The sequence below is a fragment of the Ailuropoda melanoleuca genome, chromosome 2 (genome assembly GCF_002007445.2).
Source record: "Ailuropoda melanoleuca isolate Jingjing chromosome 2, ASM200744v2, whole genome shotgun sequence".
In the NCBI taxonomy this organism is placed as follows: Eukaryota; Metazoa; Chordata; class Mammalia; order Carnivora; family Ursidae; genus Ailuropoda; species Ailuropoda melanoleuca.
In genome coordinates, this window is record NC_048219.1 from 116391387 (window position 1) to 116535565 (window position 144179).

Below are 144179 nucleotides of genomic sequence, written 5' to 3' on the forward strand. Positions count from 1 at the left end.
CTTGCAAAACTGAAACTCTATACTCATTAAACAAGAACTCCCCATTTTCTCATCCCCCAAACCCTGCTAAATTCAGTTTAAGTGAGGCATGTATATGTTTTGTGATTACAATTTGGTAAGGCCAGAGGACATTTAGGTGGATTGCAAACTGTAGGATATGCTGCTTTTACTTGAAAGTATGGACAAATTGCAGGAAATGAATGTTCACAGTTAGCACTTTTATTAGTTGAACTGAAGGCTACTACTTAATGGCACATATGAAGTACTTGAAAAGCAGGCATCACTCATATTTTCAAGTTGTGAAATTTACAATCAAAATCAAAACCAAAACTGGCATCAGGCAGAAAATCCTGATAATGAAGGAGGGTAACTTTTGAAGTATAAAAATAATTGAGAAGTTGTGGTATTATTTTCTGTTGAGATCTTTAGGAAGACAAATATTCATTTCAATATTGTGGTTTTGTTGAGGTACTGCTGGCATGCCAAGGAATCCATTCACAAGTCCTGAGCTAGCCCCTTTCTGGACTTTTCAAAGCCGTGCCTAAGGAGCCTGGTGTGGCCACAGTACAAGGCTAAAATCTAGAAGGAGGAAATGCTGAGATGTGGGTAGTGATAACTCAGAGCCCTCATTTGCTTAACCAAAAGCATTATTTAAATGTTCAGGGTCCTGGCTCAGAAATGAAAATGATGGAAGAGGTTTCAGTGCCAGAGAGAGTCAGGCCCTGACACCCTGGTGCAGTTCTCCTCCACTTATTTAAAAAGTCAAGGTGACGAGATGTCATCTTATTGGCCACCTCCCAGCATCATCTTTGTAGATTCCATGCTCTAATACGATGAGCAAAATATGGCAAGATGATGATGATGGTGATGATGGTGATAATGATGGTGGTGGTGGTGGTGATGATGATGGTGGTGGTGATGATGGTGATGATGATGATGATGGTGATGATGATGATGATGATGATGGTGATGATGATGATGGTGATGATGGTGGTGGTGATGATGGCGATGATGATGGTGATGATGATGATGATGGTGGTGGTGATGATGGTGGTGATGATGGTGATGATGATGATGGTGGTGGTGATGATGATGATGATGGTGATGATGGTGATGATGGTGGTGATGATGATGGTGATGATGATGATGGTGATGATGATGATGGTGATGATGGTGGTGGTGGTGGTGGTGGTGGTGGTGTTGATATGATGGTGTTGGTATGATGGTGATCCTGAAGATAGTGGTCACCCAAACTCATGGATGCGTTATTCTTACCTTAAGTGTCTTGCCCGATAGGTGTCAGATTTTGGAAACTCAATGTTTGATGATACTCCTTAGGCCTCTACAGGATTAAATTGACAGATCTTACAACCCAGAGTTGTTTAAGACTTGGTTCTAGTGTGTTTCAAGTACATTTTACATTAAACAGGTTTTTATGTGTCAATCTGGGAACTTAATTATCATTTATAAACTTGTTTCCTTGCTAAAAATGTATTTTGAGTCCAAAACAAATAAATTAAGAATTTTAAGGAAACTACCCTTTTTAAGTAGGAAATTGTTTCAATTTGTTCTTGTAATTCTATATCAGCATTTAATAAAATATTTTAATTTGGTTTTGGAAGGAAAGCTATAGCTTAATTTTAATAATGGAGGAGAACAGTAGGGTAGCTAAAAAATGAACAGTATTACATGTACTAAGTTCTTTTTTTTAAAAAAGATTTTATTTATTTATTTGACAGAGATAGAGACAGCCAGCGAGAGAGGGAACACAAGCAGGGGGAGTGGGAGAGGAAGAAGCAGGCTCCCCGCGGGGGAGCCTGATGTGGGGCTCGATCCCAGGACTCCGGGATCACGCCCTGAGCTGAAGGCAGATGCTTAACCGCTGTGCCACCCAGGCGCCCCTACATGTATTAAGTTCTTGACACATATTGGTTGAATTAATTAAATACAAAGTCATTTATATTTAGTTATTTGACTTTAAAATATAGGGTAAGAGTTTTTAAACTTCAATTGAATTTTATAATGATACTTTTCTTACCTTTACATTAACGTGAATTTTCACATCTCTGAACTCACATGTTTTGCCTACTTTGGCCTTATTTTTATTGGGCCACTACTTATTCTGAGTAGTGGGGAGCAATCTACAAATCCAAGCACAGATAATCAAGTATAATAGTGTTAATACTACTTGGTAGTGATAAGCTGCAGGAAAATGTGAGGGAGAGGAATAAGTCGTTATAGTGAGGAGTCACTTAATCAAATCTGGGTTGCCAATATTCTATTGAGAGGTTTTTTGTATTTTGTCTTTTAAGATTCTTCCTGTGGTGGAATATATAGACATAACCTCAGTATTAATGATAACATATTGGCATTGGCATAGGAAGGAAAACTATATGTTACAACTCTTACCTCATTTCTTGCTTATAGTGATTAGCTGATTTGGCCTCTAGGCCTGGGTTTTTTCCTTTCTCAAAGTCCCCTTTGATTCACTCTCTCAGTTGGTGGGGACAGTCTTCCTGGTTGGAGGCAAGAGAACATGGATGGCTGCACTCCTCTACCAGGATCGAGGCTAGAGTTAACATAGCGAGCTCACTCTTTCACCCAAATGGTCATCTATACACTGGGGATGTTAAACAATGTGGAAAGGGTCCAGGGAACACTAGAAATGGCACCGGATGACAACCTTAGAAACCTTGTGGACAGATGTAAGGACACTCTAATAATGTCATCAGTATTTACCGTTAACTGAATGCTTCCATGTACCAGATGCTATATGCACCATCTTGTTCAGTCCTCACAAAACCTTAAAGGTAAATCTTCTGATTAATCCCATTTCAGGATTTAATAAAACCCAGATATTTAGAGAAAAATGTGTTAAAACATGTTCCTCAAGCTGATGCAGACAGTAAAATAGACCTGGAGTTCACACAAAGATTGTTAGACCCCAACGCAAACATGCCAATTATTCCGCGAGTGCTTGCTACCATGGTGGTGGGGATTCGGCACAGACATGGTTGCTGTTCTTCCGGTGACGATTTCACCCAGTTATTGCCAATTAGTTAAATTTAAAGTTCTTTACATTTCTAGTTTGTTCTCCTTCCTTCTTCTTTTTCACCTCTGGTCATTTTCTTCCCACTTCTGATATCGCTCCCAAGTTGGTAGCAAAGGCCATGGTTCCTGCCCATTTTCTCCTCTTACCACAAAACCTGGATTAATTAGGACAAAGAAGCCAAAAGTAGGGTAGCCAGTCAGTTTCTCTTTCTGTGCGCCTTAGCCCAGCTCTCAGGATGAATTTAGATTAGGCATACCCAAGGATATCCGTGAGTAATAACTATAAGCTTTGTCATAGATAACTGTATCGGGTGTGTTTAAATGTACAACTCTGTTTTTCTATTATTATGTGATATTTCATGTTGACTTGTCAAACTGAAAAATACCCATATTGATTTTGCAGAAAGCTTCACATGTGAGATAAATGCACTCAAAGACTCCTCACAAGTAGCTCTTTGGAGCTTCAGATGTGAAATGGATCATTCCTCAATCTGTAATAGACCCTTCCGTGAAGCTCTTCAATCAAACCTGAGAATTCAAGGTGAAATTGAGGGGAGGATGGGAAACCCCTACAGGGGGATTTGAGTGGACTAGCTGAGAAAGGAACCGGGGGTATTGGCTGCCTCTTTTTCGTTTTTTTTTTCCCTTGAGCGTAGGAAGGCTGTCAATCACTGTGTGACCTTACTGCACGATATGTGTGTAATACCTGGGTACAAGGACACAGCCGTAGAGGTGCTCCTAGAGGTGCTGTCATATGCGCCTTTGATTTCTTTCCACTTGTCATTTTTTTTCCCTGACAACTTTCAGGTTATTTTTAAAGTGGCTATTTTATACAGATTTATTATATAGGGGTTCTCTTTCCACCAAATCATTTATACTGTTATATTTGATAGAGTGAACTTGTTCTCTTTTGAGAAAAGGATAAATAATCTTTTTAAAAAAGTTAGTGACGTATAATAACTACTCTAGTTAGAATTGTCATATTTTGTGAAGCAGTGATCCTGGTAAGTGCATCTTATTTAAGAATCATGTTTGTAGATCATTTAATGACTTTTAATTAGTTTGTTCCCAGTAAAGCAGTAAGAGTTACCCCCAGTAAGGAAAACAGCATCTTCTGAAATTAGTTTTGATGTCACATTTTTTATTTATTTGGGAGCACATTTTCAGTTGGACATTTCTAGGATAATTAAAAAAAAACTCAAGAATTTTCAATGGGCTATTTAGTTTGGGGGAGCAGTGAATCCTGACACCAAACTAAGTAATAAAAACTATGCTTTGGAATTTATGCTCAAATACAGAATATGTTTGATAATAGTTTTTGATGCCCAGGCTGCTACAAAATGATTGCTATTCCCTCGCTGTGTAGTTTTTCCCAAGCCATGGAGATGGTGTTGTTTGTAAAGCTCGCATATTAGGATAATCTTAAGAGCATATTAATTGCCCGGGAGGTTTATGTATTTGTTCTGCACATGTGATTAAAGATCACGGCAGCTTATACAGCATAATTTTAGAGATGGAGAAAATGACTATTGTAATACTTGCTACTCTCAGTTTCCTCTACAGCAATGCCCTTACACCTTTCTTTTTCAGGCATTTTGTAGCATCCTAAACAGAAGGATATTGAAGGGAGCTGATTCTGCTTTGATCCTTGTGCTTGTTGTCAAAGCGCTTGGGATTGAAGAGACTGTTGGCTACAATTGACTGTGACAATTAGGAGATGATCAGAGCCCTAGAGTGGAGCACTTAAAGGGTAATTTACATGTCAGTTTGTCGAATAAAAAAAAAAGATATTCAGCTAAGATTTTTTTTTTTCCCTCAGAGCCTTGTAAACTGCAATTTGTGCTCTGGTAAGAAAAACCTGGCAGAGGAGTTAGGATAGCCATTACCATTTGAAAAGAAGCAATCATAAGGCCGCTGCTGAGCCCTTTGTCCACTAAAAATGCTGATTTGCAGGCAGTGAGTGAAAAAGTGGAACCATCACTAAATAAAACCTTGAGCTAGGTAACAACCCTCCGGCCCCCACCCTTGCCGGCTTTTGAATGTTGGTTAAAGGTGTTTTTAAAAAACGTATCTTAAATCCGATACTTACTATCATTATAACATTGTTACAGGTCATTAATGTCCTTTCCTAAAAAAAATAATATAAAGGATGCATTGAGGAAGTGGTAGGTGGAACACAGGCCAACAGTGAATTGAAAGGCTGACGCTGGCTATCACTTGTATCTTACTTTGGTCCCTTTGTACGGCATCATGATTTTCCACCAGTCAATCCTTTACGCTCTATTTTCCCCCTCCCGTATCAGTGTGCTCCTAGGTTTTCCCATTTTTAGTTATACTCTGATTTTAAAGTGGGAACTGCATTTCCAACGTTCACATATTTAGCCTATTTGGGTGCACTTGGCTAAAAATGTAATGCACTTTTAGTCATGATTTGCTATTCGTATGTGGTCATCTCTATACTTTTCTGTTAGGTAATCCATATACAGAAGTAAAAAAGAAAAGAGCTAGAAAGTGAAAAGAGGATAATTGCCAGTAAATACAGAGTGATAGCAGTCACACATCATCTATTTAATTGTCAAATAGGATAAGAAAAATTAGTTATTTCAAGAATTTTTGAGGCTTCCCCCCTCCCTGGAAATCATTACTAATAGTAGTAGTAGTAGTAATAAAAATAACATGTAGCTGCAAGCTTTTCATTTGGAAAATTATCTAAAAAATAAGTTACTGTATCAACACAACCATCTGTGCAAACATACTCAAATTCCGTATGTGGATTTAATTCAGAGATACATATTAACTTTCAACGGCAGATACTTTTATATTCCATTTTTTGTACACTTGGCTATGGTGACAGGCATTTGCAGAAAGGCAGCAGGTTAGAAATGTCTTTATCCTAAAACACCAACTTTATTGATGATTGCTAAGAGCATACATGGCCTTCAAAACTAGATTTTCCAACAGCACGTTGCTGTTCCTCGAGTCCTTCACCTGGAGACTGGGTTTTAGGTTTTCAGGCCACCCTCCATTAAAGACATTCACACTTCCAGATAAGAGGGTTTTATTTCTCCTAATTTACATCTAATACTTGAACAACAAAAATTTTTTTCAAGGGATGCCTTACGAAAGGACTTGCTTCTTACTTGTGGAGGTTTCTGGAAATCACAATGGTCAATAGGGGGCTGATTGAGAGAAGTCAGTAATTCAGATGCTGCCGCCTCCTCCCACTGCTTTGCAGGAAGGCCCTGAACTTCTTTTTATTTTATTTATTTATTCTTTCAAAGAGTTTATTTATTTAGTTGACAGAGAGAGAGAGCCCAAGCAGGGAGAGCAGCAGGCAGAGGGAGAAGCAGGCTCCCCACTGAGCAGACATCACTACCGTGGGGCTCCATCCCAGGACCCTAGAATCACGACCTGAGCCAAAGGCAGACGCTTAACCTAACCGACTGAGCCACTCAGGTGCCCCTGGCCCTGAACTTCTTCATAAAGTTTTTTAACTCTAGGTTTCCCTGTGTGCACGCCCCCCTTGCAAAGAAGAACACACCGGCAAGGGGAAAAAAAAAAAAAAAGAATGAATAGGTTAGTAAGTGCTAAGAGGATAATGAGACAGAGAAGGTCTGGGCTTCCTTAGTGTGTGTCTGCAGAATGCAGGCGATGGTAAATCTGTATCAAAAATCAGGCACAGCAGGAGGTGTCGGTCTCCCAGGTAATGGGTAAATGATGAGCACATGAGCCATCTTTGTATCGATTTAAGCATTTTGTTCCAGCCAGTCACAATTAACTTTGATTTGTTTTTACTTTCCTCTTATAGGTTTGCATTTAAAACACTCTTAGAGCACTAATTGTATAAAATTCTGGTAACTGCACATTCTCTTTTTCGAGAGGTAATGAGCGAATGAATGAAAAGGCAGGGATTATTTGCCATTCTAAGAGCGGGGATTGTCAGAACATTTCTACTTGACTGAAATTGTTTTGGAAGGTGAGCTGGAACAAGAATCTTGCAGCTAAAATGAAGTGAGTCTGCATATGGTTTTGGGAAGTTTCTCTTCATCAAAGAATCCTGCAGAACTGCTCTGGGACTTAGAAGTGGGATTTAGATTTTATTTACGAAAGAATATTTAGGTGAATCCTATGAAAACATTTTAAAGTACGCATATTTGACTCTTAACAAGTAAGTGGGAGTCTTTTGAAGGCTCATTTGGAATTATTGAAAAGAGTTTTACTATCACAGTGTTTTTCAATATACAAATTGCCATGTTGTGACAAAATAAATTATTGAAATGTTTTTTTTTTTTTTTTAAAGATTTTATCCATCTATTTTGACAGAGATAGAGACAGCCAGCGAGAGAGGGAACACAAGCAGGGGGAGTGGGAGAGGAAGAAGCAGGCTCATAGCAGAGGAGCCTGATGTGGGGCTCGATCCCACAACGCCGGGATCACGCCCTGAGCCGAAGGCAGACGCTTAACCGCTGTGCCACCCAGGCGCCCCTATTGAAATGTTTTGAAAAGTTTTTAGAAATGTGCCCAAGGAAACAATATGTAAATTGTTAAATTCACATGTCAGTTTATTGAAATGTTGCTGCTACTGAAAAGTCCAAGAACCTTTAGCACAACATTCCAGAACATTTACAGTCTTGTTTTAATGAGTAGCTCTTTCTTTGTATGTGTTTGGGGGTGGCACTGGAGTTGCCAGATATAGCAAATAAAAATAAAGAATTCCTAGTTAAATTTGAATTTTTGATCAATAGTGAATATTTTTTCATATAAGGATGTCCCATGCAATGTTCTCATTGTATCAGGGAACCCTAGGTGGCACTCCGATTGGAAAGAAATTGCAACCATGCCTTGAATGGACAACCTAATTATGTATAAATTATAAATTGTCACTTATAAATCATTTTACCTTTCACTGTCAGATTAGTTAAGCCAATGAACTTGCCCCCTTCAAATAGAAACCAAAAAGCTTTTTAACTCATTATGCTGAGTTTAATTTCCCCCATCATGTTCCCTGCACAAGCTGTTTGACTCGTCATTTCAAGTATATAGTAATTTCTGTCTGACTAATATAATGGAGACTTCGGAGAAGGTGGGGGAGGAGTCTGGCTCACCCACATTGACCAGGCTCTGAGTGGAGTGTTTCCTGGTTATGGGGATAGGAGCTGAATGATGCAGTGAGAATATATTATCTTTGTGAAGCCACATCTTTCCTTTTGTGGCAGTACGTATGACTGCATAGGTAACCAAGTTGGAAACCCCTGGAATTCTGATGTTGGTAGGAGCTTCTGGGAAAGGAAAGATTATGTGTCCTTACACTTTTATTTTATTGCATTGAACTTTGTTCACCATAATCTAGTTGCCATGAAAGAAGCTAAGCTAGAACGTTGAGAAAACCATATATCTGCAACCAGCGTTCTTTGAAACCAGCATTCAATTCTGTCTGTAGTCAGTTTGAGCTGCTATCACAAAGTATCATAGACTGTGTGGACAAACAACAGAAATTTGTTTTTCACAGTTCTGGAAGCTGGAAGTCTGAGATCAGAGTGCCAACGTGGGCAGGGTATAGCGAGAGCCCTCTTCCATGTTTGCAAATGGTCAACTTCTTGCATCCTCATATGGTGGAGAGCAGGGAACTCTGACCTCTTCAGTCCCTGACAAGGTCACTAATCCTGTTTGGGAGGACTCTACCCTCCTGGCCTGATTGTCATCTCCCAAAGGCCCCACCCTCTAATACCATCACATTAAAGGTTAGGGTTTCAGCATATGGATTCGTCAGGGGACACAAACACTCAGTCCGTAACAACTTTTCCCTGTCTCGGTGCTTTCATGGTCTGTCAGAAAGACTGCTTGTGCAGAACAGTTCAGAGTCATGGGTCTCATCCTCTAAGCCCCCTTCTGATTTCAGTTGTAGCTTCAGTGGATGGTTCTTCACAAGCCCAGTCCTCCAGAACATTGTTTGAGTCTTCCTAATTTCTGCCTCAGAGCCTTTTCCAGAACTGCAGAAGCCTGCTCAGTGCTTCTTCAAGGTTGGCATGGAAATGTGGGAGACAGTTAACCCCCTCAAGGACAGGCCTCAACTGATCGGAGACAGGAGCTTGTGGACAAACTTTTCAGCCACCTACCTTTTAGTCAGGTAGTTCTGAGAAGCACTCAGCACGCTTATGTAGGTATCTATCTTAGGCAGGGATCTTATGTAGATTATTTGGATTTTCCACCAAGCCTACTTCATTCTGTACGTTTTCTTGAACCTATTTCTAGGGATCACCAACGTGCATCCAATTCCTCATCTCAGGCTCTGTTTCAGGGCAACCCCAACTAAGACAGCCATGATGCTATCTTCTTCCCAGCACCATGGCCCTCTCCTTGCTCTGGGTCTAGATGCTTTGCTTCCTTTGGTTCCACCAAAGTTTACTTTTCTTATTATCAGAGGAAGACTGTTCTGCCACTGTACCTACTATTAAAACTGAGTCACATTGCTTAACAAGCACATCACCCAAACTCCATTACAATGAAAGCCACTTTTTATTGGACACACACTCCATGTGAGGTCGTATGCTGAGGGATCCATGAATAGTGTTTCATTTAGTCCTCAGCATGTCACCAAGAAAGAATCAGTATTTCTATTTCACAGATGAAGAAATTGAGGCTCAGAAAGATTAAGGGATTTCTTTCAAGACCACAAAGCTAGTGAGTGGTAAAAAAAGCATTGAGTTCTGACCTATCTGACTCCAAAGCCTTTTTTTTTTCTACTATTCCATAGAACCCACTGTATAAAGCTCTTAGAAATTAAAATTTCTTTATCAAACACTAATATGAGCAGCTAAAGAGATGACTGGGTAGGGGGTAGGGATAAGAATTGGTTTATATCAAATAAGGCAAATATTAAAAAAAAAAAAAGATGTCCTTGCTCTTGGGGCATCTGGTGGCACAGTCAGGTAAGCCTCTGACTCTTGTTTTTGGCTCAGGTCATGATCTCAGGGTTGTAAGATTGAGCTCCACCTTGGGCTATGCACTCAGCATGGAGAAAAAATAGGAAAGTTCTGTTTACTGATTTGGTCACAAAGGTCATGCTGTCGGTGACATTCCTGTAGTCTGCTTTATGGTTGTTTAAGTACTCAATCTCTCTGCCTTTTGGCTTTATATGAAGGCAAGAAAGAAAGAAAAAGATTATAGGTTTTTTTTTTTAATTTTTTAATTTTTAAAAAACGATTTAATTTATTCAATTGAAAGAGAGAGAGGAGAGGGACAAGTAGACTCTGTGCTGAGTGCGGAGCCTGATGTGGGGCTCGATCCCAGGACCCTGAGATCATGACCTGAGCTGAAATCAAGAGTTGGAGGCTTAACTGACTGAGCCACCCAGTGCCCCCCAAGATCACAAGTTTTGTTCATGAAATACAGCAGTAATAAATTTTCATATGCCAAAAAAAAGAAGGCACAAAAGGTTTCTTATATCAACTTATGATTGAATAAAAATGTGAAGTTTGATTTCATTATGAGACCTGGAGCTCTATGTATCTATGTCTGTTTTGGCTCACGGTGCTTACACATGGTAGGACTTGATAAATATACACTGAGTGAAGTAATTGGAGTATTGTGGAATATAGTTTTTTTTTTTTAAAGATTTTATTTATTTATTCGACAGAGATAGAGACAGCCAGCAAGAGAGGGAACACAAGCAGGGGGAGTGGGAGAGGAAGAAGCAGGCTCATAGCGGAGGAGCCTGATGTGGGGCTCGATCCCATAATGCCGGGATCACGCCCTGAGCTGAAGGCAGATGCTTAACCGCTGTGCCACCCAGGCGCCCCGGAATATAGTTTAAATTGACTTCAATAAGTTCAAATTTTTAGTGATCTGCTTTTACTAAACAATTGACTTAAGCATCTTTTAAGATTTGTTACTTGAAAAAAGTTAAAATTTTAAGAGTCATATAATTTAAGACAGTGTCTGGAACAATGTTAATAACATGATTCTCAATGAAATATGGTGACTTCAGTTAATTTAAATCTACTGGAGGCAAAGAGAAGTGGAAAGATGTCATCTGATGTTACAATAGAGAGGTGTGGGCATGCTAGAGTGCAAAGGTCAAATAGAGTAAACATGACTTTGTGGAGACAGGGAGAGGCTACCCGGAACAGCCATGAGAAGATCTGTTCTCCACTTAGAAGAGGATGAAAGAGTTAGTATCCCTTCTTTACAACTTAGCTTTGGGGGGGGTGGGGGATGGTTCCCTGGCAGCTTTCCTCTGTCTGACTCTCCCAGTCTTCTCAAAGTTAATATATTTCATAAAAATTAGAATTTTGACCTCATTACAAACTGACTACATTTTGGGATCCATTCTATAAACCTATCATCTTTATCCTATCGCATCCCTTGATGTAGTGGTAGGGGTTTACCCACGCAAATCTTCCTGACTTTTTATTGGTTGAATTTCAAATTCTCTTCAAATTTCCATGCAGTTAGGAATCCAACTGTATGGCAGTTTCTAAAAGCTTCATGAGATTGTTAGTTGAGAACAATAAAAGGGATGTGCATATGCAATTTCTATTCATGCTTGTTGGTTACTGTCAGTTTCTTGTGGCAACTGTAGTAACTGGTAGGCCCTCAAGAGTGAAAGCAGAAATTACCACAGTCTCAGGGCCATCATCACTGGCAGCATTTGCTACACCAACGAAAAATAACATCAGATACACTTGCTCTTTCCCTGATTACTAATGGAAGCTATCTAACAAGCAAAAGTAGGTTTTGTCTATTGGATTGCAGACTATAAAAGAGGTCTAGTGTTCTGCCATTCAACATGTGGGATGGGAATACTTTCAGACGGATTCCATAGAAACTAAAGGAACCTCAACATGTGTATAAATGTCTAAAATTCTACTCAAAGTTTGTGTGTGTATCTCTCTCTCTCTCTCTCTCTCTTTCTCTCTCTCTCTCTCTCTCTCTCTATATATATATATATATATTTTTTAAGTAAGCCCTAGGCCCAATGTGGGGACTGAGCTCATGACTTCAAGATCAAGAGTCGCATGCTCTACTGACTGAGCCAGCCAGGTGATCCCAAAGGATACTTTTTAAGTTCTTTGTACAGCAGAACCAAATTCCCCTACCAAATTCCCCTTGCCTTTGTACAGCAGAACCAAATTCCCCTTATTTTGATTGGCTGAATTTTAATGGATCATTTAAAATGTAAGTAACAGAAAAGAATATGATTGTTATATGTTTAGTTACATACAATTACTATGTCTAAATGCTAATTAAATTAGGATATATGAGGGGCGTCTGGGTAGCTCAGTCAGTTAAGCGTCTGCCTTCAGCTCAGGTCATGATCCCGGGGTCCTGGGATCAAGCCCCACCTTGGGCTCCCTGCTCACTGGGGAGTCTGCTTCTCCCTTTGTCCCTCTCCCTGCTTGTGTGCTCTCTCTCTCAAATAAATTAATAAAATCTTTAAAAAAAAGTAGGATATATGAATCCGTGCAGCTAATATGTAAATAAACATAAATTACACAATTGACCCAGGTAGAAAAATTAGACTCATATACACCTTTATGTAACTAATGCTCACAGTGGCAACAGATTCCATCCAGAATATTTCTTAGACCAAATTTAGGAGAGTCTGGGGCATCTTCTCTCAAAATGTCTGAAGCCATATCTGATACTCAGTCTCTCTGTATTTAAATTGTTCTTGGGTTAATAGTACCCAACCAACTTAAAGTGTTAGATAAATATTATAGATTATAAAGCTATATATGTAACTAAGAACTAGTTAGTATCACCATTAGGCAGACATTTGTGAATTTTACTGTTGAAAGCTTTCCCTTCTCTGTAGTAATGCCAAGCATTATTTCATTCAGAACTCTTTTTAATCCTTGGGGTTCAAACGTCTGATGCACCCATACCCTATCACAGCAAAAGAAACATATTTTCTTCTTACACATATATTACCTATAATTGTTGGCAGAGTTGGGACTACTACCCGATGTTAGGGATAGAAGTGACAAGTGCTGGAGATCCGTCAGCTACTGTGCGGATACCAATGAGCATCTTGGGAAGTAGGCCGATATGCTTGTGGGATAGCCGTGCATTCTCACCTTTAAACTTAGGACTCAGGAAAATTGCTTCAACTTCGTTAAGTAAAGATAACTTTACTTGGGAATATTGGCTGTTCTTTCTGTTAGAAGATACCAAGAAGATAATAGTGGACCGTAATGAACTTCAAGCTTTAAAAAGCTCTGACCTTTTGACTACCTTGCAAGTCAGTATTGACTTTGATGTAGAAAAGCTCTCCAGTTCTTCCTTAAATGAATGATAAGCAGCATGGTTAGGATTACAAAGTGAGTGTTTTGTCCCTGGATCTCTCTGGTCTAGAGGCCAGATCAACATACAGAGTCCCTATATTTAAGCTATTCTTCGGTTAACAGTATCCTTACATAACTTCTGCCTGTCACCAGGGACCTGATTATATTATCACATAATTAACTTATTGACTAATAGCTTAGTTATCTTCAAGAGGTGTTGACTTTACATCTAGACAACAATTTAGGAACTGGCAGAATCTAGTTTATTTATTTTTATATCATTATACAGTGATTCTCTAAATGTGATTATCTATGAACCTGTGTTATTATATAATATGATACTTCATATAGTACTTAGAGAATGGGTGACCAATAACATTAGTCCACTATCACTAAATACTACAAGATTTGCAAACAGAAAGGTCTGGTAGCAGACCTCAGGAAATATGATTTCCCAGCCATCTAGTTAGGTGAACTTGCATAGTCCTATTACCTCTCGGATCTCCTTTCCCTAACATTTTAAAGAAAGAAATAGAAACAAATGATCTCTAATTTTTTTCCCAGCTCTATGTTCTACGCATTTGTTGAATGATGATTAAGAACGTAACAACAGCATAAATACTATAATTGGAAAGATATATTTTCATTTTTCTTGACTGTTTCAAAGTTTGATAAGTTTAATATAGGCTGAGTACTAACATTTTCTGTGGAACTCTAGGAGTGCTTTAAGCTTATGACTAAAATTTTTGTTTTTTGATGGACAAAAAATAATTAAGAATTTATAAATGTTTTGGCTTTCTTCACATGTCAAAAACCCAGCAATAAAAATGAATACTTGCTTCATTTAGAGAAGGGTACCCAGGGTTTTGTTAGTTTCAGGATGATAACAAGGTTTAGAATCATAGGATGTAGATATGCGGATTTATGTTTGGTACACTGCCAGAAACTACAGGGTCCAAAGAACATGTCGATTTATGTATATTCTCAAGATTTTGTTATCCAGTCTTAGGCTTTTTGGCCATTTGCTGTGATTCATATTCTATTTCTAATTCTTAACCTCAGACCAGTACTTAGAATGAAAATATGATTGACTCAGGGTTAGCTGTGGAATTCAGTAGGGTGTAAATACATATGGCAAGAAAGGTAAGACATCAAGAAAAGTTAATTTGACCAAAACTAAGAAGAAAATTAACTTTAATGTCATGTATTATTTGAAATACTTGAAAAAATACTCATTCTGAAAATGTGTTCAGAATTTGCGATTTTAAATTATTGAACTATTAACTTTTATATTTCAGATCCATAGCTTCTTTGTTGCTTTACAGTTGCTGTATCTTCAAAGTGGGTCACTTTGTCAATATTTCACACCTGGAATGGCAAGTTTAATATTACTGATGGTGTCAATAAGTTAAGATTTGATTATTCTGGTATCTTCTATTGAGCAGAGTTTACAATGTTATTAATAATGTTTTTCAGCACTTTAATGCTTTAGATTATCTTCTTATAAGCCCATATTCTATACATATTGTGCCTTTCCATGTTATTATAATTGATATTTATAACTAGGAACTACTCATCATGATAAATTATCAACAATAAGGCAACACATAGTATTAATACCACGCTTAGCATTTGTAATTTCCAGAAGTTCAAACACCTAAGGGATCTACGGTGGGGCCAAAAGGAGGAATAAAGGAGCCATTCTAGACTCTAGATAGAAAACATTCAAAAATTGATTTGATATCAGATTTAAGGAGAAAATATGCCAATTAAAAATGCAGCTTTTAGGATTCAGTTCAGCATTTGTTACTTAATAGCATTTGTCATTTTCCAATTTTTCATACACAGCAAATTAATTTCAAATCATTTTGCTCTTCCAAATGCCTTTGTGTATTGTGTTTCTTTTTTCATATTCTTTTGGATAACATTTGAAAGAAAATAAGACTACAACAGTCATTGATTACAGTCAGGATGGAAGACAGTTGTAAGACCAAGTAACAGGTGGGGCATGTATGATGGGAATATTCACTTTTTGTGCCACCATTTTGTAGCTGCTCAAAAAAAAAATTTTTTTTTCAGCAAATGGTGGATATTGTGTCTTTACAAAAAATGGTTCTGTACTGGATCCATCTGCGAAGTATAAACATGTCATCAGCACTCATTTTCCATCTCCAAAAAACATTCCCCATGTCCATATTTGATTTTCAAGTGCATCTGTGCACTGGTGGAAACCCTCCCAACATGCTGCCACACAATTGCAAAACCCACACATTTCTGTCTTTGAATCAAGCTTTCACAAGAGCCTGGCCTCCTCTGGGTTTGAGCTTGTTTCGAAGTTGCAAAGGTCCGCCAGGTGACCCCAGTAAAAGCAGCTTCAATGTCCGTGCTAAGGTGAAATTATTCCTTTTAGGGGGATGATTTTGTCCATGCAGTTTCTTCTACTTGGTTCCAAAACTTTTTTTTTTTTTTCATCTTAGAATTTCTCTTTCCATGCCCACACTATGCTTCGGTAATTATTAGCATTATGCTATTGAGTTTCTCAATGACTAAACTCACATTTAAGACAGAAAGTTCGTTTGGTTATTCTGAAAGTTTAAGTAGAAAAAGCAGGGAGTTCATCTCAGAAAGCTGAAAGGCGAGCATCCTGAATCCTATGAGTCCCTAACGTTATTGATAATCACATAACCTGAAAGAGTTTAAAACATCACTGACAAAATTTAATCTCTTCATAAACACACATTCAGAAGTGAACTCCTTGGTAAAGAAGGAAATTTTATTTTACCTCGGTCTTTTCCCTCCACACAGCTGGAGTTACCTTCGCTATAGAGCGTGGAGTAAGCCTTGCCTGTCATTTTTAATCAGGTTGTTTTAGGTAATTTTTGTTATGCCCCTCATTACTGAATTGTTTATCAATAGGTGCAGCAAGTGTCACTAGCTTTTCTCATCAAACCAGGTCTGACAAAGCGGCACAGTGCATGGGAAAGAGGCAGCTAGGTGAAACTAATGCCATAGATGTTTGATTCATTAGGAGCTTATTGTTAACGGGGATGTCTGATTGTAAAGGCTCAGTCAAGCAAAAGAGTGCAGAGTAATCAGTCGGATTTATAGTTTGCAGGGCTCAGAAAAAAATCAACATAAACCTTTGGATATAGCAGAAACAGAAAAATCCCCTTTGGGCAGCCCTAACCTGGAACCAGCCAAATAAGGTCATGCTACATGAAGGTTTCCTGTTAGGTGATGGGAGATAGAGGCGGATTAGAGCCATATGGCATGGCCTATCATACCTTCTGACTTAAGATAACAAAGCCAAGCTTTGTGCTTAGCTGTTTTTTGACTGACATCATCAATTTTATTTTATGTTGGTCACCTCCGGTAACAGGAAAAAATGGCCTAGGGTTGATAACACATGCTTTTTTTTCTTTAAGTATTAAGATGCCTAGAAGCTAGTTTTGTGCTGTTAAAAATTTCAAAGAATTAGTAGCTTACTCTTCTATCACCCATCCTCCAGCAACTGTCAGCCCCCCTCCCCCTTGTTTTCAGTTTGTACCTTGCAAATGAGAGGCAGCCTTATTCAGAACCAGATGTAAGGCTCCTAGAGAATGAGCATAAGCTGGTGTACTTTAAGCCTAATGGGAAGTTTTATATGCAAGGGCCTTGAACTGATTAGTATAATTCCCTCTTTAATACAGCTGTCCCTCCAGATTAAGGTAAACCAAATGTTGCAATCAGAGATTAGTGTACCTTGCCAGTTATTAACATCCCCGGTGCTCAGCAAGCACGTCAGACGCTAATGCTGTGTATTTATTTGCCATTTCCCCACTGTAACTTGAACTTCTGCACCTGTCAAAGCATTCCAGTGAAGAGAGGGGCATTATTGGAAAGCAAAAGTTTTATACCTGTACACCTGTTTTGTTTTGTCACAGCTTAGATTTTCTTTTGGCCTGCCAAGACTGCCAGGTGCTTTAATCTGCTACTCCACTGGTTTTGTAAAGAAAGACTTTGTCTGCTAAATTGCATTTGTTACTTTCATATGCTTGCTTTTATGCAACTGGAGAGCTGCTCACCTAAACTGATGGCGCACTTGCACGTGCCTGCACGTGCGCACGTGTGTTTTCTTTTGCAGAAGAGGTAAAGGGTGAGGTTTCTTTCTCAGAACACACACCTCTGTCCTCTGTGCTCCTCAGATTCTGCAGTGTCTTAAATCACAAGGTGGGTCTCACAGCTGTAATATATTTGGCAGGATATCCTGCCTTCTTGCAGCCCAGATGTCAAGAAAGACAAAGTCCTGGCTATCTCAGAAAGATCTGGCTCTGTTTCTTTCCCTCCCCAGCCCCCATCCAGGGCATGCTTGGACTTGAGGGCTGAACGTATATAATAAACACGCTGGAGAAGTTTGGGGCGGTAGCTCCGGTTGTGTTTTCGGTAACTGGTCCGGTTTGGGTGTTCCCTGATCCTTTTCATCAGCATGGCAGATGGGGCAGCAAGGAAGGGAAAATAATGGCAAGTTTGATGAAGATGCCTTACATTTGTCGAGTAAAGTGCCTTTGTGATTTTTGTCAGTGTTTATTACTCAGAGATTGAGAATCAAAAGGTGCTTTTTCTGAAAAAAAATGCATAGCTTGCTACGTAACCACTAGGGTCATCTCAGGGTCTGGTTTTGGGTTTTTTCCGCTATGTGGGATTGAAGTACGCAGCTCTGCTTTTACAGAGCAATCACCTGATGCCAGCAGCACCGGGGCAGGACCAGCTCCCCCTCAGTTCGGCCACAGGTGGGAAGGAGCCACAGTTTTCCAGACAGCCCGTGACACTGGAAGCAGCCACCGGTGCAGGTTGGTGTCCACGCTGGGGGCACGTTTCTTTCCCTTGCCCCCCCTTCTCCGAGATTCCGTCTTGGTGTTTGTACGTTGATCGCCTCGTGCAGTTTCTACATATTATAGCTTAATTGCAGATTTTTAAAAAAGACAAAAATATGTTCATATCTTAGGAAATCATGTCTTGCAGCCTACTAACTATGCTAATGCAGCACTAAGCAGGGATAAAGTTCTTGCCGTACCCCCAACAGTTGCGTGGGACCCGCTGCCAAGTAATTGTTAATGGTGAAGCACAAGCAGGCTTTGCAATCCATCTTAATCGTCATACTTACTTCAGGTTCCGTGATAAGGCTCGATGTTCTGTTTAAAGTGACAATGTTGACAAGGGGAAAGGGTGTGGGCCCGAGCCTGTGGTTCTGAAGGGGTTGCGTGCTCTGACCTGCCGAAGGTTGATATGGACGGTCTGCGAGGGGATTTTAGTTGTCATGGGGTCCCCAGGCGGTTGAATGGAGAGACTGTCTGTCCTGCTTTTTCCTGTTAGGATCCTGACACGTGGAGCATTGATGAACTCAGCACAACGTTGAATGGGAGCTTTTTGGCAGCTGAGACACTGGGGCTAAGCTGCAGGTCAGAGATAACACCCGTGCGGATCTCCTCCTGCACACACTTGCTAACGCGCTTTCTTCCCTCCTGAGTGCAGGAAATGGCTCATGTGAAATGCGTCCACTTTTCAGTTTTCCTTTCTTCTAAAATGGAGCTTGACAGATTGGACTTTTCAGCTCCCCCTTTTTTCACCACCTCTGCTTTCTACCTCAGAAATACTCTTCAGGAAGCAGGAGTTAATCTTGGTGAGGAAACGATAAGGTGATGCTTGATTTTTCAGGGGAAAGCAGAAGGATATGGCTGCCTCGTTGTTGCACAGAAACTTGTCGCGCCCCACCTTTGAGGCTTTTCCCTTCACCTCTCCTCGGTACAGACCAGAAGGGGCGCAGAGTGGACAGCCTCCTAGCTAGACAGCTGGAGGGAGCGCTTCCTAGCATCACGGAGCGTTAGATACTAAGGAGGACACCTCTGGGAGGTGATGCTGCCTCTGTAAGAGGGGCCTCACCAGCACCTGTGTGGCCCTGCACCTGAAGGGCACGAAGGGCACGGTGCTGCTGCCACCAGCACAGTTCTGCATTGTTTGACATGGAGCTGAGTTGTTGCAGGTTTCCAAGATGTGGAAAACAAAGAGAAACTGGCAGCAAGAGTTACTTTAGTAATCGTTTGCTGGCGGTATTCAGAGAAGCAACATAGAAAAAAAAATTCTGGGCAGTTTTAGTACCTGCCCTAAACTGGGGCCGACCAAGCTCCATTTAAAGAAAAGTTATTTGAAATTGATCTCTGTGTGGTATTGAGTAGTGACTGCGAAACTCATAAACTGAAACTGCCCCCAAACCAAGTCAGGTTCTGACTTGGGGTCTCAGTACATGATTTCAATGAGGTCTGAGTGCTTCCTTTTCTCTCTGTTGAGTATTTGACACACTTTGAAGCAACAGGGATGCATGTGAGAATGTGTGTGTGTGTATGTGTGAGTGCACATGCGGGTAGAGGGGATGAGATAGGAAAAGGAAGACGGGGGGAGAGAAGGGCATGGGACTGGGGAAAGGTTTCTGGTCAAGGTTCAGTACATGTCAGAAAACAAAAGGGTTGTGGGTAGAAGTGAGAGTAGCAGTTCAGCCCTAGGGCTAACACCTTGGGAGAAGCAGGGCGATGCTGCCCTTTGATCTGTCACCTCTTACCAATTCCGTGCAACCCATTCTGTCTCAGGAGGGCTGAGGGTAAAGCTGAGAGAGATGGAGAGAGCGAGAATGAGTGAGTGATCTGTATGAGAGCCAAATAGGATGAGTCAATAACCCTGAGGAGAATGATTCAGGTTTGGATCTCCATCAGAATCTGCCCTGATGCAAAGTAGCGGAGCCATGCCTTCCACAATAAAACACTTGTCCAGTCTTCCCTCTGCATTTGTTCTCTGTAGCCTTCATCTGTCTTGAAGTGACTGGGGCTAGGTTACTCCTGGACTTACTCCAGATCTACCTCTCTGGCTACTGCTGGTGGGGGGCTTCCTAGGAATTTTGAGAGTCCCCAAATTTAACTTTAGAGAGAGTAGTCAGGACTGAAGAGCCTCCCAAAGGACCCCAAAGAAATAGAGGGTGTGAAGCGTTCAGTGTAGTCGCAGACACACAGTAGGTGCTGGGGTAAATCCTCACTATTCTTCTGTGAAGAATGAAGCCAGTCGAATTTGTTGTTAAATACTCCTTGGCTGTGTTTTCAGTTTTAGCACTGCCTGAGGAAATTGGAGAGCTTAGAAGGGGCTCCTGTCCTAAGTGAAAGGTTTAGATTTGGTTGTGTTTTCTATCTGCTTGGTCCAGATCCAGTGTGAAAGTTTGAATTGACCTGAAACATTCTAATCCTAGACATGTGTGGTCAATTGTCCTGAGGTCAAAGGGAGACGACTACCTATCCAATGTGATTTCAAGAGCCTGGGAAACCCCATATGTCCTCCAAGTATCTCCCCAATTAACCATGGCACCTGTTAACATCCTGCTATTTCTGCTGGTAGGGCAACTCCTCTGAGGAAACACATGTTTTCTTGATAAACCTCTTTACGTTGCAATTATGATCCTTGAGAGAGGCCACCTTTTATTATGTGGGTAATGTTGATTTCTTATTTACTATCCCTGTGACAACTGGAAAGAGAGAAACTGGATACAAATAGCAGTTTTGTTAAGAATAATACAATTCCTCTGCCACAGGATGGGTCAAGGAGGTTACACTAGGTTGGGGTTTGTATTCCTCCAGATAATTTTGGATCAAGTTATGTAGACAGGAGGAGTGCTTCTAGTCAGCTTTGTGGAAGAAAAAGAGTTTAATTTGGGGTCCTTTCTTTCTTTTTGACCTTTCATTTCTGATCACCCTAAGAGAAAAACTGCTTAATCCCATACTGTCTTGGGCTATCCAGAATCCTTTGCCTGAAAGATGATAGGTTAGTAATTCTCAAACATTTTTTATTCCAGAGTGTATGTTCACACGTTGGACACTTCCATGGGTATACCTTGATTGTGATACGAGAGGCATTGTATTTCAGCCTTTATTTGAAACCGGTCTCCTTGTCCTGACAGTCTTCTGTGTCCTCTTGGGAAGGCCCACTCCTTTTCCTCTATTCCTGTTCTGCCATCTTCGCATCTCATCGGTATATGAGAGTTGCTGCCTTAAATGATGTCCTAGTTATGGGAGCTTTTTCTTTTTCACACAGCGTGTGTGCCTTCATCCTTTCTCTAGGAGCCACACTCCCTGTAAGTATGTATAATAGACATGCATGTGTATATGTTGTGCATGTAGGTTTATGCACACACACGTGTGTGTATAATTATTATTTTAGCAAGAAATAAGCCCGTCCTATGTATTTTGCAATAGATTTAGGTTAGTGGTTGTTTTAAACAAATAAGACTGTTAAGTCACCAGTATGTGTTCTCTTCTTTGCCTATATATAATTCTTTAAGTTTTCTTTTTTCTTTTTTTTTTTTTTAAGATTTTATTTATTTATTTGACAGAGATAGAGACAGCCAGCGAGAGAGGGAACACAAGCAGGGGGAGTGGGAGAGGAAGAAGCAGGCTCACAGCGGAGGAGCCTGATGTGGGGCTCGATCCCATAACGCAGGGATCACGCCCTGAGCCGAAGGCAGACGCTTAACCGCTGTGCCACCCAGGTGCCCCTAATTCTTTAAGTTTTCTTCATCTATCACATGATTTTTACCCTTGGCTTTTTTCCCTTGGTTTTAAAATATATGTATTATTATTATTATTTATTTATTTTCTGACTGCACTAGTCCTACATACTTACTGTAGAATGTTTGGAAATTATGGGTGAGAATAAACTCACCCAAAATTTCACAATCTAGAGTTATCTTTTATGACAATTTGGTTGTATCTTTCTACCTCTTGGCTTTACTGGTTTAGGTATGGAGAATGCCTGGGTCACGCTATAATTTTTAAATTGTTTTCTCTTTCCTTTTCAGACTTTCAACTCTCTAAGCTCTCCTCATTCCTTTTATGTTGATGGGTCCCAAGTGGGGCTGATATAGTACTTTAGTATCTAAAGCTAGATCTGACTTGTATTCTGGGAAGGTTAGCTCACAGCCTCTACATACTATATTTTGAACTTCTTAATATGCATTTTCCTGCTCTGAATCAGTGATTTATTTTTTGATCTTTGTTAATACTTCTTTTCAAGCTTGAAACAAAAGAAATTAATCTAAAAATAACCAAAGACCGTTATCCAAGACTTTAAAGTAGGGTGTGCCAATAGGTTGACACCTTTGATCCTTAGGTAAAAAGTTACAGTTCTTTTGTTGGCTTTCTGCAAAAGGAGGAAGTGGGGGCAAATTACACAGTTGATGCTATTTTACGCATGAAGGAACCTACTTTTGACAGCTAGTAAACAAGTTTCAACATTTTTCTGGGTAAAAAAGCTCACTTATTTAATATTTATTTATTGAAGTAACCTCTATTATGTGGCAGGCACTGTTCTAGGCATGGGGATTCAGCAGTAAATAAAACAGACAAAAATCCACCTTTGTGGGAGCTTACTACTTAGAAGTAAAGGACTTGAACTTTTTTACTTTCTATTTAAATTTCCACTTAAAGTAATTGTACTTCATTTTCTAAATTCTGAGTTAGTTTTGAAGCAGGTGGGTAAAGAGCTCTATTATTACAATGTTTCTGTATCGAATAATGTCTTTCCTTCCAGAAATCTCTTTTACTCATTACTCTCCACACAGTTTTTCAGTAGACAAAAGGCAAACAAATGCAGTGTCAAAGATCAATTTTGATGAATTAAAATAAATGTCCTTCATTTTAATATGTTGTTTTATTGAGAAGAGAGATTTTAAAAACAATCAAACAGGAGGGGTAAGAGTGGATACATTCTTACAACTATTTGGAGGAGTAAATATGGGATTCAAAATTAGGAGAGGTCCTTCACTTTCAGATAGAGCTGAATAGTTATGTGTTTGAGATTATAGTTTTGCCAGGTAGTTAACTTGAACAGTAATGGAAAAATAACTAGTAGTCGCTAAGCAGAGAAATAATGCATGAGGCAGAAAGACACAGGCCAACATTTTATTTCATTGGAATGTGTAATCCATGGAAGCTCTATTAGATGAGTCATGAAGGTATAAAGAAGTATGAAGAGGGGCGCCTGGGTGGCTCAGTCATTAAGTGTCTGCCTTCGGCTCAGGGCGTGATACCAGGATCCTGGGATGGATCCCTGCATCGGGCTCCCTGCTCTGCTGGGAGCCTGCTTCTTCCTCTCCCACTCCCCCTGCTTGTGTTCCCTCTCTCACTGGCTATCTCTCTGTCAAATAAATAAATAAAAATCTTAAAAAAAAAAAAAAAGAAAGTATGCAGAAACTCAGAAACAGAGCAGACAGTAGTTAAGGTGTTTTTCTTACCCACTTGTTTCAGCTTGAGTGTGTTTCAGGTAGTTTGTCAACCAGACATCAAGAGACAAGAATTATAAAGATAGACAAGGACAAGGTGTTTGTTTGTTTGTTTGTTTTGTTTATTTTTAAATCAGAATTCAGGATCTGCCATAAGCAGTTAGATTGTGACATGGAAATATCAAGAGTTTAAATGGATGCTCCATGAGAAATTATCCTGGAGCCTTGAGTTCGTGCGTGAGAATAGAGTCTTCGTTACTTTTGTTAGAGGTTGATGAAAAAAGTCTGTGTTATAACTCAACCGAGGAACAAAGAGTGTGTATTGGAGACAAGAAGTTGCACAGTTAAATAATGCAATCTGTGGAATAGAATATAGCTGCTGACTAGTGACTGCAGACACAGACGGTCAGCTGGAAGGATTGACCAAATTATTCACAAATGCTGGAGAATTCAGAAGAAAAAAGGAGAGGAAGGAAGGAAGAAATGAAGGACGGAAGCGTGAACAAAGAGCAAAAAGCAGATGAACAGACAAAAACTGCAGTGGGGTATATTGAGGCGTAATTATTCTGGGGCTTTGATCCTAGCTCATCACTAGGGAAAAATGATATTCTTCAGGTAGGGTTGATGACTTACATCTATAATTATTTGGATATGGGATAATCTAGGGACAAAGTACCATAACATTGTTTACTAGAAACTATAGGAAATCCTTGCTATATTAAGGGATGCTTTGTGAAGAAAAAGGTAGACTCCGAGTTTATCTTTTAATTGTTTTTACCCCACTTTTGGCATGCTCTATTTAGTTTTTTAAAAAAGTAAGCCACAACTGATCCTTAGTTTAGTTTCAAATCCACACTCTTTACCTCTATTTCTCCACTGGACTTTCTTCGTCGTGTTGAAAGCCCATCAAGGTCTACCCACTCACCGAAGGTTTTTCTTCTCCTGTGAGAGGAGATACAATAACTCTTCATAAACCTATAGAGATATATGTGTTTTTCATTATAAACTACGGCCATGAGTGATGTCTCTCTTGACATGTAAGACAGCAGACATAGTGTCTTCACATTTAGAAACTGTGTACAAAACACACAGCATCTATACTTTGTCCAATAAACATTAATTGATGTAGATGAGAGAGCACATGTCACTAACAAGAACCCCTGCCTCACTCTGCGTCTTCAGAGGTCTGAAGATTTTTGTGAGCTGGAATGATGCCCCGTTGTAATTCCTTCTGTTTAGGTTAAATGAAGAGATCGTTTTCTGTTTTAAAGGCAGCATTCCTGGTGAATTTAGCATGATATATGCATTACTTGTATTGAACACAAAAGTTTATTAATTCAGAAAATTCAAAAATTATTTAAAATATAGGCTCTATGCTATATATACACGGCATATGCCGTGTGTGTATATGCATAGTACACGTGCATGATGAGGGATATGGAATTTTAAAATAAATGAAAAGATGTCCTCTCTGCTTTAAGAAGAATCAATGTATTTGGGAAAAAGAAATGAAAATCCTTACAATTGTTTATGTTCCACCTTCATTTATCAATAAATATTCATAAAATATCTATTAAATAGAAAGATCAAGAAAGCACTATTATGGTCTCGGTGAGCTTTCAATCTGATGGGTTAAATGCAACCACAATACAAAATGGACTTATTTTTATAAGGAAGCCAAAGAATGCTGAAATGAAAATAACAAAAATATTGAGCACTTGAGAGTCCTTACCATGTGTCAGGGGCTGTATGATATATTGTAGGTGTGTTGTCTCAATCCTTACAACTCTGAGTTACAGGTACTCTTACTTCACCCCTTTCCCCACATACACTTTCCAGATGAATTCTCAGAGATCTATACATATTAATGAGTTACCCAGGGGCATGCAGCTAGGACGAGGCAGAGGTGGGCCTGTGAACTGAGAGTCTGACCCCAGAGTCGGAGACGTCAACCATTATACTCCAGTGCCTCCTAGGGGATGGGAGGGAGAGATCACCTTTGATTGGGGAGGGGTCAACAACGGGTTCTTGAAAAGAGGTCCCTTGATCTAGGTCTTAAAAGATTGGCAGGATTGTGTGGCAGGTGGAGCTATGGAGGGGGAGAGTCTGTTTGAGAACAGTTACGGGTTGGGGGAGAGTGAGCAGAGCTCAGGCTTGGGTAAAATAGGGCCCGGTGGGGTGATGGGAATATGTTGCATTGGGAGGTAGGCATGTGGGGGCTGAAAAAGAGAGGAAGGCCAAGGAATCTGGTCTCAATTCTATAGAGCTAAGTATAAAATAGAGTAAAAGATTTATAATAAAAATGGAAAGAATGGATATTAATAAGGCATTCTCATTAGGAAAGTTTGATTCAGCAAATTCTTAGAGGAACTGGATATTAAACTAGGGTTTGAAACTGATAGAAATGGAGTAGAAAAGCATGCCAGCAATCTAGAATATTGTGATTCAAATAGGACACCAGAGCATCAGGAAAGCTGATAAAAGTCCATTTTTCATGTGTTCAAGGGCCACTGAGGGACAAAGTTGAATAAGTGAGTCTCTACCTTTCACACCTAGAAGAAAGGGAATAGAAGCATTTCCCCCAATCATCTCAGTCTGTTATGGCTTACCATCTACTCAAACTGTTCAAGCAAAAAAAAAAAAAAAAAAAAAAAAAAAGACACTTATTATTATTTTTTTTTATCCCTTTTCTTGTTCTTACTCTAAAATATATCCTGAATCTGCCCTGCTTGGGTCCTTCCTTAGACTTTGCAGAGTGGGGACGCTCTGCTGCTTGGAAGTCTCAATCAGATCAAGTCACTTCCTAGTCTGCTATCCTATCCTCCAAAGGCTGCATGTTGCATTTAGAACAAATTCCAACCTCCAAGTCCTTCAAATTTCTGGGCTTACCTTATTTTGCATTTCAAGAAGCTTCAGGCTTCTTGCTTCCTTCCTGTTCCTTGGACTCACCAAGCTCATTCTCACTCAAGGGCATTTTACTCTTTTTTGTGTTTTTCTTTTTGTTTTTGTTTTTTGACTGGCTCTTCTAGCAGAAAACCAGCTCAAATATCAGCCTTTGAGAGCCCTTCTCTGGACGACAGACCCGAAATGTTATAACCATGACTCTTTTCTTCCCTCATTTGTTAAGAAGGACACTATTTTCATATTTAGAAAACTTATTCAGACTAGTCTATATCTCTCAACCAAATTATATTTTCTTTGTAGTTCTTATAATTTCCCAAAGTTATTTAAGACAATCTCTGTCTTTTTCTGTCTCTGTCCAGGAGAATTTTGGCTTCAGAGGACAGGATTGGCTTCGTCTTCTCCAGGGCTACAAACTCCATGCCTAGCAACGTTCTTTGAATGTAGTAGGTGCTCAATAAATATTTGTTAAATGGATGAAGAATGAATGAAAAGAATGGGAGTGAGGATGGCTTGAGTAACGGGTACAATCTTATGTTTTATCCAGTAAATGAGGTAGATTGTGGAATAAATTATGTGGCTATATTTTCTAATTATGTTCCATTTCCACCATTAATCAAGTTGCTTTCTTCTTTGCATACCAGCTAATTGAAGGTGGTTAGGTAGACGAAAAGCCTTTTGTGTTGTGGGGTGGGAGGGGGGGCAAGCCTGAGATTTAAAAGGAGAAGAAAACGGTCTTAGTTAATCCACAGGGTGGGTGAGAGCTCAACCAGAATGCTCTTTGGAATCCAGACAATTCAGTGACAGTAACACTCTCATACAAGTGTTAGGGAGGTCAGAGGAGATGAGTCCGTGACATGTGCAATCACTCTTGATGCATTTGATTTTTCAACAGTATTTCATGGTGACATTTAGATTTGAATGAGAAATGACCTCCTTGTTCCCAGTTCCTTTTCTAGCCAGTATAGGATTGCTCCTTCAACAAATATTGGTATGTTTTGTCCAGTAGAGTTCTCTGGTATCTTAACAGATGGAATTTACGAGTTTATTTGCTAGTAGAAATAGTGACTTCAAGGCAAGAAGGTGGTTGCAGGAACTATTTATTTTTACTTTTTTAAAAGGAATACCTTCCTGGCACATAAGCGAGTACATAAGCAAGCGGACTCAACAGCTTTCTTGGAAGGAGTCAGCCGCTGCAGGTATGGGAGAATTCCTTTGGCCAGCCTTTGCCTCCCTGTGCATTTCTCACACTTGTGCTGGCACAGTTGGTAGAGTTTATTATTAGCGGTGTGTCCTACAAGCCATTCATTCATGAAATATGGCCCTGGGAGAGGAATCTTCTTGTGAAAGAAAAGTGTCATCATTTTTTTCATTGGCTTAGGGGGCATCTCATGATGGCAGAACATCCTTAAATAGAAAGATCTCGATTCAGAAAAAAAAAAAAAAAGAAAGAAAAGGTGAGGAGCGAGAGATGTTCTCTGCGGAATGCGCTTGGGACTGGAAAATTAAGATTTTGTTTTGTGCAATGTTAGTTGCCTTGCCAGTCTCAAGCTGGCACTGTGGGCTTGCTGTAGCTGCTACGGCTGAGCGGAGGAGAGGAGACAGTTTGCTTCGGGTTTATTGCTCAGCCTCGCCATGCGTCTCAATATGTTTTTGATTTCGTATTTTAAAAATAAGGTGAATGATCTCAAAAGGAAATCATTGCAGGCGATTTTATTCTTTGCTTTTTCTAATGGACAATTAAAAAGCAATCCTGGTCCTATTCCAGGGATTTTCTCATTTCTTAGTACAACTGTAATTTAGGCACATATAATAGTGCAGTGGTATTATTAGATATTATCATGTTTATTTTATTCATGAAAATGTGTGACACACCTTATTTGTATTCTTTTTGAGGAAATGTCCTGGAATGGGTTTTTGTCCCAGCTCCTTTTTGTTCCTGCAAGAAGGTGTGTGTTGGAATTTCTGTTCCTAGGAATAAGAATAGTATTTCTTTTTTTGGGGGGGAGCATAATGATTTTGAGCTTTGAGGAGTTTCAATGGGTTATTGTTGCTTGTTTTTTTGTTTTTTTGTTTTTTAAAACAAGGCTCCAGCCCACCAAGTCCTACTTGACACACACTTCCTATTTGCAATGGCAGATGTTTATATTTCAAATTAAATAAAATTATAATTAATTTTCTTCTGAAAATTTTTTGGAATTTTGGTTTTTTTTAAGATCTATGAGGTAATTGGAGATACCCCAGGCTATCACAAAACCAGGGCTGGGAATCACTGTGTTAGTGATTAGCACTTTGTAAGCCTTCAAAAAATATTAAAACCAGGATAGATTGTCTAATTTCTTGTGGGTGGATTCACTTTAGTAAAATGTAATGTGTTAACAAATGCTCAGAGAGGAGGTTGTGGATCCAGAAAGATGGCTTTTTCAGAAGGCTTTTATTCAAATTAATTCAAAGAATAACAGGAACAGTTGTGTATTGGGGCAGAAGGAATAAGGTGACTCAATTAAATGATAGAGAAATCTCCAGGAAAAAAATTGTCTCATGTCAACCCAATGCTAACAATAAAATTCTCATTACTGAAATCGATAATCCTGTAATAAATGCATAATAACTTCAAAAAGGATTCTTTTATTAAGTATTTTTTTGTATGATTGGCTGTGCACCAAATATTGAAATCAAATACTGCTTTGCTTTACTTTAAGAATGGTAAAATTCTCTACTATGTCTCTAAAGAGAATCTTAAATGAGAAGCTTCAAAAGGGTAATTTGCAAATAAATTCACCTGCTGAATTTGTGCCCGAACCTCCTATATTTACCTAATTCATCTTTGGCTTTTGCTTAGCTCTAACCATGGTGACACTGTGAGAAATGAATGTCAAGTTCTCCTAGGTTGCTGGAATGTTTGCACGAGGCAGCAGTGAAGAAGTAAGGGTAGTGCAAGGCCCAGGGTTTGGGTCCCACTCCATTGGGGGTCTTGGGGGTTGGTCCTTCGCAAAGCTGGAAGAACCAGCGTGGGGTCTGGCTAATTGGTACTGTTAGCCTGTTGCCACTTCGTGGATCCAGGAAGAGAGTTCAGTCCCTCTCTGCATTCGGAGCTGGGCACAGAGCACGTGGTAGTCCTGGACTGGGAGGGTCCAAGATCCATGCATTTGATACCAAAACTGAGCTCAGCTTTGTGGCTTTCTGAGAGAGATTAAGAACATTTTGGTAGTGTTCACAGATACACAGCTCACTGACCTACAACTGTATCTGCACTTTGAGAAGAAATTTGAGTAACTTAGTAAACAGGTGGACCAGGAGAGGATATGCTGCCCTGAGAACACTTCTGCTTTCCTGGCAGGGGTGTCTGTTTTGGGCTTCCTGAGCCTTTTTATTTGGTGTTCTGCAGAGAAGTTTGCATTCCAAAAGATAGGCGAGGGTGCCTTCCTGTGCTGAAACCTCTAGAAGGTGCTCTGATAGAATAGAGGCTGCCCCGGCCTGCTTTCGGGAGAAAATCTCCCCTCACCTGGCAGTGGGGTGGCACCTGGCTAACATTCCCGTTGTTCTGCGTATGTTTTCCCTAGAACCTTTCCTGAGCAATCAGGGTCGCTACTTCTTTTAAAAGAGGATATCCGTTACATCTCAATGAAGCTAAAAAGAGTGAGAGCGTGGGAGAGGGGCTAGCCTATATTATTTGGAAAAGGATCGCTCTCATTTTTAACTTTTCCTTGTCTCCCCCGGCTAGACCTATAGCACTAATACAAGGGAGGAGGCGCTTCGCACCCTTAAAGATGCTGTGGTCCTGAAGGTCCCAGCCTTGGTACGCTTTTCCCTTGTTCATTTTTTTCTTACTGTGGTGAAATCTTCATTCATGTAGTTTACCTCTCAACTCTCTCATTTTTGCATTTATATTGCAAATGTTAGGGTTTGTTGGAATGGAAAATACGTTTCAAACTTGAGAGAGAGCAAAATTAGGTAAGTTCATGAAATGTAATGCCTCTTCCCCCTTCCAGAATTATATAGAAGGGAGCAACGGAACTTTTTGGATTGGTCCCATTCTGCTTTGGGCTCTTGAGGCTTTCAGCGGGTGGTTCAGTTCATTGGCACCAGATGCCGAAGGGACTACGGACAAGGGTTTGATCCTCACTTGGGCCAAGCGGCTGTGCATTTTTCCAACAGGTGTGTGGAGATTCAGTACTGTTGCTGCAGAAATGCTGGTCCGAGAGGGGATTGGTGAACACGTGAGCGACTGGGTGAGGATCCAGCCCCATTCCCAGAAAAGCAAAGCCTGAGCACCACTGTCATTTTTGCATCTGGACAGAATGTGCCACTTAAAATTTGAGCTCGTTACTCAACCTCCCTGCGTCTCTGTGTCCTCATCTGGAGAACGGAGATAAGATTTGCTCCCTCTCTACCTCACCAGGATCTGAGAAGATTAGATAATGGCTGTAAAGTCCTTCTACAAAGGTATGAGCATTATCATAAACAAGGAGATTAGTCAACAAATAAAAAAAAAATTTCTTAAAGGACCTCCCAAAGTGTATTGCCTGATCATTTTTGATTCTGTATCTGTAGTTTGCAGTCTCACCCCTTTCGAGTTTGGTTTAGCTGCAAAAAGTTAGGTGTGAATGTTTGACCTTTCTCTTTATTTATAAGGTGAAAAAATTGTTTGATAGTGAGCGTTTATATTAATCAAAACAAAGTGGGCTTTGAATCCGAAGCAGGTTTTATTTGAAAAAGAAGGTGAAGGCGAAGGTCTCTAGGAACATATGCGCCACTGAGGAATATTTGCATGCATTTGATCTGCACGCACGCTTGGGTGATTTTCACAGTCTACCTTGGAGTTGAAGTTGCAGCAAGGAGCTGTTGCCGTCGCTCAGCGGCCCCAACCCCTCTCTCCAGCTTTATTATGGCACACGGAGACAACTTCATTTTTAGCATTAAAAAAAATCCTCTTCACTTAATTCAGACAGTGACCTGCAGGCCTCATTCTGACTGAAGGAGCCATTCAGAATACTTGCAGACAAAAGCAGGGCTTTTTCCTAGCAACCAGATCAAAGCCAAATCTCCCAGAATAGCTCCCTCCCAGGTTTTCTTTGGCGCATAGGTTCACAAGGCTCCTGGTATCCAGTTCAAACTACTCTTTCAAACTGAAATGGAAAGGAAAACTCCCGAGGAATTTTCGCAGACTCTGAAAACTGGCGAGCATGGCGAGAGCACTTCATCTTGGGAGAACACGGTGGTCATTTGGGACATCCCTAACTTTGTTATCGCCCGCATCTGCATGTACGTTCTGTCGGACTTCCACAGAATGAGGTCTCTGTTTCCTTTCTGCCAGTACCTAATATCAGCTATGCCCAGGAGCCGGCTGGTGAAGACTTCCTGTTTGTTTTGAGTCACTGTTAGAGTGATAAATATACTTTAGCTTTCTGCTTCGAGAGGAAAGAAACCAGCTGCCCTGAACTACAGAGAAAAATGCAGAAATTCCACTGAATGGCCCTGTTATCATGGAGTTTCAAGGGCAGCATCAAAATGAAAACTAGAAGCCAGGGCAAAGTAAATAATTTCCATATTAAAGCATCTTGCTGCATGCATCGACCTAAGTTGTTTGTCTTTAATCATTTAGGCGAGCGTTGCATTTTTCACTCTTCTAAGACCAACTCAGCAATGTTTAGAGATTTTTAGAAATGTAAACTTACATTACAGAATAATGGCGAGCTATATAAATAAACAATTACAGTTGTGGTTTTTTGCTCTGACCACAAGCTTTTAATGCCATTTTTGCATGAGCATATAATGCTTCTGGATAAACAATAATGTTTACATTGTCAGTGGCATCCACTGTTGCACTGGGTCATTTACATATGTGATTATTTGGATATAGAGTAACCCAAGAACAAAAGAATAGTATAAAATTATTTAAAACAAGAGCAACAGGAAATCCTTTATAGCTTAAATAGCACTTCTTAAATAAAGCTGTGGAGTTTTGTGTTTGATTTCATTTTTTGTCCTTTTATTTTGAGCAGGTCTTGGATTTAATGGTTAGAATGTCATCGGAGTGGAATTTCTTAACTCTGATATGAAGGGTGGTGAATCTAGGAGCCTTATTGATCTGAATGTCTTAACCACTGCTTTCTGGCTTTTGTCTTTGTTGTCTGTCTGTCTGTTGTTTAAGCTCAGTATAGACTTGACTTCCTGAAGCCATGAGTTGGAAAAGATGGCAACAACTTGCATGTGCTTGAAGTGGGAGTGAATTGCTTATTTCCTCCCAATATCTATGGTCTCTCCAAACAATTTCTAATAGTGAAAGAAGAATATGCAGTCATGTACAAGAAGTCTTTTTGTCCAGGATAAAGGAAATGGGTGATAAGCAAATTCAAGATAAAGTTAGTGTCAATCCTTTACCCCGGCAAATTCGTCATGCAGATAGAGGCAGGGTGGTGTGCTTTGGCCTTAGGACAAAGTATCTGGTCACATTTGTAAACTGAGACTTGAAAATGAGCATGAATTGTTGTATATAGAGAAGGCGCTCCAACACATGGAGGTCAGTGATTGGAACATCAACGCAGTAGCTAAAAGAGAATTGCAGTGCTAAAAGTTTATCTTGTCAAAAAACATGTTAAAAAAATTCAGGTGTCATTGGCAAATCATAAAGGACAACATGCACTTAGAAATGTTCAGCACATTAGTTAAAACAAAGCCAAATATTCTAAATATTGTTTTTATTTTACAAATATGTGGTCCGTGACGTATGTCTTTTTTATATTCTCATCTTACTGCCACAACAAGAGAAGAAGAGAATGTTTTTAAATATGATTGAGGAGAGGATGGAAAGATTAAAGTACTTAATATTTTCTGCTCTAATGGAGACCTGTATGTGCATAAACTTAGAACAGAACCAGAGAATGGATGGTATTAGGAGGAGAGGGAGAAGAGTGGAGCCAGCATTTTCTGTGGGTAAGAAAGAAGGGTATAAAACAAGTTTATGAGATAAAATGTATTTGCAAAGGTAAGTATGCCAGGGGATAATTTTAGTGGGTATGTCAGCCTCTGTCCTTTAAAGAAGAGGTTAAAATTAAATAGAAATATAGGACGGTAGGGGTTTAGGTGAGGTTTTTGGTAAAATCTATTATTTAAAATAAATTGGAACTCTAGCTGGGTGGGACCTATCACTTACCAAGTATAAAAAGGCGTGAAAAAACCGCCCTTTACCTTTTTTCAGTGCTATTAAATACCAAGTATTTGGGGCTGAAGTGAAACTATTATGGTCAGATTGATGCTGTACATGGCAAGCCACCATTCTTCTCAGCAATGGCAACTGCTTAGATCGTCTCAAACTCTCTTTGGTTGTGATCGCACGTTTATGATCCAGCCTTAGGGAATTCCGCCCACTGACAGCCAACATCCATTTCTTCGTGACTGAATAAGAACACAAAAGTCACATCTTATATTTGTACATTATACTGCCATTTACAAAATGCTTTCGCTTGCAGCATCTCCCACGATCCTTGCTTGTATCTGGCTCTGGTTGTAAATGGGAGCAGTAACAGTTCTTCATCTGTCCTGTGCCAGTGGTGGTGGCCTCAGCAACCTGGTTTCTTTTAAGGGGGCAGAAATATTCCTCATGCTTCTTCATAACATTTCAGGAGAATCTTCTTATGAAACAGATGCTGCAAATCAGTATTTTTAAGTAAAGTAACTTGAGGCAAAGTGAAATGAAAGTGCGTTCCAGAGCAATTAACCCTGTATCTCCCCGAATTTATCATGACGCCACATTTTGGATCCCAGGAGTTTTAGACAATTCTGTCGGAGAAGGTGAGGCATAGGCACGGGGAATAAGGACCGTGGGATACATAGAATCATTTTGTCCTAGCAAAGGGTTGTAAAAAATAATGCGTTTATTAGAAGAAATGGTGGTGGGAAGGGGGGATGTTTTTCACACCTGTTTTCACACTTCTGAAGTGATAAGTCCAGCCCTCACAAAATAAAATGGCAGGTTTCACACTAAACCCACCCAGGCATATTCCTATAGTCTCCTAAGCCATTTATTCTTTAAGAAGAAAGAGGCGGGCCACCTGGCTGGCTCAGTCAGAAGAGCATGCGGGCGCTTGATCTCGGGGTCATGAGTTCGAGCCCCACATTGGGTGGTTGGGTGTAGGGATGACTTAAATAAATAGAAACTTAAAAAAGAGAAGAAAGAGGCAACAAGTTCTCTTGTACAATTCAGTGGCCGAGAAAGTTCTCTGCCATCTTTGCTTTGTCCTCCTGTCTTCCAGATGTATGAGCCATCTTCTATATATCATGTATGGATCTCCAAGGCAATGTACTAGGTCTCCAATGACTTTGGCTTTAGATTAACAATCTTCTTCTTTGCCTTTTTTTGATCTAAATTCTCAGTGAATTAGGCACCTGAGTTCATGATTTTGCCAATGGGATTTGCACACATCTTTTATATGTCTTAGATTCTCTAGGCCACCATTTCTATCCTACCCCAGTCACACACTGACATGGATATAACTTATTTCTCACCATCTTTCATCTCTCAAAATGGTCTACCTGATCATAACCTAGAGTCACTGACTGTTATAAGTGAAATTAACCTCAGAGATTATGTGGGGCGGTATGTAACAACCAACTCACAGAACTCTTGATTTACCTACCCCTCAAATTTGATCTTCACCATTTTTCTCCAGCATTTTCTCAGTAAATGCCAACCCCAACTGCAGGTGTTGAAAAGAAAAACAAGGACTCATTCTTGATTCCTGTTGCCTTTACCACCCTAGATCTAATCCATCAGTAAATCTTATCTTTTTGCTATCCTGAATATGTCTAGTACTCTTCCAAGAACCACTGTCATCTCTTGCTTTGATAGAATAAGATCCTAGAATTCATCTCCTTGCTGCTTATTCACTTGCATTTCCCTGTGTTATTTTCTATATATTACTTTTTGAGACTTTGTTTATTGATTTTCTTCCTTTGCAATTTTTTGGCTCTGCTCCACTTATTAGGATGTAAGTTCCAGGAAACTGGAAGCATTGGGTATAGGGTGCTATTGAACACATGTGATTGTGCCTGGGACATTGTTGGTTCTCACTGAATGTTTGTTGAATAAATCTTCACAGACTGGAAATATGGGTCACAAAGAAGTTACATGAATTTCTTAGGCTCACCAGATTAGTCGTAAGTTTACAGCTACAGCATGGGTCTCTTGACCTAAGAAAAAGTGAGAAGTAAGCAGTCCTCTCAGCACTGCCAGGAAACCTTGTCATGGATTGGGTCGATCTGTCTATGGAAAGAGACCTCGTTCAAGTACCAGGAGGAACTCTGGTTAGCTGATTCAGGGGAACAATAAATAATAATAGCAACACTAGGTTTCCTTCCTTCCTTCCTCCCTTCCCTTCCCTTCCCTTCCCTTCCCTTCCCTTTCCCTTCCCTTTCCCTTCCCTTTCCCTTCCTTTCCCTTCCTTTCCCTTCCTTTCCCTTCCTTTCCCTTCCTTTCCCTTCCTTCCTTTCCTTCCTTCCAGAACAAAGTAACCAGAAGTCTTGCAAGTGTAATGTTCAAGTACCTGTTGTGGCTCTCAAAGCCAAAGGTGTAAAAAGCTGCTAGAAATTCGCTTGGATTCTCAGTACCATGAATATCTCTAGAAAAAGGGAGGTTACTCAGAAATGGAACTCAAGCAGATCCTAGGCTGTGCTCCAACTGACTGCCTACCACCAAATTCTTACTACCCTACCTGCTCAAGCACAAACCACCAGCTCCATGTTTACTCAACTCATCCTTAGTAAATAACATACCTATTATGGCTTTTTCCCAAACAACTACAAATATTTTTGAAAAAAGAATTTCAATGTTTTATGTTAGAATGCTACCAAGGGCTAGTTATTGAAAATTAAATTGGTTCAATCTTAATCCGTCTAGGTTATATGAAGGTCTTATATGAAATGCCATTGACATTCTGAGGCCTCTGAGGTAACTTGGTATGTGGTCCCTCAGGGTTCCACTTGCAACTAGGATGAGTTTGCTTGAATAGAGAATCTATCTCCTTTTATTGTTTTGTATTATATTTATCATCTTCTTATCTCCAGTATGTGCCAAACAGTTTTCCATGGAATGATTTATTCTAATAATTAAAAGAAGGCAATATTCTTTTGGTGGATGACTGTTTTGTCTGAGTTATAAAATATAATTTGCTTTTTTCTTTGTACCATTGTTCCAGAAGAGATTCATCTTTAATTAGTTTGAGGTGTACTGTGGCTTACCTTTGTCTCCAAGTAAAAGATTTTTCTTTTTTAAAATCAGATGAATTCTGAGTTGACAAGGTAAAAAATCTGCGGTAAGATTAGAAATGCTAGGATTTTCCATTAAGAAGTTGCTGCTAGAAGTTGCTATAATTTAGAACTTCAGGTACTGAACACCTATTAAAGAAATGCTTGTTTGCATTATGTTAGATGTAAATTAGGTGACTCACTTTCTCCATCTCTTTCTCTATATTTATTTTTAATCCTGTTCTAAAGCAGGAAGTAGGACCAAATGAAATTAAAGCATTCTTTTGGTTTGATTGGTCTAATATTCTTCAACTAGCTGAGTATGACTCACAGCCTGTCCCCCTTTTATTAGTAATTAAACTGAGACACTGAAACATTATGTAAACTCATAATAGCAGATTAACTATCCAGGCTGTAGCCCACTGAACAGCACTGCTATGTTTAAACTGATACCTTCAATATTGTCCTCAGATAATTTTAATATTTCACATTATAGGATTGCCACAGAAAAATAGAGTAATTAAAAATAATCTGTATTTTATTTTCATTTTTGTTGGAAAGGGTTTTCACTTTGAATGGAAAAGAACAAAAGATAAATAATGTGCCTGTAACATTTTTTGTTTGTTTCTGCTGCACTTCTGTAGTGTGGTGGTGGCCATTTCTTCTTTATTAGAAAAACATCTTTTTCTCTTAACCAAAGTAATTCATATCCATTACAGGAAATTTAGAAAGTATAGGTATATAAAAGTAAGAAAGTAAGGACAACCCACAATCCCACAATGAAAAAATAACCATCGTAAGTATTTTGGTTCACATGCTTCTGAACATTTCAGCTATGCATGTTAGATTATATGCACATTAAAGAAAAATGGAACTCCTACTGTAATTTTTTTAAAAAAAATCCCTTTTCATGTAAGAAAATATATTGAATATATTTCAGTGTCATTCACTAGTCTTTCACAATGCCCTTTATCTTGCTGCACCATTTTTTATTTAATCAATCCCCTATTGTTGAATATTAGGTTATTTCCAGTCTTTTTCAAGATTAGAAATATGATTGGCATAAATGTTCCATATAGCCAAATATTTGTCCATATTCTTGACTGCTCTCTTAGAACATATTTCTAGAAGTGGATTGTTGAGTCAGTATGTGTGGGTCTTAGGCTTTTAGTTCATATTAGTGCCCTTTTCCTCAGAAATGTTACACTAATTCACTTGCTAATTTGGTTGTGGCTTATTATTTTGGTATTTTAAGGCAGCTATTCCCTTTATGGCAACCAAACATACTGACTGTGCGGGGCTCTAAACTGCTGATATAAGAGGGTTGAAAAATAATTGACGGAATTCTACAATGCCCTGATTATTTCAGTTGCATTAATTTGGCATAATTCTTTTTCTGGTCTGCTTTTGGGTAGTTGAATCTGGCTCCATCATATGTTTTACTATTCTTCTGTAAGAGGTCTCCAATAAATTGAAAAAGGGAGCCTGTCAGTTGCAATCTAATATGGTATATTAACACTCAATCCAAATTCAGGCAAATGTCATCTGTTAATCATAGGTCAACATAAGAAGCAAGAATTGTGAGGATATTAACCAGGAAAAGGTTCCAGGATAACTCTGAGGCAGAACATGTAACCTATTCACCCAAGAAGCTATCATACAAATTAATGTGCTCACCATTAAAACTGGCAAAGCTTCCAAAGCTCAGCTAGGTTAGCTGCTCAGATGACATCAGTAGGAAGAAGGCCCAGACATAATTTCATCTTTTGTCTCTTCTAAGCTTTTTTTTTTTTTTTAAATCTTAGATGGACTATGGTAGAGATTAGACATCATTTGCATTTTTTAGATTCCAAGTTGTGGGAAAAAAACCCAAACATTGATACTGGTATTTTCACGAGTATCTCTTAATCTCTCTATAAGGCAGAGAGTCTATTCATGAGTCATGCACCAGCAGATAAAAACAATTAAAATATCAAATCTTCCCCTGCTTCCACCCCTAAAAACATTTCTAGGCTCAAAAAGGAACTAGGTTCTCGGCAATTTTAACCTAAAATGCTTCTTCAGCTTTTCTCAGACTCTGGCCATCTCAAAATGCAACCGAAGACAAAATTGTCCCATAAGATTAATTTTTGGTGATTGAACTTGCATCTTAAAAACTAAGCTGTTTCACTTCCTTATGAAAAAACAAATTTCTTGAAGATCGGTTTCCATTCCATGTTTGTGATCCTTGAAGCAGCTAGTCTTTGGTATGTATTTGTGTGGAATGAATGAGAATGTCCTATGTCCCCACAAAAGCAAGACAGGATGATTACTGGCAACAGACATAGTAGAGACAACACCTAGATATGTGGGGGTCAGAATACTCAGCTTCTCCTTCCTGTTGTGCCGACTCGCCGGGTCACCTTGGACAAGTTAATCAATCTCTCTGAACTTAAGTTTTCATAGTTATAAAATGATGACACAAATTTTCTTCTTTGAGAACAGATTGTTTTGAACATCAAGGGAAATGAAAAAGAATATTGTGTAACCTGATTAGTACATTTCAAATGAAAATTATTATTATTTTGAAGACATGTGTTAGTGTTTTCCTTATTGGAATTCTTAATTCTTATTTTCCAGGGTTGGGGATGGAATGATAACTTAAGTCAACAGTCTCTGTATGTAGTCTTTTATTTTTTTCTTACATTTTGTAAGTAGAGCTTCTTACTAAAAATTATATATATAAATATAGCTATTTAATTGGTTTTCTCTTTCTTTCCTTCTTTTTTTAATTGAAAGATAACACACTTGCTGAAAAGTACCCAAATCATAGATGAAGAAACCCATGTAAACAGCATCGTAATCTAGGGACAGCAACCCAGAAGGTCCTCTCACACATTTTCCAACCTTCTACCTCCAGGGGCCAGGATCCTGGATAGCAGGATCCAACTCTATTAACTTATTTTCCCATGATGTTAAAATGGAGTGGAATCAGAGTACCCACTAAGCCGCATGACAGTAAATTGCTCGTGGTTCCTTGGCACCAATTCTCATCTTTAAAAATAAGGAGGATGAACTTGTAAGGTTTTTCCCCCATCTAAACATTTAAAGATTCTTCTAAAGGGCACCATTTTCTAAGTTCAACACCTTCCATGGTTTGTTAGCTTAGGTGGAGCTTCTCAGAAGCCATGCTCTAAATGAGAAGTGGTCAATTAACTTAATCCTCTCCCACGAATACAAACAAACCATGAACCCTATGGACTGTGTGATAAACATCGTCCTGGGAGGAGAGGGTGAGGGAGGACTGATGTGTGGAGGAACTGTCTCCTACAGCACTGGGAGGATTGCCTCAAAGCATTTTCCTCTGCGTGGTGAACTGGTCAACATCACATGTCGGGAACGGTGGAAAATCCCTTTTAATTTGATTGTTTTAGATCCACCATTCAGGTTTAGGATGGATAAGGACTCCTGCCATCTAGCAGCTAAAATACTGTCGGACAAGCAAAATGGAATACTTAAGTAATAGGGTTAAGATCTCCTTTTGCCTCAGTGTCACACTATGAAGAAGGAACCTGTAGTTCTATGACTTCTGGCCTCAGAAGCTGAATGAGATGAGGAAGAACAAATTAGGATAACTTCCTCCAAAGTCAAAACAGTAAGCATTGCCACCTTCCTCCACAGTCTTGTGACACGTGCTCTGCCATGAGTTGAGTTTCCTATAGTTCTAAGAGCCTACCAGCATGAGGGATTTATTTAGATGCTTTTGTTTTATAGTCTCTCTTGAATGATTTCTTCAAAGAGAAAGATTTGTATTTATTACTAACCAAACAGATGAGTGAATGACAGCTTACTTTTCAATAGGCCCAGAAACCCGACACTATGCCCCTGAGGGAAAGCGTACAAAGCTCCAGGATTGAAGGGACATATTACCCACATACTTCCTGTTGTAGGCTTGAATGAGGACACACATCTTTCTCTATGACCCAATGTGAAGTTTTCCCCAAGAAGCTGTTGTACTGAGGTGAGAAGTCAAGTCTCTTTTCCTTGAAAAACACTGGATAGAACCACACGGCCCCCAAAGAGAATGAGAACTTGATTGTTCCCAGTCATGGTGGCCCCAAGTACATTTTTTAGATCATGGTTATGGATGCTCAGTACAGGGGCACAGTGAGCCCCAAGTTCACAGTATAGTATTGCCACATCTTGATCCAACTTTAGGAGAGGTAGGAGACACATTTTCTCCTCTGGACTCTTGAGGAATGTGATTTCAGCTCCTCCTGTAGGGAAAACCCACATTCAACTGGGTACGGGCATCGTCTCCTCGGCAGCCTTGTTGCATGAGGAGAACACTTTCTGCTTACCTTTGAGAAAATTGCTTAAATACAATTACACTCCCAACCAGCATTTCCCCCAGCTCCTCCAATGTCAAACAAGAAACCCAACCCCCAAATCTAAACACCAGACAAGTAGCTTGAAAAATGAAAATAAATTTTCAAATCCAAAAGCCGTGTGCTTCTGTGATTGAAAATCTTTTTCTTAGCGAGTGGGAGTTGCTTTCATCATTGCTGGTCATATGTTTTTGTTTTTCATTTCTGGTGGAGAAGTTTTCTAGGGTATTTTTCAAACTTTCCAGCTTAGCAAAGCGTTGGCTAAAATTGAAAAGAGAACTAGGCGTTGGGTCGGAGGCAGCGTTAGGTTTGTTCTGGTGGGGGGGTGGGGGGCAGGTTGCTGACACAGCGAAAATAAGACAAAACATTTGAAACTTCTGGCTTTGTACTTCTCAAATGCCTCTTTTAGAAATCGCTTAAGTCGTTATTAACATCCACCACCCACCTTCCCTTTTTGGTCCTGACATTGGGTAATAATAGATAATGTTGACATATGTTCCCTGCTGGTCAGAAATACTATACTTCTGTGAAAGGTAACATTTTCAAGCTATGACAAAATGTATTTTACTTGGACAGAACATTAGTTATTGGACTAATCTCAGAATGTGGGCTGTGGGGTAAAAGTTTTAACATTTTAGTTGTGGGAGAAAGTTTGTTGGAAGAGTAAAAGCATCAGTATGGGGTGTGTTTAGCTTTCACCATTTCTAGAGGTATTGGCTCGATGTCAAACTCTTATGTCCTTAGGAATGTAAAGGAAACATTCCCAGTATGTATGAAGAACAGCTGTCCATGGACACAGCAACTTTTAAAAATGATTATACCCAACTTTATTGCAGTATGGATTATAGAATCAAAAAATATTTTTCACTGTGTACCAAAGAATTCTGTTTTACGGGCCAGTTTTAAAGCTTTTAACTGCATGAGACATATGCTGCAGTTCTGTTGTTTGTTCTCCATGTGATGTACTCTGAAATATGTAAAAGAGAGAGAAAGGGAGAGAGGAGAAAAGCATGCAAATTCTTCTGATCAAATGTGGTCCTCAAAACTACTTTTGAAACTAATTTAGGGGATGAGTAAGGAAATGCCCCAGCTGGCTTCCATGCTACTGAAGTCTGAACAGCCCTTTGCAAAACTGGAAAAATTGATTTTGTTTTGAAGGCTCACACAGACTTTTGTGTTGTGGAAATTGGACAGAGTTTTTATTGAATCTGGTCCTTTGTGTTTTATGACAGTCTGAATGGGTGTTAAGATTCCACGAATAAATCTCTTGCCGTTTCTGAAATTTCTGATATAAACATGGGCTCCGTCAATTTGTTCTCTGCACAAATGTCTTTTTGAATGTTAACAAACATGGCGTATTGACGGGTGGGCTGGCCAATGGGAGAGCAGTCTGTCATACTTGATAGGACATATTGGTATGATTTTTCTTTTGTTTCTCAAAGCTGTGGCCATTGAGAAGTAGGCTGCTAGGGGGTATGGTGGTGGTAGTAGAGAATGAAGACTTCGTGACAAAAAAGAGGTTAGGCTGTTGGGAAAGTGGTGTTAATGGCCTTCAGTTGAAAGTCTGGCCAAGACACCACAACAGGGGCTTGTGGGTTAGCCCTCAGGAAATGAATTAGTTATCTTCTTCAGGGCCTCAGGTGAGTCGCTGAGAGGAACGTAGGTAGTGAAGGCAAGAATATGTTTTAAAAATATAGTCTTCCTATATTCTGCATCAGTTTTGATTTTTGAGTATCCTTTAAACTCAAATGTCAAATGGATAATACCCTAAAAATAGTTTCCAAGTAAATACTGTAATTTAAAGCAGGCAAGCAAGCAAGCAAAAAAAATTAAAAAAGAAGTCTCCATTTTTATAATAAAAATTAGGTCATGTTCTATATAAACACTTTTGAAGGAGAATCACGATTGAGTTTCAGGACATGTTATGTTCCACAATTAATGGTAGTGAAAAATTACATATTGTATAATTTGAAGTTTTCTAATATATAACTATCATTAGAGTTATCATTCTGAACCTAGTATTGGGTTTTCATTTTGAAACACAAGTCCAAGTCTCAGTGGCCTAAATCTTATTCTTCAGATATTTAAAGCCCAGACTAGAGATGTGATGGCTCCTTTTCCTTGCATCAATAAGAATTTATTATGTGGTTAAACTGCCAAACAGCATCCAACTCTTTACTTAGTTTGTACGTAATTGCCCTTCTAGGGTGGTTATCGGGTATATGGAGCCATTGCCTCACCATATTCTGCCCTACACGCTGCCCTTCGTGGAGACTTGGTAAAGGATCTAAGTCGTCATTTTGGTGGAATTTACATTCATGATAAAATCAACGAGCTAATGGGGATGCTTCATGGGAGATTTTAATACACTCTGTTATTGGCATTATAAATTGGGCCAGTTACTTGATGTGCTTCTCTTTGTGGGCCAAATTCTGCCCTCTTGTTTCTTACTTGAGATTCCCACTGAAGTAATAATTACCAAGTGGAAGAATACTAAAAACGTTCAGCCAAGTTCTGTTCTAAGTTGCTATCATGTAACTCCCAGTGAAGTTAATTATGACTTAGTAAGACCTGGTGCTACAGCGTCTTAAGGGCTTTGGAATTCTGTGATCCGCCATCCAAGACGCCAGGCCAACAGTCTGCCTTTAAATATCTCATTTGAGGAGGCAGATTGACTCTGTTGAAGGTAGACATGGCTATGCTGTAACTACACATGAAATGGGGTTTAAATAGTAGAATTTAACATCTTTGAACTCAAGAAGTTTGATCTTGTTGCAGTTCCCCTCTTTGGGGGAGATTTCGTTTTATAGAAACTTTAATTCTCTCTTGCATCAGAATCCATTGGTATGAGTTACCTCCTGTCCCATTTTCCCAACATCCCTTAACTGTAATAATATGTAATTTTTATTTCCATTAATTGTAAAACATTTGCTTAAGTCATGACTGCTTAGCTATTATTTCCTGGAGCTAAACCATTATCTCCCTTAAATACAGATGTTTATATTATGCATAATATAATTCCTGTCATAAGGATTCATTATAACTTTTCAAAATAGTTTGGTTCTCATCTAGCATATGTCTCAGTTTAGCCTTTTATTATTTTTTTAATGGGAAAAAAAGGGTCCCATGACCTATTGAATTTGTAGCCTTTTGTCATTTTGCACATAGGGTAGAAGGGGGAGGCCATTGCCCGTAGATTTGGTGTGAGCAGAACACACTGCAGTTAGAACCATTTATTGGATTATCTCAGATTAAGATTCTTCTGAAAGTTGATAGGTAGAGCTGCCCAGCCTTCGATTTATTCCTGAGACTGGTGGTCCAGGGAGTTTCTTGAGGTGTACGTATTAGGAAGCAGGGCGGTCAGGGAAGGTGGTAGATAGCAACTAGTTATATATCCTGTGGGAACTCCAAGTTGAGACTGATTCACATTAAAAGCCTTTCTAGGTTAGACTGGAGAACAATCAGCTCATCCATCCAGAGAAGATTGGGCTTGACTAGAACTGATTTTACCTGACTTCAGGGTTGCCCGAGTTCAAAGCTGCCTTTCTATATGTTGCTAACAAAGCTATCAGAGCAAAAGGGGCATTGAGAATTCAATGTCAACGCTACAAGTGCAAGATATTAAGCTAGAAGAAACGTACTTCTTTCCTCCCTCTTTGTTCTTTCTCTCCCTTCTTTTTCCTTCTGCATATAAGCATTTATTGAGCTCCTAGTATTTGGCAGGCATCACGATAACCATTGTGTGTAAACAAGAAAAGCCACAGTTCCTGTCCAGGAGGAATTCACATTTCAGTTGGGGTGATATTCAAGAAAAGCAACAATTATAGAGTGTGTCTTACATAGGGGAACACTAAGGAGGGATATCCAGGGTGTGCCACTGAAAAGAATATGTTGTAATCCTTTGTAATTAAACAAAAATAATGTTCAACTATAGATCCAAGGCAGTGAAGACCAGCAAAGTTTTGATTTTGCTTGGGATAAACATTTATTGCCTTCAAAAAAGCGTTCAAAGAATTTCAGATTTGTTTTTTTTCTTAGTCCCCCCCAGTTGGTGCTGTTAGCACATGATGTCCTGATTCAGGTTAGACTTGCAAAGACTTCTAAGAGTAGATGAGACTTGGGTTGAATCTTGAAGAAGTTGGAGTTATGTAAGTTATAATGAATTTGGTGAGGTGCCCTCGTTGGGAGTAGGAGAGAAAATAGGATTTTGGGGGTAGTGTGTGTTATGGGTAGGCAAATTCTCCGTGAAAATGCAGTGAGAAAAAAATGGTGCCCGTGGCTCAGTGTGGGTAGAGCACAGAGTGGAGATTTGTCAGAATTAGGACCCATTATGACATATTGAGGAGTTTGGATGCCATCTAAAAGAAATGAGGAAACACTGAAAATTTTGAGTAATTGAATAATAGATTCATATTTTAGAATGAATAGCTCATTTGACAGTGTTGAAAAGAGATTTGGAGATGGGGTTAAGGTAATTGGGAGGCTATTGTAATACTCCTGGCAAATAACAGGAAACCTATAAAGATATTTTGATAGTTGAATCACTAGGACATATGCAAATTTAAAAAATAGAGATGATGGAGGGGAAGGCTCTCAGAATGACACTTATTTTTCTGGCTTTTTGACTGGGTAGACAGTGATTTTAAAATTAGAATTAGAAACGTACCCAGAAGGGGAAATGATGTATTTTCTTTTATGCGCCTTGTACTTGCTGTCCTTCTGAGACATCAAGAGGAGAGCTCTGTTGGTTTAGCCTAAGAGAAAGACCCCATACCTCAGAGCCCCCCATACCCTAGGAAGTTGGGGTTGAAAAGAATTGTGAGGGCAGTTTCTGTTCCATATTAAGGGATTTGGACTTCTTTTGTCCTCTATTTCATTTATTCACGTTGACTCAATTTACTCAGAGTTTGCAAATCTCTACTAATACATGTGGTTTGCGTGTTAGCTAGCATGAATCTCTATTGATTATAGACTACTCTTTATCAGCCACCAACACTGAGCCTCACGTTGAGCTGAACCAGTCTTTATTTCCGTGGCAATGATCTAAACCTTCTGCTCTCAGGTAAACACAGAGAAACATTGCTGTTGCCCATCAACTATGACCTGGTAAGTGGCAGGATAAGAGGGGGTGGGGCTAATGTGGAAGATGGATTAGCAGCAAATAATTACTATCCATTCCAATTCAGGTCCAGCCCTGTAAAATCTACATATGCTGGCCTAGGGAAGTATTTTATTGACAGAAGAATAGGAGCTTGGAAACAGGCAAATAGACCCATTGTTAGATGAGGGCTGCTTAGCTGGGGTCCGTGATCTGCCAGAGCCGGACTTGCTTGTAGGGAGCGGTTAGGAACATGCCCCTTGGGGTCAGTCCAGGTTTGGAGTCCCAGCTTGACCACTCAGCAGTTGTTAAAAAACATTCTTCAATTAAATTCCCTTATAAGAAAACAGGGTTGGTCATATTTACCTCAAAAGGTTGTTGCCAGGACAAAATGTGATACGGTGTGACACAGTGCTTAACAAAGTGTCTCGTACTTAGTATAAGTACGTAAAATTAGCAAGTATTAGTTTTATGGATGAATTTTGGGAATTTGTGAACACCTGAAAGTGCGTGCATTGTGTTGTGAGAATGTGTGGAAGTGCTCTTGTTTTTGCTGGGAAGACACTATATGGCCGTCGTTGTAGTTGCAAAGGAGCGCATAACTTAAAAACAACAATAATGAAGGTTAGAAGCGAACAAATGGAAAACAAAGTAAAGATTAAGAAAAACTGTCCTAGGAAAGTTGTTAAACAGTCGCTTTAAAAAAATGGAATTTATTTTTTAGGACAATTTTAGATTTACAGCAAAATTGAGTGGCAAGTAGGGAGAGGTCCGACGTACTCCTTTCCCCCACATGATCATGGCTTTGTCCACTTCAACATCCTTATCCCTGAGGGGACATTTGTTACAACTAATTAACCTATAGTGACACATCATTATCACCCCAAATTCATAGTTTACACTAGGGTTCACTCTTGGTGTGGTACATTCCATGGGTTTGGACAGACGTACAATGACATGTATCCACCAGGATAGTATACAGAGTAGTTTCACTACCCTTAAAGTTCTCTGTGCTCTGCCAGTTACTCCTTCCCTCTCCTCTGACCCGGGGCAACCACTAATCTTTTTACTGATTCCATAGTTTTTCCTTTTCCAAAATGTCAGATACTTGGAATCATATAGTATGTAGCCTTTCAGACTGGCTTCTTTCACTTAGTAATATGCATTTTAGTTTTCTCCATGTCTTTCATGGCTTAATAGCTCATTTCTTTTTGGCATCAAATAACAGTCTATTATTTGTATGTATCACAGTTTATCTCTTTACCTACTGAAGAACATCTTGGTTGCTTCCAAGTTTGGCATTTAAGATTAAGGATGCTGTAAACATCCTTGTGCAGTTTTTTTGTGTGGACATAAGTTTTCAGCTCATTTGGGTAAGTAGTGAGGAGTGCAATTGCTAGAACATTTTTTCCCTATTGTGTTTTATAACCCTTTCCAATCATCCCTTCCCCTGCAAACATTCCTGATACTGCCTATCCTATCAGAGAAGTTCTTTCGTTTTCTTCTTCCTCATCCAGGTACCAGGGCCATACTCACTGCTCATAGTAACCCAAGGTCTCCACTAGTATCCAGTCTCCCTTAGGAGGATTCTATACTGAATGCTTCCCATCTTTTATTCTCCACCCAACTCATTTTCTGTCCTGGATCCCATCTTCTATAGTTCCAGATCTTAGTTGGGAAACCAAGAAATAAATTCTTCCTAATGACTTGATGGTTGGTATTGTTATTCCTACAAAATATGATATTTACACTTTAATAGGTCAGAATTTTCAAGGCAACACTTTCCATGGGATGGCAAGGTTGGAGTGGGGATTTAGGCCACCTGGTCTACCAGTAATGGAGATATTTTTGGGTTTAGAGGCCTTTATGGACTGCCGAAATCTCACTTTATGATTTATTGTTTCCTCTGTCTTGAATAAGAACCACACCTGTGAATTTTCATCCTTCTGCTGCTACTTTGTTAAGCCTCAGGAAAGCAACAAATTTACTTTGCCTCGGTTATTCTTTCAGCAAAATGGGAATGGCTTTAGACTTGCTGTCTAAGAATTGTATGTAGGTTGCTTCCTTTATTTTCCATTTGTTTAAGGCAACTGGAAGATGGAACATGCTAAGTGTTCTGAATTTAAGTATGAGTTTTAAAGTACAAAATATCACTGCATAATGATAGATCAGATTTTTCAAGAAATCCCTTTGGGGAAGTTAAACTTCCATTTATGCAACGAAAGTAATATTTGTCTTGCCTCTTAATGTTATTCTGTAAAATCTACCTTAAAATAACACAAATCAGCAAAGCCTTCTTCCTTAAGAAGACCTTTTTAAAGGGAGTGAAAACATAGTTGTAACATTGGTTTTTGTGAGGCATGTGAAAAGAAAATCCTGGAAACACATGTTTATTTTTTTCAGTTCCTGACCACTGTGTTTGGAAAAACTGCCAAGTGTGACTTAAAACTTGCGAATACAGTAACTTGCTTTGAAATTTGGATCCATAATGTCTTGGGCTGTTTTTTGTAGAAAAGGAATTGTTATGTTAACTTTGACTTCTGATCACTCTCCTTCCCTGAAATCAGTTGCATGCAGATTAACAGGACAGATTCCAATGAATGAATACCTTAAATGTAACTGACAGTACTTAATATACAAATACTGAACGTGGGACATTATCAATTCTCCAAAGAAGTACTCTTTATGCTTTTATACAAGTGCTTAAGAACAGATTTAAAAAAGGACGTTGAAAACTTGCCAGACCTTCTTTGTATCTTGAAAGCCCACATCAAGAACTGGTAGTAAAGAGTTGTTTGAATTTAGGAAAAAGGAAACTATTAGCATTGGTTTTTTTTTTTCTTTTTAAGATAAAAAGACAGTCTCAAGGAAAACTTCATAATCTTTAAAATATGAATATGTTGTTTAATCAGTTTGAAACAAATGACAAGTTAAAATGTATGCATCTGTATAAATAGACAAAATAGTTCATTACCTGCTAATTAAATAAAGGTAACTAGCTGTTTTATTAGGGGATATTTCAAGACAAAAATTTCTAATTTACATCATTTGATAAGTTGCAGGCAGAGTGATATGGATGTTGGTTTTGAATTTCCAAAGCTAAGAAAATATATATGTATATGCATTTTCTTAGCTTGGAAAAAAATATAGTCTAAATACATTGTGTTTGTTTTTCAAAATAAATTAACCAATCTTCAAACCTTTCCTTCTCAGCTCCTCATTTTTATCTCATAGAAACTGGCTGGCTAAGTATTAACATATTAAAATTTTTTTTCATTTGATTAGCTAGCAAACACCACTGCTACACATTTTTGACCAGCATGGAAATAGAAAAATATTTGTAAAATTGTCTGTGATCCAACGATGGTATGATATGTTGAATTTCTAAAACCCGAGGGGCTGCTGATTTATCAGTTTCCTCCTGTAACAAGAACAAACTTTAAAAAATAACATTTTATACTTACTAAAAACTTTGATATGTATTATTCAAGTTTAACAATGGCCCATACAGCAGGTGTTATTATTCCTTTCATACAGATGAGGAAAGAAGATAGAGAAATTAAGAGTGGTGGTAGAGATTCATTTTCTCTTTCTCCCCAAGTTCCCGCTGCCTTTAATAAGCAACAAACAAACTCATATTTTAAAATCATCACTTCTGTCCTCTCTTGGAAGAGGAAGTATGAGGAAGCTGTCCTGTTTCTCCATATTATTGGCAGCTAATTGGAAGGAAGAGGGATTTATTTGTCTGACTGCTAAATAACAAGTCTGATAACCATTGGCCCAGGTATCTGGTGGGGTTAATATTCTAAGGTTTATTTCATAGGTATTAGTGAAATTTTTAAATGGGGATGGATCACCTGGGCATCTTGTGAAAACACTGATTTCAATTCAGTAGGTCGAGAGTGGGGGCCTAACTTTGCATTTCTAAGAAGCTTCCAGGGGTTGATGCTGCTGGTCCAAGGATCACGCTTGGAGTAGTGAGGTCCTAAAGTGTCTTGCCTCCATTTCCTAGAGCTGTCTCTGCAGGCATACCATGTTCTCACCTTTTCCTCCATGTGGGAAAGGTCTACAGTTTTCTAGGTCTTCTGCCTGTCATCAGTGGGTGAGTTTCACTTAGGGGTTGGTGAGGGAAGGTGTAGAGCTCCCATTTTGCCTTGGATGGAAGGAGCAGTCTCCATCTTTCAGTTGGTTCAGAGCTAGGAGGGAAGAAGGTCATGATCAGAGCAGCAGTCTATTTTTCAAGAATTTGTTTTCATGCCCTTGGGAGTTTACATTCTAGAGAGAAACAAATAGAAAACAAATATATTGTCTATCATTCGGGGGTTTCAATTTTTTGATAGGTGGTCAGGCAAACTCTCACTGAACAAGGAACAGTGGAAGATTAAGATGATGGGTCAAAAGGGACTCATTTAGTGCCTGATGAAGGGCAGGTGCTGACAAATACTCCTTTCCCTTTCCTCTGCACACCTGAGGGGGTGGCCTGTATTTGTCTCTTGTGTTCGGGGCTGGGAAGAGTGTTTCCCTGTTGGTGGGAGTCCACGCACGTTGTGTCTCCTAAGTGATATTTTGGAAGTCCAATGGCATTTGGGAAATCATCACTGGGACTTTAGCAGGTCCCCTGGCCGTTTAGCTCCTATATGACATGGGCGCTTTCTATAGGAGTCTGTCACCAGTGACTGATCAATACCCTTCTGGGGAAATTCACTCTTTTCACTAAATAATTAAAGGGAAAATGCACAAAGGTCTATCCTTCAACAAATTAGGAAAAGGCTTCCAGTTCCTGTATTGATCAACATTCTCCTGGGCTCCCTAGGTTCTCCAAGTTGAGAGAATGAGTTTTGGAGATTCATGGATGAGTAATTTGATGAAGTGAATAGCACAGTGCCTGGTACATGGGTTAATTATTTTTTGAATAAATAAAAGTGGATGATTGCCTATTAACTAGGCCTTACCTAAAGAGTGAGGCATCTAAGCTTCTTCTCTTATTCTGGGCCAGTCTAGCTGAGGACACAGTTTTGGGAAACGTGGCAGTGATGACGCTGGGATTTAAGTTTCTAGTTTGAGTGACATGAAGTTGTTGTTTTGATCATTACTTATCAGCTTTGGTTTATTAGTATGTATAACTTGGTCTTAAGTGAAGACTCTATTCCAGTTTTCTGTAATTGCACAGTAAATTAGACTTGCCACACTTACACGTGAGTTTCACAGAAGTCATCAACTAGTCACGAAAGAACTTATTCGGAAAACCACTGTAATAGCTATTTGTTTTAGGATTGACTCTTAGCTGTTTGGATATGTCTTTCACTTTGTTTTCATTATAAATGTATTACACATATTTCTAGGTCAACATTAAAATAATCTACAACTAACTGAGCTAATTTGGCACTCTGACACACTGTGTTCTAAAATGGATGTGCTCTGAATTTCTTGTTCCAGATTTGAGATGGTCAACTGAAATTCTGTTGACTCCCTCTTTGGTTTCTTCATCTGTAGGCAGGATGTAGTGTTTTATTTCTACAGAAGAGGCTGTAACCATCAATTAGGTATTTGTTGTAAAGGGCTCTGATAGCTTGCAAGAATGACCTTTTATAAAAACAGGATACACTGTATTTATCCTTACAGTATTTTCTTGATTTTAATTATAACTCATCTTTTTTCCAACCATAGAAAAAGAACGGAAAAGGGACAATTTGAGTGCAGAGGGTAGCACTGATTGCCATCACAAAAAGAGATTCTACAATACTTGGGAGGAAATTCACACCACAGTATAGGCTGATCCTGGGTGGGTCTGCTGTTAAATTTAAATGCCGCCTTCCAGGACTGAAAAACAAAATTCATAGTTGGTGTGTATTATTATATATTTGTAAACTTAAAAATTCACAGGTTGTCATGATTAGAAGAGGCTTTTTAGATCTTCTACTTAAACTTCATCCTTTTACAGATTGGAGGAAAAGGAGAGTCAAAAAGTTTTTATAACTTGCCCCAAGCTGCACAGAGAATTGCTCTCCTGATCTCAGACCTGTGGTCTTCTGTTGGCATATGACTGGGTCTTGGGATAATATACACATCATTTTCAAAAGATGTCATAATATTGAGATGAATCCTAGTACCCCAAGCTGAGACTTTGGGATCTGTCCTGCTGTGTGGCATGTGAGCATGACTTGTTTGACCTAAGCTTCTTCAAGTTAATTTCTTTAAGGATTCTGTAAGTAAGGATGTTATTGGAAAGATACGATGCAGCCCACAGAAAAAAGAAGAGGCCAGTTAGGGCTCTGAATGTTTTAGACCAGCAGAGCGGCAGAGCTTCAAATAACAGAAGCTAAAGGAGAGTCTGCTTACAGCCCCATAGAGGACAAGGTGGCCCCACTCATTGCTCCTACATCGTGTCATCCCAGGAAAGCTGCATATTTCAGCATCAGAGGATCTGACCTGTCTGTGTTGGGCAATGTGCCCACACCTTGGCTGGGCATCTGGTGAGTGGGTAGGGAGTACGTGGAACATTTTGATGGACAGATTGCTAAGTCTGGGTGTATAAGGAAGGAGTAGTTCCCAAAGAGGGGAAAAATTGAGCAGTTGTTACCAAAAGAGGGAGGCATGGATTCAAGGCAACCGAAACATACGTACGTCCTGGAATCCATTTCATTACCTTAGATAGGAAAGAATGCCATGTGTACAAATTTTTACTTTGTAAAATAAATTTTAAAAATTTCAGTTGTTGGCTGTCTTCGCTGATATTTTCACTTTGTTCATTTCTCTAATTCCAATTACTTTTAGATTTTCGTATTCCATTCAAGCCAACTAGAGCAAATATCATAACAATAACAAGGATTTTGTTCAGTTTGGTTATAAATATTCATTCACTTGGTCAGTTCATTTATTCCACATATATTTGTAATAGAATTTGAAAACACAGGATTCGATTTCTGACACTAAATTGGCAAGAGGGAGAAGCAGAGATTTTTTTTATTAAAATGTCTTACACAACAGACTAAATGAGTGGCGTCTGAAGCAGTACTGGGAGGTGGCTCCAGGCTCCCAGTGGCCTCTGTAGATGGTGGGGAGACAGCCAAGCAGTTGGGCTTCAGTTCCTCTCTGCCTCTACCCCTCCTTACCTGCCTTCCCTTTTCCCACCCAGTCCTCTCCATTTACTTCAACCAGAAGAGTTTCAGTGTTGTTTGTTTGGTATCTGAGCAAGATTTCCTTTTATGGAAAAAAAAAGTTTTAAAATTACTAAGCAATATGTTATCGTGTTACCATATTAACTGTTTGCATACTTACTAGATTCATCAAATAAGTATCTTTCTAGTCCTAACCTCAGATAATAGGGAACATGTCTATGTAGGTGTGGAAAGCTCATCTTCTTAATTAAAACAACAACAACAACAACAACAACAACACATTTTGAACCTATCTGGAGTTAAATAAATAGAGAATGTTCACTGTGGATGAGGCTCTAAACTATTCCCACTGGGAGACTATTAAGACAGATAAAAGACAGCCCTTTAGCTTAACTTAGTTGGAAAGACAAAGCAAACATATCAAATAAGAAAAGCTCAACAGAAGAGCTGATTTTAGCCGGCAGTACCCAATACTCATAAACTGGGTCACCTCGTCTCCATCTGGAGGGAGTTACAGGAGAGAGAGCTTGGGTCTCACCAGCCCAAGCAGAGGGGCCCTTCTTGATGATGGCATATTCTGTTTGCGTTTAAAGTTCTAGGAGTCTAAAGATGTTTAAAAATATGTCAGAAGGTCTTTTTCTGTTATGGATTATTTCTGCATCTCCAATTTTGCAAATTCTTAAGTGCCTTTTGGATTTGGGGGCAAATATGGAAACAATATTTAAAATAATTTCATATTTTCTCTCTGCCTTTAATCTGACATTTCCAGGTCTGAAATAAAAAACAAATTACATAATTATATTCCTGTATAGGGAAGGTGAAATGTTTTTATTTGGGTTGTCAAGAAGAAACAATGTTAGATTCATAAAAATCAAAATTACACAGAAAATTGGAGTTTTTGTAGCTATAGATTTTACTTTGAGTTTGATGATTGTCTGTGGGGTGAAGTCTGACTCTATGATTTTCCATTATGTCTGTGTTTGAAAGCTTGGTTCTGTCCTCCCTTCATTTAAAACATTCCTAAAGCCATTTTCCAATGAAATCCCACCCAGTGAATTGACTCACATCAGAAGAATTCCAGAAATAAGAACAATTGTGCCCTTTTTGTCATTGATGTAATGGTGTTTTTCAGCATACTTTACTAGTCATGAGCGATATTTTGGCAGGCAGCTGAAATAACCCTAGATATCTGATTGCATTACTGACTGCTACCTTCCAAAGGGTACCTCAGGGGAAGAGACATTATTTTAGGAACATTCTTTATTTTTTTTGTTTGAGGATATTATCTGTTAACAAAATAGTAGATTAAAAAACATGAGAGGTGGTTTTTTTTTTTTTAAGTGTATCTGAGGGACACGACAACATATATTCAGAACACCAAGTTCTAAACATACAGATTCCTTAAAACAGACTGGTAAAAAACCTTTTGATAACTCCTGGACTTGTCCTTTTAAGATAGTTTAAAATTGTGGCATTATTAAAATGTTTACCAACTAAATGCAGCATTATCTTCAAGATTTAAGTTTATAGTTCTAACCTTACCTTTATGTGAATTTTTTCTAGAAATTATGCCTTCCTAAAAATTGAGCTAAACCTCTTAATTTTGTTTTGTTTCATATTAACTATAATTTGTAAAACTCTTTATTTTGCATATTTTGGAGTTCTCTCTAGGAATGCTTTTTGATCTAGAATTTTCTTCTATGCTAGGTAATTTGAAACCCAAGGCTTGGTATGTTCTTTATAGTTTGTTTGGTTTCTTTTCTCAGGTAAAAACTGTCTTTCTCTCGATTTGGCAGTTTGATAAGCTTCACACTTGGTTGAATCTGAGGTGGATTTGTCAAAAGCAGATTGTTTTAGTTAAAGTAATCAGTGTACCCTGTTCTATCTGGTATCTGGGAGAATTGCCAGGAGAGTCCCCAACATTTCATTCAGAGGCAGAGTCTATCAAGCTGTTAGGTTTTTTTTTGTTTGTTTGTTTCGTTTTTTTGAAGGAAAATTTGACTCTGTCATGGTTCTAACATTTTCTTCATTTATCATGAAATCAATTCTAGGGCTGCCTGACTTGCTCAGTCAGTAGAGCATGTGACTTTGGACCCCAGGGTTGTGAGTTCAAGCCCCATCTTGGGCATAGAGTTTACTTAAAAAAAAAAAAAAAAAGAAATCAACTCTAGTCTTCTGGCTTCATGTTTTATGCTAGTTTTAGTTTAAAAAGTGTCTTTTTTGATAGAATTTTTTCTTTTCCTATAATTTTAATTATGGTTTAATTACAATTGATTAAGACTGTAAAGATCACTGTTTTTTGTTGGTGTCTAAGACAAGGTATCCTATATATTTTATTGGCAATAAGAAACTGAAATATTTATGCTAGAGAGAGGCAGTGAAGATCTGACCAAGAGTTAAAAGATAATAATCATCTGAATGGTTATTACCATCAGGAATGCTAAACTACCTGAAAATAATCCTTGGTCTCCATCAAAAGTAAATTACAAGCTCACTCATGGTGGGTCATTATCAGCTGTTTTTAGTGGAGCATAGGGTTTAAAACCAGACGCTATGGTGGTAGAAAATTCTGGATCAAATCTCACACAACCCCAACTGGTCATGTAATATTGAAATAGTTATTAGGCTCTTAAAAACATCAGTTTCCTCATTTATTTATTTATTTATTTTTAATAAATTCTTTTTTTTTTTAATAAAGATTTTATTTATTTATTTGACAGAGAGAGAGAGACACAGAGAGGGAACACAAGCCGGGGGTGGGGGGTGATGGGAGAGGGAGAAGGAGGCTCCCTGCCGAGCAGAGAGCCCGATACGGGGCTCGATCTCAGGACGCTGAGATCATGACCTGGGCTGAAGGCAGCTCAGGCGCCCCCAGTTTCCTCATTTATTAACACATTACAATGATACTTTGTAGCGGATTGAAATGTTGAGCCTAACACCTAATTCAAATCAAATCCTATGAAATGCCAGCTTTTATTCTGACTACTGACAGTTTACGTTGCATCACCACCCAAACGTATTTCACTGTCAGAAAATCTTTTGTCACAGACCTGTATCTATCAGCATCAGTTAGGAACATGGTGCCCAAGGCCAATGCCAACTGAATATTTTCATATATTAGGATATGTATTACCCATAAAATGACTTCGACTTCTACAATCAGAAGTTGCTATAGTCTGAATGTTTGTGCCCCCCAAAATTTATGTGTTGAAATCCTAACTCCCAATGTGAGGGTGTTAGGAGGTAGGGTTTGGGGGAAATGATCAGGTCATGAGAGCAGAGCCCTCATGAATGGGATTAGTGCCCTCACTAAAGGGGACCCACAGAGCTCCCTCCCTTTTCTGCCTTGTGAGGAAGTCTGCAGCCCAGAAGAGGGCCCTCATTGGCCCATGCTGGCACCCTGATCTCAGACTTCCAGCCTCTGGAGCTGTGAGAAATAAATGTCTGTGGTTTATACACCACCCAGTCTCTGGTGTTTTGTTACAGCAGCCTAAATGGATGAAGCAGAAATAATCATCATTAACATATTTGCAGATTTCATTCTCATTTTTTCTATGGATATGTTTTTATCATTTGAAAAGTGTCCCTTATAATGCATATCTAGCTTTTAGAATTCAGTGTTACCTTGTGAGTACAGTTTCTTTAGATGATCTCCCAAAATCACAATTTTAAGTGACTAAATAATATTCTATTATACAGAGTAATAACGTAACTTATTTAAATATTCCCCTATTATTGAATATTTAGGTTGCTTGCACTCTTTATTCATTATAAATAACATTTCGATGAACATTCTTCTACATACATATTTAAAAGTATAATGAATACATTCAAATATATAAATATTTTAAAAGAATTTAGGTATTCCAGATATTTTTCTGAAAATTTGTAGCAACTTACCTGCCCATCAGTATTGCCTCATAGATTTGTGAAACCCAAATCAAGAGTTTCTTTTTCATTTTGATCTGTTACTCCTACATAATAAATGGGTAAATTCTCACTAATTTCCCCCATGGTTAACACACAGACAAAATCTGTCCTAGCTTATTATGACATTTAACTGCATATCTTGAATTACATTAAAGTTTCAATAGTTATAATTCATTTCTGAAGGAATTTTATTTTTATTTTATTTTTTTTTTATTTTTATTTTTTAAAGATTTTATTTATTTATTCGACAGAGATAGAGACAGCCAGCGAGAGAGGGAACACAAGCAGGGGGAGTGGGAGAGGAAGAAGCAGGCTCATAGCGGAGGAGCCTGATGTGGGGCTCGATCCCATAACGCTGGGATCACGCCCTGAGCTGAAGGCAGACGCTTAACCGCTGTGCCACCCAGGCGCCCCTTTTTCTGAAGGAATTTTAAGTGACAACAGAAAAAGAAAGGGATTAAAAGAGGTATATTATGGGCTATAAGAACTATATGGACTTAAAAATGGCTAATCATTACAAAGAACAAAAGACGCAGGCTTAAGGTTTTTATATTTTCTGTCCTCATTTCAAACGGCAAAGACAACCAGAAGAACAGACTGGATCATCATTTTTTATTCAACTACTTGGTCCTTCCTATGGGGCATATCTTCTTTGCATCACTATTTACAACTAGCTTTTCAGCCAAAGTCTGTTTATTGGATGTCAGGTTGAGTGGAAATGTGGCCAATGGAATTCATATGAGAGGAGCACGTCACACGTGTGGCCTGCATCTAGGATTCAGTCATTCATTCATTCTTTATTGAGAACCAGTTGGGTGCTGGGCCCCATTCCAAGCATATCAGTGAGCTAAAGACATGAAAAGCTCTTGCCCTCTTGGAACTTACATTTCTATAGGAGAACACAAAACATAAGAAATCCATTTTATAATACATTTGTAAGTAATTAATGAAATAAGGGAGGGAAGGGGATAGCTTGGGGCGGGAGTAGATGTTAACATTTTTAAATGGGTAGTTAGGAAAGGTCTCCCTGACCAGATGTCTCTTGAGCCAAACTTGAAGAAGGTGAAAAAATGAGCCATGCAGATGCCTGGGGCAAGCAGCCACGGGGGTCCAGGCATATCTGGTCCATTGGAAAATTGGCTTCACAAAAGCATTTGTGAAGAGGGTCCAAGATAGGTGAGACAGACCAAATCCTGAGAGAGAACAGAAAGCTGTATGCATGATGAGTTTGATCCAAGAACCACTGACGATGAGAAGAAGTCAGATCCTACATGGGGCTTACGTTTAAACCTGGTTCTAGGTCTAGAAAAAACTCTGCTGCCTAAGAGACACTGAGTTAACACTGAGCATATCCCAGTAGGGGAAGACCCATCTCCCTTCCTCCATAGACCTCACAGCAGAAAGGATTATGCCATTTAGGGTGCAGGGTGAGAAGCAGCAGTGGTCACTGTGGTATGAGATCTCCCCCAGGGAACTTGGCCCCTAGCAATTGGCTTTTGAATTGTGGATACTGATGGGGCTTGTTGTGTCTTGTGGGATAAAGGGCATCCCCAGTGAAAACTACCGTTCCACATTGGGAGAGAGCTGGAGGAGTTAAATGGTCAGTGTGGCAAGAATCATAAGTTAGAGACAGGATAAGGCAGAGCCTGGTAGACATCAAAATAATGGGGTACAAAAGAAAGAGTTCCCTTGGGAACTTCTAGAAATACGTGTTTTTGTGTGTGTGTGCACGTGCTTTATAGAAGGTCAAGATCTGTCAGAGTAACTTATGTATGAAATTTTTTTCCAAGTTTTTATTTAAATTACAGCTAGTTAACATACAGTGTAATATGAGTTTCAGGTGTAGAATTTAGTGATTCATCACTTACATACAATACCCCATGCTCATCAGGACAAGTGCCCTCCTTAATCCCCATCACTTATTTAACCATCCCTCACCCACCTCCCATCCAGCAACCCTCAGTTTGTTCTCTATAGTTAAGAGTCTGTTTTATGGTTTGCATTTCTCTTTTTTTCTCCAGTGTACATCTGTTTTGTTTCTTAAATTCCACATATGAGTGAGATCATATGGTATTTGTCTTTCTCAGACTGAATTATTTCACCTAGCATTATACTCACTAGCTCCATCCATATTGTTGCAAATGGCATGGTTTCATTCTTTTTTATGGCTGAGTGATATTCCATTGTATATATACCCCATCTTCTTTATCCATTCATCAGTTGATGGATATTTGGGCCCTTTCCATAATTTGGCTATTGTTGATTTAAATTTACTTTAACCTAATTTGTCTGCACAGGCAAACATGTAGATTATTTTTTAGCATTTTTTTTTTTTAGTATTGAACGAAAGTTTTGCTGTAAATACTCTCTCATTAATCTCTCATTATTTTTTTTTCCTTTTTTAGGCCAACAATACCAAAGACCAACAGTGAAGGACAGTACTAATCTCTGTAGCAGGGAAGTGTGACTAACACCACAAATTTGTAATTTAGCAGGCTCACCTGAGAAAAACTGAGTATAAATGACCACAACTCTTATAACGATTAATTTTACCTGGGCATTTCAAGGCCAAGTCAGCAAGAGAGATTTAGATCAGAGACACAGATTTTGTTACTCATAACTCAGCAAGCAGCATAAACATCAGCATATTTGGAGTCCTAAACCTCCCTTCTTACTGAGTGACACTAAGGGAGCCAGGTACCCCCACAGGTTCAGTTAAGTTGTATTACAGGAGTGAAATCCTGCACTTGGAAAATCTGAAAGTTTCATACTGGGAAACCAGCTTGCTGACCCATTACTTGGGATGGGGATAGTAACTCTATCTTCAGTGAGTGTTCACTACACAAATATAATCTGGGACAAAAGTCAGCGCTTCTGCTTGCAAGATATACAGAAAATGAGAGACCTACAGAAAACTGTCTCTCAACAACATTAGCAGCTGGTTTCATAGAAAAAAGCCAAAGAGTAAAACACAGACCGAACACCTTCCTGCTTTTTGAGACTACATCTCTCCTGGAAGAAACACGGCCGCAACTAATCAATTCTCGAATTGCCATGACCTTCAGATTGCTAACCATATTTTCTGGGGGCAGTGTGGCCTTTTCTTTTGTGCTCCTGGGGGACGGACCCTCTGGGCATGTACGCCAGTGCTCTTCAGGGATGGTTACTTGAGGTGAATACCTTGTAGAGACTGGTCTCTCATTCATTATTTCTTTGATATGCTCTGTTTCATGTTCTGTACAACCAATGGCATTTGCTCCTAGATGGGTAGACCTAGCTGTTACCTAGTGTCATGGGATAGAGTCTGAGATGGAGAAGAGATTGTTGGAAGGGAAGCGTGACACAATGGCCAAATCATAAACCATAACTCCATTAAGTCCTATTTTCATATTGAATAGGCAATGAAATTGTATTACCTGTCTCTTACAATGGGAAGAAAAATCAATATGTGCCATTTCTTCGTGTGATGAATGTCTTTCTCTATCCTCCCTGCTGTTGCTACCCGCCACATTTTACATTAGCACGGTAAGACACATTGCAAAGTGTGGGATGGGCCTGGGTCTTCAGAAGGTGATTTCTTATATCAGTCAGTGAATATAGTGTTTAAAACAGCATTTGTCATTATGGCTTAAAAAGAAAAGCTCATGATCAGGATAGAGTAAAGCAACATTAAATTATTGAAGAAAGATTTCTTCTACTGCCCTGTAGGATATCTGGGAATAGCAGTCAAGTGTGTATTACATAAAAGAAAAAGTGCTAGATCTGGAATTCTCTTCGGCTCCACGTGGCTTAGTTATGTGGTCTTGATTAAATTTAACATCTCTGACTCACATGTTGATATTTTGTACGGGGAGAATAATCTTTGTTCTGTTCTCCTCATAGGTTCATAATAATTATTAAAATGAACAATGTACTGTAAGCGTATGAAGGCCTCAGTAATCATGTCTGATATAATTGGGAAATGGTATTACAATTAAGGCAATATTTAAATCAAAATAGAATCTTTTCATAATATTGACATTGAAGAACAAGATCAATATTTCTGTGAGTTTCATTTTTTTGTAACATAGGGAGCCTAGTTTGATTGGTAAGAGGACAAAATTCATGGAAGAATGAATGACATTCTAGAATATGTAGGGTAATCTAAGTAACACTTTTCTAACACTGTTTTCATTTTTCACTAAAGTTTTTCTTCTTCTTTTTTTTTTTTTAAGATTTATTTATTTACCTTAGAGAGTGAGCAGGGTTAGGCTGGAAGTGGACAGAGAGAAAGAAGGCAGGGGGGAAGACAGGGGAAATGCGGGAGAGAGAATCTCAAGCATATTCCCTGTTGAACATAGAATCCCATGCAGGGCTGGATTCCATGACCCTGAGATCATGACCTGAGCTGAAATCAAGAGTCACACGCTTAACTGACTGAGCCACCCAGACGCCCCTCACTAATGTTTTTCTTAGGGGCACAATCCCCGTATATAACCAAGTGGCGATCAAGTTGTTTATTCATATTTCCTGAAGTGTCCTCTATGTTCTTCATCTCAGGTTTCTGTGATAACATCACCCTTAATTTATGACTTTAGTCATAATACTACTGTCTTTTCTTTTTGACAACTGGGAAATTTAATAGGAATCAACAAATATACTGGGGGTGGGTAGTAGAAGAAAGGGCTTTGTCTCTACATGTGACTAGAGCAATTCATGCAAACCATTACCTACAAAGCAATCTACAATATCTGCTTTTGTTTTAATAAGACATGGATCCCCAGTGATTCCATGGAGTTTAGCCACCAACACTGGGAATCAATGCACACAAGGACTAGCTCTTTTTTTTTTTTTTTAAACGAATTCACTCACTACTAACTTATGTAAGTTCTCATCTTGAAACTGGTGATGGCCGACACAGAAATATTTCTAGGATCAAAACTGAAAGCAGGTAGATGGCTGTGGTTGTGAGGCTGAGAATGTCAAATCTGCCTGAACTGAATACATGTTGAGGTTGCTGAGATTTGGTTCATTGAGCAACTGGGTGACAGACATATAGTTCAGATATGACTGCACGCTTGGAATTTCTTTTAGCAACTGAATAGGTGCTGTGTGTGTGTGTGTGTGTGTGTGTGTGTGTGTGTGTGTGTTTACAGGACAGTTACCCGGCAGAGTTAGTTTAAGACTCAGGTGTTATTTCTTTTCTCAGATACCAAGAACCAGTGGTTTCACTGGAGTGCTATCAGTTACACTGGAAGGAACAACAGAGAATGATAAAGAAGGTAAAAGGAAGCTGAGTGAAGGAGTTTGGTTGAGTCCTGTTTCTTGGATAAGCAAAGGTCAGTCAAACATTCTAGAATATCTGCTTGCTAAGACAACTTGTGCAGGTCTGAGTCACTCTTTTGGATATTATTTAATGCCTAGACTAAGTATTCTTTTTTTATGAATTTTTTAAATTTTAACACAGTTGAAATCAGTGTGCCAGTTTCTCTGCCTTCTCTTTTTCTATGATGACAAGATATGAAGGTATCCGTTGCATTGAACTTTAGACTTCACCTTATCCTTATTTTTCTTTATCTCCACAGATTTGGCATCCTTTTGCCTGGCTGTGAGCAGAAAGTCCTTGATTTTATCCATTTTTTGAGGCATGGCTCTGAGAGGCACAGGAGAACGTGCGGTTGGCACTGCGAGCTGTAAGAAGCAAGGAGTAAACTAAGTATTTGAGTATTTCCTGAGCAATGAAAAGTCATGGTGGTATGTGTGAATGGTTTAAATCTGTAGCTCTCACATTGTAGCCGGCATCAGTGTCATCTGGAGAACCTTTAAAACACAGATTGCTTGGGCCCATCCCCAGAGTTTCTGTTCAGAAGGTCAGGGGCAGAGCCTGAGAATTTGCATTTTTAACAAGCTCCTAGGTGATGTAGATACCACTGGTTGGGGGACTACGCTTTGTGATCCATTAGTATCTCCTTGTTTCCATGCGTATATTTTATAATGATCCTATCAAATAGCTGTGCGTAAGCTCCATTCCAACCCTCAATTCCCCAACCCTTCAAATAATAGATGGAGTTAACTAAAGCTTTTGAAAGTGACCAGTGGAGAGTCATGGAAATGACTGATAAATGAATGGATGAGCTCTCTAGTGAGAGTGTGTAGAGGAGAGGGCCAGGAAGGAGCTGAGCACTACAAAGTTTAGACGCCTACACTTTTTTAAGAGGAAGACACAGCAAAGGAGACTGAACAGAAGAATGCCATGAGAGTATGGTGTCCTGGAAGCTAAGAGAAGAAAGTATTTTAAGAAAAAGCAGTCAATTGCACCAAATAGTGCTGAGAGTTTGAGAGACTGAACACAGAACCCAGCCCTGGATTTGGCAACATGGAGGTCAGTGGGCACTTTAGCCAAAGCAGTGTCAGCATGGTGGGAATTGATACCTTTGAGAATTTGAGGTGAGTGGTTACAGATGAGGTTTTTTATTTTTTTTTAAAGATTTTATTTATTTATTTGAGAGAGAAAGAGAGAAGGTACACGTGAGCAAGAGAGAGTGCACAAGAAGGGGGAGGGGCAGAGGGAGAGGGAGAAGCTGACCTTGTGCTGAATAGGGAGCCCAATGTGGGGCTTGATCCCGGGACCCTGGGATCATGACCCCAGCCAAAGGCAGATGCTTAACTGACTGAGCCACGTAGGCACCCCTAGAGATGAGTTTTTTTTTTTTTTTCAAGCTTCCGGGAGATAATATAGTTGTGTTTATTTCATTTGTATTCAGAAACCAATAATCACTCTCTTTTTTTAAAAGATTTTATTTATTTATTTGACAGAGAGAGAGACAGACAGCGAGAGAGGGAACACAAGCAGGGGGAGTGGGAGAGGAAGAAGCAGGATCCCAGCAGAGCAGGAAGCCCGATGCGGGGCTCTATCCCAGGACCCTGGGATCATGCCCTGAGCCAAAGGCAGACGCTTAACGACTGAGCCACCCAGGTGCCCCCCAGTAATCATTCTTGGTTTCTCTTTCTACCATAACCAAACTCCTAACTCTGTTCTAGACGCATGGAATACAAAGTACAAAACATCCTACCTATTACCTTTTAAGAAACTCATAACCTAGTGAGAGAGACATGCACACAAATAATAGAGTGTTCTGATAATTCTATATTAGAACCATTGGGCTTTATGATCTTGGAAGAGAGTTCATATTTTTGCTTGCATTATGCTAGGGACATTGCATGTGTTATTTGATTTAATTTTTACTCCATTCCTTTGAGGTTATCCCAATTTTACCAATGGGGAATGGAAGTTCAAAGAGGTTCAGGACTTGCTTTTGTGTCAGAACTAGTAAGTGGTGAAGCTCAAATTTGAACTCAGGTCTGTTGACCTCAGTGCTGTATTCTTTGTAGCACCATGTTACTTTTCATGGTGGAAGAGGGAACAAATAAAAATTACGTTTAGTAAACTGTAAGTGATTCTTCACAAGTTGCAGTACAAGGATTCCTTAATACAGTAGTGTGCACTTTATGCAGTGTTTAGGGATAATTTCCAAATGGTGAAAAAAATTTTAAAAATTCCATTATATCACTCGTATGTCCCTGGGGAATGTTTGCACTATGAGAGACTCTAAGGTGTTGAGATCAAATGAGGAAATGTCAAACTTAATCTCACTTCCCACTCAGAGAAACACAATTATTGAGGGGACTCACCTATAATAGTATTATTATCATTGGGTCTGTACATATGGTTTTATTAAGTTAAATATGTCAATTATACCTCAATAAAAAATTAAAAATTCACATAGCATGCAAATCTAATAAGAGTTATTTTTTTATTTTTATTTTTTTTGAGAGAGATAGCATGAGCAGCGGGATGGGTAGAAGAAGAGGGAGAATCTTTTTTTTTTTTAAGATGTATTTATTCATTTTATATATAAAGACAGTACAAGCACAAGGGGCAAAGGGAGGAGAGAGAATCCCGAGCAGACTCTATGCTACGCATGGAGCCCAACACAGGGCTCAATCTCACAAGCCTGAGATCACGACCTGAGCTGAAATCAAGAGTTGGACATGCTTAACCAACTGCACCATCCAGGTGCCCCAAATAATAAGAGTTAATATTAATTGAAAACTTACTGTACATGGTCAGTGTACTAGGAATATTACGTGCAAGTCTTATTCAAATTTTAATCCACATACTACCCCTGTGAGGTAGGTATTTTTATGCTACCTGCATGGAAGACTGAGTTTCCTAAGGTCACAAAGTTAAGTTGCTTTCCTAGACCCAAATAATTCCCATGTGAGTATGTTTTCCACTTTGCACATGGCCTTCCTGGCTTGTGATCTTCTGTGCCAGCCAAAGAGATCCTTATTGTCAGTTAACTCACAGGGCTTCCTAATCATGTGGCTCGCCCATTTCTTGCCAGCAGTAGCTTTCCCCTTTATCTGCATCTCATACATTCACTCCTTTCTTTACTAAGGCTCCATAAGACTCACTTTTCCTTCTTAAGTCCCAGCTGGAGCTCATTCTTATCTATGGATTAGTTAGGGAGTTTGCATGCCTGAGTCTGTAAGTAGGGAACAAACTTCTGAAGTCAGAAACTATTTAGGACCATGTGACCTGATTAGTAAACATTAGTAAACACAATAAACATTCCTATCAAAGTAAAAATCAGTTATTTACCTTTCAAAATGTTTGGAGCCACTGTTTTAGAAGTTTAGATGTTTGCAAGTACCATCTAAAAGGTTCAATATAATTTGATATTTTTAGCTCAATTCAGATATAATTTGATATTTTTATTAACTAAGCCCCTTTTTAAAGATTATGTATAACTTTTGTTCTTCCAGTCCTCTGCAACGGATAGTGCCTTATTTCTGTAGTTAGCTAATGGGCAATTGCACTAACGCCTACTTGGATAATGCAAAACTGAATTTTAGGGTTTTACCTAAGGGTTTTTTCCCCAGCTCTCTTTGGCTCTAGTCTGGCTTTGGATACCAATTCTCTGTTTCTGGAAAATGCCCTGAGCATTGTGAGTGGCAATTGTCTCCCACCTTTCTTTCTTGGTGGAAAAGAGCAGCTGGTGATGTGACTTAATTCACTTCTTTCAAGATAAAAGTATAAAAGATGAGGGCATCAACAACGAGGAGGGAAACTGGAGCTTGGTGGACTGTCCAGAATGACTCTTGAACCTTTATTTGTTCACTCTCTTGTATTGGAAGCTAGAAGAAGGTAGAGATGACGGTTACATATGGGAGTCCATCTAGTGAAAGTTGGCTTGGAAATTAATTATGACACATTGTTTTAGATCAGATAGGCTAGGTAATATTGTAGCAACAAACAACACTACAGTCTCAATGGTTAACCAAAATTCTAGTATTATTTTCAGTCATGCAAACGTTCTGCTGGCCCAGGTATCTTTCCAGGGGTCCTCCATGTGGAAACCAAGCCTTCCGGGCTGTGTCTACCTCATGACACTTTTCTCTTGACATGGGGCTTTAGGGTTTGTCTAAGCAGAGAAAGAAAATTTAGAGATTATGCATTGGCTCTTAAGTACTTCCTCCCCAAAATGACCTCCATGTCCCAATCCACTGGCCAGAATCAGTCACAGTCCCACTCAACTGCATGAAGGGATAAGAAAACTCAGTTTTCTGTGTATCTAGGAATGGTTGGAAAACCAAAGTGGGCACTAACAATGTCTGTTACAGACACCTTTGGGAAATGTCCCTCCAAGGCTCATATTCTTTGACATTCAGATGCTTAGGGCATATGGGGCATGGCCTGAGGTGGGAGGTGTGTAGGCAGAGAGGGCTGAGAAATTTGTCCTATTTTGAAGTCACTGACTGATGTCTTTATCCCTAAGCCTGCATGACAAACTTCCAAAAATTTTTCTTGTATGCCATCTTGGTGCAGAGACCATTAAAGAAAAACAGACTAATCTCCTTATAGCCATGAGTAAATAAATACACTTTTACGAGATATTTTATAAGGTAGTCAAGGACTTTGAATTAAGGGCCTAGATCTAGATCTTTCTAGGTACAAAATAGCAAGTGAGGATTTATGTATTTTTAATTCTATTTCTTCCAAGGTTTGTCATAGGATTAAAAATTAAAATAGAGTCCACATAGCAATGATGAATCAGAAAGGGAATGTAGAAAGCTCAGGCGCATACACAAAGGCTAAACTATAAAGCTGTGAGCCTTCTCTGAAGGGCAGGAATGGGATCTTTCATTTAACACATCTTAGTTTGTTATCCTGGGAGCAAGTTTGATACCAGCTTCTCATTATAGGACTAGCGATCAGGCCCCACTGCCTTACAAACATCATATATATGTGTACACAATCTCACCTCTAAAATTTCAAGGTAGTAGAAAGTAATCTAATTATGTGGATAATTAAAAACAACCAAGTGCAAGTTTAAAACTTGTACTTTTATGACTGCGAAGGAGGCTATCAAAATGACAGGGTGTCTGGATGTGATCGTTGCACGCACTCAGATTAAATGAGTGCATTAGTTGATTGTTTCTGGTATGAAGATAAGCAGAGAAAAGTATAATAATGTTGGCATTTAAGTGGACCTAATTAGGCTTCAAGTTTAACACTCCATTAAGATGAATGGGAAGGGGTCACCCCTGTTCAAGCTGTGGCATTGTCTTAGTGTGTCTGGATTTTGCCTCTGAAGACAACAGTCTGTCAGCATACGTTCTCACAGTTACCCCTGAAAAGCAGACTGGAAATTTAATTCTTTTAAAATTAAATCTCAGATTCTGGAGGCCACAGCAAAATCCACGGGGAGACCTTAAATCTTCAAGTTCTGCAGCTGTATTGGTCAAAAACAACAACAGTAATGATAATACTTTCCCTTGTCTATAGGAACTTTCCTGTGCAGACGTTAGTGTTCTTGAATATGATCTGGTGAAACTAACAGCCTCCAGTTTACCACTGAAGGACCCTGTCCATAGGAGGAGTGAGGGACTTGGGTAAAGTTATGGAGCATGTCACTGGTAAAGCCAGAAATAACATGGAGGGACTGCTCAGTTTTTGTTGCAATATTTTGTCATCCATCAGGGAAAAGGAATAAGGAATAATGATCTCATCTACTAAACTGAGTGCACATGCCTTTGAAAGAAAAGCCAGGAATCAAAAGGCAGCACAGCGCGGTAGACCTTTTTATAGGGAGATGACCAGGTGAGTCCTACCATCCTGCCGTATGGAAATCTGTTCAGGGATAGGTGAGTAGCAGAAACCTTTAGTTATGACAAAGGCCAAGGTGCAGGGATGTGGTCTGAAAGTTAGGAGACTCCGGAGCACGTTCACAATCATCACACAAAGAGCCACAGGGTTACCCTGTGCTTCTCACTGACTGATTTGGAAACTAGATGTTTGGATATTGCGTAAGAAGAAGCCACGTATGGTTTGAGTTGAGTGGTTGGGTAATGGTTGTCATGATTTTCTGATTCTTTGGAAGGTGGTGTGGCTACATCCCCACTGCAGACTCAGGGCTGGCAGTTTGTAATTCTGGTGATGCTATATAGATTTCGTTCATGTCCCTGGACCATTTTGTCTTGCTACGATTTAGTTGCTTCTTTTTACAATTAGTAAGATGATATATAGCCTGCTTATCCAAATTCTTTGTTTCGTGGCTGTGTTCTTCAGTAAAACTGTAGAAAGGAAGTTTTGGTATACAACTGGTGCCTAGATAGACTTATGACTATGTCTAGCTCTTTTCTAAACGTGAAATTATTATGAATTTTGGAATTCTTTAAATGGGTCCAATTGTAATAAAATAATGGCAGTATATTTTTATTAATCATTGATCTTAGGCTTTTGGATACGGATGGAAGGAAATGTGGTTCTTAGAGCCAAATGCTTACTAATACTGAGATTCATTATTTCAGCTCCTGACTGATGATATGCCTTAGCTTGAACATTTCTAATAAGGGAGAGTTGAGAATGGGACGCTCATTCCCACAGTTGATCATCTTGAATTATTAGTTCTTCTCACTCAGTCCTGTAATATTCTATACTTATTGATACTAATATCAATTCTGAGAATACAATATCTCTTCCATCTGCTATTTGATAGCTTTCAGATACCTGAAGCAAGTGATCATGTTAATCCCTTGGTTTTCACTTTTTCATTCATTATAGGGCAAAGAGATGACTCCCTACGATGAAGTAAGAATATCTTCAGCAACATTTTGGTAATGAATTCCACCACAGATTTCATAGGACTCTTTTACAATAAAGTGATAAAAATTCCGAAGTGCAATTGTCTGGTATTTAGTAAGTGCTTTTAATGGGTTAAAATGTCCCCCCCCATCCCCCTGCCCCCAAATAAGTTGAAGTCCTAACACCCTGTACCTGGAAAGGTTATTGTATTTGGAAATAGGGCCTTTGCAGGTGTATTCAGGATAAAATGAGATCATACTGAACTAGGGTGGGCCCTCATCCAATATGGCTGGTGTCTACAGAAAGAGAAGAGACACAGACAGAGACATAGAAGGAATATGGCCATGTGAAGATAGAAGCAGAGATCGAAGTCGTGCTGCTACATGCCAGGGAACACCTGGGGCTCTCAGGAGCTGAAAGAGACAAAGAAACATCCTCCCTTAGAGCTTTCAGAGGGAGTGTGGCCCTGCCAACACATTGATCTTGGATTTCTAGCCTCCAGAACTGTGAGAGAAGACATTCCTGTTGTTTTAAGCCACTTGATTTGTGATACTTTGTTATCCAAGCAGCCCTAGGAAAATGATATTATGCTCAATACATATTTATTAATGTTTGGATGAATTTTATGGACTGCTTGAGTGATAGGAAAGGGCTGCCCAGAAATTTAGAGACTGCTATGAGCGACTCAGAAAAAAAATTGATATATTCTTACTGGATATATTTATATCCATTTCTATTTTTACTGAGCATTTCTGCATAGAAGATTTATTTATTGTGGGGTTATAATTGATAAACTGTGATCAGGAGATTTAATGTATAGATTTGGCCACTACCAGGTACCATTATATTTCCTGTGACATAACAGCTCTTCTTAGAGCTTTGTGCAGCATCCAGCATATAATAGGGAGTCAATAAATGTGTACTGGAATTACATGGTAAATTCTATTATTACATGATTAATAATGAGGGTAGAGGAAGGTCTTGTCCCCAACTGCTATTATTATAAAGGAGACATACTACACCTATATATTTTAATTAGCAGTGTCACAGGAATCCTGTTATCTACCCTTGTGAATGTTACTACGTATGGGTGTTCCTGTTTCTTTTTCATTAGTCCTTTTCTCAAAACACATACCCATGACTTCAATCCTTATCATCTCCTACTATCTTCAAGAAATCAAATAAATCAATGACTCCCTAAACATTGAGGAGAAGAAAACATGAAAAATGAGCCAACAGGAAAAGCAATGTCTTGATTCTGGTTGGAACACAGTCTACCAAAGTTGTTGCGAGGCCAGTTTCAGTCTCTCGAGTACTGGCTTCCCTCCTACTCTATCCTCAAGGCAGTCAAATGTTATGATAAGATAAAGGCAGCTACGAATGGGTCATATGCCCACTACAAATTATGAAAGCTCACCAAACACAGATGAAGATCATGCATGATGAGCTCATTTAGAGAAAAAAGAATTCACATTCTTTTCAATAACCTAATATTTTATTTGGAATGATAAAGCTTTCGAGAATCACTGAACTCCTATGCATAGTTTACTTTCAACCTAAAAAGCAGAGATGACGTCTCTCAAGTTTCCAATGCCAGAGTCATCATTCTGGACCTGAAAGGAAGACATGAAAAAACCAAAAGAAACAAACAAAACAAAAAACAAAACCAAAAATGTGGTGGGCAATCTCTAGGGGAACCCATGGAAATACGGAGTGCTTGAATGCTCCTGTGTTTGCAAAAAGTTCTGCTCTATTCATCGGTCCTAGGTTCATCCCACCGGCGGTTCCACCCCTGTCAGAAATATAATGGAGCACAATCTCGAAACTGCCCTGCCCTTGCAACATTCACAGGTTCTCTCTCCCCCCAAATTTGAGCGGAGGCACTTTTCCTTTCTAAAGAGCAGCATCTGGCCTCTTCGTGGGCTCATTTGCATGCCAATACTGGATTGCTCTCCCAGCGCACAGCTATTTAATAGTGGTGCTGGTGTCCGAGCTCTGGGAACAAACCAAATGGTTTGGGTGTGCTTTTGTGTGCAGTGCGGGTCGTTGCTACAGTGTGCTTATTAAGAATAGTACACATTCATTATAACAAGATTGCTCTTTTGCTCAGGGGCCATCACGGCGCATTCTGTAAATGAATTAACAGTAGCATGCATTTGTGTATTATAGGCCCAGAAGATGCATTTGTTTATTAAATAAATCTGCAACACAGAAAGTACAGTTGAAAAAAACCTAGAAAATAGAGTGCGCATGTACAGTAGCTATTTGTTTTTTTTTTTTTTTGAAACCTCAATGTCTTGGCGAGTTTTCCTCCTTTGTTTCTTTTAAATTACCAGACATCACAGGCCACACTATAGACTACCAGCCTGCAAAAATTGATGTTAAAAAAAAAAAAGAAAGAAACCAAATTTAAGTTGCAGAAGCACAAAACATTTCCAGAAGTGGTTCTGTAAATAATCACATACCTTTAAAATGATTTAATATTATGATTCCTTTGTTTCTCTTTAAATTCTCTTGTTTTTCTTAAAATCACTTATTATTTTTTAACTTAATTTTTATTTTTGGCTAAAATTTAGCTTGCATCGCATATATAATTTCCCCCATTAAACTCTGCTCTCTGTTGAAATACAAACTCTGCTTTTGGGGCATTCATCTAATATTGATCCATTTATTTCCAACCTTTTGGCCCAGGTATGGCTAGTACAAGTATATTAATAAACATGAGTCAGTCTGTTGGATTTTATTTCTGTTCACTAATGATTTTTTGAAGCCCAGTGGCAGTTCGCAATTGCACTGAGAACTCGGAGTATGGTCTTAGCTGTGGCTATTTGGTATTTCTTTCTGTTTGTGTTTTGTATCTTGCTCTCTTTAATATGTAATCTGGTATGTTGTGCACTTAAAGTGTAACAGAAAGAAAATGGAAAGATTTTAAAATATGAAATGCTAAGAGTCTGAAGCCACAGCCGGGATAGTAGGAAATCTACTAAAATGAACCGAGGAAAAAGAAAGAAGAAACAGTCATCGTCCCAAATTTTGAAATTCTTATGTTGCTTAAAGGATGAATGTATTTTACAAAGATAAACTAATTTCATATTTGATTTCTTGAAAACTTTCTATAAAACCCGGGGACAGTAAGTAAAATTTGCCAAAATGTTTTAAAAGGGAAAGCCTGGTAGCATGAGTGGATGAGGATTTCATAGATTTTTAGCTTAGCAGAAGATCTATGACACTATTAAAAAAATACCCAGCTAATTAGTACATCTGCAATATAAAAAAGAAATGTGTTTTGTAAGAAAAATGGCAGGACTTATAAAAGGTATTCCACATGTAGCAAAAATACATAGTGGATTGAGGCAGGATTACACTTCTCTTTCACATGGAATCTTCAATACTTTGCATTTTGTCCTTAAAGAATAATATTCAGCTCTGCTCTTTATTGGAGGGAAAAAACCCAACAAATCAACAACCGACCATTGTAGCAATTGATTTGAAAATTATGTAAGGGAGAAGAAAAATATTTGAAACTCGGGTTCCTTTTCTTTCATCCCTCTTCTTGGGGAGGGGAGGGCAAAAAGCTCTGTTTTCCAGAGCATTTTATTTATCCCACTGCAGCTTTTAGAGAGGCCAGCCAATCAGAAAGTCTGTAAGGGCCTGGGCCCAGACTCAGTGCTGAGCTCCAAATGTGATTCCAGTCCTGACAGGGGGATTATAGGAAACAGATGACTTACGCTTCTAATTTGTGGCCTTAAATTGCAAACAGAATTTCAGGAGTCGAGCAGAGTAATAAATGGCAATAGAAAAAGCCACACACAGCCAAATCAGTATGTGGTGGTTGTAGGTTAAACTAAATGGGAAGAGACAGGTTATGATGGTTCAGTGTATTACAGAGAAGAAAGTCTTAAATTACCAGTGCTGAGAGGTACTGCTCCGCGGCATACAGCGTTGCGTTGTGCAGTCTACAGATATCCCAAGCAGAACAATAAAAAAGCAGGTTTAACATAGAACCTGTTGCTGGAGGAATCATTTTTTCCCCTCTTTTAGAAATGGAAGCGGTGTTTTATGTTTGTTTTGACCTCTGCTGTATACTTGGCCCCTTAACATCTGTTTTCGACCGTTGCCGTTTTTCACACCAAATTAAATGTCGAGGAGTCAGATAAAATAAGTTCAAAATATGTCCAAATTATTTTTGTTGACTTCCAACAAATGTCTTAGTAACTCTTTTCACATGGAACGATACCATTTAAATGCCAACGTAGAAAATTATTTTCCTTTCAACATTTTAGGAGCTAAAGAAAGGAATTTTGAGGTGTACTTAAACTTGGGAAATATTGCATTGGCCTTTTTGGTAACTTGCATGACTGTTTCAGACTTGCTTTAGGGCCATTCCGCCATATAAAGTTATGTGCATTTGTTGGCTAGAAATTCCAGGAAAATTGTTTAACAATGGCATATAAAAAATCCATTATTCGGACCTGCTTCAAACTATAAATACCAGATAGAATCAAAAGAGATCTACTGTTTATCATAGGGAAGCCAATATCCGTCTGCTTTCCTTCATAATCTCTAAATGTGTCTGTTAATGTGTACATGTGTGTAGGAGAAACAGTTAAGACAAAAATGACATGGCTTTTCACTGTCATAAGAAGTCTGGCTGTCATAAGTCTGTGGTATGAAAATTAAAAAGGTGGCATCACATTTTTAACTTCTCATCTAATAAATATTGTGATAAAGCTAAACTGTCTTTCTTCGAAAAGAATACCGTCTTCTTTTAAGATCTAACACGTCTGTATATTGGAGACTGACAACTAATTCATGATAAAGATTGATTCAAAAATAATTACCCCATCCTATATTATTTATTGCCAATATATCAAAATAGCATGTTCCTAGTGAATGATAGAAACAGGGCTCACGTTCGTCCACGATGCAGGGCTTGACGTGGAGCCAAGTCGAGTCTCCAGTTTTTCTCCTACTTTCTTTATGAACAACCAATCCGTCTATCACACGAAATTGCGCATCTTTCAACTGCTGTATTAACTTTGAACTTGAGCCTTTTGTTTAATATGCTGAAGAAAGATGTTATCTGATGGGTAACCTGAGGAAAATGAACTATTTTCATTGTGCTCTTAAGCAAGTCTGTTGATAATCATTGAAGATGACTGGCTAAATAGAGTTTGATTAATCGCTTGAAAAATTATGCTTGTTAGAATCACTTTATATTCTGTGTCATGGTGATATCCATGTAGGTTATGGCTATTTCTTTGCAGATGGTGTTGTGTTTTGTTTGTTTTGTTTTTGTTTTTAAATCACCTGGCAAAAAGAGAAAACAAACCTTAGTTGAAAGCTTTTGTCTCTAACAGAAAACTCTTTTCATGCCTGCCTTTTTTTTTTTTTTTAAAGAAGTGCTCAATTATTATTTGTGTCATAGTGGAAAGACTGGGTCTCTATAGGGCCTGAACCTTTTCAAACAGGAGATAGCTTTTGTTTTTGTACCCCATCAACACCGATCACCTAATTAAATCTGATATCTCTGGCTGAAGCAAAATGATTTGTAATAGTTCTTTGGAGTTTACTTAATTAGTTTCGATGCCTTTTGTGTGGTAAATGTGGTGATATTTTATAAAATGGAACTGAGAAAAGAGGAGGCAAAACGCACTCTTATAAGGGATGGGGGGGGGGAGAGGGAGGGCAGACCCGTAGGACCAAACCATGAAAGCAAGGTGTAGCCCCAACGCAAGGCCTTGCAGACCGGAGTCATTCATTAGTTGAGATCATCAAAGCAGACCTGACCTGGAAAAAGGCTTCCTGTCAAACGTAGGCCTGGGCGTCTGTCAGGGCCTCGGATTCGACACCTTGATCAGCCCAAGACACTGACACCATTTTCTTTAACAAACACCAACAGCCTTTTTTCTCCTTCATTTTAACATCTCTCAGGGGTTGGTTTCCCTTTCTTCTTCCGCTCTGTAGTGAGTAAAGGGAGCTTGTTAACTTGCTTAGATATTTTGACTGCGGATGCTCTTTGGCCACTTGCCTGTGGTAACAGTGTCAGAGCATAACTTGGTATAATTGCTATATTTGCAGTCAGAAGAGTGTTCTGTCTTTATGTTCAAGCTTCTGAATAAAAAGGAAGTGTCATTTTGGAAAATCCCGTAAATTATCCTCAAAGTTCAGGCAAAATACAATGAGTGACATACCTGGTATGTCTTGTGTTCATTGCCAGGCTACAAATGAGTAAAATAATGGGGTTTTAACTAGGTGAATTGAAATGCTATAAATTGCCATGTTTGTTAGGCTGAGATCAGTGAACAAGAACATAAAATCAAACTTAAATTGAAAGCAGTAGAACCGGGCTCTTTAACCATTTAAAAAGCAACTGAAAAGTATTAAAATTTTTAATTGTCCATTGTGTCACAATTTATATACGGTGTGGGTTAGAAATGACCATTTTTGATGGACCTTCATTTAATAGAGATGTCCATATTTTGCAGACGTTAGCAATACCCATTCTGCGAGTGCAAATTAGGGTTGCGGTGGAACTTTATCTTATTGATGGGTAATAATAGATGGCAATCTAGAACCATATTCATTCTAAGATGCATTTTTAAAGTGAGAGAGCTGCATTCACTCTGTATTTTGTACGTTTCCAGAGTCGTCTTAGTAGGAACAATGCAAAGTGGATTTGTGTTTTTTTCCCTTAGTACGTAACGATGTGAAATTCGAAGCAAACGATGACTGTGGCTATCCCTCTGGCCTTGTCCATGCGAGATGCAAGTGTGCACGTCTTCAAGGATAATCCTTACAGAGTGAGTGACAGCCGATCATTACGTAACATGGTAGGCACGGGGCTGCCAACGCTGGCATTCTGTAGTCTGAGAAAAATGATCCTTTCAGTTAAGTAGACCCTTCCTGTGTCTCACAAACTGTACGAAACCGCATGCTGCTGGCAGGTAATGGCTAGTAATTAGCGTGGCAGGCAGGTAATGACTTGAAATCACCTGCCAATTGTTTCTGAGTGTTTGCTCTCTTTCAAAACTCTGGATGAGTGGGACAGTCATGAGGGGTTACATGGAGAAAAGGGGAGGCACGCAACCAGGGAATCTCTTTCCGAATAGAGTATCTCCCTATTTGTTGCTTATTTTAGCCCCATGTGCTCCCTGAGGGGCCCCACAGAGGTACTGAGAATTGGCAGGTTACTTTACCTGCCTGCTGCTCCTACTGGGAGAGATGGTGCCTGTTGAGAAATTCTTTGCTGTTCTGGAATCAAACCAACCTTCTTAGTTTCAGCCTCTGCAATAGAAAATTGGGATTCAGAGAGTAATGGCAGCTCAGCTTGTCTGTAAAGAAGCATGAATTACTCAAAGCCAAATTTTGATTCCTGGTTATAGCCTACTTCTTTCTCTTTCATGAACTTTCCCTAACATCATGGAGAGCCTGTGGTGATGAAGCAAGAAGGCTGGGAAAGGACCTGTGCAAAACTGAGACTGGATCACTTCTCTAAGGATCCTATAAATGCTTCAGACCAGCACTCACACACAAAAATCCAGATAGGGTACAAATGAGTAACATAATTGAACATACAGAGGGGGGGGATGTAATGGTGAGGAGGGAGGAAGTAATGGTGAGCTGGATAGTTTGTGCTTTCTCTAAACTTGAATGAAGGCCATTCTGCTCCAGCCAATGGCTAGAATATGGATACAGGAAAGACAGAATTTCTAAGTACTTTAAAAAAATTTATTCGAGTATAGTTATATACAATATTACATTAATTTCAGGTGTACACATAGTGATTCAACTTTTTTATAAGTTATGCTGTGCTTATTGATGTGGAAAACAAAGGCAAAAGAAAGAAAAAATACATATATCCTTACTACTTATAGCCCATTGACAACTCCTTGAAACAGGCAGAATGACACCCCTCTAGGAACTCAGCTGCCTCGATGTTAATACTTTGCTAAGGGCAAAAGGCAATCTTAGCCGACCCCCCAGGATCCTGTAAGTCTACTTGAACATATAAAAATTCCTTTGGAAACTTCCTTTATCTCTGCCCCCCAAGATACATGTTGGCAGTCATCCTCCAGGCATATGGCCCACCGATATACATCCGAAGGGTCTTATGCCTATGGTTTTACTAGACAGTAATAAATGACCCTTTCCTAACAATAGCTAGCCCCCTCAAGGTCCTGGAAACCTTGCTGCCAAAATTCCTTAGAGACTTACACTATCCCCAGACCCTTCTCAACTTGAAAATATATAATTGACCACCCCTCACAACCCCAGTGCAGCTCTTTCTGCCCCTGGGTCTTGTCTTCATGCTTTACTAAAACCACTTTTTGCACCAAAGACATCTCAGGAATTCTTTCTTGGCTGTTGGCTCTGAACCCCAACATTTCCTACATCACTCGCCACAAGTGTAGTTACCATCTGTCACTATACATCACTCTTACAATATTATTGACAATATTCCCTGTGCTGTGCCTTTTACTCCCATGGCTTATTCATTCCATAACTGGAGGCCTGTATCTCCCACTCCCCTTCCTATTTTGCCTCTCCCCCTACCCTCTGGCAACCATCAGTTTTTTCTCTGTATTTATAGGTCTGATTCTGCTTTTTTGTTTGTTTGGCTATTCATTTGTTTTGATTTTTAGATTCCACGTATGGGTGAAATCATATGGTATTTGTATTCTCAGTCTGACTTATTTTACTTAGTGTTATACCTCTAGGTTCATCCATGTTGTTGCAAATGGCCATCTCATCCTTTTTTATGACTGCATAATATTCCACTGCATGTACCGTGTTTGTGTGTGTGTGTGTATACCACATCTTCTTTATTCATTCATCTGTTGATGGACTCTTGGGTTGCTCCCATATCTTGGCTATTATAAATAATACTGTAATGAACAAAGGGCTGCATATGTCTTTTTGAATTAGTGTTTTCATTTTCTTCAGGTAAATACCCAGTGGTAAAATTATTGGGTCAATATAGTATTTCTATTTTTAATTTTTTGAGGAACCTCCACAATGTTTTCCACAGTAGTTGCACCAGCTTGTATTCCCACCAACAGTGTACAAGGGTTCCTTTTTTCCTACATCCTCACCAACACTTGGTATTTCTTGTCTTCTTGATTTTTGCCATTCTGACAGGTGTAAACTGACATCTCATGGTGGTTTTGATTTGCGTTTCCCTGATGATGAGTGATGTTGAGCATCTTTTCACGTGTCTGTTGGCCATTTGTATGTCTTCTTTGGGAAAATGTCTATTCATGTCCTCTACTCATTTTTTAATTGGGTTGTTTGTTTTTTGGTGCTGAGTTGTATAAGTTCTTTATATATTTTGGATATTAACCCCTGTTGGATAGATCCTTTGCAAATATTTTCTCCCAATCAGTAGGCTGCCTTTTCGTTTTGTTGATTGCTTCCTTCACTGTGCAAAAGCTTTTTATTTTGGTGTAGTCCCAATAGTTTGTTTTGCTTTTGTTTCCCTAGCCTCAGGAGACATATCTAGAAATATGATGCTATGGCCAATGTCAGAAAAATTACTGCCTCTGTTCTCTTCTAGGATTTTTATGGTTTTAGGTCTCACATTTAGGTCTTTAATTCATTTTGAGCTTATTTTTTGTGTACGGTGTAGCAAAGTGGTCCAGCTTCATTCTTTTGCATGTAGCTGTCCAATTTTCCCAGCACCATTTATTGAAGTGACTGTCTTTTCCCCATTGTGTATTCTTGCCTCCAGATTTCCTAAATTCTTAAGAGGAGCCAGAAATCTGGAATTTTATGGGAAAATATCCTGTTTTAAAGCATTGAAACTAATTAGAAAAAATAAAATCTTTGTGTAGGGGAAACAAAACCAGTGGCCTGATTTTAGGTCACAGGCTGCTAGTTGAGGATCTCTGTTTTAAATTATTATTATTATTTTTTATTTGGTACCTTTTCTTTTTGTAATCTTGTTAGATTAGTAAAGAGGAAAAAAGAGCAAAGGCCGGCTTACCCATGCAACAAGCGTTATTTGGCTTTGAAAATTTTCTTGTGATTCTTGTGTCCAAACAGTTAAAGAATGACATCTTCGGAAATTGCCCCACACAATGCCTGCCTGGTTTTGAGCTTTCCCTAAATGTTGAAGGCCTCCTTGGGCCAACCCTCTGGGGCTCTTTCAAACTTACTTTAGTGGAGAATGTCTCTGAACGCTGACTCACTGGTTCTAATAAGTCATTGTTAAGGAGAATTGACTGACTCTCTCTCATGCCAGCAGTCCAGTAGGCTCCAAAGAACATAGTTTAGGAGCTGGAAAGACCTGGATTTCATTCAATTTGGGGTCTGTCTACTTACTACCACTGCAACCTTGGGCAAGCTCCAGCCAACTCAACCTCCATTTCCTCACTGGCAAATTAAGAGTGATGTACTGAGCTTGCAGAACCATGCTCGGGATTAGAGAAAAATGCTCCTATTATCGCTTTTATTAATCTCTCATATAGCACAGATGAATAGATTGTGGTCATGACACTTAATAGCCAGATACATACTTTACACTGGTAAAAATCCAAATCATAAATACACTTTATATTTGCTTGAATTCAAAACCTTCCATGCTTTTCCAGAACACTTAAAGAAAATTAGCATGATTTTCTGGTAAAGTTTGCTTTTAGTTTAAATAGTATCAAATAAAATTGTGTTCTGACATCTAGAAAGCTAATACAATTATATGATGAGTTTTAAGAATAGCTAATCAGAGTAAAATAAATTTAGCTGTTCAATGTAAAATCTTAAAGGAGAACTTGCTTTGGTTTGGGAGTTTGACCTACTAGAGAAAATGATGAGAATGATTTCTCTTTTTTAACCAGGTTGTCATGTTTTGTTTTGTTTTTTTACATAAAAGTAAGAAATCATCTAGCAGATCAAGGCTAATAGAGATTAGTTATAAATAGAAATTACTAGGCTGATTGATAGTGGAGTGGTAATAAAAAGTGGGGCTGGTCACTGAATGAGCCGAGGACTAGAAGAGACAGAACTTGCATAGGTGTTTTAGAGTAAGAGAACCAGATTTTGGAGGTGGCCTCAACACAGGCTAAAACGTCATCATATCAGTACCTTGGATTTTCTTTCTATACAGTTACTGTAATTTTAGAAGAATGGTTTCTAGCTATATTACATCAAACTGAAAAATTACTTGCTTATTTGTTAGGTGGTTTTTTTTTTTTTTTTTTTAGGGGCAGGGGATAATATAAATACTAAAAACTGTATTCTCAAACTGAAAGAGAAAATTGAATTTATATGGAGGCAAAGGTGTAATTGGCTTAATTTGCCCTTTTTCCAAATGCTTTTTATATATAGTTGACTAAGCAGCTTGTGGACACTTAATCCTCTTTCTACTTGCCATCAATTTCGTCATAGTTTTTCTAAAAATAAAGATATTAAAGTCAGTCTCACATCCAGTCACTAGCTTCTAGTTTTTAGATTTTGATTTTTCAATTTCATAGTAATTAAGAAAAATGTCTAGCCCTAATGTTCTTTGAAGTTTTTTTTTCCCTCAGGTTAAAAAAAAATTGGTACATAAATTGTTTGAAGATCTAGTTTAATTTAAAAATCTTTTTTTTTTAAAAAGATTTTATTTATTTATTTGACAGAGATAGAGACAGCCAGCGAGAGAGGGAACACAAGCAGGGGGAGTGGGAGAGGAAGAAGCAGGCTCATAGCGGAGGAGCCTGATGTGGGGCTCGATCCCATAACGCCGGAATCACGCCCTGAGTCGAAGGCAGACGCTTAACCGCTGTGCCATCCAGGCACCCCAAAGATCTAGTTTAATTTAGAAAGGACAAAACCAAAACGTAAGTGTAGAGAACTGTAAATCTTACCTGAATGTATAAGATGAGCTGCACGAGCTATTTAAGAAAAGAAAAGATGTGTCTTTTAATGTTATTGTTACTTTCTCTGAAATATCTGACTATAAAAAAAGAGACTTAATAATATATAATGATTTTTGCATAGCCCGATAGCGACAGACCCTGAGAGATTACTCATTTTCCTCATCTATTTGCTTTCATATGTGTTCATCTTAATATTAAATAGAATATTAAGTGATAGCTTTCATTTTCTATAAAGTAGGACTCTAACAGAACACAATAGAATTTAAGCAGAGAAATCCAAACACACATTATGAATAGTTACATATAAAAATTGCAATACTCAGGCAGTTTATCAATATGAAAATGAAAAGATAGCTCATTATAACTATGTACAACCATCATTTCTATGTTACGTTAGGAAAAAGTCCTCTTAAGGTCATATTAATTATGTTGCTAAAAATCATCATTTTCCATTGTAATTTGTGAAACTTTAAAAATGAGAAGAATTGATATCCTGCTGTCAAAAAAAACTTAAATCATTGAAAGCCAGATTTTTATGAGTCATTATCAGAGTTTGTGCATTTTCTCTAATTAAATTATTTTCTTTTAAAAAGCCAGCTTTGGTGGGGGTGGGGTGGAAGTAAGCGGGCGGAGGGAGAGAAGGGAGCTCAAGAGGCACGCACATAAATTGTCTTAATTTCTGAGAAATGTGGGTCTGACAATCACTTAAGACAATATAGTTGATATGGTTGTCAGGATGGACTCTTTTCAAAAGAATGTTTTTATAGAATATTATTGTGACACTTTGCTCAGATGGATGTCTTTAGCAGTGTTTGATTAATGTAACGTAATAAAAGAGATGCACACCCAAGTGTCTGTACATGTCTTGTTAAGTATGCTTGATTCATTATATGTGGTTCTCAGTTCTTTCCTCTTTCCGCAGTTCATTTTTTATCATTTCAATAATATATCTATAAATGTGAAAAAGTTGGCACTTTCAAAGTCTTTGACATATATGGCTATTAATTCATAACTCTAAAAAATTGTATCTTTCAACTTGTCATTTTAAAGCTCGTAGAGTTTATTACAGGAAGTAACCTGTGTTAGAGATTAGATTTTGAGCTTCAGCGAGAAGATAAATAAGGTCATGAACCTACGAGTTACAGATGCCTAGATGTAGATCTAAGATGGAATGACGTGAAAGGGTCAATTATTAAAGATTATAATTTTAAACTCCCTGAAGATATCACTGAGGCTTATATTAGTTAAGCAGTTTCCAACTTATTTTGTTTTCCAACTCCAGGTATCAAATATGGAGCAAGCTTATAATTAACAAAGCTTTCCAAATTCAATGATCTTTGCTGCAATGGGTTAATGGGTTAAATGTCATGGTTTATGTACTAATGACATAGCTGGTTTTAAAACAAGGTATTCTGAAGGCAAAACAATAGTATATATATTTATATTTTCTACTGTGAGTGTTTTAGCAAGAGTAAGCCCTATAAGGTAGATGCAATTTTGTTTCTATTTTCCTGATAGGCAAGCTGCGGCAGGGGTAACGTGCCCACAGTCACACATATGCTGAAGGGGCAGTGCAGAGCTGGGCTTGGAAATCAGATGTCTGGCTCCAGAGCCTTTGATCACCTTTAGGTGAAGCTAAATGTGGAATGTTTTCTTCTTGGTGCCTTTGGTCCTGCTTCATATCCTTTGCGGCATAAGTTAACAGCTTGTCCCTCTCACTCTCCATATTCCTTTCCTTGGTTCTGTTAAGAAGGTAGTAACTAGAGCCTACCTCGCAGTGATCAAGATCCTAAGCAGACCTCCCACGGACACACCGACACCATGAGCACACGTAGCACACAGATGTCTCCGAGAACGACCTGAAGCCTGGCAGAACAGGTCTTCCACAACTAAAGGTAAAAAGAAAAAGCCACATCGAGACAGGTGGGAGGGGCCGAGATGTGGTCTAGTCAGTGAGCATACCCCCTGCGTGGTGACCCACAGCGGGAGGGATATCACGAGTGTGGAAGTCCTCCCTGAGAAGGGAGGGGTTCAAATGCCTCATCGGGTACCCTAGCCATGGGGCTCCCGCTAGGAAGATGAGTCCTTGTAATACCCAGCCTTGAAAACCAGTAGGGCAGAGTCCAGGAGAGCTGGAGGACTGTGGGAAACCAAGACTTCACTCTTAAAGGGTTCATACACAAACTCCCTCACTCTGAGACCCACTCCAGAGGTGGTGATTTGAAAAGCACTTGGGTCATATGTGAAAAAGATTCATTGACTGATTTTAGGGCATGTGCCGGAGGGGCAGAGATCTGTAGGAACTTTCCTTGGGAACAGTATACTGTCAGGCACCACCATTTTTACTCTCCTTCTACCTTGCTGGCCTGGTGCTGGCAGGTGCCATTTTTGACTCTCTCCATCTACCTTGCCATCACTGCTCACCCTACCCCCGTGTTCCACTGTGGACCCACTGGGGCAGGCGGTCTAACCGCCCCCCCCCAACCAAAGTGGCTTCCACCCCTACCATTTATAAGTGGAATCTAAAAAGTAAAGAAACAAAATGAAGAAAACAAAACAGAAACAGACTCATAGATACAAAGAACAAACTGGTGGCTGTCAGAGGGGAGAAGATGGCAGCCAGAGAGGTAATGGGTGAATGAGATTGAGATGTGCAAACCTCCAGTACTGAAATAAATAAGTCATGGCAATGTAAAGTACAGCTTAGGGAACATAGTCAATAATATTGTAATAATTTTGTATGGTGACAGATGGTAAGTGGACTTATCATGGGCGACCATGTCATGATGTATATAAACATTGAATCACTATGTTGTACACCTGAAACTAATATAGTATGTCAACTATACTTTTAAAAAAAGAAGAAAAAAGAGCAGCTTGAAGCTTGAAATGGGGAGTCTATTTAAATGATGTAGCTAAAACAAAAGAAAAATCTCTAGCACGTATCTAATGGCTTATTCTGCTCAATTTTTATCTAGAAATATTGCATGATTATTGATTAAAGAGAATCCTTAATTCAATAGGATGTCCAAGAGATAGGTTTGCTCTGGTTAATGAGATGTTCTGAAGAACTGAAAATGACCAAGAAACCCATGTTGTTGTTTATTTCCTCATTTTCTGTTAAAAATACATGTGAAAATATGCATGCATCCATTTCCCTCAAAAGTGAGGGTCTAGTGAAATGAATGAAATATTTGATCAGTGAATTCCTTCGTAGCCCAAAAAGAAAGAAAGAGACGAGAGAGAGAGAGAAAAGAAAAAAGAAAAGAAAAAAAAAAGAAGGAAGAAAGGAAGAAAATAATGGGCAAGCATTAGGACAGCAAGTCTGAAGTGTTCCACGTAATGAGCTCTGACTCACAGATGATTTGGGGCTTTGGTGTGCCAGGCTAGCACATCATGTGTGAATAAGCTTGTGGCAGGGGCTGAGGGTGAGGCCTGAGGACATGGTTTATGTTGGAGCCTCACCGTGTTCTGGGTGACTCATGTGCACTAAACAGCAGAGTCATGAACCATTTACACACACCCAATATCAGGTTCACTCTGAGGCTGTTCTCCTGCAGCCATTTTACGGCTCTCTCTCAAAAGCACAGAACCTGGTTTGGCCTTTTTCAGGAGAATCATGAAGAGGAATTGAAGAACAGAGGGCCTTAAGGTCCAGATGGTCCTTTCCTGGGGAGAGTGTTTGTCCTCTGAGTTCTGAAAGACGCTTACACGGTACTTTTCTCCCTCTGGTGCTGTGTGGAAGGAGTGGGTTTGGGGTCAGTTAGAGGCCTAGCTCTCGGCAATGTCCTCACCACTTCTGAGACCTCAGGCGATTCAGTTGTTATTCTTGGATATGACTTTCTTGGAAAACTATAAAACTTACAGAATGGGATGGCAGAATTTTATGCATTTATAGGAAATTAACAGAGAAGAAATTGTCACACTATTTTCAGGGGTCACTCATCCAATTGCTTCAGCTCCGGAATGACTGATGCCAGAGCACTAATCAAGGATGTGAATTTGGTTTGGTTTTTTATCTGTTTAGTGTCAAGTGAGAGAAAAAGAGGGTTTAATATGTGCACTAGTAATTTTTGATATGTATATGAGGCTTTTTGAAACTATAAATAAAGGAACCTATGCAAGGACTAAGAGAAGGTCAAAAGAAAAGAAGCATTCGACATTGCGGGCTGAAAACACATCTGGGCATCTTGTGGGTGAGAAAGGCTGGGCTACCGTGCACTGTTCATGGAGCGACCCGTTAGTGGTTCAGCAGCACCTCCGAGCCTCTGAGTGTTCCTGCCTGAGCCAGGACCTGCGTCCGCTCGTGATCAGTGCTATGGCGCTAGCCCGGGGAAGGAAGGGCCCTCAAGGGAGTCAACTGTGTTGTTTAGGGTTGTACATTTTGGGGACACATTGGCTAAAATGAATCCTAAATGCATAGTCTTGAATGATCCTCTGTTCTTGGAGACAGAGAATTGGAGAGGAACACCGTGTTTGTCATTTTAAACTGTCCAGGTCTGGCATTACTATTCAGTACGTACTCTGGGCAAGTCCTCTCACCTGTTGGGTACTAACTTACTGCCTCTGGCAATGGAGGGAGCTGGACCCAAAGGTCTCTAAGGGTTTGAGTTTGCAGGCCACTGACTCTGGACTTTTCTATGTAAACACTAAGTAAACTTACAGTAACTATGGAGAAGGCCTGTGTCCTTGCTGATAATTGTTAATGTCCGTGATGTCAAAATGCACGATGGTAAAAAGTGAAGTTGAAAATGAGGAAGAGGTGTGACAGGGTATAATCTAAATAGTTCTGAAGGGTGTGCACTTTTTTAGCTGCTTAGGGTCAGGGCTGAAAAGTCTATGTCTGGTAGCATATTTCAGAGTCAGCCAAACTACATTTTGGTGAAGAACCACCTTGTCCAGCAAGAGAGAGGATGGTAATTAAAGCAAGGATAGCCCCATGGCTCACATGATCCCTTTTTCTGATGGAGGAAGGAGGCAGAGAGGAGCACAGGAAAGACAAAAGACTTAGGCTGAGAAATTATATCAAATCCATGATTGAAATTTATATGTTCCAAACATACACACAAACGTAGTGAAGAATACAATGAATCCTATGTTCCCATCAAGATTCAACAATCAATTCACGCACAATCTTGTTTCATGTATATCTCCACTTAATCTTATTTTACTAAGATGATTTGGGGCAAGTCTGTCACATTTTTTTTATCTGTACATATTTTCAAACATAGCTCTAAAAGTTAAGAATTCTTTTTATTTAAAAGGCAATTGCAATATTATTAACGCGCTTGAAAATTTAACAAAAATTCCTTAATATTATTCAGTAACAAGTCAGAGTTCAGATTTCTCCAATTTTCTCATATATATATATTTCTATATATAAATATAAATTTCTATAAATAAATTTCTCATATATATATATATATATAACAATTTGTTTGAATCTGGATCCTACTAAGTCCATAGATAGCTTGGGGAATATGTCTCTCTTCAGTCTCTTAATCTATTCTTAATCTATAGGTATCCTTCTATCTTTCCCTTTTTTTTTTTTAACATCGATTTGGTGAAGGAACTGAGTCATTTGTCCCATGAATTTTCTGATTTTAATGGTTACATTTCAGTGTTATCTCTTGAGATGTCCCCTCTGTTTCCTATAAATTGATACTTTAAAAGCATAATTAGATTCTGCTTTTTTTTTTGGCAACTCTTCATAGATGTGTAGTGTATTTCTCATTGCCTCCTTTTTTGTGATATTAGTAGCTGTTATTGATTATTATCTAGATTTCTTAATTCATTATAGGCTGCAGTATATTAATTCTATTAATATAATTTCTTTTTATCTTACTAGCTAAAATATTTTTATTAAAAGAAACTTCCCCTACTTGATTAGTTGAAGAATTACATGTTCATTATAATTTGTATATGAAACTGGATAAATACTGGATTTAACCCTTTATTTACCAGTTTCAACTTATTTTTTAGCATTATTCAAAGTGACCAATGAGAACTGTGTGCATTTAAACTGTTTCATTTGATCTCATGGATTTAAAAAATACATGGGGGGTGCCTGGGTGGCACAGCAGTTAAGCGTCTGCCTTTGGCTCTCGGAGTGATCCCGGCGTTATGGGATTGAGCCCCATGTCAGGCTCCTCTGCTATGAGCCTGCTTCTTCCTCTCCCTCTCCCCCTGCTTGTGTTCCCTCTCTCGCTGGCTGTCTCTATCTCTGTCGAATAAATAATAAAATCTTTAAAAAAAATAAAAATAAAAAATACTTGGACCTTGAACTTGTAAGTCAGACGGATGTAGGCTTTCATCCTGACTCCTCTGTGTTACACCAGAAAGAATCTTTCCTTCTTACTTCCCATGATTAAATTTTGGATACTTTTACCTTCCTTTCACAATAAGACTTTCTCTTGACTCTGGTGACCAAGTTAAAACCTCCCAAATGCATCATTTCACATTCATTGTTTAGTGCTTGATTTCTTTACTAGGCTGTAAGTTTCATATGGGCATGGACCATGTTTTCTTTTAACTAAGCATCAGATCCCCATTATGAGTATGTCTGCAAATATTTGTTCATTGAATGTTGAAAAACATCTCTCTGAGCTTTGGTTTTCTCATCTGAAAAATCGGGGTAATAATACCAATGTCACAATACTGATGTGATGTGAAGATTAAAGGAGACAACAGGTGCAAGACACCTGGTCTGTTGCAGGCATTCTCAAGTGGTAGCCAGTTGTACTACCATTTCATATCTAATAACCTTGGACTCTACCTGCCTGAGAAACAATTACGAAAAAATAATTATCTGCTTCTGTTTATGAAATGCTACGTTGGATGGCAAATGCACAGCATTTACAGAGGTCTAAGACGTCCTGAAAGGGAGGGGAGAAAGAAGTAGCATTCAGGTCTCCTGCCTCCGAAGTGTTGTGGGGGAGATGAGGTAATAATTGAAAATGATCTCAAAATAATTATAAAGTATTATAGGAACCAATTAAATCTGAGGGGATGGATGAAGTAGTTTAAGTTAGCGAAAGGAAGGGAAGCACGTACTCTGGAGGAGGATTTGTGAGTGGAAGAGAAAATCTGAAGTTAGGGCTGGTCTCAGTGTCAAAAGAGGAAGTTGCTGTTTTGGGAAGGCTGACTACATGTCTTCCCCTACTCACACTTAACTATCTCTTCCATTGGCTGGCGATCATTCAAATCAGAGTCTACCCTTATGCAAATGCTAAAATTTAGATATTTTCTTACACCACACTTTGTCCCACCTCCATAATTTTGTTCAGGCTGGTCCTTCCTCTGGAATGCCCCTCTTGCTTTTCTCTACTTACTGTTTTGGTAATATGTCAGGAGTCACTTCGTTTGGATGTCGTTCTTAGACTCTTACCCCAATCCACCAGATGTGTTACGGATTTTCATTTTGGCAAACTCAATATGCTAACAGCGTGGAGGCCAGAGACCAATTAGAAGAACCTAGGGACTAGGGATGTCCTAGCCCAGGTAGATGATGAGGCCTGGGACTGAGGCAGTGCGTTTGGACGAAAGGGGACACACGAGGAAACAAATTCAGGAGGGAGAGCTCACAGTGCTTGAGTGCAGTGTTTCGTCTGAGATGGCTGAGAAGTGTTGGACACACAAGGAAGTAAAAATGTTGGCCCCTTAGCACAGTCCAGACCTTATGATTCTAGTATTATTTGGTGTGTGGACTTCCTCCTGCTCCTACTCCTTTCCAGAAAGCTGTGTGACCTTGACTTTCCCCCTGTTTTCCCAGGACATCCTGTACATATCCCTATGGCCACATTGACCGCATTGTTTCTATCTGCTGACTTCCCCGAACTGTGAGCCCCGGAGGCTGAGAACTTTCTTATTCATCTTTGTAACCTCAGCAGGGTGCTCAACACATACTTAGTGTTTAAGAAATAACAAATGGGTGACTGAGGTCTTATCTAGCCATTGTACACTTACACTCAGATAAGAGATTTAGTTACCTGGAAGGATAGATCAGTAATGTGTTAAGACTCGAACCTAAGTTAGTTTATCTGATTGACCCCTTTTCAGCAGCAGGAACGGAGTGGTGGCGAGTTGGCGGGGCCCAGCGAGCTGAAGGTCGGCTGCACCTGCTAACTCTCGGCCCTGGCTGAGAACCAGGAAGAAAGCAAAGGTGGTTTGTATGTTTGATTGTTGTTTTCTGAGCATGATCCCTGTGTAGGAAAGTAGGAGAAAGCAAGAAGTATTTAGGGAAGAGCAATCGGTTTTTCAGTCTTGGCAAGACTGCAGAAACAGAGCCAGGACACACCATGCAGAGGTTAGCGGGGGTGTGCAGCTGTTTGAGAGCCTTACAACACGGACGCGACAGGGTCATGTGCAGAAATAGCCACCATAGAGATGCATACCAGCCTTTCCAGAAAAAAAACTGCCTTATACTTGCAGTGTTTTATATATGCACAGAGAACTTGCTCATTTATCTAGGTTCTTGAAATGGTTATCTGCCTAAGAGATGCTTTTTGACATAAACAGCTATCTACCTGGTGTCAGAATTTCTCAATAGATAAGACACACTTGTGCTCAGGAAGGAACTGCTGCAGTAAGAGAGCACACCGAACTTTTATTGTTCGTGTGGGAAGAAAGGCATGTGTCAGAACAACAGGAAAACCCACTCCGGTGTTTGTGAACCTGATGTGGAGGAGGGGTCGTCATTCATATCAGGCACACCGAGTGGCCATTCTTACGACATGGACTGTCTTAGAAATCGTTGCTTTCTGAATTTTTTAGTGCCGGCAGAGATGAGATGAAATCCAGGATTTTTTCAGACAGTGTTAGCAATGAACAATGAGACGTTTATCATTAATAATCAGACTGATCTTACAGTGTCTCATAGGATTTAGCACTTGTCTGTGTTTGTCCAATTAAATGTTTCCATCCATAACATGTATTTCTTTCCTAGGTGGAGGGATGGGCAAGAGTGGATCTTTTTCTATGAAAATTTTTGTTTTTTATCATGTTTAAATATACAAAATTTCATTGCTATTTTCCAATAGCTATATATTTGCTTAAAAATCTTGTTTAAATATAAAGATTTGCAGGTGACATTTTGATGTCTGATTTATATGGAATCTTAAGAAATTATGCTAAATACACCTTTAAATTATACTGATTAGGAAGTCTATGAGAAGGACACTTTACAGAAATGCCAACAGGGTTGAGACTAGAACAGAGATGTTCAAATATAATGGTTCTGGCCTCCTTTGCATTATTATGAATTTTTATTTGTTTCCTTATTACTGTCAGGTAGACTTCCCCTGAGAAATCTGGATGGACAATTTAAAGGAGGTATGTTTCCAGGAAGACTTCATGGCGAGATTGGAAAGATGTCTTAGTGAAATACGGCAGAAGTCATTATAACGTGACCTTGAGTCTCATAACTCTGGAGGAAGTAGGTACGAGGTAGTGGCAGAAAGGGAAAGATACTGAGGTGTTTCTAACAGAGGCACAGGAATATGTGGCAATGATAGAACATTACTAAAGTTTTCCTCTAGAATGAGTCATTGCCAAATATAATTTGAAGCTTTATGCAGCCTCAAGCAAATATCAATTTCTATGATTTTTTATGAACTTGCACTTTAGAAACGTTGGCAAATTGATAGACAATGAATAAATGCATTTAGGATTCACAGTTGAAGCTTATATTGTGGCTTGAATGTAGCTACGTGTGATACCAAAGCTCGTGACACACGGATGTCTCTCCGACAGTCTGATTTGTTAAAAACAATACTGACCTAATTTGCCTGATAACTAAGTATTCTGGCTTGATTGGGAAGCAACTTTTGCATTATACTTCAAGACTAGACAGTAGTTTCTCAAATCGAGTATCTAACCACCCTAAAGAAATGAATTTCATTGCGAAGCTGAAATGATGGCATACTATAGCCCCTAACTTAATTAGAGACAGATGTACCTCCAGGCTAATAAGCTCCATATTGTTAAATGGTGATGGTAGCATCTCCCTTCATCAGCGTTATCCCAAATGTAATCTTAATATTATTTTACTGAATCTATGGTGATATCATGTTATTTTTTCCTTCTTGTTTTTGTTTGGGTGGTAGTCAGGGTGTGTGGTGGGGCAAATGTTCAGAGGGTTGGGTGCCCATTTGTATGTATTTCCAAAGGATAACACTGAAAAAAAGTCGGTGGAAGTATAACTGGAGTTCTATGTCCTCAACTTTTTGCATCCAGGAAAATTTCTTATGTTAAACAAAAATCAGAACAAAGAGACTGATCTCTGTTCCCATGTGAACTATTTTCCTATCAGCATAAAGTATAATAAAATGTGATAAAAAGCAAAATTTGGCATAGTTTTGTAGGCGCTTGATATTGTAGGTGCATATATGTCAGATATTAAACTAATTTACTATAAACAAAATTTAGTATAAATTTACTCTAGCACTGTAAAATGAGAGACAGATAGGATATCTTCTTTAGAGAGCACATAGTTAAAATAATACTTGGAAATGACAAATGGTCAAATACGAGCATAACTTTTTTTTAAAAGATTTTATTTGCTTATTTGTCAGAAAGAGATAGAGGGAGCATGAGCACAAGCAAGGGGAGGGGCAGAGGGAGAAACAGGCTCCCTGCTGAGCATGGAGCTCAATGCAGGACTCAATCCCAGGACCCTGGGGTCATGACCAGGGCTGAAGGCAGATGCTTAACTGACTGAACCACCCAGGTGACCCTGGGCATATCTTTTCATTTTAGAGATACATCACTGTATAGACAAATTTAGTAATAGTGTGCATTTTACTTCTAGGAATTTGGTGACCAAAGTATTTTGCCTTCCTGCTAGTGTTCTGATAATAAGATTTCATATTCTGTGAGCATTTCATATTTCTTCATCCTCTGAGCCCATGAAGAGTCATCAACTCTTACATCTCTACTCCCCCAAGATAATGCTAAACGGGATAAGTCAGTTCCTTGCATAGGCACTGTCAGTACCACATGGCAGACTTTGCCTCTTCCAGGAACTCTGATTGGTTCAGTTTGCAGGAGCCCATGAGGATTGTACCATTTTCAGTGGCAATTTTGTCAAACTGAAACACCACTTGTCTACCTCCCAGTTCAACTTTCCCATGATTCTTAGGAAGGCCTGGCCTCCATTTTGAAAACAGAAACAAAACCACAGATATATGAAGGTCAAAGGGGGAAGTTAAGAAAGCTGTAGCAATTGTTAAGACGTGGAAACTTCTTGTTTAAATTTCATCAGCTTCACTTATATTGACTCTCAGGTAGACATTCTAATGACCTGTAATTCTGTTGGGTACTTTATGAAGCAGAGGGAAATAGTAGACACATGGATAGAGTCAAAGCTGTAATATTGGTAATTAGCTCAATAGAATAAACAATGGGAGTTAGACTATTTGCTAGAAGTTTGAGTGCAAATTTGCCAAGGCAAGGAAAATAGATTGTGCTCCAGAGAGAACTAGTTAACACTTGAATTCAGAAAGCTCCAGATTCCTTCCTTGTTGAGTCCTGCAAATAGAGAAGAGGGTAAGAAAGAGAAGTAATTCAAAAGGGGGGGGGAGGTTAGGAGAGTAAACTGAATTTTTCCATGGAAATAAGATGGTGTTTTTTTTAATAATTTTTTTCACCCCTTTTAAGCTATTGCTTTCAGTTTACTTCAATGCAGTCACTGAAGTAGCTTAGAAAGAAATCTTTGATATGCCAGATTAACCAAAAGTTTTAAAATATCCTTTTGTGCCTCCATTTATAATGCAAATAGTAAGTTGGCATTTTGGGTTCATTTCACCATCGTCTCTGAAGTGGGTTAACGTACACAGAGTGAGGAAGTGAAGGGAGTCCCACAAGAGAGCACATCTTTGATAGTTCAATAATAATAAAAAATGTATTTAAGTCTTTTCTAAATACCTTTCACCTCCTAAGAATATAAAAAATGAGAGGAAGAGATCTAAGAAGAATAAATTGTGGTTGTCTACTACGTTAGCTGAATGACTAAAGATATTGTTCTATGAATTACCCAATACTTAAATATTCCTAAGTCTAGCCTTTATGAGCTCATAAAAGACTTTGCTTATGTGTCTGGGAAAGCCAGTATCTTTATATACTGTCAGAACAGAGCTAACATACTGTTTCAATATAAGTTTGAAAACCAGCAGATATTTTGTTCTATAAAGCAACTGGGCAATCACCTTAAACCCACGTTTACATTTTAGTTTGATCGTACATAAACATTCCCTAGCTGAAGTGGTTTTAAAAACCGGTAACCTATGTTTGAGAATGATGGAAAGCGACTGAGTCCTGGTTGAAATATTATTGCCACTGTAGTGTTTTATTCATGGGAATCTCCAATTTTTTTTCAGATATACTAAAAAAGCCAAAATTCATTAATGTCAGAAACACAAATGAGGGTTGGCACTGATCATGCATCCATGCTAGGAGGAGGGAAGGCTGGGAGCCCCGTACCGTGTATAAACCCCAGATTCCACTTTCTCATTTGAGCTCCTCTGTAAAGCCTCTCATGCATTCTGAAGCTCGAGAATTTCTTCTGGGCAACTGTTGTCAAAATATATTTTCCGACAAATACCCCCCAAAATGCAACCAAGAGCAGTAATGTTTCAGGAAGCTTTAGCTCAAGTGTGAGTAATAACCACTGGATAAACAGAAGTTTTACGGTCTTCTGTTTCATGATTGAGCTTTTCAAATGTAAACAATTTATAAGGAAAAAAGTGGGCCATGTCAGATTGTAGAAACAGAGAAAAGCTTGATAGGAGAGGTGGTTAGGACACGCCTGTGATTCCAAACTGGTTGAGATATCTTCTCTTTGAAGTCATCATTCCTTACCCCCTGCCCTCCCCCTCCCTCATGGGCACTGGCATGGATTTTTTTTTTTTTTCCCTGTGCTTCTCTCAGGGACCTCAGTTCAAACTCCTTCACAATCTCCTCTTCCCTCATTCATCTCCCTGACCCTTCTCCCACTTGGGCTTGTTGAGAAACTCTTATTTCCCAGGTGCTCTCCTTGCCTCAGCCTTGCTTAAGAATCTCATATATATGTTTTTATATATATTTTTTTCTTTTTAAGATTTTATTTATTTATTCGAGAGAGAGAGAGTGAGAGAGCACAAGCAGGGGGAGGGGCAGAGGAGAGGGAGAAGCCGGCTCCCCGCTGAGCAGGGAGCCTGACATGAGGCTTGACGTGGGGCTCAATCCCAGGACCCTGAGATCATGACCTTGGCAGAAGCCAGATGCTTAACCAACTGAAACACCCAGATACCCCTCTTACGTATATTTCTTAATGGTCTATAGTTTAGGAGAATAAAGATCTCCCAGATATTCCCTTTCTTTTTTATCTGAGCTGAACTAAGTTTTACAACTCTGATTAGAGACAAATTTTTATTTTTCCACACTGCCACTCTTTCTGCTGTGTCATTGAACACAGCTGGTATAAAAGTGATCAACGCTGAAATGTTTAGCATAACAAGACTTATTTGCAGAAATGATGATAAAATACCATGAGAAATCATGCTATATGTACTCTGGAGGGGATGCTGTTAGAACCCTTCAGTGGCCGATATGTGCTTCCCTGACTACTTTGAGTGTGGCTGGTAAACTCAGTGCTGCCACCCTCCCCAGAAAATTGCCCTCTGGCCAGTGACTGCCTGGGAAGGAGGAAGCTCGCAAAAGCCAGCCTCTAGGCCTCAAGGTGGACAAATGCTGAGGTGCTCCAGAGCTTCTCCATGGTGTCAGCTGAACTTGTCTCCAGAGGAGCCAACTTTCCTGTCTAGTGTTCTTTCTTTCTTTCTTCCCATTCCTTCTTCAAACACCTCTCAAAAAAAAAAAAAAATCATTTGAACAAGAATTCCTATCTCATTCTGTTTCTAGAGAGAGTTACCTAAGACATTCACCTTGAAAATAAAGAAAATTTTTAGACTTATTTGACCAAGTATTCAATATATAAGAAATGACCAATTTTAAGATGGACATGGATAGAATAGCCTTAGGTTTGGAAAAACTGAATAAAACTTTAAGATATTTTTAGTTGTGTCAAAACTTAAGAACTACAGAGATATTATCTTTTGCCTCATAAAAAAGAGGAAATACTTTTTAAGGAGTTGCAAATATTTAAGATGTTATTAGCCCAGAAAAATCCCATGAGTGGGACTGCTGTAGTCTCCTAAGTACTCACATTATGACTAACTTTATAATTTCCAAAGTAGTTTCAATTACATGACCTCAAGTCAATCTCATGACAGGCACGACAAGCAGGGATAACTATTAGCCCCATTTTCCACATGTGAAGGCTGTGCCTCAGAGAGGTTAAATGGCTTGGCCGTTATCTCAGAGTTAGTAAGCACCTGACCCACAGTCGGTCCTCAAACTCAGGTATCTGTGTGAAACATGAGTGAGATTTGCCAATTAATGTAAACCACGTTAAGTTTATCAGAGGCTGGGTCTTCATAATTCTGTTATTAAGTCTATTTGGGCTGCCTTAGCAGTCCACCTGCTAATCTGGAGTTAATCTTGGGCAAAGTGGTCAAATTCATATTAAATGTGTATGTTGATTATCCACTGATGTGTAATAAATTATCCTAAAAACCAGCACATTAAAACAACAAATATTTATTATGTCACAGTTTCCATGGGTTAGGAATCTGAGGTTTGCTTAAGTGCCCCTGCCTCAAAGACTTCTCAAAGCCATCATCAAGGTGTTAGCCAGGGTTGCAGTCTCATCTAAAGTCTCAGTTGAGGAAGGATTAGCTTCTAAACTCTGGTAGTTGTTAGCAGGATTTAGTTTCTGGGGAACTATTGGATTGAGGGCCCCATATTCTTACTAGCTGTTGGCCAGAAGCCATCCTCATCCCATATCACATGGCCCTTTCCATAGGACAGCTAACAAGATGGCAGCTGACATCCCTCAGAGTGGACAAGTGACAGAGTAAGAGAGCAAAAGCAAGGTGGAAGCCAGGACATTTTTTTTTTTTCTAATTTAATCTTGGAAGAGACACCCTTTCACTATTTTTGTGTTCTGTTGGTTAGAAGTGAGTCACTAGGTCCAGCCCACTACCAGTGGGAGGGGATTACACAGGATATGAATATCAGGAGGCAGGGGTCATTTCAGTGGCTGCCTACCAAGAGGTCGGTTGGCTTTCTCATGTATGAGGCCTTGCCACTTGATCCAACCCCTTGTTCTCTCTATACAGAGGCACTGGATTATTCTCATGATGTTAATTTCATGGGGTTAGGTGTATGTGCCCTGGTTGAATGCTCTTCTCATTTGTTCTTCCTCCCACCCACTCTTCAATTTCTCTTCTCCTTTTGTTCCTGCTTTCTTGCTTCCTCTGCCCTCCCGCTTCACCTCTACTCACTTCTCGCTCGACTCCTTGCTTCTCTCTCTCTCTCTCTCTCTCAGCAGTCACTTTGCTTTCGGAATCCAAGTCCTCTGCATCTTTCTTGCTGCTGTGTCATTTACTGCTCCTCTATCTACTCACAGGGACCACAGGCAACCAGCAATTTTAGATGCTGGCTTTTAAGTTTCTAAGTAAAGTGATTTAATTCATCTATGGGGTCCAGTCTTTCTCCCAAGTTCCGCTAGGAAGATGACACCATGATGAAGTGAGACAATATGCTTTTTATAGAATATTGAAAATCCCATTTTGGGGGAGGGTAGATTTTTTTTCCCCATTTCTCTATGTATAATGTCAGGTCTCATTTGTGTCCAGTGTCCAGTCTTCTTTTATGTTAAATTCTTAAAGAATTCAAACACAAGATGATCATAATGATGATCATAGTAATGATGAGATGATAATATAATTACGATGTTGCAGGCTAAAGTATACTATTATATCATTTATCCAAAACAACATTTTTAACTCTTGATGTCAGGGACTGACTGTAAACTTTATCTCTATTTCCAGGATCTAGCACCATTTGAATGAATAAATGAATGCAGCACTTTAGCAGAACTACAGTATATTGGACAGGTTGGCTATTTCGGCTATTAAAGATAGTGTGGAAAAATGGTTTTCCCAAATCTTATGTGAAATTCTGGAAAATTACTAATGGTATCTCTACTTCTGTTTCTCAGCAAGAGAAGATGCTCTCAAGACAGAAAAGAGACTTATTCGACCCAGCAGAGCGCATTTCTCCCACGGGGTGAGGAGGGGGGGTGATGTGCATTAATTATCTTGTTTTGGTCTAGGATGACTGATAGCAATTCCATGGACTGTTTTGTGATATTAGACAAAGGTTCTTGGGGCAAAATGTGATTAGAATATGTTCAACTCGATGACATGTATGTTAAGCCTATTGGCACATAGCAACCAATTTCATTGCATGGCCTACTGGCTAGAAACATCAAAAATAGGAGTCAAATCATTTGGAGAAGAGTTGTTTAGTGAGTTAGAATGAATGGAGTCTTTAGTGAGCACCGGCATCAAATTCTGTCCTAGTTTGTTGCTTGCCATGCCCTGTTCTCCATCTGGGATGCCCAAGGCACTCTTTTTCAGGACACTTGACCTAAAAGTCATATTTCAGAAACTACTGATTTGGAGCTTGCTGTTGGAGTTTAGACTCTGAGGAGTCCAGCTGCTGGATTACATACAGACTAATGACCCATCAGATGCTAAAGGCAAAAGCTTAAAGTGCACTTGTGAATTAAACCACAGTATTGTCGGAAAGGAAGAATTTATTATGTCATTAAATTTAGTGCAATAAGTTTTGCTTCTTTAGATGCACTGCACTGAAGGAAAAGTAAGAAATTAATTTTAAACAAATGTTATTTTTCTTCCACGTACCCAGGTAAAGGATATTCATGTGAAAGGGAATATTTTATTGGGATTAAAAGAAACCAGTAACAGGAATGATAAATTGTGAAAACTGGGCATGACTGCCTAGCCAGACATGAACTTTTAAGATCAGAGACTGCTTCAGTTAGGAAGAGGAAAACCAGCCTTGCCTAATTTAATGACACCCTGAGTGAAGTTTTCAGGGCTTTGCATAAAATCTCAGAGGCTCAGTGATATGAAGATGTTAGCAATAATCATAGTTGATGTTTAGAGTTTAATCTGAAAGTCAGAATGGGCACAAAATGAAAATCAAGATGGAGTTGTTTTTTTTTTTTGCTTCAAATCTAGTAATTATTAGTATATGAAGAAAATTCTCTTAATTTAAATATTACAATAAAACATAGAAGCATAAAATATTTGCTGTTGAGTCTTTCTATGTAATTCCTCATGGTTGCTTTATAGCAACAGATAAAATGTGAGGAAATTGCTGAGCGTTTGCACCTTTTGTCATTTATCAATTGAAACAATCTGATGATTCTCACAGAGTTTTCTAAATGAATTTCAGTGTTATAGAGGTAAAAACAAAAGTTAGACATTATTGTATTGATAACGCCCGTTCTAATAATTGAGAGAATTTTAGTATTTGTATTCCAGGTAATAAATTTTCTATTAGTGATTATTATGTAATGGACTAAAAGAAAGAGTACAAATCCTCAAAGAACAGATTCTGGTCATTTTTTTAACTGAATAAATTCCACAGCAAATAGCTTATGTCAAATAAGAGAAAAAAAATTACAGCTGACCATTGAACAACCCAGGGCGGGGGGTGGGGTTGTGGGGGGGGTGGGGTTTCGAGACCCCCATGCCCTGTGCAGTGGAAAATCTGTGTAAAACTTTTGACTTCCCTGAAACTGAATTACTAATAGCCTACTGTTGATCAGAAGTCTTACCGATAACATCAATAGCCAATTAACACGTCTTGTATGTTGTATATGTTATACACTGTATTCTTAAAATCAAGCAAGCTAGAGAAAGAAAATGTTATTAGGAAAATCACCAGAAAAGATAACCTACTGAAAGGGAGAAGAGATTTGCAAATAACATATCCAATAAACAGTATCCAAAATATATAAAGAACTGATACAACTTGATACCCCAAAAAACAAATAATCCAATTAAAAAATGGGCAGAAGACATTTCTCCAAAGAAGAGTTACAGACGGCCAATGGACATATGAAAAGATGCCCAACATTGCTTGTTATTAGGGAAATACAAATCAAAACTAAGTGAGATATTACCTCACACCTGTTAGAATGGCTAAAATTATAAACACAAGAAACGGCATGTGTTGGCAAGGATGTTGGAGGAAAAGGAACCCTTGCGCTGTTGGTGAGAATGCAAACTGGTACAGCCACTCTGGAAAACAGTATGGATTCTCCTCAAACGTTAAAAATAGAACTACCCTATGATCTAGGAATCATACTACTGGGTATTTACCCCCAAAATACAAAAACACTAATTCAAAGGGATGCATTCACCCCAATGTTTATAGCCACATTATTTACAATAGCCAAATTATGGAAGCAGCCCGAGTGTCCATCAATAGAAGAATGGATAAAGAAGATGTGGTGTATATATATATACAATGAAATATTAATCAGCCCCCAAAAAGAATGAAATCTTGCCATTTGCAACAACATGAATGGACCTTGAGGGTAAACTGCTAAGCAAAATAAGTTAGTCAGAAAAAGACAAATACCATATGATTTCACTCATGTGGAATTTAAGAAACAAAACAAATGAGCAAAAGAAAATAAAAAGAAAAGAGAGACAAACTAAGAAACAGACTCTTAACTATAGAGAACAAACTGATGGTTACCAGAGGGGAGGTAGGGGAGGGGAGGGGAGAAATAGGGGATGGGGATAAAAGAATACACTTATGATAAAATAAAATAAAATAAAGTGATAAAATCACCAGGAAGAGAAAATACATTTATAGTACTGTACTGTAAAAAATCCATATATAAGCGACCCACACAGTTCAAATCCATGCTATTCAAGGGTCAACTACACTGTGAAATAGGCTTATGCCCAAGAAATTAAATATTGTAATTTCATTAGCATCCTTTCCTATCATGGGATATGCAAATTCTGTGCTTAAGGTGAAGATAGAAATAATAACCAATGGAGCACTTTTTTTCCTTTATTCATTCATTGCTAAAGGTGATGGCTTTAATTTTTTAAAATACAATCTGGTTTGGTATTTTCCTTTTCCTTTCTCTCTCTCTGTCATGTTGAAAACAGGTTTGTTTGGGTTTTATTTCTGAAATTTTAATCTTTATTTTTTAAAGATTTATTTATTTATTTTAGAGAGAGAGAGGGTGTGAGTGAGTGGGGGGAGGGGCAGAAGAAATGAGTCCTGAAGCAGACTCCTCGATGAGCGCAGAGCCAGACGCGGGCTCAATCCCAGCACCCTGAGACCATGACCTGAGCCAAAAACAAGGGTCACTGCTTAACCAACTATACCACCATGGCACCCCTGAAATTATTTTAATCTTGGATCACTACCAGGAATAGACAAGAAATCCCACCTTCTAGTTATTCAATATGCTTTAAAAAAGAACGGTTTGGTGGTCTCAAATTTCAAGGTAAGGTCAACAAGGGAAAACTGAGATGCGAAATTCATCTGCCCTTTGTGGAGCTTGCAGCTTTCCCAAAAGTGTCCTACTCCACAATTCTGGGATGAGTATCTGGCCTGCTTCCTTTGTCAATTGTTTTTTTTCCCCTAAAAATAGAAGGTGTTGGGCTTTCTCTCTCTCTTTTTTTTTTTTTAAGATTTTATTTATTTATTTGAGAGAGAGTGCCAGAGAGAGCGCACAAGCAGGGGAAGCAGAAGGAGAGGGAGAAGCAGGCTCCCCACTGACCAGGGAGCCTGAACTGGGGCTTGATCCCATGACCCTGGGATCATGACCTGAGCCAAAGGCAGTCGCTTCACCGACTGAGCCCCCAGGCATCCCAAGAAAGGAAGGTTTTAAGTGAGGAATGATACAGACCGAGGTCACCATGGCCGTCCACAGAGATTTCCTAAAGAACCTTCGTGTGCCCATTAGTGGAGTATCAGAAAGGAAACGAAATTACACTCATAAATACCATTTTAAGTAGCTCTCATACACTGGCGAAGCTAGGTTTTTATCTGTATCTATAAAACGGTGGTCTTTATACCGACCTCACGAATTTATTGTGTGGGTTAATTAAGTACTTAAGCTCCTATAACACTGCATAGAGTGTAGAAAGACATGATGTACTTCATATGTATTTGTTAGCTCTGTTTCTCAAATTTTAGTCTCCGAAGAATCATCTGGGATCTTGATAAAATGCAGATAGTAACTCAGTAGGTGTGGGTTGGGGTCTGAGATTCTGCATTTCTAGTAAGTTCCCAGGTGACGTCAGTACAGCGGATCCACAGACTGTACTTTGAGTAGCAAAGATTAGGTAGTGACTTATCCTATTGCTTAGTTACAGCTGTGACTCTAGAACATTGAAGTTTTCTTAGTCCTGCCTGGAGGGTTGTCTTTTACTGATGATCTAGAAGCCTCTGAGAGAGAAGGTGCACAGCATTATTTCATATGTATTTCTTGCCCATACACTGTCTTAAAAATCTGAAGGCTTATATAATGCATCATAGAAAGAACTGCCACATGTAATTCCTAATCTAAATTCTAACCCATAATCCCACCCTCCCTTCAGGTGATTCCCATTTATACTTTGGAAGTTAGTAAGGCCTTTGGGAGAAATGAGTGTTCTAAGGGAGTAGAACTGTGTTTTGTAAATTCAAAAACCATTTTTGGATTACACTACCAATAGTCTTTATGCTGAAGCCTACCTGCTGTGTCCCTGGGAAGCCTCTTCAGGATTTCATTTCAGGGATGGTATTTAGCAAGATCCAGGTGCTCGCCGCCCTGCAGACTTGCACCATCATCTGTCCTGTTTACGAGCTTTACCCACCGAGACCGACATTGCCTGCTCTGTTACTTCAGGTATGTGGTTGTGAACCTTATTGATCGTATTCCCGATGCTGTACTTTTCATCCCTGTGACTTATTTGTTTTCAATCTAAAAAAGAAAATGGATTCTGAGGGAGAAATAGGGGGTTAGAAATGTGAGTTTCATGTGTGTTTTATCTTTTTATTTATATTCAAACATTGAAGTACAACTTATCCTTGTCCTGGACCGCAGTAAAATGGAATGAGGGAGTAATTCTGACTTAAAGTCTGAATTTACAAACTCTTAAATGCTACCCAAACTGACAGAATGTGTGAGTTAATATTTATCCTGCACCTTGATACCTTCGGATGAAAAGTACTACACAAATATCAAGCACTGTGAACCCTGTGGAATTTCCAGTCCTTATAATTTGCTAACAGCGAGCTTCTTAGTGGTTTATTATGGAAGGTGTTCCTTTTGCAAGACCACAGCAGTGCTGGCTTGTGCCGGTGTTTGAACTCATTAGTAAAATCACACTTCTCACCTGTTTTCTTTTGCAGACTCCGAACTTTAACATGACCAATGACATAGACTATCATTTTAGTCTAAAATATTTTGGCAGAAATTTTATGTCTGAATAGCCAGAATGAAAAAATGTATTTGAAGTCGTGTCAGATGCATTCTATATAGACAGTATATACCAGTTGATGTTGGTTACATAAAAGTTGGGGCTTTTCCTCTATGTTGGTGCCCAAGGTTAGGCACCTCTCAGAGGTGGGTCTCAGGTGTGCAATAAACATTTTTTTTTTTTAAACTGTCAAGCCCAGACAAGGAAAGGCAGCTCAAAGGGATCTTTTATAAGCTGATGTTATTGGGAATGAGATGTTGATTTACCATATATTTTTGTTTAACTAGAAGATAGTCCATAATGTACAACACTGTTCTGAGGGCAAAAATATTACAAAAGAAAATCTTTCCTCCTTCAGGAACTTACTTCTGGAACCGTTGCATTACAAAGTTATGTTCAATGATATATTTTTAGAAATCCAGCATTTTAATGACCACAGATCTACAGTGTAGGAAGTAGTCCATCAAACTGAGCCAATGGATTTTGATAGCACTCTCATAAAAATATGTAGAATTATCTGGTAACTTCAGTAAGTGGGAAAAACAAACAACATACTCATACCCACGCTCACTTACACAATCACAAATGCACTGTTTGTTGCCTCAAACAGAAAGTTTAGAATTCTCATGAGAAATGACAAGGTTTTAAGAAAAATTAGACTATAAATATAAAGAGCTGATAAATAATTGGCAAGTTGAAAGTGGTTGTATAAAGAGGTTTAAAGACTAGACCAAAATGTAAATCCCAGATTCCCACTGTTTCTCTGTTTCAGTCTGGACCCTTTCTCCATCCCACCGAGGAAGCTGAATTATTTTCTTTCCTCAGACCAAAATAAGTTCTTTACACATGGTCAAAATACAAGAAATGGATATTGGAAAGTACCAGGAAATTGGGAGAAATAATTGTTAAATTATTAATTTTTTAAGAGATTTTATTTATTTATTCGACAGAGATAGAGACAGCCAGCGAGAGAGGGAACACAAGCAGGGGGAGTAGGAGAGGAAGAAGCAGGCTTATAGCGGAGGAGCCTGATGTGGGGCTCGATCCCACAACGCCGGGATCATGCCCTGAGCCAAAGGCAGACGCTTAACTGCTGTGCCACCCAGGCGCCCCTAAATTATTAATTTTGACAGTTAAGCTAATGTGTATGGCAAATACTGCCCTCGCACTGTCCCTCACCCCCCCTGGTATCACGCATACAAATTCAGAAGATTTCTGACATCTTTACTTTGCAGTAATTGCCAGATCATGATCCTTTCTGATGACAGCTTTGGACATTTTCAGTTTTTTCTTTCTTTCTGGTCATTTTTTACCAACAATACTTGAATGTGGAGCTCTTGGTCTTGCAGGGCGTACTATATATTTTTGTCTCCAAGTCTTTTGAACATTGTGATGCTGGTTGTTGAAGCTTGGAGCTACCCAGGTGGTAGTTATTAACTGACGTGTCATGGTTCATGGTGAACAAGCTAGGTCAACAAACTTGTTTTTCATCATGGCTGGTTTTAATTTGAAAGGGAGCTTGTTACCTATTTGATAATGCTTCACTGAAGTTCACCTATTTCAGGTAGATTAATAGCTTGTTCAGGGATGAGGAGCCTAGGGGTCTTGTTGTAACAGTGTGCTTGCTGTAGGTTCAAGGTTCAAACTTCAGAAAGTGTAAAAGTCCTTGTTTTTCTTCCACCTATTTGCCAGGGCATGACTTAGTGAATCTTTACACTTGGTAACACTTGAACGGTCACAGGTTTGAGGCCTTATAGTAATATGAGGGGCTGTGTTATATAATTAAGAAAGAGATGGGCTTGGCTAGTACCTTTCAAATTACAAGATTTTTCAATTTTGAGGATCATGGGGTTGGTGGAGATTGAAAAATATGTGTATAGTTTCCTGACCCTTCACTGGGAAGAAGATTCAAAATCTCTCTAAAATAGAATATTAAATTTTGTGCAAATCCAGATACCATAGGTAGGTATTAGATAGAGGTAAAACTGAGAAAAGGCTGCTCGTGTTGAACCAATCTATGATGGTAACATATCAGTAGTTCCTTAAATGAATGTCTACATACGTACATTTATAATATGTTTAAAAGGGGCACCTGGGTGGCTCAGTTGGTTTAGAGTTCAACTCTTGATTTCGGCTCAGGTCATGATCTCAGTGTTATGGAATTGAGCCCCTGGTCGGGCTCCAGGCTCCAAGCTCGGCACGGAGCCTCTTCCCACCCCCCTGCTCTCTTGCGCTCTCTCAAATAAATAAATCTTTAAAAAAATAATACGTTAAAAAATTTGTGGTAATTTATTCACTGAAAAATTCTCTCCTTTTGTAAAGGGGAGTTTCACCATATTTGTTTTCTTTCAGCTATTCATGTATAGATCCTTGGGCACAAAAGATGTATCAGCTAGCTCTGTCCATCTGGAGAAGTAAAAAATTCAACCTGCACTTTCTTCATAACATGATTCTTATGAATCTCAATGTAGCTGAAGTTCCCACTCAGATTTTGCTCCTGAAGCCTTTAAATTCAACACTACTATCTGAAGACTAAACCACAGTGGAAATATTAATGATGTCTCCGTACTGAAAACAGCTTGGCAATCTCTTAAATTGATAGGTTTCTAAAGAAACTCTCCATTTCAAATAAAGATCTGATATCTGGATCTCCTACCCAGTCTGAAATGTAGCTTACCTACATGGATTGGCTATCTAGGAGCTTGTAAACAAATTCATAAATTTGTCATGCTGATTATAGTGTTGGCAAACACAATGGCTGATCATGTTATAAATGTTTATCAACACCCGCACTCACCCACCTGCTAAGAGGTGCTACGCTTTAATGAAATTGTTTGAATATCAGGGCTGGTTGCTAAGATACAATGTTCTTGTTACTAGGGATGTGATGCTTGCAGATTTCTGTTATCAAATAATGATTAGAGATGTGCTAACCTCAAGGTGCTCAGTGCAGTGAAAGGTTTACTGAGCTACAAATTAGTAAACTGTCTGCTTGAGCAGGCACTGGCAGAAGAAACATGTGCCTCATCCATACACGACTGGCATTTAAAAGAAGAGAGGACAGGGAGCGCGGCCATGAATGACGGGTCCTTGAGAGTTTGCCATGGAAGGTTTACCTACTCTACTGCCCAGCATGATATATCTTTAGCCAGCTGGGGAATTTGTTGAACTCCATTGCTAATAACTCCTTCCTTTCTTATGAAAAATCCATTCTTACATTTCCTTTTAATTGGTTGTTATGGAATTATTAACATTAAATACATCACATCTAAGAAATAAAAGTAAATAAAAGTGTATTCCTACAAAATGGAGCTGTATTTTAACATGCACATGTTTTTAGGATCATGCCAGGTTTTAAGAGACTTATTGGTATAAATGTCATATTTAGCATGAGAATTCCGCAAACAATGGTGCAGACTCTTTTCTATTGAGAATGAAATCCTCCGCAGTATTTACTCTAATATAAAATATTGTGTAAGTGTTGGAATGTTTCTCTTTATTTTCATGTTATCGTGAGCAATATGAAATGACCAAAGCCGTGTTGTGTACTGCAGTCTAGCTGTTCATCTTGTTAAGGCAGGACCTGTGTTGCAGTATCACACCTATACTGGGGGTGTTCTGAGCACAAAATGTTCACACTGAAAAAATTTCTGTGATTTTTATGACAGTCTCTGGAATTCCCAAGGGCTCTGCTCATGACTAGTAATATTTCAGAAATGTGTGGGCAACTGTACTTCCAGTGTCATGTATAATTTTTACTCTTGTTACTGTATAAGAAATTTCAATTATTGGGATCATAGATCTGATGGGTATTAAATTGACTCTTGAAAATTCCCTTAATAAAAATTGAAATTGTAGATATATTTTAATAATGAAAGTGTTAAAATGATATTCAGATGTAACATCTGGCCTTCCATTACATCGTGACTACTGTGAGAGCAGAGGCTGAATCTGTTCTGGCTCACCATTGCATAACCATCCTCCAAGAGATGGCCTGCACGAAACAGGCACCTTGTGAATCGATGAGTGATGCCTAAATCCAGATAATTTTGCTGATGTCTATTGCAGATACATATGAGTTTGTAAGTTAAATTTTCCTTCCTTCTGTGTAGAGTATAAAAAGATCAAAAGAAAAATGTGTCAACGTTTTATTTTACCTTTGTGAAATAGGTTTTGCATATCCTAATTTTACAGATGAGGAAAGCAAAGTTCAGAGGAATGAGATAATGAATTACTCAATGTCACACAACCAATGTGAGGCAAAGCTGGATCTTTTGTAAGTCTAGTCCTGTTTCCAAAACCCCAACTGTCTCTCTGATATTGTCAGACTTGAGTGGGGAAAACAGGGCTAACGCTTAAGCAGACATGGATGAGAGCACATTTAAGGGCTGCAAGCATTACATGCCTATTCTGTACCAAATGTACAGGCAGGTATGTGAAGGATAAAAAGCAATAATTTATAAAGTCCTTGGCCATAAGTTTCAGTTTTGAAACTGAAAATATGATACGTTCACTTGAAAGAACTTGAGGACTAAATATGAGTTTCAAGGAAAATACATTCAGCCTGAGCAGAGAGAGAATTCTCATGGTGGGTGAGGTTAGGAGGAGGCCTTGAAAGGGTGGGTGTTTGACTGGGAGACATGGTTTTGTTACCAATAAGATCTGGGTTTGAATTCTTGTTCTTCCATATCCTGGGTAAATCTGGGCAAATTTCTTAACCTATATGTGCTTTTCTTTTTGCTATTGTAATTTTCCCACGTGGGTTAACCTGGTTTCAGTAAGGTAACGTGCTTAGCACATACTAAGCAGTCAATAAATGTTCATTATTTTTAAAACCTCCTCATTGACTGCGCCCTATAGAATTGAGCTACATTACACTTGTTTTAGCCCCCAAATTTCACCTGAAGCTTAAATTTCACCTCTTTAACAAGATACTTACCTTGTTTTTATACTGTCCAAAGGTTGGTTTAATGAAACTGATTCACATTTATTGATGAACACAAAAGAGACATTGCAAACATGTCTTCACGTTCTTTTGTGACTTTTGTGCTTCAGATAGATTTATAAGCGGCACATGGTTAATTATAGCTGGACAGAGACACGTGGAAGTGTTGCTTGGGCGAGAGTGTGCTGTCATGCTGGGAGTGACTAGGGCTGGGTGGGCTTATCTGGAAGAGATTTATTCTCTTCCTGCTCAAAGGGTTCTTATGAGGCTTAAGTGAGAAGCTAAATCGGCATGTCAAGAGTGGCATCCAAAGTCAAGGTAAATCAAATTATAATATTACACTCTATTCCAAGGAGGAGGGAGGAGACAAAAAACCAATCAATCCCTCAGTGTTCGCAGGACTGTAATGCTACCAGTGATACCACGTGTGCTGACTTTTGTTGGAAAGTAACTGTTGTGGCATTCAGCAACACCATCTCTCCACTCTCTGTTTTATCATAATTCAATGCTCTTTTTTTTCTGAGCCTTCTTAATATCTGGACTCGCCGAGTATTTTATCTTTAGTCTAAATTAGAATGCTGACTATTTGGCCTACTGGCTCGGAAGGCAGCTTGTCTAAGCCCAAACGGTCTCTACCCTCTAATTTTTCAGGCTAGATTTTAAAACGCTTCTTATTCACCAGTGAGAAACTTACAAAATGGATTATTAAAAAAGAAACAAGGTCGGTGCCACTTAGAGAATGCATTCTATGCACCCAAACACTCCTTGGTCGTATTTAGAGATGCCCCTAAATATAGTTGTGCTGAACTACCTACATATAATTCAGACCGTGTCGAAGCACAAAGCCCTCTCAGTGTGGGGTAGTGTGGGCATTTTGTTATCTACAGCAGCTGTTGCTTCTTTTCGAGGAGAAAAACCTACTTCTGTTTAAATTTATGTTGCATCGAGCAAATTGTATTGCTTGAGATTGTATGTGGCTCAGCCGTGTCACGTGGCCTGACCTGCTATAACCTGAGTTAATGCAGTCCACATGTGGTGCTGAATGACACACATTAGAACATTCCACTTCTCCACGGAACTTGTGAGCAGGTGATTTCTCTAAATGGCAGACACTCCCATGCTTGTATTTTAAACCTCCACCACTTTAGCTAAAAATATCTTCAAAAGCCCACCCAAAACACTTCCCTTGGTTATTTTTGCAAATTGTTGGGTGATTTACAAAGAGCAGGGAGGGAGGCACAAGGGGAAGTTTTGAATTATTTACATAATTTGATGAGACGGTGCCTCCTTTACAGAATCCACTTGGTGTAAGTCACAATTTTATTTACTTCACATGCTCAAGAGTCCTAGAGAGGCGACCTAATCATGTAATTATTAACTCGCTGCTTCTTAGATTCCAGCAAGTTGATAGTTATATTTCTCATCAAACTAAACTTAAAACTTATTTGAAAATTACTGTCCTAGCAAACAGCCCTCATAGGAATGCACACTATTTTTGCCAATATATTTATTTCTCTTCTGTGAGAACAATGAGTACCATTGATCCTGAATTCAACCTGAAGTGTTTGGTCATCAGTGATAAATTTGGGACCATTCAGACATTTTTACCCGATTCCCTGAATGATCAATGAAACACATGGCTAGCACATCTGTAACAGAACTCTTTTTTGTTAAGCAAACTCACCAAATGGGAATCTAACATATAGTCCTAGTTTCTCCAGCGTTGTGCTCTAACCAAGTGAGGCGATTAGCCAGATGTATGGTGAAAAAAAAGAGATCCTTGGAACACAGGTCTGGGAATCCCAGTTCCATACTCTTCAAATCCCAAATCCACATACTACCCAGTGCAAGTCACTTAACCTCGCTTGAGTTTTTCTGTCTTCTAGAAAACTGGATGATGATATTATGTACACTGTAGGGTGCTTTTATGAAGGAAATTAGCTTAATTGTGTGAAGTGTCCTGTAAAGTGTTTGATATATAGGAGGCATTCAAAGCAAGTGAACTGCCATTAGCTTTGTTAAGTTTAATTAGAGGACGATAAAATCAACAACGCTCCGCAAGTAAACTGAGTAAAATAAATTAACACATTTATAAGATACTCCAAGATCTCCTTTCCTTCTTTTCTTCTAGAAATGTTTGGCTCCCCAATGTACAATGCAAGTCAGTCCTTCCGGGCATTAATTTTCTGAGACATCATGTTATGGGCTTTAGAGCTTTTGCTTTTTTTTTTTTCTCTTTAATTAAGGAGACTGTTGATCTAAAGTATTGGAAAATATGAAAGGCCAGAAGACTAAATGCCACAGAAAAGGCAAGAAATAAAACTCTTGCTTACCTAAGACATTAGTTTTCACAGCGTAATATATACATTTTTAACCTAGTGTCGTCAAGATCTCCAACACTGACTCACTGAAGACAAAATGTCAGTTTAATTGAGCCTATCAAGAAAGGTAATGATTTCTCAGTAGAGTATCTATTAATGATTGAATAATTTATCAGTTGTAAAGTGCATTTGTCCCAAGATATGTTCAGCGTGGATAGAGCATAGGAAATAATACAGCAAAAATATAATTCTAATGAGTTACATTTGGTCGCTATTTGACATAAAGTAAATATTGAAAGGTGAAATGGCACTAGTGTTTTGGAAAATTTATGTTTGCCCGTAAAGAACAAGATATAACCAAATTCATAACTATGGTTATTTCTTTCAAACAGAATATATGTTTATATGGGTTGTTTCTCTGTCATTTCTGAGCACATGACTTTATTCAATTTACCAACCATGGTTTTCTCTGTCTGTGCAGATGAAGTTAATATCATTCCTACTCTGGGTAGCTTTCCTTCTTTTCTTCTGACTTTTGGGAGACTTTTCCTTAAGTTAGATAACAGGATTTTTATGCTTTTCCTCTATAGTTAAACTTTCTTTGAGATGCTTATTTGTTTACACATACATAACATGTTCTGGCAATAAAATAATGCCTTGCACGTCATGTAACGTGCCAAAATTGAAACTGAGCAGCTGGATCGGCTGTTGATCGACAGTGGATGCTTAGTAACTTTGTGTCTGATGGATGAATGGGTGGGTACATGAAACGATGAATTAAGGAAAGCAAGCATGAAGGAAACAATTGGTTTGTAATAATGCTGTATACCTCTGTAATTGTATTATACTTCTTCCGGTTATGATTTGTGCTGGTTTGATTTTAAGGTTCTCCTCGGATACGTGATCATACGTTAAATAGCTAGCTATTTCCTAGATTATTAGTAAACTTGATGAAGTCTCCATTTAAAAAATTTGAATTCATCTCCCACTCGTAATGCATGTGGATCACTTGAGTAAAAGCTACAGTGTAAGGAAAGTCAGGATGGTTGGCGAGACGCGACTGACTTTGACTCAAGTCTTATGTGAACGAATGATTTTACTCCTGGAGCACTGTGCATAGGTGGAAGTCTGAATATAAAAATAGACACCATTGTGATTTTTGGTAACAAATCATATTTACTGAAACACATGTGTTAAATGTATCTGTGTGCATCGATGGAAGCTTGCTTTGGGAAACTGGCTATAATTTGGAAAGAGCTTCTGGAAATTTCTCTATTTACCGTGTTGCATCTGCTGGCCCTTACCAGTGAAGGGGAAGATGCTGAAGGGAGAACTCTCTCTGGGTGGAGAAAAATCTGGGTAAGCCTGGCTGCAAAAGCACATGGCCACAGTTATGATTTTTTTTCCTAGAAACACAATTTAAAATATGCAAGAATAAGCACTCTGTTTAGGTAACATCTAGTCTAAATCCTTTCTTTTACAGATGAAGAAACTCAGATGTACTGAAGTTGTATTGCTTGTCCCAAATGGCACAACTAGTTTATTGCATGGAATATCAACTGAGGTCTCTTAACTCCCAGTTCAGTACAATTTTTGTACATGACATCACCTCTTCATTTATTATAAGAAGAGTCAATGATATCTTTCATGAAGACGGAGACATATTTACATGGCATAAATTTAGCATATTCAACAGCAGAGAAGCATTTGTACTAATGACATTTTAGCGCCGAGGAGAACAATAGGAGAATGCCAAAAAAAAAAAAAAAGCCCCCAAAAACCCCTAAAATAAAAGAACTTATAATGTAACTGGGATTGAAATAATCGTCTACTTAGAAAACAGTTCAAGAAAGGACATACCCAAAACTAAATTTTGCTCACAGAAGCCAAATTGTGCAATTCACATTTGAGAGAGGAGTGGGCCGGTGGGGAAGTGAGACTTCGAATAGAAGATGGCTTTTGAAGGGAGAGCAATGTTTGCATAGTTAGGGAGGAAGAAGTACATCCAGTTAGGGGGAACAAACCTGATGTGAAAGTGTGTGCAGTACAAATGTGCCTGTCGCAATGCGCCACTGCTGGCAGCCAGTAGCCAAGGGTCTGGAAAAGGGACAATAGGTTTTGTTGTGTAGGGATAGGTGAGATTGAACTACCTCGTATGTTGGGAAGTACATAGACTTTGGAGTCAGGTAGACCTGAGTTTAAGGTAGCATCTTTCATAACTTGGCACCTCTGCTCGGGTTACTAAACTCTCTGAGCCTCAGTTTCCTCATCTGCATAATAAGCATCATGTCCACGGGGTTGGACACATACGTATCATGTGTTCAAAGATCCTTCCGCTCATAGGTGTGCAGTAAACATGTCCCTTTATCTTCTTTATTCTATTGGTTCCTCTCTAACACGTAACATGCGATTCTAAAAACACGGATTCATTTAAAGATCTATAGTAATTGTATATGGTGAGTGCATTACTACACTGGCTCTGGGAATATTACAGAAATGACGTAGAGAACCATCCTAGATCATGAGTGTGTTCTGTGGCAGCACTACAAAAAGTGAATGAATATAACCAGGTCATATTGCTGGAGGATACACAAACTTCGTCAAATTAATATTCTGTCCAATTGAACTAAGCTATGTGTTGATATTAATTTGTGGAGAGAAATATTTGATTGACCTTTTATTTTAGCCAAGAATTATGTACAGAGCATGACACAGTATTTAGCCAAGAGCTATCTGCAACACGTAAGTATTACGTTATGCATCCAGAAGGTGATATTTAACAATTCCAAGAACACGGGTTGCTTTTATGGACTAGTCAGCTTTATGGGCACTTAAAGTCTATGAGGTATATCTTTGAGTACTTTTTGGTTGGTATAATTCCCCTAAGTCTTGCTTCTTTCTAATTGAAAAAGTGTGCGTAAGGAATTATGACTTGTGTGAAGGGTCCTATCTTCTTTGAAACTTTTATCTGAGGAACTTGTATAGAAAAAATGTCAGTTCAAATGGATTGTGGTCATGGGAACAAATTTGGTTGAATTTTAAGGATCCTATAATTCTACGAATTAGCCCAGTCTCTCCCTTTTGGCCAGTTAATATTAGTCTGTATTTGATTTTATGCTGCCTGTTCTATGGGGACATTCACTGCAAGCTTTCATCGGCTACATCATCATTGATGACCATTTAAGGATTTGGATGACACCTGTAGCTTGTTGATATACATGGAACAGTTTTCCCATAGGTTTGGAAATACCAACTTTTAGGTACTTTCAATTATTCCCACCCATGGCTGTGGTCCTAGGTTGTCATAAAATGGGGCCTATTATACAATCTTCCGCTTTCTATTTAGAGTAATGTAAGTGTTTGAACCCAATATCATAAAATAGGTATTAATATAATCCTGCCAGAAAGTGACTTCTTATTGCCAAAGGGTAAACTTTAACACAGGTATAAATGCAACTTACATTAAAAAGGTAAGAGTTAGTAAGTGCAGAAAAGGTAAATTACAACAAATTTTAAGAATAATTTTAGTTTAGGAAACTTTAATACAGAAAGTTTCTTTTGCCCCTATTATTCAGTTTCCCCTGTTCTCATGACATAGATTTTTTTTCCTGTAACAACTGAGGCATTCGAGGTGAGGTATACCTATATGGAGGTGTTTTGGCTCCGTTCTATGTAAGCATTCTCTATTTTCCAGAAGTTACAATGTGATTCTGTGTTTGATAATCTGGTGCAATAGGCATTGTTGTGGTAAGAATCTTGCCCTTGATGGAAAGTAATGAGACCACATTTGTTCCTTTTTCACTTTTCATTTGGAAGATGTAAATGCAGGTGGTGTCTTGGTTCTTGGGGGCTTTCCTCTCTGACTCTGTGTGTTGAAGAAGTCATATCTGACTTTTTCAATTTTATTCAAAGATTTTGACACTCAGGAACACGGACACTTATATCTTGTCTTCCCAGAGTTTATTTTTACTTGGGGAAGGGCTCAAATGATGAGAATAATAAAAAGACATAAATGCATTAATGAATTAAATAGTCAACTTTATTATTTTTTCTTTTAATCTTCATATTGTGCGTGGTAACTTCTGGGCTTAAGCAGAGAGAAGGATCTCTTCATTTTTTTATTGCATTAATTCTTCCTTATTAGCATTTTAAGATCTTTTTCTTACAGTGTTTTTTTCCTTTCCTTTAAAATTCTCTGTATGTATTTTTCTTCACTTTTTTTTTTTTTTAGAGAGTACAAGTGTGCACACACATGTGTGAGTGAGGTGGGGGGAGGACAGACAGAAAGGAAGAGAGAGAATCTTAAGCAGGCTCCATGCCCATGAGCTCGGTCTCACAACCCTGAGATTATGACCTGAGCTGAAATCAAGAGTCAGATGCTTAATTGATTGAACCACCCAGGCACCCCAGCTTCCTAATATCTTCTCTACCAGACATCATATGGTTAATTTCTAGACTGTTTTATACTTACTTTTATTTAATTTACCTTTACTGCCACATAATTATAATCAAGAGGAAAATATTTAGGAATTGCCTGTGTCCAGCTGAAAAAGGGATCAGCTTGGTTGTGCTGTGTAACAAAAATCTTCAAAGTTCCAGTGGCTTAAATAACAAAAGTTTATTCTCACTCATGCTCCTTGTCCATCATGGATCAGTGAGGGGTTCTGCTCGCTGTGATTACTCAGGTCTCCATGCTGTTGGAACCACCACCATCTTGCACATTTCTGGGCTTAATACAAGAAGAAAGAGATGGTTCTGAGAGATAGTGAATTAGAAATTAAATATTCCATCCTGTGACACATTTACTTATATTCACAACATATTGGTCAGAACTTATCACATGTTCCTATATAACCAAAAGGGAGGAAGAAGTATAATCCTCTTATGCCTGGCAGGGATTGGACTGGAACTGCATTAAGTACCATAGCATGAAGCTTGCCAGGCTGCCTTTGATCTTAGTTGAAGGTTATGGATCACAGATGGAGAGACAGGGAGGTTTGGCTTTATTCAGCAGCTGTGAAGATGACTGGCATTTGACAATGTCTACCATGTAGCCAGTTAAATTCCACCAAAACTTGGACAGTCTAATTTGGACTCCAAGTACTTGGCACCATGCTAGCTCAGTTCCAAGAGTGGAGGCAGTATGACCTAAACCTGTGGCCTATGATAAACACAGGCTTTGGGGCCAGGGTCCCAGACTTGAATCCTCAAATCTATCATTTACAATCAAGGTCTTCTTTAGAGAGTTATTTAAATCTCTGAACATTAGTTACTTCATCTTCAAAGTAAGGATGATTATGACAAAATAAACAGCCTCACTGTTTACCCCCTTTCCCACCTGACTGAAACGTAAGCTCTCTGAGAACAGAGATTTTTGTCCATTTTTGTCACTGAATAATTTCTGAGTTCTTAAAACATTGCTTGATACATAGAAGGTACTTAATAAATCCACGTTGAATTAATACATGTATATATAGGATTTTTATTTTTATTAGCATCAAATGAGTTCATGGATCTGAAATCCATTATATAGTGGTTGGTGCATATTTAGGGATCAATAAATGGGAGATGTTTTTACAATTCTGGAGGGAAATTAGGAGATAAATTGAGGTCTTCAAATAATGGGGGAAATCTTTCCTAGGTGTGTTCATAGCAGAATGTATTTCAAGGAAGACCCAACGACAGAGTAAACTGTGTGCGTGTGGGGGGTAGAGGTCTAATTTGATTTTAAACTAGAGAAATTTATTTCTATCCTAGAAAACATGCCACAAATATGGGACATTCTTATAACTGGCATTGTTTTATAACTGTCATAATTTCGTAACTTTTCTTGGGGTCAAGACAACCTGTCACAGAATTGCAGTCTGTGGGGTTGACATCTGTAGTGGTCAGGCTTCATAATTCTTCCTGCAATCACCCATCCATTCATCCATCCATCCAATTCAATCAATATTTATTGAGTACCTACTTTATGCCAGGGAATTAAACTTTGCTCTAGAGTTTTCTCTTATTTTATTTTCTGTTAGGTTAACAGAGATTTTAACTTCAGTATTGCAAGTAATGATAATTAAAGGTCTATAGTTCAGATCATGGCTGGACCTTTCTGGTAACCAAAGTGTCATGTCATATGATTGTACAGTCTTGTCCACAGAATGGTGAGGTATTTGGAACAGTTTTCTAGGTAAACTAACATGAACCAGAGAGCCAGTAAACATGCTAGCAAAGATGAGATGATTATGGTGCCAGCCCTCTAGTTCCATCACCTGTAGAAGACGACCCTGACCTGATTAGCTCCACCACTGAACTTTCAGGGCTAAGTGTAGCTAAATGTCATTTCAAGAGTTTCAACTTGAGGAATTTTAGGAATGTATTTAAACTTTTATTTTGATTATTTGTAGATGGTTTGGCTCAAATACAAAAAAATTCTCTGCTGTATTTATTTATGATACGTCTCTGTTGGGAAACAATAATCTTTCTGCTTCTTGATCTAAATTGAACTGCAGTGTACCAATAAAGCAAGTCACAACATACAAAGTAAATTTTCTCTGTATAAATAATTAACTCTTCAAGATTTATTGGCCTTTCTCTATTTCCCCCTTTCTCTGAGTGGTGTAATCCAAATAAAATGTTGCATTTATTCTGATCTGATAAAATATTCATAAAAGAAACCACTACCTTTGAATTTGGACTAAGAAACTATGAAGAAAATATGATTATAAATGTTGACCTTTGTCTAAGTACTACCTAAAGCTTATTAGTCTAAAACAGCCACCTGCAGGGAATCTCCTTTTACTTTACCTTTATTTTGCTCCTTGGTTCTTTTTTTTTTTTTTTTTTAATTTTATTTTATTATATTGTGTTAATCACCATACTGCTCCTTGGTTCTTGTTAAAACTTTCACTGACTAAAACTACTACATAATGATTTTGAGACAAAAAAAAGTGAGTGATTAGTTAGTATTTCCATCATGCATACACTAGGATAAGTGAGCCATGACTTGGCTAGGAAATATTCTTGAATGATCTGGGTGGCTTGGCAAATAACAAGGATAATGAGGAAAAATCTGTCCCAGATGAGCGGATTTTGCTGGTGTAGAAGTGAGATTTCGAATTGTGATTTTGATCTTTTATGATTATTTGTTGCTCTTTGCCACATGGAGATAAAAGGTATCTGTGTTAATTTGTAGGGTAAACTTGCCTCATGCCCCTTCGTTTTCCATGTGTCCCAGGACAGTAAGTATACCTTGGTTTTGGCTCTTGTCTAAGTTCAAGGATTCTAGCAAGACTGAAGGGACTCTGGCACCCATTTACAATGAGATGGGTTCTATTGTGAACATTCTAAAAACCCAAAATTCATAATGATGATGTAATGTTCTTAAAAGAGGTAGATCTCTGATGCTCCTTTTACCCTCCAGAAAATTTTGAAATGGCTTACCAAAAAAAGCAATCCCTTGATTGTTCTCTGGAGTATGTCAGTCCTGGGTGAACAAATAAATCTTTGTACTTTGGCTTGTTTTATGATAAGTTCCTCAGTTCCACAATGAAACCACCTTAGCCTCTGAGAGAGAGCCTCTCAGAGAAATCACCAGATGTCAGCTGGTTCAGGAGTTCCCAAATACCAGCCTAAGGATCACCTCCATTTGGCGATAATATTTTAACTGGACGGTGTCGCACATATGTTACAATGTAATGAAAACGATTTTTCTTAGAAGCTCAATATCTTATTTTGGGATCATGCCCTTCTAATGTTTTCAGATAAAAATGTGCTTTCTTTTATAATTATGGAAAGAATAAAAGGTAGCAAAATAAAGGTTTTAACTATGTAGCTACTTAATTTTTGCTTCAAATAGGCCAATAAAATGTAAAAGTCTGGGAACCAGTGAACTGAACAACTTCAGATCCGGAAGGGGCCCATCAGTTCTAAGTGCAGTCGGACTCCAGTCTTCGAATTTCAGGGGTTGACTGTCTTGGTGAGGCTCCGTGTCCTCACCTGTCCTAGTCCAGCCCAGCCAAATGGGATTGGAGATGTTAGAACTCATTTTTAGTGTTTGTATGAAAGCGAGGTACATTTGACTAGAACAGCAAGCCTGACGAGGATCTGAGCCAACAGGAACTGACATGGCCCTTTAGAGCTGAGCTGTCAGCACTTGACTGCCTTGTTGTGAGATAGACACATTTTAGTGTTAGCGTCAGGATTTTGAGTCATACTTATTTTCTGACCTGGATGAGGCCTTAAGTTTTGCAAAATAACTGTCCTTTCAATAGTAAATAGTGACTGAGTATCATTGGATGTTGTTTCATTCCACTTATGAAGTGATTGCACTTGGTGGATGTGCTCACTAAGCCCTGGAGGAAGGGGGAGAGCTCTGTGTATGTGAATATATTTCATATTTTTAATTATGTGTTTATTGAGGAAATGTTAGGTAATTTGGGAGCAACTGAATAAGAAAATGCAGAGTTTACATTCTTATTCACCAGACATGGTAGCTGTTAACGTCTTGCTACACGCCCTTTTGGTCTTCTCTGTGCATGTATTTATTAACTTGGGATCATACTGTATATAACATTTTGTAATCTGATCTATTTTTGATATTTATTAACATACAATGAATATTTCTTTGATCATTTATCAATCTTCAACATGATTTTTAATGGCTGCATAATATTCTATTTTGTAATCCCATCTTGTTGCATATTTAGTTTTGATAAGCTTCCTGTATCTATTTTGATATATATGATATATATGTTTGATAAATAAATATATATATATATATTTAGGATGGCTTTCAAAAAGTAAAATTACTGGGTTAAAGAACATAAATATTCTTAAAATCTGCAGAAAGATTTGAACATTTTATGAGATGGGACAATAAAATTCAAGTATCATTTTTGAGAACTATAAATCACAACCCAAATTAAATGTCTGGCAAGCAACGATTCATATTTTGTGCTGAAAATCCTGAGAATTTGAGAAAGGGACAATGTAGAGAAATAAAGAACTGAGCTATAACATCAGTGTGACCAGACAGGAATGTGGGAGAGCAGAGAATTATCAACTTGTTAGTCCCTGCAATGAGGTTGGAAAATGTCCATATGGATGATCAGATTTGGCGATAACATCTATATTTACAGGATTAAGAGCTGCCCCAGAATAAACAGTCCAACAAAGTGGACACAAGATTGTTTAGGTCTTGATTGTATAAACAAAGCTTATATATACTTAAGAAATTTCACTTTCTGGGGCGCCTGGGTGGTGCAGTTGTTAAGCGTCTGCCTTTGGCTCAGGGCGTGATCCCGGCGTTATGGGATCGAGCCCCACATCAGGCTCCTCCGCTGGGAGCCTGCTTCTTCCTCTCCCACTCCCCCTGCTTGTGTTCCCGCTCTCGCTGGCTGTCTCTATCTCTGTAGAATAAATAAATAAAATCTTTAAAAAAAAAAAAAGAAATTTCACTTTCTACCAGTTGAGTTTTTGTGTTTCGCACAAAATATAAACTACAGATTTGGTGGGGGGCAGTTGTTAACTCTGAGTTCAGTTGACAAAAGTTTTATTCAAGAGGTACCTGGAGATAAAATGCATGTCCGATATCAGGTTTCATGTAACTTATATCTTATTTTGTTTGTGACCTTAACCTGTGGTTTTTCCACCTACACCTTAAGTGGTGAAACATGATAAGAGTGCCATGCTGAGTAAGCATCTTCCCGCCATCCGCTGCTCGATACGCAATCTGATCACACCTCTGGCTTTGTGAGCTGTAGGCATGGCTTTCCATTAAATTACCACCCTGCTATAAATCTGATTTTGGACTGAATTTCATGTGTTTAAAGTATTAAACCACTGTTTATCAATCTCTAATGAGAAGTCATCAAATAATTCAAACAGCAGTGCAAATACTTCTATGTAACTCTAGGTAGAGCCAAATTAAATAGAAGTACATCTTTATGAAAAAAATTTGTGCAAGCATAGTTCAAAAATATTCCCTCTTTTTTTTCAGGAAATAAAGGCAGGTTAGCATGAGTTTATTTTAAATACCTTTAGTTGGGACACGTCTGAACTTCAACACTATATGTATAGCCTATTTGACCCTAGGAATACATAGCCATGTGCTTCTCTATCTCGCCATAACACCCCATGCATAGCACAATCCGTGCTTACCTTCTCGTTAGTTGTTTGCAGGTGTTCCTTTCCAGTTACGCTGTGGACCTGGTGAGATCTGGCTCTGAGTCTTAGTTATCTGTTTTCCAGGCTCCTGGTACAAATAGATATTTGAAACGTGCTTATTGAATGCATGCTGCATATGGAGATTGTTGCAAACAATCTAAATGCACCTGAATTCCAGAAACTTTCTGTGATTACTTAGTTTCCTTTCATTTCTTATCTGTTTTTGAAAATAGTAGGCCCAATACACGCTTTTAAGTTTCAATGACATATACTACAACTTGCAGGGCCGTGTCTTGGGATGAGGGAAGGATATATATATATATAATGAATAGTACCATTCATAAACACTTATGAGACCCTTTCCATAATCCAGTACACCCCTCTAGCCTCTTAAGATATAAAAGGTGGGAGGACTTCCCTTAACCCATGGAGAGTTGAAAATTGAAAAAAAGAAAAAAATTTATATATAGCATTTCTCAAATTGTGGTAAGAGTTCTGCTGTTTTTGTTTTTGTTTTTTTTTTAAGATTTTTAAATTTATTTATGTGACAGAGTGACAGCCAGCGAGAGAAGGAATACAGCAAGGGAGTGGGAGAGGAAGAAGCAGGCTCCCAGCGGAGGAGCCCGATGTGGGACTCGATCCCCTAACGCCGGGATCACGCCCTGAGCCGAAGGCAGACGCTTAAGGACTGCGCTACCCAGGCGCCCCAAGAAATTCTGCTGTCTTATTTAATAGCCACAACAGCTCCTTCATGTCTCCCAAGATTGCCTAGACACAAAAAGAAAGACCTGGTGATGTCGAACTCTTAACTACCTTGTTTCAGAAGTGATACATGTCACAGTCACTCATAGTTCAGTGGCCGGAAGTAGTCACATGGCTTCAGTCAGACCACAAGGGAGAATGAAAAGTCTTTCCTTGTGCCAAAGAAGGATAAGTCCTGAAATTGGTGAACATTAATGACTTTAAGACTAAAACTGAAAAAAAATTAATAAATTTAAAATTTTAATAATAAAAGTGCTAAGTATGTATGTAAAAATTCAAGCAGTATAAAAGAGTATAAAATGATTAACAAATCCTTCCCCCAAACCAGATAACCCGAATGTAGCCACTTTTAAGTTTTTGTGCATCATTTTAGAAATTTTCTATTTCATTTACATATATAATTTATAAATCACACTGTAGATGATACCAAAATAGGATCAGCGATGTTTTTGTGGAATATTCCTTATTTAAATGGTTTATTATGGGCATCTTTCCTTATGATTATATATGGATCTATTTTATTATTTTTATGACCTTTAACTACAGGGCTTTCCAATTGTGAAGATAAATTATATAGACAGAGTATTGGTCTAATGGTGATAATAATGATGATGAGGGGGAGTTGGAGGAGGAGAAGGAAGATGGTGAAATCTGATACTAGCCAAGTGTTCTTACAATGAGCCAAGATCAGGGCTAAGCACTATACAGCCAGTATCCCTTTTAACCCTCAAAACTTTAGGAAGTATGAGGTAGGTACTATTCTTATTACCATTTCACAGATGGAGAAACTGAGGCATAGTGAGGTTAAGAAACTTGCACAAAAATCACATAGCAAGGAAGTGACAGAATCACTTGATTCAATTCTTTCTGGATCTGGGGCTTGTGCTCATAACCCCTGGGATATATTGCCTCTCCAGGGTATAAGACTTGAAATTTTGATGTATATTTTAAAATTACTTCCTAAAATTTTAACACCATATTCAAGTCCTAGCAATAATAAAGAGTGTCCATTTCCCCACACTTTCATCAACCCTGAGGTGGTTTTAGCTTTGCCATCCTGACATGTGAAAAATTCTCATGTTAAATACTGTGTTGGTTTGTAAGGACTTCCAGAGCAATGCATTGGAACATGAAAAGAAGCAGGAAAGATGCTAGACACTTCTGGGAAATGATACTTGTTTTGCAAGAATCTCTTGCGTTCATACTGTCTGAGAGGAAGGATTTGACAAGATGATTAATTTGTCTTTTCTCTTACCTAATTGTACATTTGCTACTCATCTGAAGCAGAGTTCCTTTCCTAAAGTCAGCGCGAACCCAAACCTCAAACATTTGCAGTTACATTTTTGTTTGGGGGATTTAGAGCAAGAAATGAGAAGAAACATTTCCCTGATTTCTAAAGTGTGTAAATGATGAGAATGGATATTCAAGGTTATGGGTTGCCGTGTGCTATGTCCTGAAAGTCACATAACAGAGGTGTCTGCATGTTCTTTAGTTCTCTCTCTCTCTCTCTCTCTCTCTCTCTCTGTGTTTATAATGGAGTGAGGCTCTAGAGAATAGGACTGTGACAAGGGCCCATCTTAGCCAGATCGAAGGGCAGCACTGTATACAATTATTTAGTTAGCATCTACTATGTGCCAGATCCTATGCTAAGCACTAGAAATACAGTGAAAACCAAAGAGGTATGGTTTCTATCCTCATAAAGTGTATAGTTTCTAAGAGAGACCAAAAATATCACCTGGGACAGAGGACAAACTAAAGTATATGATAGGATAAGAACGTATGACTAGTCATGAATGTCTTCCACATAGAACAGATGTTTGAGTTAAGATCTTAATGATGAGGAGCCATTAAAAATTTTTCTTTCAGAAAGAATTACATTTGCTACCTTTAGGAGATCTGGCTGAAGACAGGTCAGGTAGTGTGAGGAAACTTATTGTCCAGCAAGAGACAGTGATGACTGCGGTTCAGGTGTTGGTAGTAGAGATGGAGAGGAGACACAAACAAGAAATGTTTAGTAGAGAAAATCAATAGGACTTGTTGATGGCTTGGATTTAGATGGTAAGGGAGAGATCAGTATCAAAGATGATGCTACGTTCCTGGCTTGCATACTTGGTGGTATCTTTCTTAGGTGTGGGAGTCACTGAGATAAGACTGAATTTGGGGCAGTGCTTTATGAGTTTGGTTTTGGAAAGATTGAACTCTTAATGCTTTTGAAATATTATTAAGACAGAGATCTTATCTTTCTCATTCACTGATGTAGCCCCAATGCCTAAAGTTGTATCTTGCATTTTGATAGGTACTAAATTTTTTTGGGGGGGGGAATTTCATCAAGACCTATCTTTTTGATTATTTAAGTTACTCTACCTTTCTTAATAGCGTTCTAACATTTTATTCATGTAGGTTTTACATAATTCTTAATTTTTTGTAATGTTTCATTTGTTTTGTTGCTGTAAGAGCAAACCCTGTGCCCCTGTCATGATATTCTCTAATGGGTTATTTTTTTTCTATAAAGGAATGTTATTTACTTTTTAAATTAATGCAACCAGCCACTTTCCTTAATTCTCAGATTTTTCTAATAGGTTTTCAGTCAATTCTCTAGGTTCTTTTAGTTATAGATTTCATTATCAGAAAGTAGAGACAATTTTGCTTCCTTATTACTTCTTATTAAAAATACTTTAAACCTATATATTCTCATTTAATCCTTCTCATGACCTAAGTTTAGAAATTCTGATGAACTCCTTTTCCTAGTTAAGCCAGTATATAACTTCATAGTAGAACGAAGTTATTTTTCAGTTTGTTAATGGATTTGTCTTAAAAAAAAAAACCAAAAACCAAGTTTCAAAACATTGTTTCCTTCACAATTTACAATGTTGACACCTCATTAGGAAAAATCAAACATAAATGATGAGAATGTGGCTCCTGTAAATGAAGTCAATGCCTAGAGACTCATTCATTCATTCACAAGTTATTTACTAATACCTGGTATATACAAGGGAAAATTCTATGTTCTGGGGATACAGCAGTTAAATATAATGGTGTAAAGCCCTGCCGTGATAGAACTTATATTTGAGTGGAGATAACAGGCAAAAACTGCAGCAAATAAAGAAAATATATGTTTCGTTAGGTAGTGAAAATTGCTAAGGATAAAAATAGGGTAGTAGAGGAAATTATAAGGTGTTAGGGAGGGATGGGGAAGTTTGAGATAGGATGTCTAGGGCAGGCCTCACTGAAAACATTCAGTTTAGACAAGAAGAAAATGAGGGGCAATTAATCTGGTCATCTGAGATGTCATTCCAGGCAAAGGGGCACATTTAGTGCGATGGTGGGACAGTGTCTGATCTGTTCTAGGAGGAGTGCTGTGGCTAGTGTGCCTGGAGCGGAGAGATGGGGGGGAAATCAGGGAGTTCAGAGAGGTAACATGGGTGGTGGGGTGGAGGAAGGTAACAGGGCCTTATAGGCCATACCAAGGACTTCGACTTTTCTTTTGAGTAATATCAAAAGCTATAGGTGAGTTTAGGTTGAAGGAATGACAAGATGTAGCTTATGCCTGAAGAGGGTCACTCAATCTGCTGTTAAGACTGGACTGTGGGTGGAGGGAGACGTGTTAAGACTTGTTTCAGATCCAAACAAGAGATAATGGTAGCTTGGGCCAAGTTCATAGTAGTGGAGGTGATGAGAAGTGGCTGGATTATGGGACATATTTTGAAGGTAGAATCAATAGGATTTCCTAATTAATTAAATATGGGCTATGAGGGACAGGGTGAAGTTAATGATGCAAAGATTTTGGTTTGAACAATTTAGGATGGAATTGCCCTTAATTGAAGTGAATAGACAGTGAGAGAAGCAGTATTTTTATTGGAGGATTGGGTTTTAGGTAACTCTGGAGTACGACTGAGAAGTAGAATTTTAAGGACAGGTAAAGGGGTCTTACAGGCTGTACCACTTCATTCCTTCCTTAGTTCTGACCTATAAGATCCAACCTGGGCACTCCACTGATAAATATATGGTATTCAGACAGTGTCAGAAAGTGAGGAGAGAGAGATGGGAACATTTCAAAATGGGAAGGGGAAAGGAAAGGGAGCCTGGCAACCTGCTTCTATGTTAAGACAATTAACTATAGGGGTGCCTGGGTGGCTCAGTTGTCAAGTGTCTGCCTTCGGCTCAGGGCATGATCCCGGGGTCCTGGGATCGAGCCCCACATCAGGCTCCTCCGCTGGGAGCCTCCTTCTTCCTCTCCCACTCCTCCTGCTTCTGTTCCCTCTCTCGCTGGCTGTCTCTCTGTCAAATAAATAAGTAAAATCTTAAATAAATGTTTATTAAAAAAAAAAGAATTAACTCTATTTGCTTACCATGCAGGGTTTGCTACTGAATTACACAATGCATTATTATAGGGGTGCCTGAGTGGCTCGGTCAGTTGAGTGTCCGACTCTTGGTCATGATCTTGTGGTTGGGGGATTGAGCCCTGCATTGGGCTCCACACTGAGCACACAGTCTGCTTGACAATTCTCTCTCCCTCTGCCCCTTCCCTGTGTACCCACTCTCCTTCTCTCTAAAATAAATAAATAAAGTCTTTTTAAAAAAGAATGCTTTATTATATATTGATATCCTCTTTATGAAGACCAAGACTTATCTGCCATTTTATTTATTTAACAAATACTTACCAAGCCTCTTCTCTGTGCCAATTTCTGTGCCGGGAGTTGCAGATACAGTGAAGTATAAGATCTGGTCATTTCCCTGAAGCTGCTTACAACCTGAAGGGCAGATATACAAAAATAATGAGAAATATTAGTACAGAAAGATGGTGCCAAGCTATGAGACTAGAGAATAGAGAATGCTGAATTGCCAGGTAAACAAGGCAGTGTATTTCTTTTTTACTACTTAATTCTGGGATTCCATTTTATGAGTATTCTTATTTTCCTGTATGAATCAGGGGTTTAAGCACCAAGAGATTGCAGGATACTCTATCATAAGACTCTTTGTTGCCTGAGCTGAATTTCCTTCAGGACTTGCAAAATCTTGGGTCATGGGATTCCAACTTAAGATTTAAAAAAAAAAAAAAGTCCAAAGTTTCTGTTCCTTGTTTGCAATTCTCCTAAACACGATTATCTAACTTCTTCTCCAAGTGCCGTGACAAAGCAAAGTTTTTTCAATAGAGGTACCTATGTGCAAATGGAATGTGTTGTTCATGGTCTCTGCAACCAGGTGCTTGAGAAGAAGCAAGACCAATGCACAGAAGTGAACAGTTGAAGGAGAATTCTTATTGACAGTGGAGAGTTGAAGATACCTATGTACATTGTACTTTTATTGTTCATCCCTTTGAAACGAGTGTAGGAGCACCATTCATTCCATGGGGCGTGTACTTCTTTCTCATAGAAATTTGCTTTGCTGTTTTTGGTGTGGACCAGTGAGTCAGTGAGGTTAGGTAGACTTCACTGTTGGTTGTCGTAGGATAGTTATAACCCTCACATTTCCTGTAGCAAGATACTACTTAAAAGATACAATCGAGCTTTCTACCTTTAAATTTGTGCAGGTGTAGTAATTGCTTTGAATTCACAAAGGACAGTATATACAACTGTCTACTGAGTCCAATGTGGTCTCGTCTTTGAGTTATTTTTTTCAGAGTCTTATTTTCATAGTGAGAGGATAGGGAAAATAAGGAAAAAATAGGGAAAAATAAAATGATGGCTAGATGATATTTGCTCACTTATGTGTATAACGAATACTTACGTGCCCAGTACCTGTGGGAGTTATTTTGCATGGTTGGTCTGGGAGGGCCAAGCACTAGGTTTGTGCCTGAGGCAGGTTAAGAGGAGATTTCACCCCACTGTGTTGGTTTTAGGGAAGTGTGATTTTGCTTTAGTGTTCCACCGCCCTTATGGAGCCCACACCCCTGCAGCTACCAAGAATTATAGAAGTAGTGGCTTACTGTTCTTCCTATCCAAAGTTCTCCTCCCACCATCTCCCCATCTGGCAGCTCATCAGTGACTTCCGCTATACTTTCCACTCAGTCTACCTAGCGTGGTCACCTGATTAAAGCTTATGTGTGATTACTTCTGATGAAATCATTTTACAATAATAAATAAGCTTCTTAAAACCCTGAATAGGGCAGAAAAGGACTAGATCAAGAAAGAAGATACTTTAAAATATGTAGGGGCACCTGGGTGGCTCCGTTGGTTAAGCATCTGCCTTTGACTCAGGTCATGATCCTGGAGTCCCGGGATCCAGCCCTGCATCGGGCTCCCTGCTCAGCGGGGAGTTTGCTTCTCCCTCTCCCTCTGCCGCTCTCCCTGCTTGTACTTTCTCCTGTTCTCTCTCTGTCAAATAAACAAAATCTTTAAAAATATGTAATAATATTCTTTATTCTGATTACTAATGAACCTGGGATATATTATAAACTGAACCAGATCATGTTGCTTCTGGACTATTTTCAAAACACTGGATTTAAAATCTTCTATTTTTATTTCTAATTTTTTAAGATTTTATTTATTTGACAGAGAGAGTGAGAGAGCACAAGCAGGGGGAGCGGCAGGCAGAAGGAGAGGGAGAGGGAGAAGCAGGCCCCCTGCTGAGCAGGGAGCCCCATGCAGGACTCGATCCCAGGACCCTGGGATCATGACCTGAGCCAAAGGCGGACGCTTAACCCAGTGAGCCACCCAAGTGCTCTTCATTTCCAATTTTTAATTTTAGGTGTATTCAAAAGGATGTATTCAGCTTAGTTTAATAAACAATTTTTAAGTCCCACTATGTGTTGGACGCTATGCTGGATGCTAAGTAGCACGCATGACTGAAATACGGTTCTCACTCTTCAGGAGCTCATGCTGCAGTGGAGAATGCTGGTGTGTGATAGTGTCAACGATCACAGGTCACCATGTTTCGGGCATCCACTGGGTGCCAGGCACTCTGCCTGAGATTTTTCATACATTCAATCCTCACAGTACTTCCGCAAAGCATATGTTTATTTTCCACATTTAACAGATGAGAAAACTGAGGTTCATTGAAGTCTGGGCACTTGCTCCAGGTGACAGACAATGAGGGGTAAATTCTAGTTTAATATGCAGATTATCATATTCCATGACTTGTACTCTTGCCATTATGAAACAGTGCTTTCTAGTACAAGACAATCCATACCTTTCAAGGACTGTGGAAAGGGTAGGTGTGCTCTTGTGTCTATGTAGATGTCCTTAATTACAAATAAAATTTCTAGAGTATCACTCTTGTATTTTTGTGGTTGTTTAATAGGGGGAAAAGAAATTAATGTGAGTTGCTCTGTTTTCTAGAAAAGTCAAGATGTGAGGGGAAAAGACTGTGGTACCATTGTAGCAAGCATATGAAATTTACAAAGGATGTGGTCTTCAGGGAAGTCAGGTTGGCTAGACTGTATTTAATCCAGTGGAATCTGCCACTATTCGAAATGTTTTCACCTCCTTTTTGGAAGTTTTCCTTAGATTCATTTTTTATTCTTCACAAAGAGCTCATTTTATTATTTAGTAATCAAACATTTTCATTTAAAAGAAAAGATCAATTTATCAGCAGACTTGGCTCTGGTTAAAGTGTGGATGTTTGCAAAAATTAAACCTACCTGTTTAGAGTGGATGATTTGGGGCACCTGGGTGGCTCAGCCTGTTAAGCGTCTACCTTCGGCTTGGGTCGTGGTCTTGGGGTCGTGGGATCGAGCCCCACATCGGGCTCCCTGCTCAGTGGGGAGCCTGCTTCTCGCTCTCTTTCTCTGCTTCTCCCCCAGCTTGTGTGTGCATGCTCTCTCTCTCTCTCAAATGAATAAAATAAAATCTTAAAAAAAATGGATGATTTGCCACATTTGACATTCATAACCATATGAGGGAAGTTCGATGGCAATTCCACAAACATTTCTTAAGCAATCAATAGAATCAATGTGATGTTCCAAGGTCACTACTTGCAAGTGGATAATACTCACTATTGCTTTGAGTTCTTATATTTTTAGTGGATGATTCCTTTATAGTTACAGATCATCCAGGTAGCTTTACTACAACGAAGTAACAACTCGAAGAGCCCTGCCTAATGTGTAAGTGTGTTTCCTTTAACTTCCCCTCTCCTGGCCCTCGTCCATGGAGGAGAGAACAGCCAGTTCAGGCAGCACCTTGCAAAAGGATCAGAATCCAACTTAAAAAAAGGAAACAAGGAGACAGCAAGAACGAGAGCAAGGGAGGGAGAGAGAGAGAAATCATCAAAATGAGGAAGTGATTCCTTTAGTTATCAGAAACAGGAGCGGAGTAACAATGGCTGAAAATTCACCTCCCCATGGGGGAATGAATCATCAAAATAACCGGTGGAAAACAAGGTTGTGCAACCTTGACCGGCGTGTGTCACCGGCTGGTGGAATTTTTAGAAAGGCAGCAGTTTGGGTTCATCACTGCGGTTCATGATTGCACACACCTGTTTGGGGCATGGATTTTGCAACCCCCCAAAAAGGGGAAACTGAACTCACTGCTCCTCCCGAGCTGTGCAAAAAAGCAGAAAACCACAGCTGCTTGAGCAGTTAACAGATATCAGTAAAATACCCATGTTACATAATTAAGGATAACGTTCTTGAAGCATATGGGCCGGAGGTATTATACTCTCATTAAAACTTTAGGTAGGAAACAATTTAGCATATTCTCACACATTTCTAGGGTTGAATTCTATAATAAATGCTTGTAATTAGGCATGTTCTAAACAGTTTATTAAATAATACATGAAGAAAATGGTTGATGAAATATAGACTGCTCTGCATTTTGTGTACAATGACACAGAGGCATCAAGATAAGAAATAAAAGATTTCTTCTCGTTGACTTGATAACTACTCACTCTGAGCAGCTTAAGTAAGACTGGAGGAGGTTTCATTCATCAGAGCACCCCGTCTGTAATCTTTAAGAAATAGGAATTGATGGCTCTGGGTTTTTTTTTTTTTCCTTTTTCTTTTAACATACCTTCTAGGTAGCGATCTTTGAAGCGTCCTCCGAAATAGGGAGAGGTGCTTTTTGGCCAGAGTCATGCAAAAATCTCACACACTTTATCCTGGCAAGAATGGATCAGCGCGATGGGGAATATTAAGGACGGAGAGAGCCGAAAAATACCTAAAATAACATTTAAAAATTATACCTTGGCCACTAGGTGCTGTTACTTTTAAACTGGAGAGGAATAAGGGAGAGAAGTCTCTTGAGAATTGCCAAGGCAGGTGTGTTTGGTACCTGGGGAAGTGGTAGGAAACATGCCCCTGAGATGATATTAGATGCAGGAAGAAATTCTTTCAGCTCTGCAGCCCTGTTTGATATTCAAGCCAGGTGATTAATGGTCAACAAGCCTTATCTGAATGGAAGAGCGGTGTGATCTGTGGAAAATGAGCTTGGATGATCCCAGGAAGTTCTCAAAGGAAGAACCACTTTTTGAAGTCACTGAGGTCAACCGGATATTTTGTTTTCTAATGCATGCAAATAAGAAATCTAGTAACAGAATACACATGAAATTTGGAATGCCTTCTAGAACATACTTGGGGAAACTGGGCAAGGTTGACATAGCTTTTACTTATTTGTCTGCTTAGTAGGTAAATGGGGCTGCCAGTCTGGCAGTTTACACTGGCAATAAATCACCACTAGACGTTTTATTTAAAAATTGGCACTGGCTTGGGGGAGGTAGGGGTTGTCAATTTGCTTTTATGTTGAGGCCAGGCACAATCATAACACACGCAAGCCACCTGGAAACTTCAGGCCACATGGAGAAGCATGGCTCAGGTCTCTAATGGCTGTATTCTTGCCTGCTTGGAGGGCTAAATCACAGTCTCAGGATCCTGACCAGAAAGATCCTGGCAAACTGCACAGCCTGGAGACATCCCTTCTGGAAATCAGTTTGGTTCTAGAATTATGATGTCGGAAGGATAGCACAGCTTTGATGGAGTACAGAGCATTTGATGATTTAGTCTTTTATTGGTGATGGTGATGGGGGAGGGACTCCGCAGAGCCCACATAGAGCCTAACGCTAGCACATTTCAACAATCACTCTGTTAGTAAAGAATTGGGTAGATTTCTTTCTTTTTTCTTCCCCCTGCCTTATCTTGGTTGGGAGTTCACCTTTTAAATGGGTGATAAATTTTGAGAGGGAAAAAAAAGATACTGAAGTGATCATGCAACCCCCTTCCTCATGTGAGCAATGACAGACATTCTTTGAAAATATGGGTGTTTACAACATAAAGTGGGTGGGCGCCTGGGGGGCTCAGTCGGTTAAACGTCTGCCTTCGGCTCAGGTCTTGATTCCACGCTCTGGGATTGAGCCCTGCACAGGGCTCCCCATTCAGCGGGAAGTCAGCTTCTCCCTCTACCCTGCCCCCCTGCTCGTGATCGTGCATGCGCTTTCTCTCTCTCTCTCTCAAATAAATAAAATCTTAAAAAAAATTAAAAAGTGGAGAGGACGAAAAAGCAACATTGGACTATTACAGTGACTGTGATAGAAATGGTGGGATGAACTCCCTTTCTTTCCTCTGGTTCCTGATGGTCTGGATGGCCTTCAAAGCCTCACACATCCCTGCACAGTTGTTTTGGATGTCAGTATATCAATTTTGAAAATATGAAAGTTAGTGTGTCAGGGCAATTCTATTACAAATAAATGGATTTACCAAATTACCAGTCTTTCGTCTCTGTTTACATAGTATATTTGTAAATATTAATCATACTGCATATTTTGTACCATGCAAACTATTAGAAAGGATCTGGTTAAGATAGAGATGTATTGACTTAACTTTGGCCTCGTGAATAATTCAATTTGTTCACTTTCTGGAAATATCCAGTTTGCCGTTGATGCTACATATATTTGAATTGGATTCAACTTGTCCATCAAAGATTTTTTCCCCTTCTCTCCTGGATTTCATATATGTGATATTGATAACACTACCAAAAAGTAAGAAAAATATACACTTAGGTCTCTGCTTGGTAAAGTCATTCAAAATGATGCTAAATGTCAAGAGCAAACAGAGTCCACTCCAATGATGTGCTGAGGCAATTGGCAGTTTTCCTAGTATTTGGGACATGGGAGTATTTAAAGATTTGTGGTATTAATTACATATAAGCATTACACAGAACGTTAAATATCTAACCGGATAGGATTTTTCTTTGTTTTAAAATACAGAATATTAGATCCTTTACTAAACATTTATAAAAGTTCTGCTATAAATGCAATGGGATCTGTATTCCTTTGACCACAATGTCTTACAAGCTGCCTGCTAGTAAATGACAACATTCATAAAATGAAGAAGGAAAAGAAAAAAGAAGAAAAATGAGAAATCCCCAAAGCAGTCACTTAAAAAAAAAAAAATCCCACAATTCTGCCAGTATTGGATGGCTGCATTAAATGCCATGTCAGCAAATCTTCCCTCAAAAAGATCAAGATGCAGCATATACAATATTAAGAAGAAATAAAGTATCAACATTCTTGGGATAGCCTCTAAAATGATGTAGGTGTTTATATTTATTTTGATTTGTGCACAAGTATTCATGTAATGGTATGTTTTAGAGACAGACATGTAAAAGTCTTCATCTTGCATGGGTCTCTAACATTTGTTTGGATTTAGTATACACATTAATTTAGACTGAAGCTTCTTCATCTGGATTTGTCGTACGTGAGGGTGTCTAAAAGTAAAATGTGACTATTTACAGCATCTTCGATTTTCCAGCTAATCTGTTAATTTCAGGGCAGTTAAGCTTCTAGTATTTACCTTTATTTTTTTCTCCTCCTTCTCAAGACTTACTATGGGTCATACATTGTGTGTGTGTGTGTGTGTGTGTCTGTGTGTGTGTGTGTGTGTGTGTGTGTGAGAGAAGAGTCACTCACTTTGCGGAGATCATAGTTCTGACCTTATTTTCATGTTTTGTAAAAAGAACCATGTCCCTTCTTTCATCCTAAGTGCAGAAGTGGATAACAGATTTTGTTTAAATAAAGTTATTAAGATATGAGATATACTGGGGTAACAATAATTCAAGGGGAAATAATACATATTCTAAAAGGTATCTTATTCTCCATGAAAATCAAATGCCATTAACGTTCACGGAGTCCTTTAAACATGAGAGGGCACATGCACGCACATGCGTTCTTGCACTCGCTGGCTCGCGAACTCAAGCAAAAATAGTCTCCGAGGGAAAGATCTGCAAGGCTGCTGCCAACTTCCCCGACATACCCAAGAATTTCTTTATTTAGAACCTCCCATGTGCTATTTTTTTTAATCTCTGGAATCTTAGGGATTTTCCCATCCCTCTGCATGCTTGAGACGTTTTAGAGCATGGTAACCCCCTCTTGGAGTCCTCTAACTCTTCTGTTTTATTTTTAAAATGTGGGCAGCATTAGTATACAGGGAAGGGACTGTTCCTGTGACAAAGGAGGCTGAGGATCCTGGTGCGCATAGCAACACCTCTGAAGATCACTGGTGGCTAGAGAACCCAACACCATGGTCCACCAAGGCGTCTTTTAAAGGGCCCTTGAAAATCACAGGATTTTAAATCAAGAGCTTTCTGGGGTGTATTGAAGAGCTAAGCATGGCAACATGGATTGAATACTTTGTGAATTCTTGGAGGCATATTAGGTAACAGTTGATCTTTTCCAAAAGCCCAGGATATGATACATGTATCTTTTTCAAGTTGTAATAGGTAGAGTGGACCTGAATTTTGGTAATACATTTGCTTTCAACACAAGTATGGCAACTGGGTTCTTTTTGGACCAGACTGTGATAATCTCTGAAGCAATTATTGTAGTATTGTTCCCTCTGCATTGTGTGGGTGAAACTATTAATATATGTTTAAAAATCATATTTGCATATTGTTTTTGATAGAAACACACTACTGCCTTTACAATAAGGCACAATGTGCAATTGCAGAAAACTCCTTTTCACTTATGAACGTCTGAGTCTGAGATTCACACAAACCACACTTTTGTTTGACTCCAAAATGTGGGTGCCAAATGAATCTACTGCACTAGGCTTATGAACACTACTGCAACTGTGCAGCCACTATTTCTCTACTGGGAGAATTGTTTCAGCAGATAAACCATCTGGCTTGAAACACAGCCCTCTTTGAAAATATTCCCCATTATGTTAGCTCTGAAACAATGTGTACAACTATGCTCCAGTGGAGGACATGTTAACAGAAATTCAATGTCAAACAATATCTGCTCTGTAATCTTTTGCTAAATGTAAAAAAGAGGTAATCAAAATGCAAGATTTTAATTCTTTAAGGAGTCATTGTGAATGTGGCATAAGATGAAGAAAACTCAGGAAAATATTTGATAAGGAACTATAATAGAAGAATGTTTAACGTAGTGACTTTTTCTTTAAGGATCACCCATGGAAAATGTGGCTTCTTTTGTTATAAATATCATAAAGAAGGTGCATTAATGCTTTATGTTCATTCATTTCCTTTTTTCCCCTAAGTGTTTTCAAATATGGATTGATTATATACGGTGGAAGAATTGTTGGAAGCTAGAATTCGTAGTTTGAGATCCTGAAGTGAACTTGGGTGACAGATGGTGGCTGAAAAGTTGGGAACACTACAGAGAAACTGCAGTGGGGACAGGTACTGCCTATAACCAGCTAGAGGAAATGTGATAGAAATTTTAAGAATCCAAGCCACCAATGTTATTGTGATGGAAGAAAGAGGGAAACATTTTATATGTTTTATGTATATGTTTATTTTTATATGTAATATATAATCAGATTCAAATCCATTTAGGGTGATGGTAAAAGAGAAGACTTGAGTGAAGTTATAAGAAAGTTGTAGGAAGTTGAGCATATCTGAGTCTCTGAGATCAGAAAAATCTATGGTGGGTGTATCTGGCCCATGGATTGGGGTCATTGTAATTCAGCATATTCCTGAAATGAGAAATTGTGTGAAATCCTAGGGATGACTGCAGTGTATGCAAAGAGTCTTAGGGAAGAAAGCTAATTGATCATTTGATGAGAAAAAATGATACCAATATGATGCTAATTCCCATGAGGCTTAAAGAAAATGGTACATAGATAGGAAATGTTGATTGTTTTTTCCTCTATCACAAAATTGCCTTGCACATCAAAGGTATTCGGTGTTTTGTTTGTTTGTTTGTTTTTCTAAGTGGATTTAGTCCTGTTTTTTTTGTCCTTCCTTTTAGGTTCTTTCTTTACCACTCTGACTTTAGTTATGCAAACAAGTCTCAATGAAGAAAATTCTCAACTTTAGGCTTACAAAGAACCATGCCATTTATTTTTTCTAGTACTTTTACAGAGAAGAGAACTAAAATCCATAGAGTTTAAATTACTTTCATTTTACAATTTTGTTGTACTGGATAAGCAAGGTCTTGTATTAATCAAAGACTTCACTCCGCGTGCTCTACATTCAAGATGATCTCTGAGTAACAGTTTCCAATAAAGAGGTCTAATGAAGCACATGAGTTGACCCAGGAGTAGCCTCATGAAGGATTCATCAAAGAGTTCCTGTGAGTATGAGAACAGAGGTCTGTCCCTAAATGAGAGGAAGGCTGTTTTGAAGGTTTGGATGGTGAGCATGAGATTTCTTTCTCACATTCATCTCAGAAAAAACCTACACTGGCCACTGCATGAGAGCCAATACCAGTGACCTCCAGAAGGATCTGATGGAAACTGTTGGTCAGATCTGATTCTATCATTGTTTCCTTGTTGAAGAGCAGGGACCCATAGATTCCCTCCGTGCACTGGGGAATATACTCTACAGTCCTAAAAGCACTAGGATTTCTTCGTCTATTCAGAGTCATTAACTGAATTAGGCACTCTATTAAGTTATATTGTGTCTATGTTTATGACTAGGAAGTGAACTCTGGATTATGTCTCTAGCAGGAAAAGAACAATCAGCAAATTAATGTGTTAGACTTCGATGAAGTCTTCTTTGGTAAAGGTTAATTATCACACTAATACTATAAGGTCTGCTGCCATGAGGAGTGTACTTAACACGTGAGCTTCTGTTCACATGTCCCAATTTTTTTCTCACCAGCAATGGAGACATACTGTCATGTGGTAAGGACAAATCTTTGTTAGAGAGAAATTGGGGCATTGTTAAACATTAACAGGTCCTTTGATTATTCTTTTTTTTTTTTTTGGCTCTCTAATCTTTCTCCTGCAATTTTATAGGTTATCTGTGGTGTGCGTGTGCATGCACGCACATATTAAATTACCAAGGCTATGACAAGTTTTAAAGGCTCACCAGAGGGACACCTGGGTGGCTCAGCTGGTTAAGCACCTGCCTGCAGCTCAGGTCATGATCCCAGGGTCCTGGGATCGAGTCCCGAGTTGGGGGGGGGGGGTCCTTGCTCAGCAGGGAGCCTGCTTCTCCCTCTTCCTCTGCCCCTCTTCCTGCTGATGCTCTCACTCTCTCTTTCTCAAATAAATCGATAAAATCTTAAAAAAAAATAAAGTTTCACCAGAAGCATTTAGATATAGATATATGATTGATCTTTAATTTTTAAAAGGTAAAATTCAATTGTCATTCAAAAACAGAAATGACTTGTCTGAAGAATTATCAGAATTTGCTGAGATAATCATGTGATGACGTAGGCATAAACTGAATTTCTCCGTGCTTTTGGTTAGCATTTTAAGTGAAGAATTTTAGAACTGAAAAAGCAGCTATTTCCCATGATCACAATCCCAAAAATGGGATTCTGAGAAAATCTGAGAAATCCTTGTCCCAGTAGGTAAGGAGGAGAGTGGTGAATGATTTCCTTCTTTGCTGCCCCGTGCAGTTCCTCAGGTAGACTGTGTCTCCTGACCTTCGTAAACTTGAGGAGGAAAATTGGTGCAACAGGTCCTGGTAGGTTCTCTCTCCGTCTTCGATGAAAGCAACATAATCCAGCAATCAAAGCTGCCTTTATAATTTGATGGTCACCACCGTTTACCCAAGTAAATGAAGCAATAGTTGAGGTTTAAAAAAACAAGAAACGAAAACCAGCCCGCCCACTGCACTGAGGTAGGCGAGCAGCCCGTGCTCAAGGCAGGTAAGGTAGATTAATACTAGGCCACTCCTAGGAAGTTTTTGGCTCTTACTGTCAGAGGCTAATAATTAATGATCAAATGTTAATGGAGATACTGGGCTGTTGATGTCATTAATTCAGCTCAGTGGAGCCAGTTCTGCCCGGGACCTGCCACAGCTGTCACTGCGTTTGCTTAATTATTCTAGTCCCTTCAGGCTCTTTTCCTTTCATTTTTTTCCTTACCCTTTTTTCCCCCTACAACTATAGGACATTATGTTTTCACTGACGCAGAATTATAAAGAGTACCGAGCTCTCTGGGCACTGCCAGGCCCAAAGTACGTGAAAACCCAACGGCAACAAAGGAGACCATAACTTTTTTTTTTTTAAAGATTTTATTTTTATTTATTCGACAGAGATAGAGACAGCCAGCGAGAGAGGGAACACAAGCAGGGGGAGTGAGAGAGGAAGAAGCAGGCTCATAGCAGAGGAGCCTGATGTGGGGCTCGATCCCATAACGCTGGGATCACGCCCTGAGCCGAAGGCAGATGCTTAACCGCTGTGCCACCCAGGCGCCCCAGGAGACCATAACTTTTTACTTAGATGAAAAGATGGGCAGTGCTGAGGAAGGACCATCTTTCAACAGCCTGACCGGGCTGATATCATTTTGGGTCCTTTAAGGATTTGGGTGTCGCAAGTGAACTCTGCTCAGAGCTGTGTAAAATGCCAAAGTGCTCACCCTCTCCCACAATCAAACAAAGCGAATATAGAAAAATTGGCACAAGAGTGTTGATAAAACATAATGCCGTACAGTCATCCATCTGGGAGGGAACCGGAAAGTTAGCTCTGCTGGGCAAATCGGGGCAAGGAAAACCTTGGTGCGGGACGTGCCACTAGGATTATAATTCAGCTGTAGGAGTGTATGAATTTGCCTGCTGTGCTCTCAGAACCTTCTTGCATTTCTTTAGCTGCGTGTCTCTTCCAGCCATCATACGGCCTTAAGTTTAAGGAAAGCTGTTCTCCGTAAATACCATTTGGATCTTTCTGCCCTGGCCTGATCTAATAATTACCACGCTGTTTCCTGATTGGTATGGGGTGCTTATTTGGGATTTAAAAGACCCTCGCTTTTCAAAATGTGTAATTGAAAAAAACTAGTTCCCTGGCTTTTTGGTACACATTTTCTAGTTGTGATGAGTGTTACGATGTCAAAATCGGCCAGTGTGTCTTGTGCCTCAATGCTGGAATGCTGCTTGACTCCCTTCCAAACTGAAGCACTTAAAAAAATGTGAGGCACTACAACAATTTCGAATCTCTCTCTATGCTGCACATGGTGATTTAAAATAATTGAAGCTCTTCAAATTTTTATATCCCCTCAAATTTGGGAGTGATCGGTTCTGAGCATGTGCAGTACACAATGATTTAAAATTATTAGAGTCCCTCAAATTTATTGTGAGTGTTTCAGCTTGGAATGATAGGGGAACCCGGACTTTGGCAGTTAAATGTGCTTTAAAATGATCATTACATTCAGATGTTAGGTGATCAGAATTCTGGACACTTGTGTACATTTTTAAACTTATTGTGGAAATGACTCATGTTTTAGATTCAAAAGATATTGTTAGCCTACCAGAAGAAGCATTTAAATAAACCACTTAAAATGCACCATAACACAATTTTACTTTCACTGTCAGAGTCCCCATTGATGACCTGAATATGATCATGATTGTAAAGCCAAATGCTCAAATTTGGCAAGAAAAAGAACTGTTCTGTTCTTTTCTAACCCATGCAGGACAAAGAAATGTATTCAAGTAAAAACACCTGATGCGTTGTGGCATCTGCAGTCTATCCTTTAAAGTTAAACAGCTTTTGCTTTAAATGAGAGGCTTTTTCAACTAATGCGTAAATTATTATTTCTAATACATGGTCAAAAGTTCTTTTTATTTAAATACTTTAAATAAACTGCTTTTATGAAAGATCACTTAAATATTCATATTATGACATCTCTGAGATGAAATATATGCATTCATTTTTAAGCCCTTTGTTTGCTTTGGATATTTGGATACTGAACCGAATGCAAAGGTACATCATTATGAAATGTACAAGACAAAATACCCGGATGATTTACTTGGTTACTTGATGGTCATTAAACATTCCTCAGATCTTTGACCAGAGGATATTTTCTAAGCAGGAACATTTGAACTTTTGTGGAGTGCCCTGATGTTGAGATTCTAGGATGTGAGGTAGATTTATGGTTCAAAAGTTAATAATATATAAGAAGAAATGCAGTCATTAAGAAGTCAGCTAAAATTCTGAACATGTTTTATTTGTACCGTTGAAAGCCACATGGATGCTCTCTTATTTGATTTAAATGAAAGTGACAAAGGTGGAATTCCAGCATATTTCTCAGTCACTTCCCTTCCTCAGTAAATGTTTTCATTTTGATAAAAATTAGGATAAGTTGATTATGGATTTGATTTTTTTTTAACTAAAACCTGGAGTTGGAATTTGAAATAGTCTGGCACATGAAAACTTTCTGATCTTATAAACTAGCTTTATGAAGCTTCATATTTTTATTACAGCAGAAATTGAACAGGATTAAAAATAGAAAAATCTAATAATAGAAAATATGTTGTATTTGGGATTTCTGTAACCCTAGGGATTTAGGGCCCTGAACTACGTAAAGTCCTGCATTTGGTATAGTAGTCAACTTTTGCCCTCAAATTTATTATTAGTTTTTAAAGTTTGAAAAATTCTCCGTGTTTATGTATTTTTTATTCCCCACTATTACGTTACTCTTTTGTGCTTAATTTTGACAGAAAAAAAGCTAAAAAAGTTTGTTCTTAGTTTGCTAAGAAAAAAACTATGAAGGCCATTATTTGTATCTGTGCTAAATTAAGAATGTGTCAGTGGACTAGTGTTATGCTATTAAAGAATTGAATTAAGCCTTATTTAGGTCTCAAGTAGAATGAACACAATTATATCAAGACAGTCTTTGTTGAGCATATAAGAGTGCCTAGAAATCACCTACTTCCAAAGCATGGTTATACCAAAATAAAGTTCTTGCTTTTAGCTATATCAGTTTGGGGGGCCTTGGGAACTGGAAAGATTGTTTGGAAAGGCTAAAGTACTGTTTGTGCTTAAACTTTAAATCTTGCAGTAGCGTTAGCTCAGTAAGCTAATTTAAATAAACATCTGATATACATTGATACATCTTCTAAAATAGAGAATGCCAATATTTCATATTTTAGTATTGCCTACAGGGACAGCTGGTTTTGTTTCGAAAACAAAAAAATATATTAGTTACCATTTGAAAAATAACACAAAATATACCACTCTTGGCCTTGACAGATTCGTAAGGAGGTTTCTCAGGTTAAAACTCACTGCTCTTTTCAACTGTTGTGGATTTCCCGAGAAAGAGCAGTTTAAGTAAATCCTTTTCTGCCACATTCAAAATAAATCCTAGGAGAAAAAGGGGATAATTAAAAAAACCAAACCATAAAGATTTGAAGAATGATATAAATTATGTTTTCGCTCTCTAGGTATAAAAGGACTTTTAAGAAAAGTCTAAGAGAAATAATCAATAAATTTGACCTAATAAAAATGAAAATAAAGATACTTCTATTCATAAAAAATATCAAAATTGAAATACGAACAAGGAAAATTTCTATAGATATCACAGATATCTGTGACATGAAACATTTTATCCAAATTTGTGAAAAAAATTTAAACTTTAGCAGATGTAAAGGAAAGGGTTAAAAAAACAGCAAAAATAAATTATAAATGGTTAGCAATTTATGAAAATAAAGCTCAACAAAATTGGTTATATTTAGTATAATGCAAAATATAATAAATAGGTTGAAATTGATATAATTACAAGATAAAATTTCCTAATTATGAACCTCAAATATTAAAAAAAAAAGTCATTCATTCAATACATGTTTTTGAGTGTCTCTCAGTGCTATAGCCAGTCTTAGGGATAAAGTTATGGACAAGGGGTCAACAGTCCGTAGCCTGGAAAGGCTTGCAATCTTGAGTGAATTCCAGAAGGCTAACAGGCAAACACGCGGTGGTGTGATAGTCATGGTGCTGTCTGAAGAGCAGGGCCCTGGGGTATCACCTCATCTAGATTTGGGGAATCCAGGAAAGCCTTTCCAGGGAGCGAGGCTCAGGCCTGAAAATTTAGCGTCATTCTTGTCTCTCTGCTTTTCCTCACAATCCTCATCCAAATCCTTTAGCAAATCTCGTTTCTCCTTCAGTATATACAAAGTATCCAACCACTTCTTGCCCTCCCTTTCTATCACTCTGGACCAGATGGCCCTCACCCCTTCCTAGAGTTTTGTAATTGCTCCCCAGTTGCTCACCCTGCTTCCACACTTCCACTGAATGTTCATCATAACCTGAATGAACTTGCAGAATTTTACATCCCCTTCAGAAGACCCAAAGCCTTTCGTGACTTTCCAGCCCTACAGCATCTGTCCCGGAGCCTGTTTGACCATATCTCCTCCATTTACCCCTCGTTGCCTGAACCTCCTTCCATCCTTCTCCTCCCTCAACACCCTAAGTGTTCCATCACCTCATGAGCTTTGCACTTGCTAGTCCCTGGACTAGAAATGGTTTTCCCTCAAATATATGTAGGGCACTGCTTTCTTATTTCACTCAGGTTTCTGCCCAGAAATCCTATTTTCAGAATTGTTCCTTGACATTCTATATAAGATGGCAGTCTTTCTCTTGTTTATGTCTCTGCCTTCTCTTCATATTATTTATCAACTCTTGATTTATTTATGTGTCTATTATCTGTTTCCTCCCACCAGAATGTAAGGTTATTGAAGTCAGGAACAACATCAGTCAAGGCTCAACCAAAGAAGAGAACAAGTAGGAGATTATCTGTCTCTGTCTGTCTGTCTATCACAAGGAATGAATCAGGTGATCATGGTAGCTGGCTAAGAAAGTTCAAAATCCATAGTGCAGGCCTTCAGGAAGGGAAAATTGTGGTCAGTATGAAACACTGGCACAGGTCTAAATTGCTGCCATAGGCATAATTTCTCCCCCCCCCGCCTATGTTGACAAATATATAATTGACACATAAAAATTGTGACATTTAATATGCACAGCATGATGATTTGCTATACATATATTATGAAATGAAGACCATGATCAAATTAATTAACACATCCATCACCTTAGGTAGTCCCTTCCTTCCTTCCTTCCTTCCTTCCTTCCTTCCTTCCTTCCTCCCTCCCTCCCTCCCTCCCTCCCTCCCTCCCTCTTGTGGTGTGAACACTTAATATTTATTTTCTTAGCAAATTTCAAGTATACAATGCAGTATTATTAATTATAATCACCACTCTGTATGTTAGGTCCCTAGAAGTTATTCATGTTATAACTGAAAGTTTATATCCTTTGACCAACATCTCCTTATTTCCCCTACCTCCAAGCCCTGGCAATCACTATTCTAATCTCTACTGCTAACACCTTGACTTTTTTAGATTGCACATGTAAGTGAGATCATATGGCATTTAACTTTGTGTGTCTGGCATAATGTCCTCCTGGTTGATCCATGTGTCATAAATGGCAGGGCAAAGTACCTGAGAAGATATTTTTTAAAGATGATACAAATGGCCAAAAGTATGTGAAAAGCTGCTCAAGAGCACCAATCATCAGAGAAATGGTAATGAAAACCACAGTGGAATATTGCTTTACACCTAATAGGAGGACTACTATCAAACAGACAGCAGATAGCGAGTATTGTGGGATGTAGGAAAAGGGAACCCTGGTATGCTGTTGGTGGGAAGGTAAGTTGGTACAGCCACTCTTATAGAAAATAGTATGGCCATTTATCAAAAAAAAAAAAATAGAAATACCATATGATTCAGCAATCCAGCTTCTGGGTATAAAACACAACTGATGGGAGGGAGGGATTGGAACAACTTTGCTATGAGAATTTTAAAATAAATTTTCAAATATTTTATTTATTTGAGAGAGAGAGAGATTGAGCACAAGTGGAGGGGAGGGGCAGAGGGAGAAGGAGAAGCAGACACCCTGCTGAGCAGGGAGCCCAAAGCAAGGTTCAATCCCAGGACCCCAAGATCATGACCTGAGCTGAAGGTAGACACTTAACTGACTGAGACACCCAGGTGCCCACGTTGCTGTAAGATTTTTATTCTAAGTGTGAATGGTCTAGTTTACTTAAAGATAGATTGTGTCCTACGACCCAGCTATTATACTACTAGATGTTTACCCAAAGGGTACAAAAATACTGATTCAAGGGGGCACATGCACCCCGAGGTTTATAGCAGCATATCAATAACCAAATTATGGAAAGAACCCAAATATCCATCAACTGATGAGTGGATGAAGATGTGGCATATATACACAATGGAATATTACTCAGCTATCAAAAAGAATGAGATCTTGCCATTTGCAATGACATGGATAGAGCTAGAGCATATTTTGTTAAGTGAAATAAGTCAGTCAGAGAAAGACAAATGCCATATGATTTCACTTGCATGTGGAATTTAAGAAACAAAACCGATGAACATAGAGGAAGGGGAAAAAAGAGAGGGAAGCAAACCATAAGAGAATCTTAACTGTAGAGAACAAACTGGCAGTGGGTGGGCTAAGTGGGTGATGGGTATTAAGGAGAGCACTTGTGTTGAGCACTGAGTATTATATATAAGTGATGAATCACTAAATTCTACTCCTGAAACTAATATTACACTACATGTTAACTAACTAGAATTTAAACAAAATTTGAAAAAATCAAAAATAAAAAAAAGATAGATTGTGACCAGTTAAAAATGTATATTGTAGGAGTGCCTGGGTGGCACAGCGGTTAAGCGTCTGCCTTCAGCTCAGAGCGTGATCCCGGCGTTATGGGATCGAGCCCCACACCAGGCTCCTCTGCTATGAGCCTGCTTCTTCCTCTCCCACTCCCCCTGCTTGTGTTCCCTCTTTCGCTGGCTGTCTCTATCTCTGTCAAATAAATAAATAAAATCTTTAAAAAAATGTATATTGTAAATCTTATTGCCACCCCTAAAAAAAAGAGGCACAACTAATAATCCAATAGTGAAGAGGAAATGAAATTATAAAAAATAATAGGCTAATCTAAAGAAAGCAAGGAAAGAAAGTACAATTTAAATAAACAATACATCTAACAAGATAGATTTTAAACTGACCAGACCAATAATTGTATTAAATCAACTAGATTCTACATTTAAAAGATGTATTGATAAAACAGCAAGACTCAATGATCTGTTATTTATAAGAAACTCATTTTAAATAAAAGAAATAGTTTAAAAGTTAAAGGATTGAAAAAGATATACAATGTAAATCCTAATCAAATGAAAGTTATATT

At 38.7% G+C, this 144179-nt stretch overlaps 2 long non-coding RNA genes across 2 annotated transcripts; one reads left to right on the forward strand and one right to left on the reverse strand.

Moving 5' to 3' along the window:
* The first annotated feature begins 4807 nt into the window (after window positions 1–4807).
* Window positions 4808–98385, forward strand: LOC117801070. Its single transcript, XR_004623457.1, has 14 exons — window positions 4808–7062; window positions 17461–18166; window positions 26892–26975; window positions 27651–27728; window positions 30688–30975; window positions 59693–60812; window positions 62476–62605; window positions 62852–63020; window positions 76116–76220; window positions 83029–84989; window positions 89334–89436; window positions 90564–90605; window positions 97202–97267; window positions 97372–98385. It is a non-coding gene; the product is annotated as an uncharacterized LOC117801070 (long non-coding RNA).
* Window positions 98386–114552: 16167 nt separating this feature from the next.
* LOC105236157 lies at window positions 114553–121304 on the reverse strand. The gene is made up of 3 exons (XR_002142053.2): window positions 120920–121304; window positions 120101–120194; window positions 114553–114677 (listed from the first exon to the last, which is right to left on the reverse strand). It is a non-coding gene; the product is annotated as an uncharacterized LOC105236157 (long non-coding RNA).
* Between the last annotated feature and the right edge of the window lie 22875 nt (window positions 121305–144179).